Source organism: Archocentrus centrarchus, chromosome 21 (genome assembly GCF_007364275.1).
Source record: "Archocentrus centrarchus isolate MPI-CPG fArcCen1 chromosome 21, fArcCen1, whole genome shotgun sequence".
Classification (NCBI taxonomy): Eukaryota; Metazoa; Chordata; class Actinopteri; order Cichliformes; family Cichlidae; genus Archocentrus; species Archocentrus centrarchus.
In genome coordinates, this window is record NC_044366.1 from 25,966,463 (window position 1) to 26,110,641 (window position 144,179).

At 40.3% G+C, this 144,179-nt stretch overlaps 5 protein-coding genes across 7 annotated transcripts in view; 3 read left to right on the forward strand and 2 right to left on the reverse strand.

The window, feature by feature from the left end:
- The first annotated feature begins 3,873 nt into the window (after positions 1–3,873).
- itga4 (integrin alpha 4) lies at positions 3,874–27,529 on the forward strand. Of its 2 annotated transcripts, none has more exons than XM_030757808.1 (29): positions 3,874–4,201; positions 5,669–5,854; positions 6,278–6,396; positions 6,637–6,737; positions 8,379–8,511; positions 9,898–9,965; positions 10,220–10,355; positions 14,394–14,479; positions 14,640–14,702; positions 14,780–14,920; positions 15,418–15,526; positions 17,010–17,104; positions 17,876–17,966; positions 18,060–18,105; positions 18,337–18,491; positions 19,132–19,286; positions 19,423–19,575; positions 20,154–20,230; positions 20,580–20,721; positions 20,860–20,961; positions 21,829–21,905; positions 22,151–22,240; positions 22,403–22,490; positions 24,343–24,450; positions 24,558–24,683; positions 24,791–24,916; positions 25,004–25,102; positions 25,197–25,316; positions 25,578–27,529. In XM_030757808.1, exons 2-29 carry the CDS (start codon positions 5,682–5,684, stop codon positions 25,677–25,679), a joined length of 3,081 nt encoding a protein of 1,026 aa, XP_030613668.1. In that variant the 5' UTR covers positions 3,874–4,201; positions 5,669–5,681; the 3' UTR covers positions 25,680–27,529. The 2 variants fall into 2 exon arrangements, with proteins under 2 accessions (XP_030613668.1, XP_030613669.1); XM_030757809.1 differs by lacking the exon at positions 3,874–4,201 and adding an exon at positions 4,769–4,886.
- A 1-nt stretch (position 27,530) lies between these two features.
- On the reverse strand, positions 27,531–65,298 carry cerkl (CERK like autophagy regulator). The gene is made up of 14 exons (XM_030757810.1): positions 64,987–65,298; positions 61,361–61,470; positions 53,155–53,385; positions 44,484–44,615; positions 43,625–43,688; positions 40,652–40,782; positions 40,463–40,537; positions 35,122–35,299; positions 34,214–34,279; positions 33,340–33,377; positions 33,135–33,243; positions 32,915–33,011; positions 30,180–30,376; positions 27,531–28,170 (listed from the first exon to the last, which is right to left on the reverse strand). Exons 1-14 carry the CDS (start codon positions 65,133–65,135, stop codon positions 28,092–28,094), a joined length of 1,656 nt encoding a protein of 551 aa, XP_030613670.1. The 5' UTR covers positions 65,136–65,298; the 3' UTR covers positions 27,531–28,091.
- Positions 65,299–69,205: 3,907 nt separating this feature from the next.
- neurod1 (neuronal differentiation 1) lies at positions 69,206–74,700 on the reverse strand. Its single transcript, XM_030758740.1, has 4 exons — positions 74,600–74,700; positions 73,064–73,349; positions 71,411–71,640; positions 69,206–70,325 (listed from the first exon to the last, which is right to left on the reverse strand). The coding sequence occupies exons 2-4, from the start codon at positions 73,336–73,338 to the stop codon at positions 69,763–69,765; spliced, it is 1,068 nt and encodes a 355-aa protein (XP_030614600.1). The 5' UTR covers positions 73,339–73,349; positions 74,600–74,700; the 3' UTR covers positions 69,206–69,762.
- A 5,543-nt stretch (positions 74,701–80,243) lies between these two features.
- itprid2 (ITPR interacting domain containing 2) lies at positions 80,244–125,170 on the forward strand. 2 transcript variants are annotated; one of them, XM_030758560.1, is made up of 22 exons: positions 80,244–80,368; positions 87,012–87,122; positions 87,344–87,484; positions 88,521–88,566; positions 90,837–90,886; positions 91,137–91,190; positions 99,980–100,019; positions 100,503–100,598; positions 102,166–102,313; positions 104,363–104,423; positions 111,860–111,967; positions 112,433–112,775; positions 113,566–113,773; positions 116,180–116,231; positions 117,160–117,242; positions 118,060–119,805; positions 119,909–119,968; positions 120,326–120,450; positions 120,544–120,658; positions 120,791–120,856; positions 120,957–121,295; positions 122,381–125,170. In XM_030758560.1, exons 2-22 carry the CDS (start codon positions 87,080–87,082, stop codon positions 122,477–122,479), a joined length of 4,023 nt encoding a protein of 1,340 aa, XP_030614420.1. In that variant the 5' UTR covers positions 80,244–80,368; positions 87,012–87,079; the 3' UTR covers positions 122,480–125,170. The 2 variants fall into 2 exon arrangements, with proteins under 2 accessions (XP_030614420.1, XP_030614421.1); XM_030758561.1 differs by having other exon boundaries at positions 112,436–112,775.
- Positions 125,171–130,292: 5,122 nt separating this feature from the next.
- The window catches only part of cwc22 (CWC22 spliceosome associated protein homolog), a 15,253-nt gene continuing 1,366 nt past the window's right edge, over positions 130,293–144,179 (forward strand). The window contains exons 1-18 of the mRNA XM_030759008.1: positions 130,293–130,364; positions 131,546–131,602; positions 132,454–132,680; positions 133,875–134,146; positions 134,589–134,843; positions 135,111–135,239; positions 135,516–135,684; positions 136,698–136,751; positions 136,861–136,996; positions 137,406–137,612; positions 137,734–137,796; positions 137,882–137,977; positions 139,183–139,264; positions 139,879–139,939; positions 142,764–142,841; positions 143,326–143,478; positions 143,572–143,699; positions 144,054–144,155. Coding sequence (XP_030614868.1) covers positions 131,548–131,602; positions 132,454–132,680; positions 133,875–134,146; positions 134,589–134,843; positions 135,111–135,239; positions 135,516–135,684; positions 136,698–136,751; positions 136,861–136,996; positions 137,406–137,612; positions 137,734–137,796; positions 137,882–137,977; positions 139,183–139,264; positions 139,879–139,939; positions 142,764–142,841; positions 143,326–143,478; positions 143,572–143,699; positions 144,054–144,155 — 2,267 coding nt within the window. The 5' untranslated portion in view covers positions 130,293–130,364; positions 131,546–131,547. The remainder of the gene's footprint in view (positions 130,365–131,545; positions 131,603–132,453; positions 132,681–133,874; positions 134,147–134,588; positions 134,844–135,110; positions 135,240–135,515; positions 135,685–136,697; positions 136,752–136,860; positions 136,997–137,405; positions 137,613–137,733; positions 137,797–137,881; positions 137,978–139,182; positions 139,265–139,878; positions 139,940–142,763; positions 142,842–143,325; positions 143,479–143,571; positions 143,700–144,053; positions 144,156–144,179) is intronic.

The following is a 144,179-nucleotide window of genomic DNA, read 5'->3' on the forward strand; positions in this document are numbered from 1 at the left end:
ACGGTATTCATGAGGTTTTGGCTGAAACTGGCAGGAATCACAACTTAAAAACAGCCCAATTACTGGTAACACATTTTTTAAAAGCCTAAAGTGACTTTTATTTATGCTTAACCAGTGTCATTAAGTTTGTGACTTCCAGGACTCAAGGGATCCTCTAAGAATGTGAGTTCAAAATAAAAGGCAAATAGTTAATGCTCCACAGCCTCTTCATTTAATAAACTAAATCTGGTTTGCAATAAAGATTTCTGCAGGTTTCTGTCTTTACTAAGACATTTGATATTTATACCATCTATGTGAGATTTTTCCAGCTATATCTTGCATGAATATTGAGTAATATTGACTTTAATGTGATCTCAAACATGTACGGAGTCCTGAACAGCCCTACTGAGGCCTCTTCTCTATTTATAAAGTTTTGTTTAAAATGAAAACAGTATGAGTGAATAAGCCTAATGAGCGTCTGGCAACAGCCAGAAGGCAAAACATTTCTCAAATACATTTTTCCTTAGTGGGAACTTTACATGAATATGTTACAGGAAAAACACAGATGGTTCAGTTTGTCTTTAAGGAATATGAGAGGTTGTATTGATCAACAGAGATCAGTCGCTTTGTCTGCAAGATGGACGTAAACGTACTTATTGGAATTTCTGTTAAACAGCAGTTTAAAACCTCACAAAATTAACTAAAAGCTATCAACAGAAAAACGCAAAGTGTCTCATAAGACTGCAAAAGTAATATTAAAAGAATAACCGCACACATCTGAAAACACACCCACAGGTAAAAAAAAAAAAAGAAAAAAGATTTCCCTTGGTGGGGTAACCTCCAAGGAAGTGTGGGACATCCTTGGTGAAATGTGGTTGAAGTCATTCACTGAGTCTGCTTTCGGACACCTCCATATTTTACACTCTTCACATTGTATACTTAGCTATGCAGCCTGAACTTTCTGGATAGTTTTGCCTCCAGTCAACCACGTTCAACATGCTGCAGTAAATCCAGCAGCTTCTCTAGCAAAGAACAGAAACACCAAACCACACAACATGTGTCAAAACTGGTTGCTACATAGATAAGATGGTGACCATTTATGGAGAGGAGTGCACGTTTTTTGTTTTTTTTAAACCATGCTGGTTACACCATGTGGGTACTGCATGAAGCCATACTCTTGTCAGTGTGAATGCACCTCGATCCAACAGTTTAACAAATTATCAAGTGATATATGTATATGTATATAAAGGTGTGCGTAACTAGGCAGAGGTAAACTAACATCATTATGGACAAAGCTGACAGCACAAGAGGCTGAAAGTTCTGGAAGCTTCTTTCCAACTTTCTTAAAGTGTGTGGGAGGGTGGGAGCAGTAGCCAGTCAGATTACTACATAATAACTGCAGGGTCATTACCAGGAAATACCAATAAACACACTGAGTGAATGTGTATGTGAATGTGTATGTGAGTTCCTGTCTGACATGCACCAAAGCAGTTTCTCTGCTCCATGACTGTCTTTCAGTCTGTAGCTATTTTTTATCTGAGTGGTCAAAATCAGGCCGTTAGAGTGACGCACACAAGTTTTTTTTAAGCCGTCATTTCTGCAGAACAGGATGGGCCTGTTACCTAGAAAAACTTAAAGGATGAGTTTTGACATATTCCCTTAAGAAGTTTGTTGATTTTTGCTCATGTTTATGACTTTCTAAAACATATTTTCCTCTTTTCTTTGGTTTATTTAATGGTGACCGGCTGAAAGTCTGGACTGAATCACAGAGAGGTTTGAGTTCTTCAGTGAGTGCCCCAATTCCCCCCCCCCCCCCCCCCCCCCCCCTCCCCCCCCCCCCCCCCCCCCCCCGATCTTCAGCTAAACATGTCTAACAACCAGCTGTTCATCACTCTGGACTGCTTCACACTATTTATGTGGTGATTGTTTACTGAGTCCAGTAACAGTGAATTAAACAGTTGGAGTCACAAAGTAGTTCTGATGTAGTTATTTATTTTTAGCGAATAGCCGCATGGGTCCGATGAAAGGCTGCTTTTTAGGGAAGCTTTTTGTCCCCTTGGTGACCAACAGGCAACATTACAAAGCTGACAGTTCACAGATGTGCTAAAAACTGCATCACAAATGCAGTTTGCTGCTATTTAAAAGACTCTCAACTTATACATTAAACTAACTGATGGGGTCAGCATCAGAATCTTTATCACATAAAGTTTGTGCCACATTGTTATAGCTTTCCTGATTAAAAATGGACTTAATTTTATGTTTTGCTGTCACCTGCAGCCTTTGCAAACACAATTTTTATCAACCATAAGAGATTTCTGAAAGCTATTTTTGCTGGATTATCATGGAATCCAACATAATAGTTGTTGCAGAAATTCATAATTCCCGGATGGTGAATCCGGAGGACTTTGGTGATCCTTTGGCTATCCTTCAGTGAGTCCAAATTTTACTTGTGACCAAATACCTACAAAACTACTAACATTTCCATCAGCCTCAGCTGTTCACTAGGCTCGTTCTTTTATTACACACAGTATCACTGCCCAAAGCTATGCTGCTCTGAACACAGCATTAATGATGCTTTAGATTGTCAGCTGATCAGAATTAGAGACCACATGATGGCTGAGACATTCCACTGTGCTCACACTGCAGACATAAACTACTTTAAATAACAACAAAAGGTTGATTAGGAAAATGTAACGTCCTTTTTCCATTTATGAAAAGAGGACGTTTCATATTTTTATGCAAACCCCTTCAGTTATGTACTCCATCTATAGCATTCAGCATTTCAGAGAAGCCATTGTGCTGCGGATTGTATGTTGCTGGGGAAGTGAAAGATATTCCGACTAACTTGCCAACATTAGTAATGATGTCCACTAGACATTTCCTTTCAAAGCTCCCCGAGTGAGATGCAGTTCTCACACACTTGTGTCTCTTTTTTGTTTCCAAATACGATTATACAAGTCTTGTATCCACTACACTCCCCTGTTACTCCATAATGATTCACAACATGGAGTCAAAGTGGGAGTTAGAGAACATTTATGATCCACCAGCAGAGAAAGAACTACTCAGATCTTCAAAGGCAAAGTAGTATTGCAGAAATACTTTGTTGCAAGTAAAATATATGAATTCAGAATACTGATGAAGTAGCCATAAGGCCCTAAAGTAGTACATAAAGCAGACTACTGTAGAAGTAGGCAACTCCTATACACATTGATTTTGCATTATTAATGTGAGTCTCCAAAGTAACTAGAAACTACTTGCATGCAGTCAGGTTTAATTCTGAAGTATAGCACCTGAGCGAATGCATTTGGTATCACATGTGGATATTTGTGAAATGTAATTTAATTACGTTTTGTACCTAATTAAATCGTTCCAAATATTTATTCTGTTTATAATTTTGTATTGCTTTTTTCGATATTAAATCTATTTATTTATTTTTAGAATAAATTGCACGCCAAAACAATAAAACAATAGCAACATCGGCTCTGAGAATGCATTGTTTATTATATAACCTGAGTAAGGTGTGTTAGTAAATATATATATATATATATATATATATATATATATATATATATATATATATATATATATATATATATATATAGTTTTTTTTTGGTTTTGTTTTGGGTTTTTTTGTTTTTTGTTTTTTTATGTGGAGGAGTTCTCCCTGTGGTTCATGTTGCTGTCTCCTGCGCGTATTTCTGCCTTCGGGCAGTAACATCAGATCACGGTCACCCTAACTCCATTCACACTTTGGGGATGACTGAAGAGGAAACGACTCGAGCACACGCGCGCAGACACTCACCGCATGCGCTCAGTTTTGGCGGATATCGCGGGGGCGTAGAGGAAACACCGTTACACACGCGCGCAGACGCGCACGCAAATTGAGGGAGGGTCTCGGCGCACTCATCTCAGTTTCATTGACTCCATGTGAAACTCTGCTCAACTTAAGTTTTCACTGTTTGTTTAAACATTTAGACTCTTTCATTTGATCTCAGTACACGTGTTTCCCTGATCAAGAATCCGCAACCCTCGCGCGAAGCTGGTCCACGCAGCAGACTGAGGAGCAACAGGAGGTTTCACGCGCAAGCGAGACCCGCGGGGAATAATAAGGTGGATCTAACGGAGACTTCTTTCACACACTGCGGCTCTTTTGATTCAGCCTAGCCCGGCACCGGCAGCCTCTGGACCAGTCTGACCCGGGATAACAGCTGTCTGACCCGGGGTATGCTTTCTGCTGTCTGAGTGGTACAGTAACCAAAATGTGGACCGTTAATCGATTCGTGGATGATAAGAAAATGGATGATTGATAGAGCTGATGAAGAGTTTTACACTAAGACACGGTCCGCTTCATTAACGCTATGGTTAAGAGGCCAGACTGAGAAAAAAGTATTTATGAATTTTAAAATCAAAACTTTAATTGTTTGTCCGTAAATAGACTGGCAACAGTGCCAACAGTTATTATAGTTGAACCCCTTCATTTTGCTCCAAAGGGTTGGGGAGGGGGATCTAACACATTACTAATAGTTGTTTTTGAACGCAGGTTTTTCCGCTTTATTTATAAAATAATATCAGCTCACGTTGGAGTTCACTCTTTAAGAGCAGCCACAGCCTGCATGCTGTAAAAAAGGTAAAATAAGGAAATTAAGTTGAGTGAAGAAATCCAGAGAACAAAAGACACTTTTAAAACTATATCTGGCAGTTCTCCATTTGGGCAAATCTGCTGATTGACTCTTTTTTGCTCACTTTAAGACTTGACAGCGCTCTCCCACACACGCTCCTGCTGTATAGATTAGGAAACAACCAGACGACAGTTGGCTGAGCTTTGCATATAGGCTGGAAGCAGGAGGAAACTGATAGCCTGTCTGTGCCCATGTACCAGCTAATACGTCACTCTGTGGATTTTAGAGGTAACTTTTGTTACTTTCAGCCAGTAAAGCGATTTCCCCTGCTTTCAGTCTGTGGTTGGCCATAAGCAGCCGCTGCCTGCGGTTTCATATGAAGCCAGACAGAGTAGTTCATAGGGGTGTGTCCCCAAGTAGCTTTGAATCTGTCTGACAGCTGATATATATCAGTATGCGCTTTTTTTTCTTTTTTTTTTATCAAGTTATCTGATGTCTAGACTTAATGAAATATTCAAACATCAAACTAGTTTTTAAAGAGGATTCAATTAGAGGATTCCTCAATTAGAAAAATTCTGGTGTTGAATTGTTTTATATACAGTTACTAAAACTCAGGCTGAGTATTTAGTATGTAAATTGTCTGTGATCTGCACTGCGTGTTCAAACAGAGGTTAAACAAGAAAGAAACTTAAAGCTGGCTTTAATCAATTTTTTGACAGTTGCTGGGAAACTGTAACAAAATGAGTCATTTGATGTGAGTCAGAGGATCAACCTGTCCTGGATTAATTTAACAGATTATTGAATTAATTTAATTTTAAAACAGCGCTCATTTTCAAGTAAGGGTGGAAACACTGGCAACAAGCTGAAACATCATTCTATACATTGTGGACTTAAGGAATGCCACAGATTTGTCAATTTACAAATAAATCCCATCCAGGCATAACAGTGAAAACTTGGGCAAATGTGATCAGTGTGTAATAAATCTTAAAGAAACCTTTAAGGAGTTGCATCAATAAGCAGCACCAGTTCCTGTACTCATTCAGCACAATCTCTGTGTTTTCTTCTTGCAGTTCGCCCTCCATCATGCACCTGTCAGCGGCCAGTGTGTCTGCACTGGTCCTGGTCTTCATTTATGCCCCGGGTCCTCCTGCTGCAGGATACAGTCTGGATCAGGACCAAAGTCTGGAGTTCAAAGGCCCGCCTTCCTCCATGTTTGGATACTCAGTCCTGCTGCATCGTCACAAAGCTGAGAGCTGGTCTGGATCCATACTATTATTTACATTATTTATCTACTAACACACCCCAGCCCCTAACCCTAACCCTGACTTTTGATCTGTTTATCTACTATTGATTGTCTGCTTGATGTGGCTTTGATCATTGTAAACTACATTTCAAAGAACGCTATGAGCTAATAATAACCTCTCTCATGAACTTTAAGCTTTAATTTGTAAAATAATTGACAGCTGTTCTTTTAGTCTCATTCGAATTGATTTAATTACCATATTAATGCTCCGTAAGCTGCCCTCTTCACACAGTATCACTTTGTTTGTGTGTGCCCACACCAATTAGCCAGTTTGTGCCAATGAGAGAAGCTCTTTGACACTTCACACACAGATGCCATTCAGACACTCGAGACAAAGACAAAACCAGTGCTAAATGCCTCTCTTTCCCTCTCTCAGGTTGGTTGTTGGAGCGCCAGTAGCAAACACATCCTCCGATCATTCAGTATCTCCAGGAGCTCTTTTCCGATGCAAAATCACCGCTGCTGGACCCCACCAATGCTACCGCATGCCTGCTGGTGAGTTTTCTTTGCCTGCCTGTGCGTTTAGTCTTTTATCCTGCATTACTCCAGCTGTTCATGGAAACTAAAACTCAGATGAGCAATGCGAGTTCAATCAAAACATCCTGCTGACACATTGTATTGTTATTTACACATATATTTAATATTAATATATTTAGGTCTGTGTATACTGTTAGGTGATGCTCGATAAGGTGAGTGAAAGTAACACGCATCATCCGGGTATGCTTGTGTATGCAGATGTGCGGAGCTGTGGGAAGACGTGTGAATCGGAGAGTGATCACCAGTGGCTGGGAGTCAGTTTGTCTAGACAACCTGGAGAGAACGGAGGACACATCCTGGTAACACACACACACACTTTGTCACCAGGGCTACTTGTGTTTGTTGCTCCATGTTATTGGTGCCCAGTGGGTGACTTTAAAGACAGAGTTTATTTTCTTAGCGTTATCATCCTCATCAGTACATCAGTTTCATATCTGAATAGGGATCATCACCATTTGTACATATAACTCTTGGTCTGTGACAGTTCAGTGAGACAAATCCCAAGTTTTAATGACATGCAGCCACCAAAGCTACAAAAAGTAATAAATAAACAAAAGATCTGCGTTACACACTGAAAGCAGCACAGTTAGTTAAAACACTGCATGATCCACTTTTAAACTGTTAAGTTCTTCGGCCGTCATATCAGTGAGTACAGATATGATTTTATCCACAAAATCAGAAAAAAAAAATCCACAGTAATCTTTCTGCGGTTTCACACTGTGTGACACATTCAGCAGAAGTGACATCGGCTTCTCTCTCTAGCCCTCCTTTTCATTTGTTAAACAGCTAATTGTGTCACTTTGCATCTGAACAAACAACCTGCAACACTATGAATTCTTAATAAACTTTCTATTGATATTAAAATACAGATGTTTGTGTCTGTTGTTCAGCATTCTGTGTGGAGGGTGGTTTTTCACTTCACTTTACAGTATGGAAACATTTATTTCCAGTGTGATAGGGCAACATGTCACACAAAAACCAGCTGAAAAAAAATCAAAGTGCAAAAAAGTATAAAAAGTATATTCGGAAAATGTAATGTTAAATTTTTGTGTATTTCTCAATAGTTTTATGCAAACCCTTTCAGTTATGTACTTGTAAAAATCTGTCCATCTATAACATTCAGCATTTCTGAGGAGCCATTGTGATGATAGGTTTGTACTCTGCTGAGGAAGTGAACGATATTCAGACTAACTTGTTAACATTAGTAATGATGTCCACTACACATTTCCTTTCAGTGCTCCCTGAATGAGCAGTGGATCTCACACACTTAGAGATGTGTCTCTTTTTTATGGTGACAAATGACACAAGAATATGGAGTCTTGTATCCCCTGCAATCTTCCATGTTACTCCATAATGATTCACAACATGGAGTCAAAGTGGGAGTTAGAGAATTGGAAGAAACTAATGTAAGATGCACGGAGACAGTAGAAAAATAGAGTTTAGCACAGTGTCAAAAACAAGAATAGAGGTTATGGATCTTTTTTTAAGCAAAAACGCATTTTAATTTCCACTTTAAGACAAAGAATTAGCAGCCACTAAACAGAAAATCAGGCACTTAGGAAGACTGAAACGTTTACACAACAGACAGCAACATTTGAAAAGCCTGAAGGCATTTCTTTAACAGGGGAGGCAGTGATGTGATTGAGAAAGTATTTACAGCACCAAAAGTCTCCTCATGGTGATCATCTCTGTTGTACAGGGAGGGGATAAAGAAGCAAACATACAGCAGACTGATAATGTTCATACAGATGTGCACACACATACACAGAGTTCCTGTTACAGTGACTTAGGTCATGGGAATAACACTCTGCTGCCAACGTGTGACTTAGTAAATGAGTCCATGTCACATGTTGTTTGTGTGTGTGTGTGTGTGTGTGTGTGTGTGTGTGTGTGTGTGTGTGTGTGTGTGTGTGTGTGTGTGTGTGTGTGTGTGTTTTCAGGCCTGTGCTCACCGCTGGAAGAACGTATACTACTCAAAGAGAGATAGTCAGAACAACAAGCTTCCGAATGGGGTTTGTTATCATTATGGCAGTGACTTGCTAAATCACCAGCACATGATCCCCTGCTACAGAGGTACACACACACAAACACACACACACACACACTGCTCTAATGGATTTCCTAATAAAAAGAGACACTTTTTTGTTCTAGAAAGTTTTTGCAGGATAGGATAAAAAAAAAAAATACAAAATACATAATGTCAGTGAACGTCACACAGATGCAGTCATGTTAAAAAGAAACTTCACCTGCTGCCAATTTGAAGGTTTAACAGGACATAATAAAAATAATCTGGTCCTTTGCAGATCTTAAAACAATCAACTACAGCTCATGACACACGACACAGTGTCATCATTTATTTAACAAAAATAAAAAAGTTCACCCTTACTGTGTCCATAGGAATTAAGAGGGTAAGTAGCAACCAGGTGCTGCTAATCAGATACACTTGATTAACTGATCATCAGCAGGCAGAAGGTTTGTCAGTTTGCAGGGCTGGAGCATTCAGGTGTGTGTTACATGTGACATAAATCCAGGGAGAAAAGACATCAGCAATGATCTTAGAGAAGCAAGTGTTTATTGCTTTATTGATGCTGCCCATCAGTCTGGGAAAGGGTTATAAGGCAATTTCTAAACAATATGAAGTCCATCATTCTACAGTGAGAAAGATTATTCACAAGTGGAAAACATTCAAGACAGCTGCCAGTCTTCCCAGGAGTGGACATACCAGCAAATTCACCCCAAGGTCAGACCGCGCTCAGTGAAACAGCAAAAAAACCCAAGAGCTGCATCTCAGACTCCGCAGGCCTCAGTTAGCATGTTAAATGTTAAAGTTCATGACAGTACAGTTAGAAAATGAGTGATCACATATGGCTTGTTTGGAAAGATTTCCAGAAGAAAGCCTCCGCTCTCTAAAAAGAACTTGGCACAGTCCCATGTTTGGCCAAAACAAACACAGCATAGTAGCACAAATACCTCATAGGAGCATTCTAGAGTCAAATATCTGCCCGACATTTAAAGCTTGGGCAAAACTGTGTCACACAACAGGACCACGATCCCAAACACACCAGCAAATCTGCAACAGCAGATCGAGCTGTTGCAGTGTCAAAATCCAGACCTCAGCCCGGCTGAAACACTTTAGCAGGAACTTAAGAAAGCTGTGAATAAATGAATGCCCGCAAACCTCAGTGAACTGAAGCAACGCTGTAAAGAGAGAGTGGGCCAAAATTCCTCCACAAGGAAGTGAGAGACTGATGAAGTCATACAGAAGATGATTCCTTCAAGTTAATGCTGCTAAAGTCAAGGGTGGTTCTACAAGAATGATGTCTTTATTATGTCCTGATACCTAAAATCATTACGGTGATTGTAGCAACAAATACAGATGTGTGTGCCTGTGAAACCAACAGCTGTTCAGCTGCAGTTTGTTCACCTTCACCTTTTGACACGTCTGTGTTTCTCCTACAGACCACCAGAGGAAGTTTGGGGAGGATTACGGATCATGTCAGGCGGGTATTTCCAACTTCCTGACAGAGGTCAGTAACGGAGGCCACATGCTTTGTTAAAACTGTGTCATCCCCATTTCCCCCTGCAGACTCAACGTGCTCCATTCATGTTTTAAAGAGCCATCTGCTTTTCTCTTGCTGCTCCTCAGGCTACGAAAATGTAGAAATTCAAATGTTACTGAGGTTATCAAATCAGAACTGCAATTTTAAAGCAACAAACGAAAGATATAATGCAGCTTTAATAACGTCATTATTTTAATATAGAGGCGCTCTCTTTTTTTCAGGATCTGATCATCATGGGGGCACCAGGGACATCTTACTGGACGGGGTCAGTTGTGGTCTTTAACACGTCCAGTAGAGAGATGTCAGTGTACCTCGATAACAACAACATTGAAGCCGTCAAATTTGGAAGCTACCTGGGTAAGTAGTTCACCTGACATTCTACCAGTACTGCTAATGTTAGACTGCTTAGCTCTTAGCTGCTGGTATAAGACATCCTATGATGGTGTGTTTTCACTACAAGCCTCATCAGACATAGCCAGTCTGTGCTTCTGTCCATTTTTTTAAACACGAGCCTTAGTTGGCCTTTATTTGATAGTGCACAGTGAAAAGTGGGGAGAGACATAAAGGGGAAGACACGGGCTGCAGGTCAGCCACACCACAGACACGTGGCGTACATGGTTGCCTGCCACTGAGCCACCCTGCAAAATTCTACTAATCAAATGTGCACAAACATAGATTGACAAAACGTGAAGGTGAGGCTTCTTTGCTTGATGGTCACTCGCATGCTGTAGCATGCTGTACTCGCATGTACATTTAAGTAAAAAAGCATTCACATAACACCGACGTTGGTCAAAAGACGCCCTTAGTTACTGTTCATGTGAACATTTGCTGCTGCTTCACAGCAACGCCGGGAACCACCGGGATCCTTTCATTGCTGTTCGACTCAAAGGAAGGAAATGTTCTGTTTTTGAAATTAAGATTAGGCGGTGCTTTGTTCAGAGTAGCCTGATCTAGTCTGTAGGGGATGAACCTATCGAGCGCCATTTGGTCCTAGGATTAGTTTTAAATATTGCCGGGAAGAATGACTCAAAAGTAAACATGAAGATATTAGTCATAAGAAACACCTTTTAGGCATGGTGTCAGGACATGCTACCATTGCCACACTTCGCTGTGTGCTGTGGAGGTCACATAACAGGTCACACAGAGTTAGCGCTTTTTCTCATTATGAATATGATACTTGTCTTAGTTTCAAATTCAGTGTCTAATTATGTAAAGATAATTTTAGTTCCAGCTACTGTTTATGCAGCTGTGTTCATGTACTGGAAGTGTTAAAGCCCTAACCTAAATTTACCAAAGTTAAAAAAAGAAAAAAAAAACAAATCTTCAGAAGAGTTGATTTATTTATTTTTTTTACTGTACCTGTTAAGGCAGTTAGTCTCCTTTGCTGTTCACAAGAAAGGACCATTAAATCAAACTAACCATTGAAGCCAGCTGGGCAGTTTTGGCTTTAAAATTTGGAGAGACTAACACTGACTTTTTCTCTTTTTGTAAGCTTTGAGGACATGGCCGTCTTGAAATTGAAAAGCAAAACTTATTGGAATTGCTCGACAAGGTGGTTGGTGTAAACAGTGTTAGGATGAGAAGTGGGCAAGCAGGAAAGCTGATTAAAACACAAACTGCAGTTTAGTGTGAGGTAACATATTATTCACATTCATTAAAATTGTCTAACTAGCTTTCATTGCTAAGCCTGCTCACTGTCTAAATCTGATGAAAGTCCAAAGCATTCCAGGCGGACATTAATCTTTGGAATTTGCTCTGGAAGTGTGAGTAAGTTGATATAAATAGATGCACATTCAGTCTTTTGCTCAGCAGGTGAACGGAGCGTAAACATTTTCAAGCTAAACTGTATCGAGCCTTTGGGTACAAACACGTACCATCAGTTGCAACCTCAACTGATTACATGCTGTTCGGAGCTATATCACAAATGTACAGTGTATGTTCATCCTCATAATCATAAGCTGCATGTGAAAGAGAGAGCCACTGTGGTGTCTCCTACTGGTTTGCAGACTCCCGTTTTGAAGCCTTGAGTTTGCATTTTGGCGCTAAAATATCAACACTCCACCCTATCTGACTTAAAGCAAACACTGCCACTGCTGATAGCTGCGGGAGCTAAAATAGTTCACGGCTTCATAGTGAGCAAGTTTTTGCTGCAAAGGTGCCCTGTGAAGTTTTCATGTAAATCAAAAAAAAAGGTGTATTTGCATATGTATATGTGCATTGCTGATCCCGTTCTCTTATTTATTCATTGAAATTTCTTTCCTGTAAATATTTGCAAAGCTGATTTTAAGTCCATTCATTACATTTATGGTAACTTAATGGCAGTACTTTTCTTGCAGGTATGCTTACTGCCTCCCATAGCTCAGTGGAATAGTTTGAAGTCATTGGCAGGAATGTGTGTTGTGAAACTTGCACATTTGCATAGAAACCTGTTGCCGTTTCAAGACCAAAAAAAAGAGGTGCGCACCAGGCTTGTGGTGCAGGTGGCCCAGATACGACCTGTGGCCTTTTCCTGTGTGTCTTCCCCTATCTTTCACTCACCCCAGTTTCCTGTCTCTCTACACTGTACACTTTCTAATAGAGCCCCCCCCAAACCCCCAAAAAATATAGATGCTATTAATTGCGATGTTTGTGCAAAGCTCTGTTCAGATTGGCCAACTCATTAATGAGGATATAGGGCCTATACAGACATATGCATATATACCCTATAATCATTACAGAAAGAAGATGTGTACTTCACTGTTTAGATTACAAACAGTATAGACTGCATTGAAGTATTAGAGAATAAAAACTTGCTAAAAACGGGCACTTTTTAAAAGTAAACACACATAAGTCGTGTTCTTTATTTCTCCATTTCAGAAATTAAGAAATTAAAAGTCAGACAAGAAGACCAAAATAATGGTTATGCAAGTGTGTTTCAGCACATGCACCATCACCTCTGTGTTCATGAGAAACAGGAAGCCAGTGAGAGAGATGCTATGTTCTTAAACTGAAGGTGACAACATCTTCACTGTTCTCATGGGACGTAAAAAACCACAAACACCACTGATGACAATGAAACACAGAGGAGCTCATGATCTGACAAAAACACGAGCTCAGACTGCAAAATACTTTCTGCTTACTTATGATGAAAGTGGAAACTTTATGAGCTTTTTCTTCAGGTGCAGGTGTTTGTGGTTTTGTGTGTGTGTGTGTGTGTGTGTGTGTGTGTGTGTGTGTGTGTGTGTGTGTGTGGTTGTGTGTGTGCACAGGAAACAGAACGTTTTAGAAAATTTTTGTTTTTAAGCTGTGGTTGTCTTTGCATCATCATATCTATGCATCATCACACACAAATGGTGTACCTCAGTTTCCAACTACCACATGCCAAACCTTAGCCAAAACCTCAACCAATATACCAGGTTTTCACTTCTGGTTGTATTATGTTAACCAAGAGAGTGGTTTCTACCTTATTTTGTAATTTCAGCTCGATGTACGTTCTCTAAACAGTGTTTTTACATAACTTTATGAATATTGATGCGCTAAAGAGGCCGATTCATTCATTTACACTGATTGTTACAGTGCTATGATAAGCAGAAGATTAGCTTAGCTTAGCATTAAAGATTGGAAGGAGCTAGCTGGGTTTTTTTCAGAGTTACAGAATTACCAGTTATTCGTTGAGAAAAATTTTGTTTGGGAAATACTGTATCTGATAAAATTCTTCCAACTTGGCAACCAGTGATACCAGTACATTAACCAGTTCAGCTTTACTTTCACATTTGGCCAACGTCTTTGTACAAAATGGCAGGAGGGAGATCAGTGGAGTAGGTTATCCTTCAGCATGGCCTAGGACACCATCCCAATAACATAACATCCCAGTAACATGTAAATGCATCCATCTGTGACAGGATCTATTGTTTTGACCAGTGCCTAGCTAACACTGCCTTTGCTCATTCACAAAACATCTGCATTGTCAGTTGTTTTGAAATGACAATTTACAGGTACATGTGTACTTGTAAATTACGTCACTTGACTGCACACCCATATACCCATACATATACCCAGTCATATGACGAGCTACACTGTGCAAATAGTTTAAGTAAGAGGGCAGAATTATTATCAGGCAAAGTACTAAAAGCATAAAAATAACAAACGATTAACTTTTTTGGGATAAGTTTGTGAAATATTTTCTGATTTGTATTCTGAGTGGAAGTGCCATCAACTCAGACTTCTTAAACATAACAAAGCCTAAATACTATGTACTACTATTTTGAAGCGGTCAGAAGTGAAAGGTTGGTAACTAATGGCTTAAACTTCATCACTGTGTTGTATAATTGTGAAGTAACTACAGCTGACAAAAGTACAATCTTCCTATTAAACTTTATCCAGTTTAAATAAATCCTGTGTTGTGCTGCTGTTCAGGTTATTCTGTCGGAGCTGGTCACTTCCTGAGTCCTGATAGTGTGGAGGTGGTGGGTGGCGCTCCACAATACAATCAGAAGGGAAAGGTAAGACCTCACTGCCTGACCCACTGTTTGTAACTGCCACGCTGTCAGCCTCGTCCTCACTGCGTCTCGGTGCTGATGTAAAGATTTCTGAGGCTGTGCTAAAAGTTGATGTACAGCAGATGTGATGGTTAGTCAGTGACTGTGTGTATGCACCGTGCAGGTCTTCATATTTGCAGTAGAAGACAACATGCTACAGATCGTCTCTCAAGTGTCTGGAAAAGAGGTATGACGTCCCTTAGCATTGGCATTCTCCATTCAAAACAACTGCCTACTTAACACTCAGCATGTGTCTCTGTGTAGCTGGGGTCCTACTTTGGCTCCAGTGTGTGTGTGGTGGATCTAAACGCTGATGGTTTGTCAGACCTGTTGGTTGGTGCTCCGACGGCAACAGGCATCATCAGAGAAGAAGGGAGAGTCCATGTGTACATCAACCAGGGGCAGGTAAGCAGAAACACTGAGCATGGCGCTATTTACTGTGAACAGGAAACACACTTTGGGCTATACAATGAGTATAAGTTTCACTGAAGATATTAAATGATCGGATTTATGGGAAGCTCAGATTAATGCATTAAAAACATTCATTTCCATTCACCTTTATCACTTTTACCACATGGTTTACGATGCGTTTAATGCAACCTGTTTATAGTGTATCTCTGTGTGTACTAGGCATATCCACTGTTTCATGAATATTTAGTCAAAACCTGTCCTATGTTTGCACAGAAACATTTTGACTTGTTACAGTAGGGAAATCCTAGGTTTACTGCTAGCAATAATAATTATTCTGTACAGATGTCCCAGCCAGTCCCCAGTGTTGCGATTTAAAAATAAAGGAACCTGAAAGTGAAGCAGTTACATGGAGGCCTCATTGTTTTCATTTTTTACACTGTCTGAGATGACATGCTAACGTCAAGCTTGTGCTGTTTGTTTTCCTGTCCCAGGCAAAGCTAGAGGAGGAGGACTTTCAGTTGACTGGCAGCAACGCCTACGCTGCCCGGTTTGGAGAGACCATCGCAGACCTGGGAGACCTGGATGATGATGGTTATCCTGGTAGGGCTCATGCATGCACAGCCTGATCTATACCCTTTTATTTTGGTGGAGCAGAAAATACCAATAAAACTAAAGATAAATCCTGTTGCCACTACTACTGCAAAATGTTACCATCCCTTCTACCGTTTTCTACTGCAAACACCATGAAGTCTAACGGACTGTTACCCCATCGCTTCACATACAATCACCGTTCCTGGTGCTAATAGTATTGCAACACTGTTTGTTCTTCTCCTAATAATAGAAGATTTTGTAATGCAAATAAATACTATATTATTTCTATAAACTATTTCTCCTTTCACCTCCGCTAACAGCACGTGTGCTGCTAGCTGCTGCTTCAGTAGTTGTCACAATAGTACATCCTCAGGTTTCCAATGAGCAGCTCCTGCTGAGCAGCTGTGGGGTCACTTGCTCCAGGGCACCTTAACAGTGGTAATTAGGGACTTTTAAGTGCTGCTCTCTTCACCCTGTGCACAGATCTTCTGCATCAGCACAAACATTAGAAATGGCTCTACATTATTATTATTATTATAGGTTCTTTACCTCACAATATAAAGCACCCTGAAGCAACTATTGTTGTGATCTGGTGCTATGTAAATATAATTGAACTGAACATTGCTTAACTGGCTATTGAGTTTCATAACCAGAAAGTGGGGGAAGGGGGGGGGGGGGGTGGTATTTTTAGGCATCTTACAAGCTGGCCGTTTTGTGGCACTTCCTGATAAGTAAAGAAAATCACACAGACTTCAACACAACGCCCTAACACATACATTTAAGACCCTTACCATCTGTGTGTGTGTGTGTGTGTGTGTGTGTGTGTGTGTGTGTGTGTGTGTGTGTGTGTGTGTGTGTGTGTGTGTGTGTGTGTGTGGGTGTGTGTGTGTGTGTGTGTGAGGGGTGGAGGGTGTTATTATGTTCATTAAACGTTAATGACAAACTGTTGTTGCTCTGTAACTGAACATGCCCTCTAATCTGCCACAGCTAGATAAAAGGGTGTGTGTGCACCCATGTAGCGGGGACATAATGTATCTGTTCACACACACACACACACACACACACTGGGTGGACCTGTTTCCCTTTTGTAAGAAAAAAGTTATATCATGAATTTTTTACTGTGGTTAAATAACCTGAGTAAATACAAAGTTCAGATTTTCCAAACCTACGTGGCCCTCGGTGAAAAAAGTCATTGCCCCATTCCCCACCCCCAACTACATTAAATCATGAATTAACTGTGATTAACCATATTTTTTGGAAAGCCAAGTTCAATTTCCTGAGCCACACTTGTACCTGCTTACCATATACTACTATCTATAGCTACTACTATGTAATATTATAATAAGTTTGATCAGAAACATGGAAATATGATAAATATGCAAAAAACAAGAAATCAGGAAGGGGCAAATACTTTCACTGCACTGTATGTTGGTGGTGAGAGCAAGAGTCCTCACAAAAACATTAATACAAACTTGTGTTTGTCTGTGTGTAGATGTGGCGATTGGCGCTCCTCATGAAGATGACCTTAAAGGAGCTGTTTACATCTATAATGGCAGGAAGGAGGGCATCTCACCAACTCCATCCCAGGTACAAACTGAGCAAGAAACTCCAGGACTGAAAAGTGACAAACTGTAGAAACAAAGAAGCTCCTCAAATGGCTACATTAGGCAGCCTAATTAGCAGAAGTAAACATGTTTCAGGGGGGGCTCTTTAAATGACAGGTAAGGGCTATTTCTGAGGTTTCATTGGACATCTTAGTGGTATATATATATATATATATATATATATATATATATATATATATATATATATATATATATATATATACATACAGTCTGTGGCACAAACACCAACATAAATTGTCAAGTTTTAATAGCATAAATAAATGTGGATGACGTGCAGATAATTGAAAAGTCTTAGTTTAAAGAGAGATTAATAAATAATTTTATTGAACACATAAATATTAGTGTCAGTGAAGAACAACCAAAAGTTAAAGCTATGAATTTTAGTGAAAGGACGACTCAAAAAAAGACATATCAGTAAAAATATTATATTAACAGAAAAACAGCTGGTGTGAGTGTATACTAAAAATATATATATCAGCAAGTATAAGAATATTATGAGCCCTTTTTTAATGTTTAAGTTGTGTTTTATTGTGAAATATGTTGCTTTTATTTATCCCAGTGGGTACATTGCAGTTAAGGTGGTGCTAGTTTAATAACAATTTCAGGGCTGGTTATTTTCTTTTCCGTTACATGTACTTGTTTGCATTTTCTTAAATTATTACTCATATATACTGCTGTGCATTTAAATACTATCATTCTAGTTTTCATGGTATCCCTACCATTGTGCTTTCAGAGGATTACTGGCTCCACCCTGCGCCGTGACCTCAGGATGTTTGGCCAGTCGCTGAGCTCTAGCATTGACATAGATGATAACGGTTACCAGGGTAAATGATTTTGTTTGACTACCTCTGCCATATTTGGCCCATTTGTTTCATTAGAGCTGTTTTAAGCAGGTTAAACCCTCTCTGTCTGTGCAGATGTGGCAGTTGGTGCGTTCCTTTCTGACTCAGCCGTGGTTCTCAGGTAAGTCCACACTGAAGCTTCCTGTTGAAACATCACCTAAAAAGGCCCCTGCTTTGTTAATCTATGTAGACTGCAGGAGAACATCTGTGGAAAATATGGTGAAAATCTTAGCTTTCATGATTATAAATAACAAAATCCAGCTGTTTCCTTTGTTTTCAGTTGTTTTCAGTGAGTCATAATCCCAGTTTGCATGCTGTGATCATTTCTCTGACCGTCCGCTGTGTGCTGCAGGACCCGTCCAGTGATTCGGGTGAATGCCTCTCTGATCCTGCCGGAGCAGATTGACCATCGGGTGGCGCTCTGCCGAGAGAACAAGCATCCAGCCGTCTGCTTTAACATTACCATCTGCTTCAGCGTCCAGTCCAGACATTTCAAAGGACACATAGGTACTGTAAACGCAGCTCGTTAAGGGTAATCTTTTCCAAATTTAGTGTAACTCTAATAGCATCTAGGACCAGCTTAGATATCGTGGGGAAAAGCTACTCGGTGGATGCACTAATGAACCAGCCATCCATCCATCCATCCTCTCCTTAGCCACTTCCTCCACCTCATTTGTGTGATATAATCTAACCAGCATGTCTTGGGCTTACCCTGGGGCCTCCTCCTGGTAGAACATGCCTAGAACACCTCACCCAGGAAGCATACTAGTCAGATACTCAATCCACCTCAGCTGCCACTTTTCAGTGTAGAGGAGTAGCAGCTCTACTCTGAGCCCCTCTCGAATGACTGAACTCCTTACCCTGTTTATAAGGGTGAGGCCAGCCACCCATTGGAGAAAACCCATGTACGCCACTTGTATCTGCAATCTCATTCATTGGTCACTACACAGAGCTTGTGGCCATAAGTGAGGGTGGAGATCGATCTGTAAATCGACAGCTTCGCTTTTACGCTCAGCTGAATCAACAGTAATGTACCTAATTGCAGTTGCAGGGCTGTGATTGGATGACAGCTCCTCCAAATGGTAAAGTTTGTTTTAGGTAATGTGTACGGCTTGATTTTTGAAGGTTTCTCTCCTCTCTTCTTTAGAGCTTCAATATAATCTGATCTCTGACCTCCTCCATAAATCCTCCTTCCCCCATCGTTTCTATTTCCATGGTAACGGATCATCAAATAGCACAAGGGGGCACGTACGAGCACGACAGGGGCATCTCACTTGTGCAACCCATGTGGCTTACCAAAGGGTAATACACTTACACACTGTTTATTCTGGGCATATTAACACATTAAGAACTGATTGGCTTAACTGCGGTGACGCTAACATGTTTTTATTTTTTTTTCTACTCTCAACTCTTTTTTTTTTCTTTTTCTCTCCAACAGAAAGATGTGAGGGACATTTTTACTCCAGTTCAGTTTGAGCTTTCTTACAGTCTCAGGGAGAAAAACAGCCAGAGAGCCTCTTCCAGATCCTTCCCTCCATTAAAACCCATTCTGCAGCAGAGCACAGGACACCGCAACACCATCACCAACCAGGTACCAAGCTAGACTACAAACCAGCAAATACCAGCTAGAATAGCCTGTCATGCACACAGTAAATGAACTGCTGCCCACAGAAGTGCTTTTTTTAATCTATATTTATATTTCTACTGTCAATAAAAATGAAGAATTTATACTTGCAGTTACTACACCATGTATTAGCTCCATCATCTATAAATTAATACGAGCCGATGCACAAGTTTAATATACTACTTATGTAATTCACACAACTACTATCATATGTAGAGCACTGTTTGTACACTGTGCTAAACTAATTATTAATCCATCTGTAAATTATTGTTTTTTTTTTTTATCTTTGTTTGATCCTTGTGTGTCAACAAACCAATCTCACTTATCCAGATGTGTTTCAGCTGCGCGGCCACCTTTCAGCACATTAACACCCTCCTGCTGTCAGTTTACAATTAGGAATTCACAGGTGGAGTTAGTCATCGGGAGATTATTATTAAACCTCTCAGGGGTCACATGAGTGGTTTGATGTGATCACTGAGGTAATGTGACCGATCTGTTTATTATCACCGGTGCCGCTGACCTGCTGCCTCTTTTCATCCTCTCAGACTCGGTTTGCTCGTTCCTGCTCCCTGGTGAACTGTTCGACAAACATGCAGCTGTCGGCTCATCTAGTGCTCCCACAGTAAGATCACACGTCCATACACCCAACACACACACGCACACACACACACACTGCAGGGAGCCGTGTGTGATTCACAAAGAGAAACGATAGATGAATGGTGTAAAACAACTGGAATATACCTAACAAAGGATCAGACAAGAAGTTAGCAGCACAGGATATTGAGCTGTTGCATTTTTCCTTGTGCACAGATTAAATGTGTGCAGCATGCTGTTGTAATTAGTAAGCATCAGAGTTGTTAGAGTCGGCTTCACACTTTGGGCTCCGGAGACAAAACTTTAAAGTATTTTAAGAGTACAATGCTGTTCTTGATTGGAACGTCAGTGATTGTGTTTGTTGTGTTTGTCTTCAGTCAGCAGGAGTTCTTTGCGCTGGGCTCCGGGCACACCATCATGTTGAAAGCCTCACTGCTGAACTCTGGAGATGACGCCTTCCTGCCGCGACTGACGCTGCGATTCCCCAACAACATCCACTACATTAAAGTGCTGCAGAATGTGAGTCAAAATCCTTTTAACGACGACCCTGTTTTATTACCACAGCAAGGACACAACCTGAGCAGCTGCTTGCTTGTTTACGGTCGGTGCAAAGAACATCATAAGACATCCACAACAAGCCTGTTTCTTTTTGTCTAGGAGGACAATGTGGTCAGATGTGATATCACAGAGGAAGTCAATGCTACAACAGTGGGTGTTGACTGCAGCGTCACCAGCCTCCTGCTTCCAGCTCGCACGCAGGTAAGCCCGAGCTAATCACACACTGGAAACTTAAGTGATCAGATACCAAAATTATGAGGAAACATCATCTGGAAACTGAATGCTGGTTCCCATAATAGCTGACCACAGTGACCAGCTATTATGGGTCCTTAAGACTTCGTGAGGTCAAAGGTCAAAGCCTGTGTTTGCACGTTCAGTTCCCCATTTTTTTATGACTCCTCAGTTTTTCAAAGTGAATATTGCAGAAGAATCGGTTGAGACAGACAGCAGCCAGTTTAGATACAGTGTTTGACTGTGGGGACGGTGTTCTTTGGGTCATTCTCAGCATTTCTCTTCCTCCAAACACGGTGGGGCGAGTTGATGCTAAAGAGCTCGATCTTGGTTTCATCTGACCACAGCACTTTCTCCCAAGCTCCCACTTTCTCCCACTTTCTCTGAATCATTTACATGTTCACTGGCAAACTTAAGATGAGCCTGTACCCGTGCCTTCTTAAGCAGAGGGACCTTGAGGGCACTTTATCTGTGATTGACTGATTGATTGTAATCTGTGTGCCACATGGGCACATAGCCGATCTGTGGGAGCCAGAATTCTGGCTGGGTTAGAGGCGATCAAATACTGATTTCACTCAATGACGTGCAAATCAATTTTTAACTTTTATGTAATGTCTTTTTTTTTCTGGATTTCTGGTTGATATTCTGTCTCTGTTAAAATGAAACTACTGTAAAAATTAGAGACTGTTTCTTTGTGAGTAAACTTACAAAACTTATTTCCCCCACTATAAAACATTATGACAGTAAAAATAAAAGAAGGGAGCTGTTAAAATCATGATCACCCTGCAGCTCAACAAAGTTCAAAATATATTTTTTTCATTTTTTTTTTTTTTATAGCTGAATATCAGCTTTCTGTTGGACGTTAACCAGAACAGCACACCTGGCCACAACCTCATTCATGTCAACACCAGCAGGTAAGGCTCCTCCCAATGGAGGAAGCTATGAGAGTAAAGCAAACTATCTTAAATATTATTTTTAAGAAGTATCTACAGTGTGCCATCACTGCTGCAGTTTAACTTGAAAGTTGAAGAAGGAGAAACTACTCAAAATATTAAATGGCTTTATAGAGTTTTAAACCTCGGATCAAATCATGTAGGAATAAAAATGTGAGGTATTTGCAGGGTAATGATGAGCTTCATGAAATCCATTTTCTCTTCAGTGATAACTATGAGATGGAGGAATATCTCCACGACAACGCCATCCGCCTTACCCTTCCTCTCAAATACGCAGTCAACGTCAACATCCACGGGTGAGACAGCCTCACTGTGCACTACTTCTGTTTGTTTTCACATGGCCTTATTTTTGTGTAGTTTTAATTAATATTCATGATGTTCTTGTGAGATGAAAGAAATAAAGGACACATTTAACTGCAGATAAATAATCAGTGTGATGTCTGTCGGCCTGGTTGCAGTTTTGTGACTCCCACCTCTTTTGTGCTCGGAGATGAAGACTTGATTCCCACCAACTGCTATTCAGAAAGCTTCAATTACACCTACAAGGTAAGCCAGTGGGATTCGAGGGGGAAGCACTACTAAAAGCTGCTGACGCTGACTCACTCTGTCAACAGAGTGAGCCAACTTGCATAACACTGTTTCCATTTTTGTTCTTTTGTAAGTATTATATTGCTTATCCCTCAAAAGAAGAGAGAATATGTATTAGTATTTTCAAACTTAGCTTTTGTGACCAGGACAATGAAAAACAACTTTTGGCTGCTCCCTTATTCACAAGGGGTCGCCACAGTGGGTAGCGCAGCATGTTTGATTAGACAGATTTTTGAGCCGGATGCCCTTCCTGATGCAGTCCCAAAGGGAATTTGTGTCTCCTCGTGGGATTAATGAGGCCTCTTTAGCTTGTTAGACAAATGTGTAAACCACCACACTATGGAAAGTTTCACTACTGATCTCAAAAGCAAAGAATAATGTATATTGTCTCAAACTTGGAGGGATAAGCAATCAGGAAAAAAAGCACCTAATCGACAGGAACAAGGAAAATAAATAATGTATTAGCAGAGATTGTATTTTAACCCTCTTCTGTGTCAAGTATAAGCTGCTTCATAAAAGATGAATGATTTGCAGAGTCAGCTTTCATCTTTTAAACAAACTGTTGTATAGCTGAAAGTTTTTCACATGAAAATGAATGTATGAAATGATGAAAATGATGTAAAACCTTGGAAACAAAAACAGAGTAAATTGCAAAAAAGGGGGGGGAAAAAAAAGCTGCTGTTACCAATGAGCTTTTCCATCGGCCAGCAATTTTTCAGAAGCTGTCAGCATCAGAGATAAAATAAATTCTTTTTTTATGGACTTTGATGTGCTGAGTCCAAATTAAAATGAATTAAAATAGCTAATAGATATTTTAGATATTTTACCTCTATGTAGAGTTTAAGATTACTTTTAATCATAAATTAAACTTATGTCTTTTCGTATGCTAACATTTCACCTTTCTTCATTATGGGAAAATAGAAAAAACAGAGAAAGGTGTGTGTGTGTGTGTGTGTGTGTGTGTATGTATATGTATATATATATATATATAGATATAGATATAGATAGATAGATTAAAAGAAATACACACACACACATTGTTGTGACACACTGGTTTCATCTCTGGCCTGTGGGTTTTTTTTTCCATAACCAAACTTATTAAGAATGTAAAACAGCAAATGGGGAAATGCAGAGCTCACGTGTTTCGCTGGTGCAATTTCAGTCATTTCAACAGCATATTGTGAAAGACAATGGAAAAATGGTTGAGGGATCATTTAAAAAATGTAAATAAAATTTGAAATGGATCAAATGCACTTCATACTTTCTACAGTTCCAGTTCACACAAGCCCAATTTTATCAACACTGGATCAAGTTTTGGAAGAGCGGTACCTAACGCCATTTCAACTGAGAACTTTTGGTCTTAGCGCTAACCTAGCAGCATATCATGAAAACTGGAGCCAATTTTTTTTAGCATCTTTTGGAAGGGAAGTGTGTATTTGTATTTAGAACCTAACAGGAAAGTTTTTTTTTAACCTCTATTTTGGCCTCAACATGGTAAACAGTTCAAGTGAAATCAGGAGATCTTGGAGGTAATAAAAATACTTGATCCACTTCCTCTGTGTCATATTTTAGTTAAATGAGAAGGGAACACAAATATTTAGGCAGCAACTAAATCTTTAGATTTGGAATCAGGTCCTAAATTTACCTAAGTCCCAAATTAAATTCAGAGGAACAGCCTGTAGCTTTTTTGCTTACTTTCCCTGGTGTCCACTCATCAAAAGGTCAACAAATAAAGGCTGAATAAACGGGGCTCTTGACATGAACACTTCGTCTGAGAGTCACAGCATCTCGTTATTCTATCTGCCTGCAGGTGTTAAACTCTGGTCCCAGCAGGTCAGTAGACACTGTGGTGGAAATTATGCTGCCGAAGATCCTCGCACCTTACCGTCACAGGCTGCTGCAAGTGAACGACTGGCAGGTGCGTCAAAACGAGCAACAGCAGCGGGTTTGTTGCATCGGTTCTTTATGGTTTGGCAAGTGAAACAGCACTACAAGTACAGCTGTGTATTAATTCTCTCCCTGCAGTCGTCTCAAGGCGCGTGTTCCATCAGTGACACAACTATTTCAGTCATCGAGGACTGCGAAGCCCCTCAACCTTCCTTCATTGAACAACTCGTCTTCTTCTTTTCGCCCACCTCCACCCGTAGAATGGTACGCTCACACAAATACAGACACACACACCTAGAAATCTGGTTTCTCAGAAATAGATTATACGAGACCTTCAGTGCGTGAGCTTCAGTTTTGTTCTGTACGTGCAGTTTTGTGGCCGCACTGATAAGCTGTGTGAGCGGTTGGTGTGTCGCCTCGGTAACCTGGAGGTGGGGAGAGAGGTCACCATCCAACTCGAAACCAGCCTGAACCCTGCTGTACTACGACAAGCTCCGGTAACACACTCACACACACATGACCTTTGTGCGCGCACACACAGTTTTAGTCACGGATCTAAAGAGTTTCTGGTCTATGCGTCTCAGGGTCGCCATGGCATCATGATGTTGGAAGGCACAGCAGTGATGTCATCGCCCAGACAGGATAATCACACCGTCCTCATCCAGGATCAACCTGTAGCTCAGGTAAAACCCCGTGCAGATAATCAGAACACAGAGTCAGGGCTTTACAGCTGCCGTGGTCGATGAATGCTAAAGTTGTACCTGGTGCTTTCTCCAGGTATGGGTGGAAGCTGTTTTTACCCAGGAACCCTCAGCAACGGTGAAGATCTTTATCATCGTCATCAGTTTAGCGGTGGGGCTCACTATCCTTGCAGCTCTCATCTGGTGTCTGTGGAAGGTATTTGATTTTTTGTTCTTCCCACAGAAACTCATTTTCATGGCAGTTTGTGGCTGAAGAGTTTAATTACTGCAAATAGTTGACTTAAAGGCCAAAATCTTATCCAGCCAATAACTGCTGGATTTTAATAATGTGTCAGGGTGTTCTTTGTTTTGTAAATGATCATGCCTCGGTTCTGCTGTACTGATTAACATTACTTGCAGCTGAATGTTTGTAGTAGATACACCGGCTTCACATTTTTTCCTTCTTTTTCTCTGCCAGGCTGGATTCTTCAAGAGAGAATTCCACAATAAGGACGAAAAGTTGAACAGAGACAGCTGGGACTTCGTTCCTCAGCACAGCAAACGAGAAAGCACTATCTAAACCATGTGGTTCTACCTGTGACCTCTGGCCCTAAGGCGGAGTTCACATTATATCTATGAAATGGTGCTCATCGGACATTCAGGACGTGCTCAGATTCCTCGGTCTTACCGCAGCGCTGTGAACATCATCAGTCAGTAAAATCTGCCTACGCTCCGAGGGTTTGAGTGTAACACGTGAGAGTGAACACCTCCTGAATCTGTGACCTTTTAAACTACTTTGCTGATATGCCTTCACAAAAAGAAAACAGTGAATCCCAAAGACTGGAAAAAAAGACCACGGCGTTGGATGGACAGAGGATTATTAAAAAGGGAAGCGAACCGGAAGTCAGGCCTTGGGGCTTCCTGGGATGAATGACCTTCATCTTGACTCCTTTAAGAGAAAACAAAGAGTCACTTTCTGGTGATCTCAGGTGATTGAAACTTTGCCTCTGACTGACTCATAGCTCTGGGAATATCTGCCTTTTGTCTGTGTAACTTATTTTCGGAATTTTGTTCACCTGCTGACCAACACACACACAAAAAGCTGCCTCACTGGCTGTGTCGCATCATTTGGCGCCTGTAGCTCACACTGGATGTTGTCCAGCTGGAGGAAGAAGGTGTCGGCTGCTGGGATTTGCTGGCAACAGGGGTGGACACCCTTTTCCCCGTTAACCTGTTTTTCCCCACACTGTTTGCTTTGGGTTTGTGTCTCCCCTACTTAAACCAGCAACATTTTATAGCACAATCAACAATTTTTAACAATTGAATTTTTTTGCACAAAGTTAGTTCACTGAGCCAGCAATGCTGACCGAGACTTGGAGGACATGGAGGACGTGATCATAGCTTATTAGCTCTGTGTCTGTTTTATGTAACCTCCTGCTTCTGAGTGCAAACTGCTTCACAATAAAAGAAACTGTTTTGAGGTAAGATTTATAGAAATGTTTGTTGTCGTATTGCACAGTAATTTCACCATGGTCACTTGTGCCTTACTTGGACAGAGGATGGAAAAATCAGCAGAATGCAAGAAGTCTCTAATGCAGCGAAACCTCCGCTGTGCTGCCTCCTGGTGTTATGGTCTCTTAACCTGATTTCACACTTGTTTACAGTTTCTCTGTTTTCCCTCCTTTGTGAAAGCCATTCAGGGATGAAGAAAACAGGAAGCCATTCTGATGTGTGGAGGAAAAACAATGAGAACAATGTACAACCACGTGAGCACAAGCGGGGGCAGCCTGTGGGTCCTGCATTTCTCATCCACATTTTGGCCTTATAGACTCAAACATAATGCAGCAGTAAGTCAACACATTTTATTAATTAAATGCATTAATGTCACCTAATTTAAAGTGAACTGCTCCTAAAAGTGTGAAAGTTCAGGAAAGGATGCAGCAGACAGGAAAATGAATTAAGCCATGGAGGTCTAATGATGGACGACTACTTGAAATCATAATTTTTGAAGAATGATTGAGGCCGGGGCGCCCAAAATAAACCTCCATCTTCTGAACAGATGCATCAAACGCTGAGCAAACTGTGTGTTCATTTTTCTTGTACAGCTCTCAGTCATACTTCCTGAATTGGCACTTGGGTTTGTAACTGGGAATCTTTTGTTTCAGGTAATAAAAGTATTGAAAGCATTGCGTTACCTGTCTACATTCAGATGGTTCACTCAGCTGCTGCCCTCCCCTGTTTGTTTAGTACAGATGCATCTGACAGAGATAGATAGATTCAACTCATTGTCATTGTGTACACAAGGCACACAACGAAACGATGGATGTTTGAATATTTTGATGTTCTTATGTGAAGTTTTTCTGCACTGGAGAGTCTCACTGCTTTTAGCAACACTTTTCTATTAAAATAAAGGATTTTCTATTTAAACAACTTGATTTTGTATTTTTATTTCATGACAATCTCAGTGTGAAAATTAGAGCCCAAAAAAAAAACTCCTCTGTAGTGCTTGTACGTAGCATTAGAGTCTACACGCAGTAAAAGCATCAAGTCTGGTTCTGCTTCGCCATCATGCACACAAAAACTCATTTAACATTTGGGAATCTGTTGATGTCAAACTATTTTGAACACAAACTCAACATGTTTGTTCTCTGCCACAGAAACTGGATGAGATGAAACTCAATTTTAAAAAAGCAACATGTGAAATTAAAGTCAGGTCATGAAAAAAATGGGCAAGTAAATTGTAAACATTCATTTAAACATAAAACCATCTTTATGTTCATTGGCCAGCTCTACAACTGATACATAATTAAAACTTAATTATTCTTTATTTGTCCTCTAGAAATAAAAAACACTGTTACAATGGTGGGTGAACAGATTTCAAATTATGAGCTCAGAGTGTGTACAAAGGGCATTGTTGGGGCATCCTGGTTACCACGGTGAGTGCCGTGATCCCAAACCAGCAGACACACAGAGCAGCGCCCCCTCGTTGTTCTCAGATGCAGCTGCAGGAGACGGACGACTCAGCCTCTTCCACCTCCTCGCCGTACAGAGTGATGAGTCTTGGGTGGACCCTGAATGCACCGCAAAGATAGACAGGCATACATAAACACACGCACACACAGACAGTCAGGTGGTTATTCAGGACCCACAGACATGGTTTCAGGAGCATGGCGTGATGTAGCACATGTGATACAGTATAAAGTCACAGGTAAAGAGACAGACAAACAGAAGGTGTATGGTGAGCTAAAGAACAGCATGGTACAAACACAGCTTTGTTTCAGAGGCCATCACTCAGTTAAACAAGTAGTAGCTGTTACAGTGCTGTGCAAAAGTCCTGAGACACCCTTCACTTCTTTATATTTTGCTTGGGAAATGGGAAATGGGTGCAGTGAAACAAAGAAAAATAAAATTACAGGCAAAAACAGAGTTTGAACAATTCTAATGAGCGTGAAAGTCAATATTTGATCACCTTTATTCTTCAGCAGTCTGAACTCTCCTAAGCAGCTTTCTTGTAACTTCTTTAACCTCCTGAGACCTGAGTCCTGTTTGTGATGTGTTTTTAATTTCTCCTTGATATTTGTGATTAGATAGACCTGATATGTAAATAAACTAGGCTTTCAGTTCAAACAGAAAACTGTATTTTGTCCTCAGATGGGGACAATGGGTTTATTTTTTTAGCACAACACAACAAAGTCAACCTGGCTTAACAAGGGATAAAACACTATTGAACAGAATGAAGTATAAGGTGCACATATGTGGACGCAAGGTCTTAGGAGGTTACGTAGTCTTCAGCAATAGTTCTCCAGGCTTCTTGAAGGACATTCAAAGCTCTTCTTTGGACGTCGGCTGCCTTTTGTTACGTTGTTTGTGAAGATGCTCCCACACTGCTTCAATAATGCTGAGGTCAGGGCTCTGATCTGATGATCTCCAACCCCACTGGCTGAAATGCAACTCAAACAGAGTCTCCACCATGTTTTACAGATGGCTTCTCCCCATTTCCCTTCCTTAAGAACGGCTTGTTGACAGCAGCCCTTCCACTGAGAGCATTTCTGATGAGGCTTCAGTGAACAGTAGATGGATTCACCGAAGGTCCAGATGCATCTCTCAGGTCCTGTGTCAGATCTTTGCTGGACTTGTTTTCTGTTTCTTAAGGACATGACTTTCAGATACTGTTGGTCTGAAAATGAATGAAAAAGCAGCCAATGCGCTCAAGACCACTTTAAAAAAAAGAAAGTCTGGCTTCTTGGAAGCAAATTGAAGGGCGGCGGATTAAAACTTTTGCACAGTACTGTACGTCTTACACAATATGGTGTGGATTTTTTCCTCTATGTTGTATTAGCGTGTAGCTGGGACTGTAGCTGACTAAACACTGCAACATTACTATAATAATTATAACTACTTACCAGGTCCCAAACATTACCATGAGTATAGAAGAGCCATATCTGACATTCACAATCACTTAATGTCACACTGGAGTACCAGCATATCAAACAAAAACAAACAGGCATGTCAGCCACACCTGCCCTCATATATTTAATAAAAACAGTTCATATGAAATGGAAATGTTTGAAATTTTATAGAGTACAGTTTATATTTTGCTATAAAATATATGATTTTTCTATTTATTGTACTGTGAAAATATGTAACAACTATGCACAAATGTATTTAAAAATTAAATCACTAAGGTAAATGTGCCAATTAAATGTTTGTAAAACAGGTTTTCTGTCACATGTTTAAAGCTTCATCAAACCCAGACCTAATTAATCATTTGAACTTAGACTTTAGCACCTTTATCATACAACAACTACATGAAAAGTACTAACCTGAGCAGGTGGTTGGTATTTTTTTTTTTTTAAATCAGTGTGATTTCTCTCAGTAGTGCTTGTAGTTTGGGAGAACTAACCCTTTAACAAAGGGGGCCTTGTACTTTATTGATCCACTCTAGCTGGACAAATGTTACTTTGATAATCAGTAATCAGTATTTGAATTAATCAATAACTCATTGAGTGTGGTTCCTCTGTTTTTAATTATTGCAATTATCCCTTTATGTTTTTAGTAATGAGGACATGGAGCATCTCACCTGATGAGCACTTCATTAGTGATCTCCACCAGCTCTCCATCGATGTTCCAGGGGAAGGTGGCTCCCTCTGAGTGGATGAAGGGTGTGGTTTTTGAGTCGCCCTCTTCCTCACTCTCATCCTCAGAGCAGCCAGTCAGCGAGCAAGGGCGGATCCTCACCGCTGACACGGCATGTGTCTCCACGAAGGGGAAGCTGAACTGCACATAGACAATCAATCAGACCCTTTTGTGTGTGTGTTTGTGCGCGCGCGCACGTGCGTGTGTGTCAAAGCTGAGCTGATGAGGACAGAAAAAGCCATTAAGATCCTCGTTAAGCAGCTTGTTAGTGTGCAGCAGTGTCTGTCTGGGGTTCTTCCGGTCTACTGTCCTCTGCTGTGAGGCACCAACAGGGGGCAGCAAAGACCAGCAGACTGTCCCTCTGTCTGTCTGTCTGTCTGTCTGCTGGCCTTTCCTGCAGGATTGCACTTTCTTAAAGTAAAGCTATTCTTTGAGGACAGATTAACACCAATTTTATAACAAGAGTCCGGAGGAGGATTTACTTTAGTACTGTGCTTATATACACATTTGAGGTACTATCATGGTACTGAGAAATATTCTATTACTGTGTTATTTGTACTTGATGGTTTAAAAATCTCTCTACCCAGCAGTTTCTAAAATTTGCTCACCACTATTTAATAATTGGAATTTGAATAGGATAGCCCCGTTATATGTAGCATCTCATTATAGAGGGAGACCTAAATTTGCAGCTTTTCTTCATAGATCACAGAAAGCAAAGAACATGATTATTTTAGCTGGGAAATATCCAGCAGATAGATGTAAAATTGTAGCTCCGCCTCAGCCAATTTAATGCTGCTTTGACATGAACATACAGGAGAATTTTTAATAGAAAGGACTGAAACTTTAAAATAGTCCCACTTGATAAATAAAGGTGTATCTTAAAGGACTGAAATTCCGTTTTTCACATACTCCACATGACACGAGTGTCAGGAGAGGTTTAAAGACCACAGCGGGACATAAACTGTAAGGGGTTACATGTGGGCGACTCCACCCGAACACCCGGTTTTGTCATGTTTTCTGCTGAGATGTCAAGAAGGAGGCTAACAGGATATAGGCCAGTCAGTAACCAGCCTGTTTATGCCAAGTCTGCAAGACACTGAACGCCACACCGCCAGTATATTTAGTAAGTGGGTTAGTGTGCAGTCTCTCAGGCCAGACCTGGTCATGCTGAACCAGGCTAATCTACTCATTAACTTAAAGGAAATTTGCAGTATTTTTAAACCTGGGACCTATATTCTCTTCTTTAAGTGTTACAGAAATTGAGCTAGCGGCTATAATCAGCAGCCATTAAAAAACAGCTGTAATGTAACTGCAAAACTGTCCCGAGTCAAAGTGCGTGTTGTGGCCCTGAATTCAAGAGTGAGTTAGCAGATGGAATTTATTTATTTGAGAGCAGTCAACATGAGGGATGAACGCTCACAAAACAATAAATTATTCTCTTCAGTGGAAAACATACAAGTAGAAAGATCTGATATTTAACAGCTGAGGCTGACAAACAGTGCCTACTCTGGCTCAGGGACAAGTTCCTGCCCCAGGTGGAGGAGTTTAAGTATCTCGGGGTCTTGTTCACGAGTGAAGGGAGACGGGAGATTGCCAGATGGATAGGGGCTGCGCGTGTAGTGATGTGGATGCTGCACCGGTCTGTCGTGGTAAAGAGGGAGCTGAGTATAAAAGCAACTGTTTACCGGTCAGTCTACGTCCCTACCCTCATCTATGATCATGAGCTTTGGGTAGTGAATGAAAGGATGAGACTCCGGATACAAGTGGCAGAAATGAGCTTCCTCCGAAGGGTGGCTGACCTCTCCCTTACAGATAGGGTGAGGAGTACAGTAATTTGGGAGGGGCTCAAAGTAGAGCCCCTGCTCCTCCACATTGAAAGGAGCCAGTTGAGGTAGTTTGGGCATCAGACTAGGATGCCTCCTGGGCCCCTCTTGGGTAAGATGTTGCTGGCATGTCCTACTGGGAGGAGGCCCTGAGGTAGACCCAGGACATGCTGGAGAGATTATATCTCTCAGCTGGTCTTGGAACACCCTGGTGTTCCCCCGGATAAATTGAAGGAAGTGGCTGGGGAGAGGGAGGTCTGGGTTTCTCTGATTAGGCCCCTGTGACACAGCCCCAGATAAGAGGAAGATGGATGGATGGATGGATGGATGGACTGCTAACAAACATCAGCATCATCCACACAACATGTTGTCTTTGCTTTTTTTGCACAGTGGAGTTTAACTTGCTTCACTCAGAACAGTGTTACAGTGTTCAAAAATGCTGATTTTTTTTCCTGCAGAATTATGTGTGTATTTAATGCAGCTCCATCCAATCAGTTTGTTTGTTTTTTGGCTTATCCCTTTGTGTAAAAATTCTTTGCAGTTTCACATTGAGAAATTGCAAATTGTTGAACAAATTGCCCCCCCCCCCCCCCCCCCCCCCCCAGCAGAAAAGGGAGATTCTTGAAGCTGCTAAAATATTTTTATATTTTTAGAGTAAATTGGGAGTGTGTGATGAGAAAAAGATACCTGCTGTACTCAGACATTCCTTAGCTGTGAATATTCCAGATTTTAGGTTGCAAATGCTCAGTACCTAAATCTAAAATGATTTCATTAATTTGAACATAATAAAATGATTCATGCTATTTCCAGTTTGTTCTGAAGGTGAAGACTGATGATCACTGATGGCCGTTCTCACCTGTCCAGTAGAGTTGCTGTATCTCTTTAGGTGTTTAATGAACTCTGACCTGGAGGTGTTTCCTACTGCAATCAGTGTTGCACTGCCATTGGCCAAACTGTCACAAACAGGAAGTGGAAGAAACTCTTAGCATTAGCAGAAACATCATGCATCAGCCTGCACTGTGATGCATTCAAAGTCACAGAGGAGAAGAATCTGCTGCACTTCATACACTGTGTACCTGGTGTTTGGAGCCAACCCTTGAGGTGCGTGTGGACTCAGGCAGGGGATGGACATGATGCTGATGCTCAGATACAGGCCCTGATTGGTAACCCAGGACTCCTCCCCCTCTGCACCAGCAGATCAAAGACAGACAAAGGAAACAGACTAGTTGATAGTGCCCAAAATCTGATCTGTCCATTTAAATAGAGAAGTAGTGGTCTTACCTGACTCTGGGTCCTGGTCCTGGTCTTGGTCCTCATCTCTGAGAAACAAGGGATCAAGTTAATTTTTAAATATGACAGAAGTGTTGCATTTATTGTGAAGAAAATTTAAATGACAGACTGATATCTGCAAACACACAACCAGTTATTAAACTAAACCGGCAATAAAAACAGCTGCTGTCTCAGTGTATTATTGATTATTGATAAAAATGTATTAAATCAGCTGTTAAAGCACAGGGATGTTGGCAAAGCGATGACACAGATTTAAAGTAGTGATAAATAACAAATAAATGTAAAAGTGACTGTAAAGCAGTGAAGACTGGTGAAAACGTAAATTAATACCTTAGTTTTAGGTTTTTACACCATTTTCAAATGTAACATCAGTGGTTATCATTTATTTTAGGCTCTCTCTTGTCTTCTTCTAAGACAGAAATATTAAATTGGGCTGTTTAAACTCAAGTTTTCAAAATCTTAAATGCAGGCCGTTGATATTTTCTATCTGCATGTTATTTTATGACAATATTTCATTCTAAATATATAAATTATGTTGATTCAGCATTACAGTTATGCTTAAAGAATTTTAAAAATTTAAATTTAAGTTGATTTGCTTTCTGAGGCATTTATGCTGTATGTCTCTGTAGCAGCCGAGCTGTTACGCGGTATATGTTTGCTTTTCTGGCACAGCTGCTGAGTAAATGTAACAGTGCAGCAAACTAGACAGCACTGTTGGTGTGGAACATTAACACTATCCTCCGAGTGCTGGTAACCTGTTCAAACAAATGCATTTTGCTCTTATGGCGGTCTGAAGACACATTAAAATGTACCATCCAACATCACACTCTGTGTGTGTGTGTGTGTGTGTGTGTGTGTTCCTCACCGCTGTACAAATAACCTGCTGTTTGACTTCCTTGCTGGTAAAAAAGAGAGCTGACAGTCCTCTGGTCTGACGGAGACAGAAAAATAAATAAGAAACCAGTCAAACAGTGTACAGCCATGCTGGCTGCTCCACAGCACAGCAACTCCATTTTTTCTGATTAGGCCTCAGACCTAGAGATTGGTTGGCAACCACCTGGCAACCTCCAGTCACTAGGGAAAACATGTATTACAACAAAAACCTTGTTGTGATTGCTTGTGTTGCTTGCAGACTGCCTGTAGTTTGCATGGACAACAACCTGCATGTCTGCAAACATTTGCCGTTTCCTTTCATAGCTGTAGTGAAACTGCAAAGAGTGGGATGCAAACAGGAAACAGATTGTTTGCCTCCAGAATAAAAGTTGTCCTTTCTCTCGGAAACATGTTTCAAAAGGCACAACTTGCACAGCACTTTTCACGATATCAGGGTTTCACTACAGCTTGGTGAGTAGTTTGTAAAGTTTTGCAGACAAGTCGGTGTTTTACATAGAAACTACGGATGACAGCAGCAACCTTCTAGTGACCAAAGCGAGGACAAGGAGGTTTCTGGTGCAGCACTGTATACCTCTTTGTGATTAATTTCACCCAGCAACAGCAAGCAACCCCCAGCAACCACTCGCTAAAGAGTCAGGGGGTCACTGACTGGTCTCTAGGCTTGTGTGACTGGGGCCTTAGGAATGCACATTTACCCTGTTAGTACAGTATGCTGATATCCTAATAATTTCCAAACACAGTAAGATCATTTTTACTTAAACCCCAAATCAAATTTCTTTCTCTAAATTCTGGAAAACATATGCGTTTAAATTATTAGAGCCCAGGTGAAAAAAGGTCACTTAAATGCAATTTTAAAATGGTTTTATGTATGTGTGTCACCTCAGCCTAGCCAGCGTCTTCACCAGTGCATATTCTCGTCGTCGTGACGATGGCATCCACCTCTTCTTTTCTGCCCTGGCTAAACTCCGCCCACCAAAACCAAACATGGCAGAGAAACCGAAGCGCACTAACTGGCCATGAGATGAGAAGCTGCACATGTCCACCTGCTGCAGGTGACCTGTAGGCAGAGAGACATCAGGACACAGAGAAAAGATCCTTTTAAATGATGAATTCATCAGAAAAATGTAGGATGCACCACACATAGCTGTGTTTCCACCACTTCAGAGGACATTACACAACTCTTACTCTGGCTTACACCAAGTCTTCACAATGAAAATGAATGATTTGGGCTTTTTATCACCAACAACATGTTTGTAAATGGTTTTACAACCCCACATAATGAGTCATTCAAATACTCACAGTCTACAAATAAGCTATTTAATAGTATGGTTAATAGTATAGCTTACTATAATAATGGCTATAGTAATGGCTATTTAATACTATGGTTAGAAGCCAGTCCATATGTAGACTGGAGTGCCACATGTGTTTGTGCTAGTATCAATGTGTGACTGGGTTTGGGTTCCCCAGATTGTGTCTCTAGTTTGAATATATTTGATTTGTCAGGCCTGTGCAGCTACCATGCGCTTAAATATATAATGTGCATTTTAATGTACAAACAAGAAACTTTTAAAATATTTGTGTGCTTTAGGAGATCTGCAGATTAGCTGTCAACAATTCTGGTGTTTGAGGGTCGAGGGTTTGGTGATGTGTGCGGTATCATCATGCCAAGATCTAAAGAACTCTCAGAGGCCTTCACCCAAAAAAGGGTTGTGGATGCCAATGAATGTCACAGGGGATTTTTAAAGATCTTCAAATGATTTTAAATAAATAATCCATAAGTGGCAGAGACTGCTGATCAAAGTGGTCAAAGTGCTGTTACAGTAAAGTCAATATAGGAAAAAAGTAATGTTAAAGTTTTAGTAAAATTTCAAAGTCAAAAAAGGGAGATAAATAAGTAAAAATCCATGACAGATTTCTGGCTCTCGGTCAGAAAGTAGCCCTTGTGATAGTGAACAGTGTGTAAAGTTTGATGAGTCTACCTTGAATGTTATCAAAGTTATGGCCATTGCTAAAGTTTTTTTTTTAGCATGCATCCCTTGTGATGGATAACAGTTGTGCAGTTTGAGTGGGCTTGAATGTTACAGTCATGGCCAAGGTCAAAGTTTTTGTGGCACAGATGCCAGGGTTATGACAGTAACTCAACTTTTTCTTCAAAACAGCCGAGATAATAATGGTGGTCAGAGATTAGAGAATTCAGCTCTCTACTATCACACGTTTCCTCAGATTCGTTTTGCGTATGAGGTAAAAATCTGGCTTCTATGCCAAATACTTTTTACTGTTTTATTTTTCTACAGCGTTTGAACGCAGCACAAACCATAGAAGTACCTAAAATAAATAAAAAATAACCTGATTTCACCATCAGGAGCCTTCACTGAGATGCTCCATCAGCTTTTAGATGGATACACACAAAGGCACACGCGCTCAGCGGGCCATCTGGCCACATACCTGCTGTAACCTACTGAACTGCTGTCTCCGCACCTGTCTGTCTGTCCGACTGCCTGTCTGTCTCTCTGGACAGAATCTGATTTCCTCACCATATGGCATGTTGTCAGTGTGTTTGTGTGTCAGTGTGTGTTGCACAGGATTAAAGCTGAGACGGTCAGTGTGTCACCGAGATCAAACCTGCAGTGCTTCTTAAAAGGTCCAACCAATATTCATTTACATCACAAAGTCATTATCTTTTTGTTTGTCTCCTAATCCACCTTCAGGACTTATTTCCGTACCAATCTGGCAGCTCTTTTTTCAAAAATAACGTGGATGAACTGGTTTGAATGCAAAAAAATATTTATAATATATAAAAAAATTTTGTATCTCCAGTGAAAGATAACAGTGATAAACATAAAACACCAATAATCAGTGAAAGTAAAAAGAGCAAAATGGTTGAGATTCTTAGAAGGTCGTGTTAGCATCACATCAGCTGGATGGCTGAATCAGCTGGCAGTAAAATGATCACAGAAAAGTAAAATAACTCACAAATAATTTAAAAAAAAGCTGAAATAAAAGAATATCAACACATAATTATCCCAGACAAGCATTTAGGGAAGAGATAACAGAATCTGTTTTCAGGTCAGAGAAAATGACAGCTATAACAGATTGCTGTACATCTACAACATAAATGGTTGGTAATGAATTTAAATTTATTTAAAGGGCAGCCCCTTGAGATGTAGCATCTTGTTTTTGAGTGGGGTGCTAAAAATGCAGACAGAATAGTAGACTGAAGCCACCTGCAGCAGGATTTAGAGCTGCTGCTCAGTTCAGTTCATGCTGAGGTTGTAACATGGGATTAAAAACCTTAATCGCATTTGTAATTTTTAAACTTTTGCTTTTTCTTAAACCATTTTTAAAACTAAGCTTTTCTAAAACTTGCTCTGAGAAGGGTAACTCTAAAAATACCCTGGCCTTGGATTGTGTACATGGGACGCGTCGCTTTGTAGAGGTGCTGTTGTTTCACCGTGCGTGATCGTATTCCTACTCAACTTCTTCCCTTTCTGACTTTATATCAAACCCAGGGAGAGCTTTTTGGTTGATGGCATATAATTCTCTGGAGCTTGGAAAAAGGCATCTGGACTTCTTTAAATGTCTTGAACATGTTTCACCTCTCATCGGAAAGGCTTCTTCAGTCCTAAAACCAAAAGGTGGAGTCCCAGTCCACAGAGACTACCATGACTTGGATAACTGAGAACCACCACAGACACGCACAGTGACACCTGCTGTATCATATCCTAAGCCAGTGAAATGGCTCTGATTGTTGTTATGATCAGAATTTGATCCATTCAGTCCATTAACAGTTAGAGAGTCCAGAAGAGTCAAGTGATTAATCTATTAATTCACTGAACTTAATTACACCTGCTTTGTGAGCCCAAAATTTGTTGACGCTGTGGAAAAAGCTTAAAGACTTTTTCAGGACATGCGGCAGTACTAAACACTTCCATTGTTCACATTCTTGGGTAAATCATTAATGAAGACTGATGGTCATTCTGTGTCAAAACAGAAATTGCTGTAATGTGCCTAAAGTAAACAGCATGTTCAAAATGGAAGAAGGTAACTGCAGAAACAAACAAACAAACACACACACAAATATATATATATACACACACACACACAAAAAGCACAGTACTAACTTGTAGATGACCTGTGCAATCAACATAGTCATGAGCATAAATGAAGGTAAATACATTTGAAGTGTACAACAAAGCAAGCAGGGCTGCCCTATGGAAGTCTGTATCCTCTACTCTAGTGTTCATTTATCCACCTAACAACTTACACTCTGCGAACGGCAAACTGATCGGAGAAAATGAAATCCGAGGCAGACCGATACTCTTGTTATGCAGCGTTCACATGTACCAGTGTCATGCTTCATTTACACAGTCTGAATGTGATCACACTGCTTGTGCTTTTCAGCATCAAAATGTCAGTATTCAGACTGTTGTATATGAGTTACAACAGGCTGTTGTTAGTCCCAGACAGATAGCTTGGGTAATGCTAATTGCTACTCGAACCTCAACCAGCTTGCCTTGTTATGATTGGTTGTTGTTGGTGTTGTTGGTATGATGATTGTGCCAACAAAGATACCCTTCCAAGTGCCAGGAACACCAACCGTTAAGCATTAAATCAACATCCTTGTGAATCTGGCTTTACCAACCCAGCCTCTAGGAACCTGTTTGTGCCATAGTCTGTAGATACAGTATGCTAAAGTTTCAGTGTATCAGCTATCAAAACACACTGCATCAGGCTTGCTGCCCTAATAGAAAAGAGTGATTCAGGAATTGCTAAAATTATCTTTCTTTTTATTTCACTTATCATTACAGTCATGCAACAACAAACAAGGCAAACTGCTTTAAACAGGCAAGCTGATCACAGATGAGAGATCAGTTATACCAAAGTGGGCAGGGCAGGGAATTTAATTTCATGCTTTCATATGTTTAGGCATTTACGTGTTGTTTAAAGTGAAGTAAAATCAGCCTTGATTTGAACAGAAATACATATGTGTGTTACCTCTGACTCATTATTCTGACAAATCCCTATAGCTAAAAAAAAGCAAGGAATATTAATTTCTCACAGTGCACTGCTAAATCTGATCTGCTCCCAAAGCATAAAGCTCACGAAACAAGCAAGCTGTTCTGCAGCCTGTGTGGATAGATCAGATTACAGTTGAATAGCTTGTTTAAAATACAAAAAAGCTAGAAATACTAAGTCTGACACATAACTGGTAAAAACTATCTAAGGCCATTTCACACACAGAACGTTATAACTAAGTGCCAGCTACAGCTCTCAAATGTAAGTTTATGAAGGTTCAACACTTAAACCAACCACTATTCTGAAGTGATGCTCAGGCCCTGGTAACCATGGCAACAGTGCTGATGCTTAATCAAAGTCCTGCAATGAGATCGGGGCACTATGGGTACGCCCACCTCAGCAGTGTTATGAACACAGCAAAACTCCCCTGCAGTCACCTGTTGTCCGTGGGAACAGCTTCCTACCTGGGAATTTTAACAGTTTTCTATTGTTCAGGAAGTAGTCTCATTAGGGCTATTGAATTTTCCCATCTGTCTCACACACACACACACACACACACACACACACACACACACACACACACACACACACACACACACACACACACACACACACCTCAGTATTAATTAGTGACAATGAACCACCATTACACCATAAGCTGTCATTCACACACAGCAGCCCACCCTGCTGCTGGCTGATTGGTTTGCGTGTTTACCTGACAGGAGGTGGGCAGAGATGAAGGGGGCGGGGCTGCAGTGAGCAGTATAAACCTGTGATTTAGAGTGAAACAGACCCTGTTGTTAGACATCTGTCTGTTCACTCCTTTCAGAGTCCAGTCTGTCTGTCTGACTGTTTGTTTGTTCTTGAACACTGTCCCCGAACTGATGGACCATTAGTCAATCACAGCAAAGCTCAGTAAGAGCATAAGGGCCTGATTGGTTCCCTGTGAGCTGCTTTAAAGAAATTACTTTATACATAGAACCTACCTAGGATGACCAAGATTGAATATTTAAAACAGAACAAGTTGTATTTTCAGATAGTTAAACTCTGAACAACACAACTCTAGAGCTGGCAGCATGAAGAATACTATGATGATAGGCATATACAGGTATAGTTGATGTTAGGTGATCCAAATATAGATTTGCTATAGACAGTTTCAAATCACCCTGATCCATGTAACAGATATACAACAAGCAGACCCTACCCAAGATGATGTGGAGGGCTGCAGTGACTGGATCTCTAACCCCATGAACAGAACAGGAAACCACATCTGTAGACCCTGTAAACACGTGAGGAGAGACACTTGATAAAAATACTTCACACCATGTTTCTACATACAAACATTATAAGATCTTAAAGCAGTCCATCTATAGGAGAAGGCCCCCTCACTTACCAGCTGGAATGATTCCCAGTGGCAACGCAGCTCTCGCTGGTTTTTCTGGAGAATTTGCATCCAGCTGTGCTCTCAGGACCAGAGCATGACACAGCTCTGCAACTGAACCATCTCCACCGACACACACCACTCTGACGGACAGGTGGAAAGAAACTGGTGTAAGGACAGGTAGACAGGCAGAAATCTCAATAAATAAAATCTAAAGAAACTCTTATAGAGAAGGTTATGCTAAGAAGAGGACAGGAACAGCTGCAGACACCACGGACGTTATAGTCCTACTGTGGCTCTATGAAGTCTGCTTGAAGGCTTGTTGCACTGTTTGTACATTACAAAGAGAAGTCTCCATAGACTGGTCTGAGTGGTTGCAAAAAATTGGCAGAGGCTAGCTCTTAGCATCAAAATGATAATAATGACAAAATTTACATCACATGGACCCCAGTGGACCTTAGCAGACTCACACACATGAAAACTATAACACACCTACAAGATATATCACTGACCTCAAACTCCTGATAGCTTAAAGGAAAACCACTGAGACTGAAAATTCACATATTCATGCAGCAGAGGACGTGGCTTCTCTACAGTAAAATGGACTATTCTCTGCTTTGTAATACAATAGGTTAACTAACTTGAATGTTTTTTTGAGCACTAACTGAAATATGTATGTACACTGGTACTGAATGAGTTTTCACATTTGTAGTCTTGAGTAATTATTTCTTTTAACAAAAGTTGATATTTATATCAGTATTTATATTTATATATATGGAGCTAACATGTTCTCCTCATGCTTGCATGATTTCTCTCCAGGTAGCCTAATGTGTAGTTCAAGGACATGCACGCCAGGTTAACTGGTCAACTGGCAATTCTAAACAGGCCGTAGGTATTAATGTGAATGTGAATGGTTGTCTGTTTCTCCGTGTTAACACTATGATAGACTGGTGACCTGTCCAGGATGTACCCTGGCTCTCGTCCTATGACAGGTGGGGTAAGCTACAACCACCCTGTGACCCTGCACTGAAGAAAATGGATGGATGAAAAATAATTTGTCCAAAATAATCAATATCGGCACAATTAAGATGTTTGTCTGCAGTGAAAGAGCTGTGAAAGCAAACTGGATGTGCATATGACTTTGATGTGTTTTATTTTGAAAGGCATCAGTACATTTCCCAGCTGCAGTCACCAGAGTTCATGAACTCTAATATTTATGAGAGCTGAAAGGGCTTTAGAGGTCTAAACAGGACATAACAAGTAATCGCATCATCCAGGTCTTGTGCTTTAATAGTTTTGTTTCAGAATAAATCTTTATAAAAGTGAAAAAAAAAAACCAAACATATTTATTATATTCAATTAATGTGTAAAAGGCTTTGGAGCAATATTTTAACCACAAATGGAGATGATTTTTTCAGAAAACATACTTGAACTGTTAATCTGTTAAAGAATAGTAAGGGGAAGTATTTTTAAAATCTGAAACTAAAGAATTAAGTAAACCCTAGGGCGAAAGACAAAAGTGCAAACTGGTCTGTGGTGGTTTTTTTATATTGTTTATTTGTTTGTATTATTGGGAAAGAAGGTTCATCTTCGGAGTCTTTATTTGCAGTAAATGGGAGGTGAACAGACCCCTCCCCCTCTTCCTGAGTATGGGATTACCTGGAGCTGTAGTCGCCACGGTGACAGCCAACCTAATTGGCAAATGTAGGTTTCAACCAAAGTGCGCACACACACACACACACACACACACACACACACACACACACACACACACACACACACACACACACACGCAGCAGCTAGCTTAGCAACGCTGAGCTAATCTTCTCTAAGCACATTAAGCTTTATGAGGGCTGAGCACAAAAGCTGCTTACACACACACACACACACACACACACACACAAAAACCAACAGAAAAAGAGTGATGAGAGTTTGATAGGTGCTTTTGTACTTGTAGTTGTAGCTTCTCTTGTTTCATTGGCATGGAAAATTACTTTGACTTTAATAATAAAATGAACATTTTTTCATTTGGCATTTGATCATCTTACCTGTATGTGTGTGTGTGTGCGTGAGATGTGTGAGATCAGTCAGGGTCAGTGTGTTTTAGTGTCAGCCTCTGACAGTAAACTGCTGTTTGATTATCCAGTTCACCTCAGTTCAGCTGCATAAGGATGATGTCACAATTTAAACATGTTAATTTTTATGTCAACACAGGATTCACGCACCTTCAACAAGTCAGCGCTTTTCCACTAAAATCCCACAGTTTCTATCACCTGTCCTCCTGAGAGACAGGGGCCATCAGCTGTTCATCAGCTGGATTTCTTTTAACCTCTACCTGAGATCATTTATTTTGCCATCAATTGCGTATTTTAGACTATCCAATTAGACTATCCAATTTTAAAGCTGTAGCCAGTTTTCAGCCATCTCACAGAACTGACGCTGGGTCCTTTCAGCTTAATAAACAGGAACTTCTGTATATACTTTACACTGATATGACTGTGGTCACTTTCTGCTGGTGGATGTGTGTGTGACAGTGTACCAAAAGGCACACACCTCCTAGCTGCCATAAATAATTTTTTTAGCACATAAATGAATTTGCTGCTCTTGCTCTCAGATCTAGATTATTCACAAAAGTTACCAAAATGGACACCAAAAAAGTGATCTTTGCCATATGGGGAGTTGCTTGTATCCCTTTAGATAGCTAACTAGATACAACTTTAATTGTGCTAACTACTTTGTTCAGCACAATTAAAAGCGGCTCCACCTGACTGGAATCAGTCACAGATTGGACCCAAAATGTGTCCAGCAACATGTTACTAAACATTCATGGAAGAATAAGAAACCAACATTAAAATAAACATTTGCATTATGTATTACTACTACAATAATTTCTAGCTGGTACTCCAGATTTTTTTATGGGAAAAGAATACTGATGAATTCCAACTAAGTCATCATTTTGAAATCAAAGCGAGACAAACAACTAACCCATCATATTCATCCAGTTTGCATTCCTTCATCACTGAGAGAGCATGACCCCTCCTATCCGTTACTGGAGAGAGAAAGACAGACAGGTAAAGACAGAGAGAAGGGAAAAATAATAAGTAAACAGATGGAGAGACATTGAGATGGACAGAGATAAAGTGTTCGTGCATGTGTGTGGTCAGATGAAGTGTGCGTTTGATGACTGCCAAAAAAAAGTGGGACAGCGGATATCATACCATCTGCTGAGAGGGGGAGAGGAGAAGCAACCAGGAGGAATCAAGAAAAAAAAGGAGGAGAAAGAGGAAACATGGGGAAAGTGATGAGAGAAGAAGATAGGAAATAGGAAGAGAAGATGAAATCAGACAAAGGTAGAAGACAGAGGAAAAATGAAAAAAGGATGGGAGGGAGGAGAGGAAACCAGAAAGGTGAAAACAGGTGAAGAATCCAAAAGAAAAAGACAGAAAACAAGACAAGAGAAGAAACTGGAAATGAGACAAGAGCAAAGGACTGGAAACAGGAGGAGACAGGAAAGGAGAGGGGAAAAGATGGAGAAGATGAGGGGAGGAGTGCAGAGGAGGTTTTCTCCCTCTGTCACAACAGATGGGATAAGCTCCGCCCCCTATATCAGGTTACCTAGCGACCAGAAACTGCCATTAACTCTGACCTTTGGACTCCCTTCACACACCACACACACACACAGATTTCAATATCATCTTTTCTGGTGTCAGTAAAGATTAGCTGTCTTACATAGTTTTATATATAAAATCTAATACACAGAATCAAGTAACTCAATCTATTAAACTATTCTGATGTTTTCAGTGTTTCTGCTGAGCAGAAATATTAAGTAGCTGGATGGACCAACCGGTGATGTCTGTGTGGACGTCAGCCATCTTGAAGAGAGGAGCCACATGGTCTCTATAGATGTGAACAGCCTCCTTCTTGTGGCTGCTGGGGTTGATGAAGACTTTCAGATACTTGGGACGGCTGCTTAACTCTGAAATCACACACACACACACACACACACACACACACACACACACACACACACACACACACACACACACACACACACACACACACACACACACACACAGCAGCTCCATCACAGGTTGCATTTTGACAGAAATGTCAAACAGCCCCTAAGTTTTTGGCTAGTGATACCTCTTTGTAATTCTGTATTACTACAACAGTGGATCTTATATAAAACAATCAAGATGTGAAGTGGACACTTTCAGCTTTAACTGTAACCAGATACTTACTCTGGTTACAATTTAGTTACTTTGGCCTCCAGTAACACTGTGAGGAATCTTGGAGTCATTTTTTTACCAGGATATGTCCTTTGGTGCACATAGTAAACATATAGGTAGGACTGCTTTCTTGCATTAGTGCAGGGATCCTCACATCCAGGCCTTGAGAGTTGGTGTCCTGCAGGATTAGATGTGTCCCTGATCCAACACACCTGAATTAAATGGCTGAATTACCTCCTCAGTATGCAGTCAAGTTTTCCAGAGTCCTACTAATGACTTCTATATTTGACTCAGGTGTGTTGAAGCAGAGACACATCTAAAAGTTGCAGGACGCCGGCTCTCGAGGCCTGGATGTGAGGATCCCTGCATTAGTGCAATATCTCTAAAATTAGAAACATCCTGTCTCAGAGTGATGCTGAAAAACTAGTTCATGCATTTATTGCTTCTATGCTGGACTGTTGTAATTCATTATTATCAGGCTGTCCTAAAAAATCCCTAAAAAGACTTCAGGCTAAAGCTCACAGTTAGGGCTGGATCAGGTGACCCTGAACCCTTCCTTAGTTACACTGCAGTAGGCCTAGGCTGCTGGAGGCTTCCCATGATGCACTTCTTCTTCATTCACCTATTTTCACTCTCTCTGTGTTTATACACAGAGAGAGTAAATTAATGATTATTTATTATTAATCTCTGGCTCTCTTCCACAGTGTGTCTTTTATCCTGTCTCCCTCCCCTTACCCCCAACTGGTCACTGCAGATGACTGCCCCTCCCTGAGCCAGGTTACTTAGTGTTAAAAGGGAGTTTTTCCTTCCCACTGTTGCCAAGTGCATGCTCATAAGGGGTTGTCTGATTGTTGGGGTTTTATCTGTATTATTGTAGGGTCTTTACCTTACAATATAAAGTACCTTGAGGTGACTGTTAAAAAAATTAAATTGATTTAAATGGATGGAATATAAATGCCAAACAGGCTAATCCATTGTAAACATGCTAGCATGCTGATGCTATCATTGTTTTAGAGCCCCTTTACTGCTATTTTATTGATATCAGTACATAAACTCAGAGATTCACAAATTATACAGAGGGAAATGTTGCGACAGTTTGGAAAGATGAGATTTTGTGGGGAAAATTTGACAATTTCTATGCTTCTGGGACTGCATGCTGCTAGCATGGTTCCTTAGCTGTAAGTGATACTGTGAGTTCAGGTCCCCTGTATAGTGTCCTTAAAACCTCAAAATGAAAAGAAAAAAAAAAAAAGCATCCACATGCCACTTTCAGCGACCAAATAAGATAAAATATAGAAATTACTGTTGCGTCAGTGATTACATAAAGTTCATAATTATTAAGTACTTATGAACTGTTTTTCCTCATGGCCAGCTGTGAGCTCCAGTTCACATTCCTCTGCAGCTTTTTTCCTTTTAGTGAAGATTTTTAAATATGTTTATTTATATGTATTCAATTCTTTTCACAATTATATCTGGAATTAATTTTTAGAAATAAAAGGAAGTGCTGCTTTTTGTTGTTCATACATTGAATAACTTTTAGTTTTTGACTGGTCACTGAGATCTGGAAGATTATGGATTTTTTTTAATTACAAACATTTTAATTTCATTTTAACGAATTAAGTGCAACAGTAATCAACTGACCAATTAATAATAAACATAATCAATATTACAGTTTAATAGCTGGCTGTCCTTACTTGAACACCAATCATAATACACTAATATAGTTCATTATCATGACATAACAAATTTAAGAACATCTTCACTTAGATCAGATCAGAAACCGACTTGCATGTCGCCTAAATTTAAAGTATAAATGAATGCATTCATAAATAGAAGAGACACCTATCTATACAGCTGCTTCAGTATATGTGGAGGTAGTCTGTTTGATACATCAGAATATTATTTACATCTCCAACACCGGTTGACATACTGAGTGTGTGTGTGTGTGTGTTGTTTCATAATATCGACACACTAGACACATATACAGACCCCCTGTACAGCGCATCATTAGGCAGATTTAGAGACCGCATTATGAATCCCTCTGGACCATCTCAGATCAATACACACACACCAGCTCCATTATCCCACTCATTACTATAATCTGCTCCCAAAAGGCCGTGACCTCGCCCTGTTAATGACCCCACACACATATATGCACAGCTCACCTCCTGCCATCACTCCACCCCACGGCTCTGACCAGGTTCTCCGGATCGCCTGTGAGGAGCTACCCGACACCTACACCAGCCTTCTCTCTAGTGGTCCCCTACCAATACCAAAAGCTCCACCCCATTGCTGCCCCACAAATCTATTTCCATTCTAAGCAACATAGCTGTACTGCAACATTAAATAAACAAACCTGAATAAACTTAGACTTTTACTTGGTTTTATATGGAAATGCACTGGATTAACAAAAGACATAAAGAGACCCCTTATCTCTTAACGATGAGCAACTATCATGTAATTATAACTCCCAACGTCTTTAAATGACTGCACACTTTTAACAAATGAATATTTCACAATGTCCATATTAAGGAATAAAATGCATAGAGATCAAATAAAACCACTGTTTCCGGTCAGCCTACTTTAGTGACAACTGATAACTAGGTTACCTTAATTGTTCTTATTGTGAGATCTTTTCTTGTAGTTACAATACATAGTACAGTAGCATTAGCAGTGGTTCTCTTTGTCCTTGGCTTAGCAACATATGAACCAGCTCTCCACCTGCTGCAGGTTCGTGTTGGAGTGACCCTGCAGACCGCAGCAGATCTCTAGAACAAGCGGACCTGTAACATTTTTGTTTAGATGGACCTGTTGATGTTAACATTTATACCCTTTACACCTGTTTTAGAGGCAGCTTGCTTATGAGTGCTAATTAATGCCAATGTGTTAAAAATGCCAAAATCACCCTCATACTGTTGATGCAAAAAGGATGCTTTCTCTCACAACAGAAACATCTCATGAGAAATTACGTTGGTATTTTTCGAAGAAGACAGGCTCGCAAATGTAAAGAGCTCAAGTATCCATTAGATCATCCCCAAGCCTCGACCAGCGACAGGTTGCTATGGTGCTGCTAAAATGTTACCATGGTAAACAATCCCAGTGTCATCAAGGAGTAGTGTTGAGTTTCTGACTGAGGACTTAAGACTAGGCTGCTGCATGCTGTTGACAAAAACAGACTCCATCTGAAAGTGGTAAAAAAAAATTATAACTTTTAAACATCATTTTTTTTCATCAGTCTACAGATGGTTTACAATCATGTCACCTACAGGAATTTTCTGTGAAGCTTTTAGTGTCATTTAATCAGTCAAATAAAAGAAAATTTACTGGCAACAATTTAGGTAATCAATTTTAAACTTTCTGGGTCAGCTTCCCCAGTGAGAAAATGTGCTACTTTTCTCTTTTTTTAATCACTACAAGCTGAAACTTGGTAATTTGGTATTCCCACTGCTATTGTTCTTTTGGGGGATTTTTGATTATAAATAATAGTCACGGTTGACAGCGTGGCAGGGTTTATAGGAAAATAGAGAAAGGGTATCAAGAATCAAACTACTAGTTACAGGTGCTCAGGGTGTTTGCACCTGTGAGGTATGCAACTCAACCACTCACTTATCTGGTTGTCCATCATGATAAAATGTTATTCATTACTTCCAAATGAAGAGGAACAATCCAGGCAAAACCTTTCTAAAAGAGTTTAAGGAACGCTAAACACATTCTCCTAGGAGTCCCTGTAGCTGTGGGCAGATCCACTGCCAAGCACCTGGGGTGTGGAAGCTAGTTCGAGATACCCGGGATATTCTCTTACCATCATAATCAGGTTAAGGGGTCACATGATGGAGGTTATCCACTTGATAAGGCAACCCAGGATTTCTCAATCTTGCTAAGAGCTCTAAACCAATCAGAAACACGGTCATGTCTGTTTGCAGCATTGACTGATTTTACAAAGAAGATAAAAATATGAAGCAATTAGACACGTGACACAGTTTGAAAGTAACAACAAATGCAGCAAACAAATCAGCAGTGTTAGTGTGTGAGACAGAAAGTGCTGTACAGTAGATTAGTATTAAAGTGTTATATGAATGTGTGTGTGTGTGTGTGTGTGTGTGTGTGTGTGTGTGTGTGTGTGTGTGTGTGTGTGTGTGTGTGTGTGTGTGAGACCTAGTACATTAATGAAGTCCAGGAAGGAAAGCCACCAAAAAAGTCAACAGTTGCTATGGTTAGATGTGTGTAAGACAGTTTCAGTGTTTATTCTTTCAGCCACAGACCCAGGGGTGCTTAATGGTCTTAAGACCAAAGAACAAAAAAAAAAAAAAATGGAATTTAAATATAGGCTTAGACTATGTCCAAATTTGATATAAGTCCACAGGTTCAAATATATGCCCTGTTTTAAGAATCATATATTAATACTTAAAGAACAATAAAATTGTTTTAAAACTGATTGCACTCAATATGAAAAAAAAAAGAGAAAAAAAAGAGTGTCCGCATCACTGCAGACGCAGTACCAATCTGTCTGTCAATCTGCCATCCCTTATCCCATCACTCGTGAACAACAGCCCGAGATACAGCCCCTTCACACTTGGCTGTGAACCGTTCCACTGCAAGCTGGAGGCCACCACCCGATGAAGCCAACACGATCACATCATCCGCAACGAGCAGAGATGAGATTCTGAGGCCACCGAGGCATGTATAACATACATGAAAAAGTTGTATCAAAGTCTAAGTGGTTGTGGGAGAGGGAGTAACATAAAATCTGAACTATAATCTGTTTAAAGATTACAGGCAGTTAGCTGTATGAATATCTAGTTGAATCTGTGATAAAAACATTATTAGATGAGGTGAGTTTTGGAAGCCATAGGTTCCAAATTTTGGGAAGAATGAAGAAAAATTTAAAAAAAGGACGACATCACTGAATAAGCTGCACAAATATCCTACTTTGCTATACTGGAAAGACTACTCATTAAAGACTATTCACTGAAATCCCAACCCCATATGTGTTAATCTCAAATCTGGATTTGTTGTCACAAATCTCTTATCATCCAATTTTATCTCTTTAGGCTCTTTAATATAAGTAAAATGGAATGGAAAATACATTGCATGAGTAGTAGGTTCCTGAATTTGATAATATGCTACAATACTCCATTTCTAGAGGCAAAACCTTGCATGTTGACGTTGTCCTTTTGACCTTATGACGCCTTACTGTACCACCGGACTGACCACGCAACCTCAAGACAACAGATCTGGGAGGAGTTGCTGTGGCATCTGGTGACCTACAAGCACTCACTTCAGCCGTCCCATGACTTCCACCGCCACCACCAGCTTCTCAGTCTGTTGTGGTGTTAAACAACTGCAGTCAGTCGATCCCGCAGTCTGACCGTGTGTATGGAAACAGACTCTATACGGCATCAATTCTCGCCTTTTGTCACTGACTGCCATTCACTTTCTGAACAGCATTCTGCAGCTGCTTCACACAGCAAACGACACAAAATAAGGTTCTAGAAACAGGAAGTGTCTGCGCTGTGCTCACCATTGTGCAGATGACTGTTCAGACCCGAAGGTTAAGAAGCGGTGGCGGCATCGGCTGCGGCGGGACTGCCCGCTCGGCGATGCAGCGATTCACACAACAATACGCTTTTCAGACTGACCTCTGGCTGGAAAATAGGCTTAATGTCCGCACAGCGGCAGAGCTACCGACTGTGTTTACCTTTCACACACACATGCACACAGACTCCTCTGCTGCGGTGTGTAAAGTCACAAAAGCCGTCACGGCTTGATGTGCAGTGTGACCACTTGAGCTGACACACGACCTGCGGGCCATTCATGCATGTGAGTGCGAGGCCATAAGACAAAGACTTGAAGAAGTTGTGACTTTGCTGCAGGGCCTCATGGGTAATCTGGTTTGATAGACAGACAGAAGGACAGACAGACAGGTGACCAGCGATAATGTGTCAGACTGATGCCATGGTGACAGAAGGACTGTAATGTGTGTGTGACCTTTGACCTCCACATTTATGGATGGCTTGTAATGTCTCTGTTGCAGTTGGCGTGGTTGGACAAACAGAGAAGAACTGAAATGTAAAATGTGTCCATGTGAGTTAAGTCCACACAACCGACACTCCAACATTTCTATTGTGTGCTAACTGTCAGCCACGCACCGCCCACTACAGTGCACCTGGGAAATCAGCTTCTGGGAATGTCTGACTGGAGCCACATCCAGAGATTTAGCAGCAGGTGGTTTCTTCTGAAAACTTTATCTCATATAAGGAAAAATATATTGATATCTGAAATCAGACACTAAAGAATTGTGACATCTGTTGCATTGCACAGAAAAAAAGTTTATGCAATATATTTGTTTCTTTATTAGACTAAGTTTGAGACAAAAGTTGTTTTTTTCCTCAATGTGGTGAGGAAGAACTGCATTCAGGGTACTGACAGGGCTCTCTCATCCCACACCTTAGGAATGAACTGGAACACCAGCAATGGGGCAGTCCTTTAACCAGACCCCACCAAAACTCCTGTGGCTGCAGATTCAGAAAGGTTGCTGTGAGCCTGAAACTAGAAAATTCAAGCAGCAGAATTACACCTAATATTTTGAAATCCTGCATTCAACTATGGCATGTCCACAGGCTTTCAGCTTTGCAGTGTATGCTGTCTAAAATTTCAAGCCCCTGTGGGATGTTTCTTATGAACTAGAAATTAAATGGATGTATACACACGTGTATATGCAGACAGTAACTAATCTCTCATGCAGACAACATGATTTAACTGCTGACAGCACTTTGCTGAGAACTGCTGAATGTATGTGTGTGTGTGTGTGTGTGTGTGTGTGTAATCCTTATGTCTTTGTTCCTGTGGATTAGCAGATTAGTTCTCCAGTCTGATGTAACTGTGACTCACCTCATTAAACTGAGTGATGAACAGATAGAAAACAATTAAATTTTAATCTGAGCAGCGAGCATCATGCAGATCATCTGCAGAGGTACACTACATAAAGGTGTGCCAGTATGCATTTTATGGGTGGCTGCTGTTCTGATTGACCATGTCTGCTTGGAACAATATTTGAAAATATACAGGATGTTCTTAGCAACAAGGGAGCAATTGTTTACACGTTTTAAGTGCTCTTACTGGCTATCAGTGATATCATCACTGGTATCCAGTAAGAGCTCATTTTCATTTTGCTTTTGAACTCACATTCATACAGTGGTACACCATCAAAGCAAAAGAATAGCCTGTCAGAAGTCCTTTACCATCACCTGACAACCTCCATCATGTTCAGATACAAGAAAACAAGATTGCTCTTTTGTAAAAATCAATGTGAATCAAAAAACACAGTAATGGACAGCCAACCACTGCTTTACTCTTGATTACTTTATCAATACTTTACCACCTGATTTTTTGTTCCGCTGTTCCAAAGAGAACACATCCAATAGCATTCACACCATTGTTTGTCTATGTTCTTGTTCGTGAAAGTGAAAAAAAAAAATGAAATGTGAATTTATGACTCCATAATCAATTAATCTGACATGGTGGCATCTCATCAGGATAAGATACCAATAATCTGAACCGAGAAGTCCAGGATCGGAGTTTTGTTCTGCTACAGAAGTTGCTATTGTGTATCTCTGCCTGTTATTTACTGTTGGACAAAGAAATGTAGAAATATAGATATAGTAAATACAGTAAATGTGGAATCTATACATTTAGATTAATTTATTAATTCAATCACTTGTTATATGAGATATGATATAAATGAAAATGTGAGTTCAATTAGAGAGTTTAATGACAAAGTCCATCTAAATAAGTCCCCATTCATGCAACCATCTGATGGACAGTGCTACTGCTAATAATAACAGTATTATTCAGCAGTGTGTGTGTACAGTATAATCATCTTAGAGTATGACACTCACTGGAGCACTGACTCATGTTTCCACTGTTTCATCTCTTATGTAACACAAACTGCCAGTCTGACTGTCAGTCAGTATCATTTTCTTTGAGTCCATCACAGTGGGATACTTAATGTAAGGCCAAGGAAGCTGCAAACTGATCCCCATATTTACTGTAAGCTCTGACAGGTCACGTTGCTTTAAAGTGGCAATTACATTAGACTGTTTTGTCACAGTATTTGGGCATTATTGTTCAAAATTTTGACAGGATGACAATGGAAAACAAGAACCCCAAATGGTTAATGGTTGATCTGTTCTAATCTAAGTCACCATGGTGAATAATACTTAAAAATCCTGGTTTGCTTTTGTGTGCTTGCTCTTTGTACTGTATGACAGTCTGAATGTTTGCTACCTGCGAGCAGCTCCTTCAGTGTGTTGTACCAAGCGTGTGTGTGTTCTGAGGAGGCGTTGTGGAGGTGCAGAGTGTCCTCCTCCAGCCTTCTCCCTCTCCTCCTACAGCAGAAGAGAGCCACACCGAGTACTGGTCCCCCTGACTGCTGGCCTGCAGCTCGCCTCCGCTTCACCTTCACTGCAAATATGTCCTGCAGCAGCACCTCACCTGCCTGTAGGACACTTGTCTCACCTGCAAAGAGAAAGGTAGTTAATGGACAGCACTTAAACACAACACACTCTTTAATACACAATGTACAGCAAGTATGTCTGACAGGTTTGGGTAAATAGTAAAGGGTGTTTTTGGAAGGAACCGGGCTAACAGCTTCTATCTACTTATAGTCTTTATACTAAGCTAAGCAAAACACAGCCTTGGCCAATGTCCATCCATCCATCCATTTTCTTCCGCTTATCCGGGGCCGGGTCGCGGGGGCAGAAGCCTAAGCAGAGAAGCCCAGGCTTCCCTTTCCCCAGCCACCTCCTCCAGCTCATCCGGAGGGACCCCAAGGCGTTCCCAGGCCAGCCGAGATACATAATCTCTCCAGCGTGTCCTGGGTCTACCACGGGGCCTCTTCCTTGGCCAATGTGAAGAAATTAAATGCTTTTCTCCTCTGATTGTGAAGAAGACATTTTCCCCAAATGTCAAAATGCCATTTTGTTTTTTACTTAACATTAAGACGTTTTAGTCTTATGAAATAAAACAGTAAAATCCATTGTGAAAAAATAAGTATAAACAAGTATACTATCATTAATAACAAACTCTGTAATTAGTTTGTCTAAAATAATTAGAACAGTTAGCATAAAAAAAACTATTAATTTTTAATCTCTCTAATGACATCATACTATATAATTTATTTTGAATATTCAGTCAAATATGAATGCTGAACATCGCTGCTGTCAGCAGAATGAACAGTACAGCATAAACAAGTGCAATCATGGAGGAATTCTGAAATCTGATTGGCTAGTGTCAGATTAATCTTCAAATCCTCTGAGGATAATACTAGCATAGCTCAGACAGTCCACTCAGAGTTACATAACACACGCACATACAGATGTTTAGTAATAACTGAGCTAATATTTTGTGTCTGAGTGAGCCTGTTGCTAGGTGGCTCCATTTGCAGATGGCAGCAGTGCGAGTACTAAAAAAATAACAAAATCCCCCCAAATCCTATCTACTATTAAGTTAAAATTTTACACTTTTATTTACTTTTATTTGTATTATATTTTAATTTTTTTTTTTTTATGAGAACCCACGAGATTTGTAGACATTTTATTACTGAATTATAAAAATTTAGTTCAAGACCTTGATAATAATTCACAAAGTCTGTAAGACAGACTTGACAATTAGTTTAACAAAGAAAATAAGCCACAGATTACATGATAATTAAACTAGCCATACTTGTTTTTGTATTTTATTATAAGGCTTAAAGCAGCTTCAGAGACAAACACGTTACAGTAGGTGGATGAACATCTGCACATGAAAAAACAAACTCCGCTTTAATCACTAGAAATATTTAAATCTACAGAGATGTTTTTTTAAAATATGCTATAGGGGTTCTGCTGTAGACAGTATGTCATGTATAAATGTTTTTATAGGCAGCTGGGTCAGAGCACAAACCAAACTGTCGCCTATGTTATGTTTAACTAGTAACATTGTGGCTACTGTTAATTGTTTTACTTGTATAATCTAATAATAGAAAACAGGGGAGTCTGGACATCTTATTTAATTTAAACCTTAATAATTTAAACATCAACTTTATTTGGATTTAAGTTATGTCTTACTGTTTACTGACTGTTAATCACACAGGTTAAGGAAACTGATGGAGAATTTGCAGTCCTATAACAAACCTATAGTAGGAAAATCCAGAATAAACAGCTCAGAGCAGGCAGATCCATCAGGAAATAGTTATAAATGATAGCTGATTATCCCCCTTCTCTATGAAACATCTCCTGCTGTTATCAAACACCAAATATGCCCAAATCACCCTCCCCTCTTCCCCAGAGAGACCAGCATCCATATGTCAGGGTCACCGTGTGTGCAACAATAGTCTGTCTGGTTGCTGTTGCTCAGTCTTTGTTCACCATGTTCAGTTAATATTGGTAATATTTAAAGTAACTGTCTTCTGAGTCAAATGAGAGATTGGCTTTTCAGGTGAGGAATCTAAAGAGACATCAAAATGACATCATGTATCCAACAGCCAGCGGTGTGCCATGAATACAGGTTTCCTTTTTCAGTAAAGGAGCAGCAGCAGCAAAAGAGTCTGATTCTGCTCTGAATGCTAACATGTTGGTCAATAAAGATACTTTAAACCAATCTCATCTTTTGTTCTTTGTTTGTTCTTTGGACATTGGCTGCTTTTTCACTCATTTTCAGTCCAGTCCTTGTACCTGACCATTTTCAGAGAAATGTTTTTTGTTGTTTGTTAAGCCACATAACACTGGCATCTGAATCATTCAAGCATTAAAAAAAAGGCACCTAACTCTACACAAACAACTTAACAAAGAACAACTTTTAAATTGTATCTTTAGGCACTTTGTTACTAACAGCCTGTCTCAAAAACTCATAACATGTTCCCATTTCTTTAGTTAAATGTATGAAAAATGCCAACAATAACACAATTTAAAAGGCATAAAATACTAGACATAAAATCACCAACAAGGTGATTCCCAAAGATCTGTTAGTGAAAGGCACATAACTTAGGCATAGCTCAACATAGTATACAGTGTGTCCTTAAAAAATGTGTGGAAACTGGACAAGTGGAAGACAAAATATGAAGTAGCAGGCCTAAAACTGTCTACAGCAGATGAACAGTATCTGAAAGTCATGTTTTTAAGAACTATGAAAAAAATCCAGCAGACCTGACACAGGACCTGAGACACAACTGGCCCTACAGTTGATCCATCTACTGTTCACTGAAGCCTCATTAGAAATGGTCTCAGTGGAAGGGTGACTGTCTGTTAAGGGAGAGAAACAGACAGAAAAGGCTGAGGTATGCTAAATTACTCAAGAACTGGACTGAAAATCAGCGGGAACAGGTCTGATAGAGCGATGGGTCCAAATTTGACATTTTTTGGTTTAAATTTTTTTTGGTTTAAATTTCATATCCTTGTCAATATGTATGGAGGCCGACAGGAGAGAGGTTCTACAGCTGTAAAACATAGTGGCGGCTCTGTCATGACTTCAGGCTGTATTTCAGCCAGAGGTGTTGTGGATCTTGTGAAATTATGAACTCATAAATGTACAGTCAGCTTTTCATCCGCCATACAATACTATCTGGAAAGCATCTGATTGGCACACAGCCAATGTGTGTTTGGGAAAAAGCATAGCTGGATAGAAAAACACACAGTGGAACGCTGTCAGAGGTAGGAGGATGATTTTCCATCTAACCCAATAAAGATGACTCTGATCTGAGCTGACAGAACCTACAGAGTCACTGTGAACACACACTCACACATTGGTTCATTCCAGATGGAGATGAGTTTCCCATCATGTCCTCACAACCTGCTGTGCTAACATGCACGCACGCACACACACAGATATAAAAATAAATCTATTTCTCATGTAGTTATAACTCTTGTTACTAATTTTAACAACTAGTTACCCACTCATTCCCCAGAAGCCTTTAACCTTTAATTCTAAAATGACAGAACTAGGGAAAAATAAATTGTTAGCGCCTGTGCATGGTCACAACACACACACATACGGACACACACATATACAAACCCTCCCAGTGGCAGTCCAGTCTCATGGTGACCAGGCCATGTGGTAACTGTGGGGAGTTATGGATCAGAGTCATACTTCCATCACTTCAGAGAACATTACACTGAGTTACATTCATTTCCTGGAGTCCTCCCCTATCTGCTACTCCACCATCTAATAATAATTCAAAATATGCAGACTTGCTTTTTGTACCCCAAAAGCAAGGTGAGTCCTCACTGTGTGAGTACTGAACAGATTTATGCCCCCACAGCATTACTAATACAAGTACACAAATATAAACACAAATGGGGTGTGTGTAATCATGTATTCTGCTCTATCACTCAGATATAGTAAACTGATCAGCTACTGTCTCTTTACGCTACTCACTGGTCCTGAAAACCCCAGAGATACTTCCCAATCTGCAGGAAGTTTCAGATCTTTGCAGAAAAACAAGAGAATTTCATAGCAAAACAAAAATTTTATTACAAGTGTGATGTGAACTGGAAAAGTGATCATGTTGTGTATGCCAAAAGACTAAATTTGGTATAAATCTACTGTTGATGGACACAACATCCTTTCTTTTGCAATTTGAATATCATGAGGACATTTAAGTGGTTTCAGAAGTGCTTCCCAGTCAAATTACAACAAATTTCAAGAAGTGGAAATGAATGTGTATTTTTCACCACTACTATTGGCTGTACTGAGATAAGCGAGCAGTGGCTCTGATTGTTCAGTTAGGAGTAATTTAACCTCTACATAAAAAACAAATATGATGAGGTGATTAAAGGTGATTAAAGGAGTGTGTTTGTTTCTGTAAGTGTCCAAGAAATCACATAAGATCTCATCACGCCATACACTTTTAATGCTATCTTCGTCTGACATTTTCTGTCCGTGGAGGATAAATACAAGTGAATTCACAGAGTCTGTTTTCACTGTCACATAAAAAAAAAAAAAAAAAAAACAGTATTAATGTATCTGGATAATGCTCTAATTGTGTTTTCATTTTTTATTATTTTTGTGTTTTTGTTATTAGCTGGACAGACTAAATTCTTCCAATACACACGCCCTTGATGTCACACTACATCTGACATTAAGGGCATCCAACATAGCTAACTCCAAATTAAACGCTGCTAAAAAACCATGTCAATCTTGGGTCACATTCACAAACAGTTCGCATGTCATAGACGGGCGCTGTGGCAGGCAGATTAGGAACCAAACGCAGGACTCCACAGACAGGCGTAAACTCAAATGACTTTATTAAAGAGTTCAAAAACTAAATGCAAAAATCCTTCCAGAAGAGAAACAAGGCAAATAATCTAAACACAAAGAATCTTCCAGGCAAAACAGGGAACAGATGGGACACACCACCACGAGGAGACGACGCAACAAAGTACAGAGGGAAACAAAGGCAATATATACACACAGGTAACAAGACAACAGGAAACAGCTGGGAGTGAAACACAGGAAGCAAAACTAAACACCCCACACAAGGACTGAAGACTGACCAAAATAAAACAGGAAATAACTAAACACAGAGACCAGGACTAAGACGCATGAACTTGACACCAGGACAGGAAGGTAAACGAACACTGAGACACAATTAACTTCACACAAGCGGGGCTAAGGATAAAACACAGAGATAAAGACAAGAATGGGGTGAACTGGATCAGAGAGGAACAAACAACATGAGAAACAAAAATAAACACAGGAGCCCTAGAAATCATAATGTCAAATCACAAAACTCAAAAATTCAAAACCCTGGGTCCACAGCCACAGTTTTTCCTTTTTCTGCAAACATGTAGACCCAGAATAGAATAATAATAATAATGATAATATGAATCACTGTGTTATTAATTTATTATTTACAGTTTTTCAAAACAAAAATAAAAAATGTTCAAAGAAGAGTTAAATCTATAACACTAAGGGATAAGAAATATTGAGTTAAAGTACTAGACTTATCACTATAAAGATAAAAACAAAATACAACAGTGATCATAGACCAGTTTTAAATACTTAGAATCTAGTGAGGCTATTAAAACCACATCTATCCAAACAATGTTTATCTTTTCTGGCTTCCTCCTTGGATGCTATTGTTTCAGTTTCTTCAGGTGGAAGTTTTTTGTCCTTGTTGTTTGTGTGTTTTGCTTACTCCACGTCTTTCCACATGAGGTGTGTTTTCTTGTATTAAAAAGGGCTGTGTGGCAATATGACAATTCCAAACAGTGCATTGATTTCTTGTGCAGTAACTGCACTTAGAGCTTTAAATTCTTTTGCACTGCTGCAGGTTTCTGCTTTGATACAACACAACTGTCTGGTGGCTCGGGTCTCACCTCCCTGACACACAGAGAGACAGACAGGATGAATTTATGTGTAGAAACAAACAACAACAGCTGATCCATTTATATAGAAATATCTAATCAACACACACACAGCATGCTGACAGGCTGACTGTATGTGTGTGTGTTTGTATGTGTGTGTTAATCTCCTCACACTGAGAGACTCTAATAACCCCCCACGGGCCGAACCAACTGCTCTCTACTACTGCCAACACACACACACACACACACACACACACACACACACACACACACACACACACACACACACACACACACACACACAGTGCTGGCTTAATGACATTAGCTTGGATGAAATACAGCAAAACAGATTGGCTTCAACAACACACACACACACATTTAAATTACACCTTCATCCTGCTTCACTAACCAGTTCTGTCTGAATGGATTTCAACCAAAAATCTAAAGCATATCACAATTACACCACCATATTACAAGAAAAGGAACAAACCAGAGTATTTTAACCTTTAAAGTAGTCATCACAGTCCTAGGTTTTGGTTTAGCAAGCTGGAGATGTAGATACAGAATGATGCTCTCCTGGACTATTTACATTGATGGTGGCTATAAGAGTAGGTGAAGGAAAAAAGGAGTTGCACAACTCTCTTCTATAAAAAATCGATCTTGCACAGTCTGTTATCATTATGTGACAGAAAAGGGAAGGGATCTTCTATTAGGGAAGTGTTGAGGTGCATTTTGGATTTAATAACTTGACAGTTAGCTCTGCAAGGTGAAGGTTAAAGGCAATCTGATTACTGGAGTGGGTAGTGCGTATACCCCACAGTCAAAAATGACCTCAGCAACTGAGTCCTTGGTTAGACTCTCAGCCTGTGAGGCTGCTGCATTTCATTCCTCTGCTCTCTTTCCTACATTTCCTGTTTCCTGCAACTGTCTAAAAATGTTTAAATTTTAGAATTAGTAAACAAAGCACAACAAATCCAATCACTCTGAAATGGCCAGACTCTGATTTGGTAAAGAAAATATACCAATAACAGTCTCTAGCCACTGTCTAAAAGTTAATCAGTGACGTGTGAAACCCGGGGAAGGTCATTTAAAGATACAGAACTTCTAAAGATTCTTATTAAGAAGGTTTACTAAATAAATAAATAGACAAATATCCTATCTCATCATTATAGGTAAAATAAAGATGGTTAATCATCACTACAATTAAGTAGACAGGACAATGCTGTTAAGCAATGCATATGAGCGTGAATATCAATTCTTGCCCTATTAGTCTGATATACTCCAACTCATAATCAATCATGATCTTCTAATTATGGCTGTCAATTCTAATAGCTAAAGCACTACACTTAACTTACTAAAATCTAAACAAATATAAGCTATTTGTTTAGACATTATCCCATATCAGGGATAATGTCTCCAGTTTCTCTTTTTGCAAATGCAATGTGCTTCCATACCATATGGATCAGAACATATTGTGTGAACTGAATGAAACAAGACTTTTCAGAATCAGAACAAATACCTGGACAAAAAACAAACAAACAAAAAAGGATTGCAACTCAGGAAGCAGGTCACACAGAATTTAACATTTTGAACATGTTCTAATGATTCACTTTTATGGTTTGCTCTTTGACCCAGATTTAAGCTAAAATATTTCTCCAAAATCCTGCAGCTAGAGTACTGACAGGAACTACAAAGAGAGAGCATATTTCTCCTATACTGGCTTCTCTTCATTGGCTCCTTTTTAAATCCAGAATGAAATTTAAAATCCTTTTTCTCACATACAAGGTCTTGAATAATCAGGCCCCACCTCATCTTAAACACCTGATAGTACTGTATAACCCCAATAGAGCACAAGTTACACTGCTGGCTTACTTGTGGTTCCTAGGGTATTTAAAAGTAGAACGGGAGGCAGAGCTTTCAGCTTTCAGACCCCTCTTCTTAACTGTCTTACAGTGAAACTGCTTGTGTGTGCGTGCGTGCGTACATGCGTGTGCACATTGTTATGTCAAGTTTCAGGTGGTATCAACACGAGAGAACTTCTCCATTACAGCACCAGCTGCTTCTACACACAGAGCGACAAACACACACAGTCTGTCTGACACCATCAATACTACTCAACACAATGACAACCCATTCCCATGGAAACTGACCTGTGGGGCTCTCTGGGATGATGGGGGTCCAGGTCAGTCTGGTTCGGGTGAGCAGCACGTCATGACTCTTCTTGCCCAGTTTGAAGATCCCACGTAGCACAACACACTCACTGACACACATTAAACACACAGATGAATTTATTCAATAAGAAGTCAAAGATATCAATAAACTCATATATAAATAATTTGGCAAAGTGATGATTGGTGATGCAAGGAAATGTTGATTACTCAATTTATTCTTTATTCTATTAGCCTTTCAACTGTCAGAAAGGAATGAAACTGCTGATTAATAGACTTTACAACAGCCCATGAAGGTGTACTGTAATGTCTTCTATTATTCAACCAGCCAAAATAAGGTTGTCAAAAAACCCCAAAAACATTCCCAGAAATTAATCAATACAAAAAAATTACTACCGGATTAGACACTCCTTTGCAACAGCACTGCCATCTTTGCCTCCTCCAGCTGACACACAACTTCACTCAACCGGCAGGCACACAGACCCTCCCCTCATTAGCAGCTTATGCGTTTGAGGTTAACAACACTGAACAACACTTCCAAGAGGTCATTAAAGCTCCCATTTCAACAGCACTGAAGTATTGAACTGTTATCATAAATGTTAACCTGGCTAGTGTACATGTTACTGTTAGCTGCTTAACTATTAGCAGTCACCCCCAGCCTCAGGGGGTCACAAGCTAGTGCATGCCACATGCTGATGTCATTCCAAAAAGTGATTGCTGATGTTTGTAAATGTTTTTTTTTAATGTCTAATAATCTTGTTTATATTTTGGTGAATAGGATGTAGTCAGCAGGAAGCCTACTCTATGTTTTACACTAATCAATCCAGTCCTTTTTTCCAGTTAAAATATTTTTATAGAACTGTTATATTTGTTGCAATTTCTACTGTGTTCTTGGCTGGGTCTCTCTTGGAAAAGAGATGTTTTATCTCCGTAACACTTTTCACCTGGATAAATAAAGGATATCATTTATATAAGTCCTTGCCAAAACTCACTGCAACTCATTGTACTTGTGACAGAAATGTTCTTTCTGGTTCAAAATGTCTTTATATCATTCATGGAATGTACAATATATTTGACAAATTATAGGTCAACAAGTCATTTACAACAGTTTAAACACAGACAATCATATTTTGGCAAATACTTGCATTTGTTTTTGGCAGACAGGTCCCAAGCACCAATAGTTGGGAGGGTTGCATCAGAAACAAATCAATCAATCCATCTGCGGTGGCAACTTTTGTAGAAATAAGCGAGTAGTACCTTTATTCAATCGCCACACTGGCCATCTGTTATTATTATGGTAGTGGCAAGCAGCTATGGCTAATAATAAAATGATAATTTTAATGTGGGAGCAAACACTATCAGTCTTGCCCATCTGTAACTTTATAAAAGATGGTGTTAATTTCACAGGATAATACAGTCATGTGTGTCTAAAAACTGTTACGTTAAGTCCCAAATTGAAGCTGAGAAAGGTCTACAAGCAATTAGAAACGACTGCAGCCTATCTTACCAGCTCTATTTGATCAGCAACCAAAACATGGAGACATGGTCACCAGAATCACAGAACTACCCCATACAACCTAAAAATATTGTCTATTTTTTTTGGCGACCGCATACATATGCCGCGTCCCGACCCGTCGCCAATTTGCCTGCTTATCTTTCCTCCATTTCCTGTCTCTCTCCACCGATGATAAAAACCGCTGTGGCAAAAAAAAAATTTCAAATATGGAGATTAAGATTTTAGTTTCATGAATTAGGTCATAGCCAATCAATCTTCCCTTTGTTGCAGTTAAAATTTTGCTTATTTCATTAATCTTGGACAGAGTTTATATTTAGAGCTGTGGCTGAGGAGGTAGAGCAGGTCATCTACTAATTGGAAGGTTGGTGGTTTGATGCCTGGCTGCCTTCGGTAAGATTCTGAACCCCGAGTTGCTCCTGATGATTTCATCTCAGTGTGGATGTTAAATAGAAATTGCTTGTATGAATCTGTTTGTGAATGGGTGATTGAGGCATGCTGTATAAAGAGCTTTGAGTGCTCATGAAGGAGAGAAAAGAGCTATATCAGAACCAGTCCATTTACCATGTATTAAGATTTAGTTTGTCAATTAGCATCAACAAAAATTATAAAGCGGAGGTTGATGAGAATGTCGTTAATTTTGCCAAAAAAGTGAACAAACTGGATTTTTTGTATTAAATGAAGGAGCTGAAAAAAATAGATGAGCGGTTCACCACAGTTATTACAGTTCTATACAACATAGATGACGCACTGTCATCTGAAGATGTAAGCTGCTGTTTATGAAAAGCTGGGAGTGAGACTGCGCTTTTTTTATTTCAACTGAGGTGTGTCACCTCTACTTTAATACATTTTTTAATGTTTATTAAACAACTTTATTGTTATGGCATGCTGGGATACTCCCCCAAGGCACTATGAAGCATCAGGCATTTTCTGCATTCTGATGAATGCTCCAACCATCATTTTATGGTGCAAAGGTTTATTCATGCAAAGGAAACCCAAACATCAGGCAACAGGTAACAATTCAGAACGTAATGGAAGATAATGCAGTGAGACTTTCAGGCATTCTGTATTGCTTTCAAATAATTATTCTATTTTAATATCACTGCTGAGTATATATACAGGCAGAATTTACTTTTCGGTCTTACTTTGTGTTTGCTAACTTTTTGTTTGAGGAAGTAACCTGATTAAATATGCTAACAACTTGCCTGGTTCACAGACTTTCTGAGAAAACTGCCCTAATATCAAACTTCCTCCTAGCTACTCTATGATTATCAACCACACTGCTCAAGAGGAGAGGCACAACTGTGTGTTGGGAATAATTAAACTTTCAAAGATTCATGTGGTAATATAAACTCATAATCCAAATTTATATTTGGGAGTGAAAAAGACTGTTAGCTGAAAGAAAGACACTCCCGTGTTGGAGGTATTATAAATGTGGGCTATGTGAGTGTGACATGAAATACTGTGTTTGTGTGTCAAAACTGCTAAAATGACAGTTTTATCACAGCTTGAAAACTCTAACACATTAATTGCATTTTCACCCACTAAGCTGGAGTTTATAAAGTTGGTGCATCAAGAAAAGCTATTAGCTGTAAAAGCTATAGGTACCCTCCGTAGTAGAAATCCTTAGGCTGAACTGATTAGTTAATAAACAACTGACAAACTGAGACACAACCAGTCTATGGTGAAAAACTGATAGTGAGTCCCAAGATGTGCTGTAAACAAGAAGTGGTTTGGAATGGAGCTGTGAGCCAAGCTTATTATTTATGTCAACACATTTAATTTAATTTAATGAGCATAAAAAGTTCAGAGTCTCATCATAGTGACGGTGAACAGCTGCGTGCTTTGCAAGGCCAATTAGACCCTTTTAAGTAGTTTTAAATTTTCTGTCTCCAGTATTATTTTGGCTGCGGGAGATAATACCTCAATATGTCTAAACCGGAAGAGCAGGGCTCAATCATTTTTTCTTTGACTTAAGGATTTAAGAGCAGTGCTTTTACTTTGAAAAGCTTTCTGAAGGGACGGATTTTGACGGCGTAAAGTCGGCCCTTTCTGTCCTCTGCCATGTCACTTTATTGTATGAGGAACAACTCACCTCTGCATCTCCTGCTCCACCTCCACCTCCACCTGCTCCTCTCCTTCTCGCTTCTCCTTTTTCTTTTTCCCACTCAGCTTCCCTTTCTTCTTCTTCTTCTTCGTGCTCTCTCGCTGTTCTCTCCGCAGCCCCTCTTCGGGCTCCGACATATTTGCCGTCTACTTACGCACAAACAAACCAAAAAAACAAAACAAAACAAACTCTACCGTTATGAGTTTGCTCCCCTCTGGTAAACACGTAGTAAGCTGATCACGGTGTGTTTCCGGGGTCTTGTCGCTATGGCAACCGTCAGCAGCTTTAGGACTCGCAGCTCAAGCACGCGGTAGATCCAATCAACAGGCGCACGCGCACCTGTGTGAGCTCCCAAACTCAGGTTAGTTTGTTGGAGCATCACAGGGTAAGTCTGACTAGGACTACTGGAGTATTTGTTTTCAAAATTAGCCTTTATGGGAATCACTAAAGACAAAAATCTCAGTCTATGAAAAAAGAGGGTGACCTAGCAAGTTTTTCTTTTTTTTTTTTTTTTTTAGCTTTGCAGCCTTAAATAGATTTCAGAAATTGCTTTAAAATACCACGAGGCCCTGCTTTCTTCATATTAAAGCTTGGAGTTTTTATTTCATGTTGCCATGTTGCTTTCTTTTCTTTGTTTTTTTTTTTTTTTTTTTTAAACTGGGAACCTATAAGCTACTACTGTCAGGGTAGCTAGTGTGGTTAGCAGGATGCTGAAACATAATGAACTAAACAGCCAGCGCCTTACAGTGAATCCAGTGCTAAGCAAGAAAAAAATGGCATCAACCTGACACTGTAAAACTTTCACCCTTAATACTTTTAAATGTATAGAAGCTCGCTGCCACCACTGAAAAAAAAAAAAATCCAGGCAGAGCTAAGTTAAAATTTTAGGTTATATGTGTATCTAAAAGTAAGTAAGAAGTAAAACTTAAAACTTGAGATAAATAATTCAGAATTTTGAGTTAAGTCAAATTTTGACATACTTACCCAAAAAATTGACTTACGAACCTCCAAAAACGAAAAAATGAGTGGCAGAAACAAGCTTCCATATAAATGGGTGTGTTAAACTTCAACCCTATAGAGTCAGTTTTGTTAGTTTTTAAAATGTATTTTATTTTGTTTTTCAACCAGGAGTACTTGCTTATTTGTTATGTAAAGCTAGCAATCTGGGAGTTTTTGGGGACTGACCTGCTTTTGGAGCCACTTTTTGGTTCTAGTTCATTTGCAACCTTGGACAAATCATTATACTCTATCTTCAGCGTGACTTTTACTTCACTCATTTTCCATAGAGGATGGAATATACTTCTTCTAATCAGTTACTAGAGACTATCATATCTGCTGGAATAATTTTAACTTGATACTAATGTGAATGTAACGGTTTTAAGAGTGAAACAGAGCAAAAAAAAAAAAAAAAGAAGAAGAAGAAAAGAAAAAAGAAACTATAATATCTGGGATGTTAAGAATAGATGTGTCTATGTAGTGTTAGCTCCTTTGGCATTGGACCTGGTTCTCCTAAAGAAATAAAAAGAAATAAAAAACCACATACAACTCACTAATTAATATGTATGTCAGCATATTTTGCTCATTTAATCTTTATATAAACATAGATTTGCAGCTCATTTCATTTATCTTTCTGACTACAATATGTTATGATAGCATGACTTTCTTGTATAATAGAACCAGTGGAAGTGATTCTATTATTGTCTCTTAAGAGACGGCTTCATTCTGTCATCTTCTCCACTAACTACAGACACAAAAGCCGTGTTTAGATCCTCCCTCGTGCTGAGGGATGAATAGCATATTTAACACCAGCCAATTAACAAACAGAGCGGGAAGCATCACTACTTTTGCTATGGCTGCCTGCGGTTTGATACACCTTAATTACAGTCAAGGTATGAGTGCTCCTATATGCTATAATAAACAGCCAATCAAAGAGGAAAGTGGCTCCGGTATAAACACCATATTATGAGCCAGGACTCAAACGTGTGTGTGTGTGTGTGTGTGGAGCTGACAGATGGCTGAGTTAAAGCTGCATTAATCAGTGTTATGATCAGCCAACAGACTGAAACGCAAAACTGCTATCACAAAGACTTGTGCTAATACTGTTAATTAATAATGCTGATAATACAGCTGCTGCTACTGCAAAAGCTATGTTCTGAGTGTAATAACACATTTGCTGTTTCGCTGTGAACGGCTTTTACGAGCAGGATTTTGGGATTTACTCCAGAGCTCTGCATTCGTCTTCACGGTGTCTGTTTACTGGAAGCATGATCATTTCAAAGTAGGTTTTCTGAGCTTCCTGATATTATTACAGCTGCCACTGTTTTACTCCAGCTAAGAGCCTGTGTTGCTCATTTTTACCCTTTCTCTTATTTTCTGCCGGCTTTTACATCATACTGTCTAATAAAAGTAAAAATACCAAAAGCATAAAAAGGTATCTTTTCTTTTATATTCGGGAAAGAGTTCCTGGGTCATTTGAAGTGGATCAGCTTCTCTGCTGCAGTTGGAGTTTCTCTCCTTATTATTCCATTTATTCCACCAACAGGAAGGCTAAATGGTGGGATATGGCCACCATATTGTCCCTGTTGACTTACACACACATACACACACACACACCCACACTAACACACAGCAGGACAGCAGTGTGTGGAGGGGGTTCTCATGCATAAACGAGATCATTTTCATAAATTAAAATCTTGCTTGCAGAACGAACATCTGTGCCCTTCACACACACACACACACACACACACACACAGACACAGACACACACCCTCACTCACAGAGACTGTAATCTGAGTTTTGTCCTTTATTTGCCGTGATAATGTCATTAGCATGAGTTCCTGTGGAAGGAGATTTGAGTTTCCCGCTCGTGTGTTTAGTGTCGTAAGTTGGAGCCTGAACGCAGCCGTCGCATGTAAAACTTATGATGTTCCTATGACATCAAATATTGTTTTCTTTAACACTGGGAATTTTTCAAGTGTACTCGCATAGCTGTGAGCAGCCGGTTTCTTTCTGTTCAGGTTAATACTCATTGAGTGGCATTAAAATAATCTCACCTCAGTTTTAAAACCGTTCAGAAGCAGCCGTGTGAGAAATCAGATCGTGGAACTTTGATTTATCTTCAGTATTTTTGTCTAGACTGTCTGAAACTGAAGGATGTTTCCAGCAAAGAAGACTAAGAAAAACAAGGACTGTTCAAATGTTTGAGGCTGAATAGGTTCTTAAATTTTTTATATATTATGATGTATTTGATTTATGCACCCACCAGCCACTTTATTAGGTACACATTGTTGGTACTGGCTTGGACCCCCTTCTACATTCAGCACAAATTCAACAAGGTCCTGGATGCATTCCTTGGAGATTTTGCTGCATATTGACATGATAGCATCACGCAGTTGCTGCAGATTTCTCAGCTGCACATCCACAATGTGAATTTTCTGTTCCACTGCATTCCACGGGTGCTCTATTGGATTGAAATCTGGTGACTGTGGAGTCCCTTTGAGTACAGTGAAATTATTTTCATGTTCAAGAAACCAGTTTGAGATGATGTTGTGACATGGCACATCCTGCAGCCATCAGACGATGGGTACACATATCAACAGTACTCATGTAGGCTGTGGTGTTTAAACCCAAAGAGTCCCAAGAAGCTATCCCCCATTTCAGCATGAACTGTTGATCTTCTGCATACCTTGGTTGTAACAAGTGGGTTTTTTGAGTTACTGTTGCCTTCTTATCAGCTCAAAGCAGTCTGGCCATTCTCCTCTGACCTCTAGCATCAACAAGGTATTTTCACTCCAGAGAACTGCCACTCATTGGACATTTTCTCCTTTTCGGACCATTCTCTGTAAACCCTAGAGGTGGTTTTGAGGGAAAATCCCAGCAGATCAGCAGCTTCTGAAATACTCAGGCCAGCCTGGCTGGCTCCAACAACCACGCCACGTTCAAAGTCACTTAAATCACCTTTCTTCTTCATTCTGATGCGCCATTTGAACTCCAGCAGGCTGTCTTGACCAGGTCTAAACGCACTGAGTTGCTGCCATGTGACTGGCTGATTAGATATTTCCATTACCAAGCAGTTTAATGGTGTACCTAATAAAGTGACCACCGAGTGCATGGTATATTGTGCTCTAAGATGACAGTTATTTGTATTTAATGATGTGTTTATTTGCTTTGTTGTGTTGCTGTGCTTAAAGAGAGTCTCTCAGATGAATCACATTGAATCCCTTTTAATAAAAGGTATTTATAAACATCTATCTTATAAAATATGAACAAGAGTCACATGAAATGTTAACAGAACACTACAGGAACATTATAAAAAGCAAAAAGTAAAAACCACATAAACACTTCGGCCCATTGCCGGCCCATTGCTGCCTTACACACTGACCCAAAAATAGAGAAATCTTTATTCTTTAACATTTGGAATTATCCACTGAGGGTCACTCAGGTTTCAACAAAATTGCATAGTTTCCTCCAGATTATTGCTCATTGATTATTGATTATTTTTAAGTGATAATATGGATATTAACGAGACATTCAGAGAGCGTCTCCCGCAGGATGAAGTGCTACAAAGAAGGTTACATCAAGGTGACATCATCGCGACATCACCGTTGTCAAGATGAGTCGCAGAGCCTGACGCAGACAGAAAGAATAAAAGCAAGGACAGACAGAAAGACACCTATGAAATGATAGAAGTACACAAGACTGCCTGTCTTTCCATACAAACGTCTCTCTGTCTTCATCAGTCTCAGTCCTTCGTCCTCTTCTTCCTCAAGAGTCGTGGAAGATGGCATTCAGCTGGGCATTCATCAGCCGCTCATGGTGTGAGTGTCCATCAAAGCCCATCAGCCCGTCCACTTGTAGGTCACCACAGCGTGGATTGGACCCCCCGCTGCCATAGATGGCAGCGTGTCCTCCAGCTCCTCCCCCTCCGTAGTGCACGCTGAAGGTGAAGCTCTTGTCGTAATCAGTGGCTGCGATGGCCTCATGTTTGAAGGATGAGGAGAAGTTCCCGTTGATGCTGAGCGGTGGGCTGAGCGGCGGGTCGAACGCCGGGCCGTCCGACACCAGGACGCCATCGAAGAAAGGCTCCAGTGGGCCGTAGGGTTGACCTTTGACCTGGTGGAAGATGTGAGAGGGGTCCATGGTGCCGTAGGGGGGGCTAGGCAGGCCGGCCGTCAGCCCGGGGCTCTGGTAGGGGTAATGTCCAGGATAGGAGCTGGCACCGGCAGGGGGAAGGTGAGCTGGCAGGTCTGGTGTCTGCTCTGGCAGGAACGTCCGAGGGTTCAGCTGGAGGCAGCCCGCCACCAGATTAGTGGTCGGCTGAGACAGACCTGACAACAGAAACACAATAATTAGTCAGTACTGATCAATACATGCTGCTCATTATTTCAGAATAAATGTTAGCAACCTGTAGTGTTTGTTAATACTTGTTAATGAATATGAACATAGTTTATTAGAATCAGTATCTTGTCCCAGGTGTTAAATATTTTCATAAATACATGTTAATTCATATGAATACTTGTAATATTCATATTTATTAACATTTATTACATATAAAATGTAATAAAAACATGTATTAAGTAGTCATGCCTGTTGCCTAATAATAAATATGAGTACTATTTAAATGTAAATATATGTGTTAACAGTTGTTAATAAATGCCAATACTGCTGCTTGCAAGCAAGCAATTTCTATTATTTTTAAACACATTTGGGATAATTTAATATACATAATCTCATGCATGAGATCATATGACATCAGCCCAGATAGCAGGAAGTCTGCATGCATCTACCAGTAAACTGAAACTGTGGTTTTAGGAGATGAATCAATGAGCTAAATGCTGATTGTAAAACCCCTAAAGCTCGCTAAGCACACTCTGCTGTAACATTTAATATTTATGTAATTAATCTATGAAAACATGTTCATTTGTCATAGACTCATCTAGTTGATCTTTGCAGAAAGTTGTTATTTCACATATGTTACAACAACTACTAGATGGATTGGTGTTGCAGATTCATGGTGCCCGGAGGACAACCTCTAGCACCATCACAGGTCAAATTTCCTGATAGAGCTTCTTGTCTTTTTCTGCCTTGTCACAGTAGGAGAAACACAGGTATTGATGCTGCATTTTACTCAGGGGACTTCATTAATTTTACCTGTGCTTCTCCTACTGTGACAATTCTAAATATGTGGTGACAAAAGGTCTATTGCAGTCCCATCTATTTGCTAAACTATCATACTAAACATAGTCGGCAATACACATGTTAATGTTTTCATTTGCTCATTGTGCCCAAGTGCACTGGGAAAACACTTTCAGAGTAGAGTCCTTGTAGTCCCTTTATGTTGATTTCATAATCAGAGATCAGATTGGGTCAGCCCTCAGTCCAGTCTAGCCTGTTGCTCTTAGGTGGGGCTTACCTTTGCAGAGTGCCTGGACGAAACTCATGAGGTCAGGTGCCTTGCCAGAGCGCAGGATCTCGCTCAGGGCCCAGATGTAGTTCTTGGCGAGGCGCAGTGTCTCAATTTTTGATAATTTCTGAGTTTTGGAGTAACAGGGGACGACCTTCCGCAGGCTTTCCAGAGCGTCGTTCAGCCCATGCATGCGGTTCCTTTCCCGGGCGTTAGCTTTCATCCGACGGACCTTAAACCTGCAGAACCATAAAGCAGATTAATGTTGATGATATTTATTCAGAAATCTTTTGCATACATTTGCAAGCAAAAAAACTCTACAATTGTGAAAAAAATGATTTGTTTTACTCAATGCTGTTGCGTTTTGCAAGCACTTAAGACTCAGTGTACAGAACAAATAATGTTGTTACACACATGAGGTAGAAGACATCCACTTAATTATCCATAACAAGTTGTGAACTGAACAGTCCATTCAGAGATTTTAAAGGACAAGACTGCTGTTGTTTGCCTTTGACTGGTGTGTTTAGTGTCATATTAAATTACACATTGTTATCTGTTAATCAAAATATGGCCAAGGACGATGCTGAATACACTTTAAAACAATTATTTCACATTAAAATCAATGTTGGTGATTGACAGTAAGGTTAATAAAGGCCCACATCATCCTTGTGAATGTTGTTCTTCAGTTTACTATGAGACAGCACTGCAAAAAATGACAGAAACATATTTTGTGCCATGAATGAAAAACAAAAAAAAAAAAGGAAAATACAGAATCATTTATTGCATTCATTTGGAAAGTTGCCTTACAAAGATGATCATAAATCACGGCAGGCCCAATTCAGTGATTAAATGTGAATTTTATCTCATTTCTTTTTTATCATTTAAAGTTTAGAATCAATTTTCTATCAAATGTCATTACTATAGACACACTTACTTTCATGTGAGTTTTAGGAAGGCATCATGACAGCATTGTCAGAAGTCACATTTGTATCTATAAAATAAATGTTAGCTCAATATTCACTCTCCTTTAGCTTTGAATTTATTCAGCACTGTCTTCTGGAGAAATATTTGCCCTGTGTTCACGTCCATAATTGCCATTAAGTGCTGAGAGTAAAGAGGATTTTTTTTGTTTGTTTGTTTATTCATTTATTTTTTAAGTCTGTGGGAGTCAAAACACTGACAGCTAATCAGTGAGCTGAAATTCATTATAAACCTTAAATCTGAGAAGCGCTGCAAATTAAGGTGACAATTCATTTAACAGCACAAGTCATTTAATGCATTTTGATGTGTATATATAGTCCTGTGAAAAGATAGATTTAATGTCACTGTTGCATGAAAACAGTTCAGCTGCACTGCTGAGGCTTTTAGGTATTGATCTGTACCAGTGTGATCTTAAAAATTCGAATTTTAACAGATTTAAAAATGCAGAAAACAAAAAAACATTAAATCACTCTTTACATTTTTTTTAATACCTATTAAGCTGTTTTGTTTCTTTTTCAACAGTTTAATCCAGTGCAAGTGTGTTCTGTTAAACTGGTCCTCATGCAGGATAGACAGTGTGACCCTAATGCAAATTTAGTTTTGGGGGTTTTTTTTTTTTTAAACTTGAAAATAATGCCTTTGCATGAGACTGAGAGCACACAGAGGAAAAGCAAAAACTACCTCTGCATACGAGCTTTTGTCATCTTCTTCTTCTTGGGCCCTCGCCTTTTCGGTTTGTTCTCTCCGTCTTCCTCTTCCTCCTCCTCTTCCTCCTCCTCATCGTCCTCCTCTTCCTCCTCAAGATGATGGAGGTGGTCCTCCTCTTCCTCCCCTCCTCCTCGTCCACCTGCAACTCCTCCTGTGCTCCTCTCTGTCTCTCTTCCTGCAGGGCTGCAGAGCTCCTGCTGCTCCTCCGACTCCACTGACGCCTGCTCCTCCAGCACAGACCTGGTCATGATGCTGATTTCTGATGAAGAGAACATTAGAAAGCAATAAAACACTCCTGGAAGTTTGCTGCCACACTTATTTGATGATGAAAAGTTAATAGTTATTAACTGATTTTGATCAACAGAGAACAATTCACAGTTTAGGATTTTGCCTTTTGATTATTATTAATTAATTATTAATGTTTATAAGATTTATTCACATGACTTCAGAATATTTGGTCCATGTGGAAATTTGAACTTCATTTAGATGTTTATACTGCTTTGAATAAAACAAAAACAATAATATTTTAATTAGCATTTGGACATTTTGATTTTTTTTCCTGTCTTTATTAAATCGTGCGGACAAAAGCTGCCTCCGTATCGAAACTGTGTAGACGAAAAAAATAATTCGGTTCATATGATGAAAAAACAAACAAACAATGCAAATCACAAATTTATCAAGAGTGGCTGCGCAGTTTTGTAGCTACGACGTGTGTTTTAATATTTAGCGATTAAAATCTACTGCTAAAACTCGCACAAAAGATTGCGGACTGCCTGAAGAGAGGAATCATCTGCTCAGGTATTACAGTTTTTAATTGTTTTAACAGAAAGTGTTTAAACTATCAAAACTCCTAATTAATCTAAAAAAAATCATTTCAAATCTAAACTATTTAACAAAATGACGTGAAATGTTTCTTGTCTTTATCCGCGCGTTATATTTTAATAATAAAACGTAACTGCGCTGCCCGCGGCGCCTAAGTTTTAATAATAATAATAATAATTGAACCTGACAAATAAATTAAGATTCGCCTCCGTTTTCGTTTTCAGCTGATTGGTTTCGTTAATTTAACAGACCGACAGACAGCTGGAGGTGAGACAGAGTGAAACTGAGCAGAGATTTGGGATTAACACAAATATAAAAGAGAAACGAAAATAAACCAATATCAGAAAAAATAAATTAACTGAATTACATTTTTCAGGGAAAAACAGGCTAAAAACTTAAATATAAAATATACAAGCCAAAATACAGACATATTAATTTAATAAAAAACAAAAAACAATAATTTGGAACAAGCTTCTGGGTTTATTAAAATTTTCTAATTAATATGTAATTTGATATACACTAGATGACCGGTTGGTAAAATGATCATTAATATTTTATTAATTTGGAAAAATTAGTCACAAATAAGTAAATCAGGTGTATCATTCTCAAGGTCAGACAAAACAGAGATCCAGGCAAGCAGAGGAATTTATCAATCGCATATTGATTATTATTCTGTTATAAACCTACCTGCTGTAACGAGCCGCTGTGTGTCAGATCGCACGCATCCCGCGTGCTCTGTCTGCGTGTCCGTGCGGGATTGTGCGTGATCTGCTATGAGCTTTCTGAGGTGTGTGTGTGGGATGCTCCTGCTTTTATACTTAATACGCACAACAGGGGTGGGGGTTAATTAGCATATTGAGGCCCCGCCCTCCCGGCACGCGCCATATGGCGCTTGCGTCATTAAAACGGCCCCGGGGATCACGTGACAAATCTTCCATGTGTGCCAGCCAGTCTCCCTCTCTCCCTCTCTCTCTCTTTGTGAGGAGAGTTGACCATCTGTCGCCACAAAATCTACGCATGCGTAGATTTAAACTTACTGCTGGAAGGCCAGTGTTGCATTTGATGGTTGAGGTAATTTTAGGCTGAATGAATGCATGTGGGGAAGGATTTATCATTGCTGTTTTTTTGAAAGGTAAATGATTTGTAAATGATTAGACTGCAGCGGATCACCTGTAACTGTTTCACAGCTCACTTGTCTGAAAGGTACCAACATCTTTTGCTGTTTGGATCAAACTGACCTGTCTCTGTCTTATGAATAATTAACAAAGTTATCAGTGTTGTGCATTGTGCGTAAATGCCTCCAGTCTCCTCCTTAGGAGATGCTCATGGATGGGTCCTGGTGCTGTATGATGCTTTATGTATGTAATAAAGTCAGAGGAAAGACTCCTACCAACAGCTGTAAGAACAAACAAAAACTTGGGTCCTGTGAATGTATTTTCTATTGTACCTATATTTATTAGATCTATTGTTGAGTCTGATTAATAGGATCCATTTTGTGCCACTTATTCAGATCTGGGTCATGGAGGCAGAATGATGCAAGACTCCCTCTCCACAGCTATCTCCTCCAGCTCTTCTTCGGGGGACATTGAAGCATTCCCAGGCCAGCTGAGAAACGTAATGTCTCCAGCATGCCTTAGGCCTGCCCTGTCCTCACAATTGGACAGGCCCAAAACACATCTACGAAGCATCCAGGAGGCATCCTAGTTAGATGCTCAAGCCACCTCAACTCCTTTCAGTGTTGAGGAGTAGAGACTCTACGCTGAGCCTCTTTGGAATAACCAAGGTCCTCTTCCACATGTATCTACCCACGACCCATGATCATAGGAACGTAGATCAACCAGCTGGTTACAGCTTCACTTTCACATTCTCTCTTCAACACAACAGACCAGTACAGCATCCACATAGATGCTGTGTGCAGTAATGCAGATGCTTTCTTAATTGTAAGGGGAAAAAAATGTTTTATTTTTACAGCCAAAGATTTTGTAACAAATTTTGGAGAGGTGTGTGTGCACCTCCAGCAACTGTGTCACTTTGAACTTGTCCCTCACCCAGTTGTTCATATCGATGAAGTTGCTGATAAATGTATTCGATTCTGATCAGTGTAATCAGGATAGCATTTTTTGGCACATCAGTTCTTCAGGGCCTCAACGATGAAGCTTCATCTTGGCTCAGACAGTTTTGGCGATGCTAGTGAGAAGACAGAGAGACATGCCTAGCTGTCTATAGACAACAGGTGACCTAATAACACCACATTTGTCTCAGATATTAGAGGCTTATTATGACTCATTGCTGGTGATAGTGCCTTCAAACAGAACACAAGGAGAGTGAAGGAGGAAGTGAGGTTGAAAGATGGGAGGACGAGGCTGAGATGGATGGACAAAAACACCTGCTGCTTGTTGCTTGCTCTTTGGCCCTAACCGCTATCATGACAATTTGACACTTTATTTTGTGCCCAAATGTAACCAAGCAAATCATATTCAGAATGTTGGAACAAATAACCTGAGGTTGGAGGAATTATGCTAATCGCTTGAGCATCTGAAGAAACATTAGGGATGTCTTTAAAAATTCCCTATTTTTAAACACTTACTGCACGTTCCCGCTCTCTTTTGAGCTTTGCTGTTCAGAAGAACAACATACTGTATAAAATACTTTTTTTTTTCTTCAAAGATGGTACATAAAAGATATTTTCTAGCATTAAGTCAGTCTTGGTCAAACATCATGGGACGTGTTTCCACTACGAGCTGGAGGACAGCAGTGGACCTGGTTTACGTGGATCAAAGGCAGAGCTTAAGTAACTTGTCCACATCCACTAAGTCAGACTGGCTCCATGAGCTCCGACCAATAAGAAAAAAGCAGAGGACTTTGGACCAGGCTGCTCTGCAGTCAAGAGGCTGCTATGGTGATGATGAAATGGTTGCTAGGTGGTTACCCAGTAACTGCGGAGGACCAGCGTATCTGTCCATCGGTTTGGACTGTCTGACAGGTAATGGTTAACACACAATCAATGTTTCAGTCTCTCTGCCGCTTAGTTCAGGTTTAAATCAATAGAAACCTTTATCAGATCAGATTTATAGCTGTGATAATAATGAAAAAATCTCAAAGTTTTCTTTTATTTTCTGCCTGATGAACTTTTATTGCCATAAGTATCTTGCAATGAGCCCAGCGATTACAGTTTTATTTTATTTCAAATGCAGAAAGTATGCTGTGTTTACCTGACGGGCTTATCAGGACGCAGAAATGGATGAAACACATGAATCTTCTCTGTAGAGCGAAGCCAGCAAACAGCACAGAAACTCACTGCTGAATAATAATTATTATTCCATACTGCCAGGTGTGCGTGTGTCTGCATTTGTGTGTGTGTGTGTGTGTGTGTGTGTATGTAGAAGGTCAGATTGCCCTATTCATGCAAAGAACACACACAATAGTATCTAGTGTCTAGACCACACCAGTGGGCTGAATAAATAAACAGACAACTAAAAAAAAAGGCATGTAACACAACAAAGATTCATTAGAACAAATAATACCCCCCGAAAAGGTACATGCCTAAAAAAAAATGAAGAAATTATAGAGAATAAAAATAGTATACACCTGTAGAAACAAGACAAACAACAGCGATGCAGAGACAGAAATGTATTAAGCATTAATGGAAGTTAAAATGCATTTGAAAATAATACGATCCTCATGAACAAGCAAACTACTGTTGTGTACTACTGTTACATATTGCCACACAACAGTGAGAGGAAGAAGCATGTTATGACATAAAGCAAGAAGGAATACAGGAAGAAACTGCAAAACAAACACGCAGTTTAAACATCCAATCACATTCAGCCCCCCTGAGCTATTTTATCTTTTTTTTTTACTTTCATCTGACTCAGTTGAACAAACTGTGATAACTCAACATGATGCCACACGACTTTTACAGTAATAGCAGGTTCCTCCTTCCTGGTTTCAGTGCCTGCAGCTGTAAATACAATTGACTTTACATTAAAATCACTAGAAACTTTAAATTAAAAAAAGCTTCATTTCAGACACATCTCAATACAAAAGAAGTAATAGCACAAACAACACAAAGACAGCAACACAAAAATATAATCACAAGTGATTACTGCGCAAATGGGCAATGTTTGCAGTGTTTCCAGGACCAAGAGGAAACAGGATTAGAGGTGGGAGCAGTCTACTCAGAAACATTTGGCCTCCACTTGTCCATCTTGGAATTTGGAGTAAAATCCGCGATGCATCATCACACCCCACCTCAAGAGTTTTCATTGTTGCTTTACTGTGAGTTCACCACAAATGTGCTGTGTGGAGTACAGCATCTGTAAACAAGCAGAATTTGCAGGCAGGTGTTATGTGCTCGTGCACTGCACATCATCATCATCATCATCATCATCATTACAGAGCTCGTTCCTGATGATGTGACCTGAATATCTAACTTTAGTCACTGCATTTTACATCTGATCTCCCAGAATGAGGGAAAAACTTGCTTCTGGTCCTCTTTGGTTGTTGTACTCTTTGGACCATCCTGGTTACTAAAAACGATGTAGATGTATTACTGCTCTGTCTGACTTGCACAGTTTGATGTAAATCATGTAGGATCCTTAAAACACATCAGAGCATTTAAAAAATTTTAATCATGTTGGAACTTAAAAACTATAACAGGCAGCAACAAAGTGAAGTGTGACAGTACTAGAATAGTGTTTGGTTTCCATCTGGTGCTCATATGTTGGTACTGCAGGTAAAAAAAAATCTTTCTTTGACTTCTGACTAAAAAGGGTGAACAGTCCTCTTCAGGTCACAGTAACAGTTAGGATAAAGTCCTTCCAGTAAAGCCTTTAATTAAACCTCAGTTTGTTTGTTTGTTTGTTTCCTTCTTTCAGTCATTCAGTTGTTGGTCACTTGTGTGAGTCCATGTCATTTTCTTCCAGCGGACACATAAACCAAGATTTTAGCACACTGGAAAGATTTGTCATGATCCTGGCTCTTCGACCGTGCAGTCTGAGTTTGTTAGTTTGTTCTTGTGATTTAGAGTTTCATATTCGAGCTTTATTTATTTATTTTGTTTTCCATGATTTCATTGTCAGTTTTCGTTCATAATTTGTAATTGGTGATTGTTTATAGTTAATTCCCTGAGATTGTTTTCTTACCCTCCTGTGTTCTCCTTGTCTGTTAAGTCTGTGTTTCTGTGTTAGATGTTCCCGTGTTTGCTTACTTTCTGTTTTATTTCACTAGTTTGTTGTCCTTGCAGCTCTGTTTTGTTTTCCCCATCTACTTGATTGCCCTTCTGTGTGTATTCACCCTCATGTTCCCCAGCTCCTGCATTCGGACTATTTTGGATTCCTGGTTGGTTTTGTGGGGGTTTTTGAACTTTTGCTTTGAACTCTGTTGGTCAGTTCTCACCTTCACCTGCTTGACTGGAGTCTGCATTTGGGTCAGAATTCCTCTATATTATGACACAAATTATGCAGCTGTTTTGCTGTTACCCTCAGGTCTCTATTTTGATTATCATATAGTCCTCTTAATGTCTTAAGTTTATTGCTGCCATAGGATACAATTCAACTAAAATATGACCTTCCAATAATTTAAGAATCATGAACTGAAATCATATTATCTGCACTGTAATCCATACAACTATAAAATATCTTCTGGGCTCAACAACCATGATTATAAAGTCAGTTAATGATTGTGTACTTAGAACAAAAGATATTTTGGTACGAGATTTGTGTCCATTAGTACAGTCAGTGAGGCATCTGCTTTGTCCCAGATTCAATCTGTGGTAGGAGACTGACTCAAGACATGTAGCCAAAGTCATGAAGAACTTCAGCTCCCGGGATGCCCTTCCTGATGCATCCCCAGAGGGAATTTGAGTCTCCAGCTGGAATTAAACCAGCAAACGTTTACTTGCCACTACACTAAGAATCAGATTAATAGTTAACTAAAACTAAGCCAAGAATTAAAACTAGATGCAAAAATAAAAAGCTTGATAAAATTAGAAACTAGACTATAAAATCCAACTGAAACAATTTTGTGAACTTGGAAAATGAAGTAAAATATAAATTAAAAGAGTAGAGGCAGTGTCTTTACTACCCTTGTTAGTGAGGCTGTTGTCAGAACTCGCCTGATGAGCCTTTGACAGGCATGTTTACCGAGACTGTGAGTCAGCTGCTTTCAAAAAGTAAACACAACATTTGCCACTATGATAACAAACGCCGAGAAGTGCGAAGAAATGTGGTCCGGCAGGTGTCGCTGTTCCTCCGCCGCAGCCTGCGGAGGACACACCTCCTTCCCCCTTCCCTCCTCCTCCTCCTCCCCGTCCTCCTCCTCCTCCTTGCACGCTGCTTGTCACTGCAGCAGCAGGTTTCAGGAAGCGGAAGCGGGAATGTTGGAGAGTTTATTAGAAAAGTTTGGCCAGTTTTGACACTTTGGGATTTGAGGCGCAAACTGCGGAGAAACATGACGGTGAGTGACCGGAGCGCGCACAGCGCCGCTCACAACGCTGCCCGCCGCGCTGCGGCTGTGTGAGAGTTTTACTGAGACTGCTGTCAGTCCCGTTCTTCGTGTCAAACAGAGCAGGAACAACTGAACAGGATCAACAAGTGGGCTTGCTCTAAAACAGGAGAAGAAAAAAAAAGTTTGCTGGCGGTTTAGAAAGTCTGCGCAGGTCTTAAAAGTAGGTTTAAAGACGACTGAATGGTGTCCAAAGCCCAGATATCTGAAGAAAAGTGACCAGTCAGTGTGTGTTAGATATGTCTTCATCTCTGTGTGAGTGTGTTGCAAAACTGTGGCGTGGTGTAAAAACTTGTTGGCCAACAAGTTGTCGGGCTGTGCAGTGAATTGTTGCGCTTGTGGAGGTAATCACTTAAAGGGTACTCAATGGTGTATCCAATTCAGCCCGCTTGAATGCAGGCTTATATTTCTAATCCACTGGGCTTCACGTGAAAACATTGGCGTCAAAAGATTATATGAGTCAGCCTACAGGGAGCTGATTAAGAGTCCTGACTTTGAAGTTTGTCTTTGAAAGTGTGAGAAATGCTTCTGCTGATGTCACACAGCTCAAATCTCTGTTCAGACAAACAGTACAAAACCAAAATATTTGAGTTCACGATTGCATGACAAAGCAAAGCAAATGGGTACAAATAGACTGGCAGCTTAGTTGAAGCTCCAGAAACAAACTCACATTAATGAGAAGTTCCTGGGTTTTTTTTTTTTTTGCGTCACATTATTACGTAGATTAAGCAAAACGGTCTTTGGTTTAACTACGTGTTTAATGGAAAAGAAAGTAAAGTAACTAATTTTTGTATTTTACTATTAATTTTAATAATAATCCGCTTTTTTTTTTTTTAAACTGAACCTTGTCATCACTGAAAATGATGTGGGTTAGGCTGCCTAATGGCTTAGCTTTAACAAATAGTAATGTTGATAGTGTGAAAGATCAAATCTCATGATCATGCTCCTCTGGCTGAAATGTGTGATTTAGTTTTAGAGTTGCATAAAATGCGAATGCTTTGATTGAACTTGCAGTGCAGTCTGTGGAGGTGGTGGAAGCAGTCAGATCATTTACTTGTGTAAGAAATGCTTAAAATACCCAAAGTACCTTTTGTGTGTGTGTGGTGTGTTTGTGGTGGGGTATATCATGTTATAATAGTAGTGATGCATTCATGTTTAAACAGCACTTTCCTGCTGCAGGTGGCTGAGTTGGAGCTGGTTTCTGTTCTATTTCTGGGTTGCTGCTCATCAGTCTGCTGGTTAATTTCCAAATGCTTGCTTTTCAGAGTGAACAAAGGACACGGCCACACATGCAGTCTCACCTGCAAAATCTTAAACCTTGAAAGTATGCAGTTTATTTCAGGACAAGCAGCAAACATGAAATGTTTAATTTTTTTTTTTTTTTGCATGAAAATGACCAGTGATCATGTTTTTTTTTTTTGTATGACATCATATCCTGAATTAGGTTTTTTTTGTTTGTTTTTTTTAAAGTATCTTAATTTGCATACAAACTAGAGTTAAATATAGTGGAGTAAAAGTTGTTGCAGAATATGCCCATAAAATTGAAATGCTCAGCTGCCTCTCGTACAGATATGTCAGGCTAAACATCCCTACTTCATCACCTCGCGTGTTTCATGACCACAGAAAACGCACACTAATGTTTCTGTTATCATCAAGCCGTGTTTGTAGGGAACCATCGATCCTGGAAAAGTGGAGGCTCATATGTCGCCTGCACTGACAGTGTAGCATTTGTGCCTTTGTGACCTCAGAGTCTGGCTTCTGTCAGCCGACAGGTTAACTTAACAGTCAGGCTCGATATTCACGCAGTCGGTGGGTCATCCACTTCTCTGAGAGACGACGAGTTTACTTTCAAATAAAACAGGAAAGCCAGAAAGAGCTGACGTTTGAAATGGATTATTGCAAAGCCAAGATTTACACGCGCTTACATGTACTAAAACTTGAAGATGAGCCATTTCTCAAGGCTGAATTTATGTTTTATCACATCACGTCTTCTCTAATAATAAATTTGCGTATATTACTCAGTCGCCTTGTTTAATTCCTTTATTGTCCTCAGGCAGAGTTTTTGATTTCCAGAGTATGTCATTTCTTTAACTTCTCCTTTTCCAGAGTGAGTTCAAATCTTGAAATGCCTGAAATAATATTAACTGAGGTTACTTTTCTAATAGAGAGGGAGAAGGATAATCATTACATGTGAACGTTATGCCTCTCTAACACTTTTTTTTTTTTTTTATCATAAAATATCATCTTACCGGAAATTATCATGCTCATTCTTTCTGCACTGTAGTCACTTCTCAGCAGCACATAAATGACTTTTGTCCTTGTGAAGCAGATCTGAAAGAAGTGTAGCATTTAAACTAGACATCTAGCTGAAGCAAAGTCATTTGAATGATTTTGGGATCAATAATGTTGGTTTTCAAACACAATGATCAGATACCGCTCAGGTAGAGTGTCTCGCTCACAGTGAGCAGCTGCTTTTGTTTTATGTGTTAACCGAAAATGTGTCAGTTTGGACAAAAGAAGGAATGAAACCTTAATGTTAATAAATAATAAACTTTTTTTGTGTAGCCTTTATGAAAACAACCGAGAAGCCCCATCAGCAAACGCTCGACCGCCTTTAAGCGTGAGGTGGGAACAGTTAACAGTTTTCTGCCTGAGGATCTGAGACTGGATTCTGGTCGACCTCTTATTCTTTTCTGTAGTTTCTGTCATATGAATGGTTACAATAGCAGTTGCTCATATTAAACATAGCCAAAGTTTAAAATAATGAGGTCAGCATGTGTAGAAAAATCTCTGTGAGCCAGAAGCTCAGGCTTCAGACTCCTCTAAAAGTGCAGTTAGTTTTTTTTTTTCTTTCTACTCTTGGATCTGTATGATGTCAGTAGGAGCAAATATCTCAAATGTGGTCATTTGAGGAAACTGTTCTGTCTCTGAAAGCTAAAGTATCTAATCTCGGACAGTGGATCAGCTAAATAACCCCCTCTTTTTAAAAATGTCATAGTGGGCACCAATGCCCAGTATGAGGGGGAAAAAGATGAGTTATTTAGAATTATAACTCAAGTGTCAGCTCAGGTAGAAAAATTGAGATTAGTGACTAATCAATATTCAAATATGGCTACAGACTCATTTTGTGTTTTAAGCGACAACATGCAGCATAGGAAAATGTGCACTTCACAGTTCTGCAGTAGCATTTACTTGTTGTTATCATGGAAACTGTGTTATTGATTTGCTGGAGCTTTGTAATTGCCGGCTGCAGGCCGAGGCCGACGTCGCAGCTCCTGATGGAAAACTTGCTTTAACTGAAGCTCTGTGGCCAGTGTTAGCCTGTCTCCTTTTTTAAATAGCATTCTTCTACATTTACCAAAAAAACACCTGGAATGACTGCTGTTGTCTGTAAAGAGCAACACTGAAGTTTCTTCTTTTAGTCAGTTAATGACAAGTTAATGACTTGGAGGATGAAAAGTGGTTGACCTGCTTATCACTGTTCCTGTGTCCCTGACGTGTGTTAAAGCAGCTGATTGGCTCGCTCTGCGCTGTCTGTGTGCTCGTTGTTCTTTTCAAATTGTCCACTTTGTTTTGCATTTACAAGAGAAATCTAAAAATAACTGTCCCTCCCTCACCCCCACACATCTCTCTCTTTCTCGGACAGGAAGTTGTTCCGTTCTTCATTCTAAACACCCATTTCCTGTTTCACACGTTCTCTTTTAGGTTTGGCTTCATGGTCCTCCGGGCTTCTTCCCCTCCATCCTTCTCCTCCTCCTCCCTTCAGTAACTCCATGTGCACTGTTTTTAGAGCGCGTGCCGTTTGACACAGTGGATTTTATCAGTCATGGTGTCTGAACACAGGAACTTTTAAAAGTTACACACTTGTTCTTAGGGAGTAACAATGTAAATATTCAGCTCTTGGAAGTAACATAAGTTTAGTGTCTAGAATAAAATAATGAGTAGTTATGCAGATGGATACATATTCTATACAGATGCATTTCCTTTATGATGTCATTTTTATGTTAATAGTTACATAGCTACAAGGTGAAAAAAGTGTCTCTCACAAATGTTAAATTTGCATAGTTTTTATTTCCAGCTTGATGTTGTGGAAACTGAAAGGCTCGGGTCCTCCCCATATTTAGCAGACAAAACATCAGCTTCAAAGCGACTCCTCTCGTCAGTCTGCTTTTGGCCTTACAGCTCTCTCCTTCCTGGATCAGTCTCCTCGCTCTCTTTCATTCTTTCCTGCGGGATAGTTGCCCGCTCTCTCTAACTTTGGGTTGCATCTCTCTTCCTTAGGCATTCTCTGGTGAAATTTGAATTCCAGTTTTCGGAGTCAGCGTTAAATACTGGATCCGACGGCTCGAGTGGAGGCAGGATTCATGCAGAGGAGGGCTGCTTCATGGCAGACTGTTGCACTTTGTAAACCAGAACTCTCTGTTAAAGTTGATTCTGTGTGGTGTGCAAAAAAAAAAAAAAAACATTATTTACTGTCAGATCCTGATCCGGCCCCGTATTAGAAGTTAAACAGTAACCATGTCATGTGGGTAAATGTGCACATCACTACTGTTCCTTTTTTTTTTTTTTTTCCCCTGTATGTCATGTAATGCTATATGACTGCACTTGTGTTCATTTCTGTAATTTGACTAAAAATGGTAAACACTGCAAATCCATCGGCTCACTTTAAAAATATTTTGATTGTCTTCATGCGTGTTGCATTGTGGCTCCCCTGCAGGCTCTGATAGGGAATATCCTACAAATACATATATAATGAGGTCAAATGCAAAAATAACTGTGTCCACAGGCCAGATTTACTGAATTTTATTTTGGCTACTGTTGGGATTTAACAAACAGGCGCAGCATGTGTGTTGTGATAGTTGGACTGTTTTTTTTGTTGTTTTTTTTTTACTGGGAATGAGAGGAGGAAATGTGCGTAACTATGATGGGTGGATGGCTCAAAGCTGTGAGCGCAGTGCTAAAACTTTGGCTCTGTCCTTTAACTTTCCTCCATCTTTACAGACTTTCTGTTTATAGCCGAGTCTCTTTCTGCTCTTCAGTAATAGTGACAGTATTTTTTTTAAATATCATGACAGCTTTGACTGCTCGGTTTGTTATTAACTTTCATGGATTAAAGTTAATAATGTGACAACTGAATTTCAATCAATTGCAATAACTGTGAATATTTTTTTTTCTCTTTGGAGAAAAAAAAAATGCTGCAGAGGTGTACTACAGCTGGAGTGCTACACCTCTGCTTCTTAGCACTGTGTGTGTGTGTGTGTGTGTGTGAGTGTGTGAGAGAGAGATCTCAGGTGGTCTCAGCGTAGGTAACTTGTTCATCAATAATAAAGGCCACTTCTCAACTTATCTAACTGCAAAGCAGCTTCCCTCTACTTCAGTCCTGCAGGACTGAGCTTTAGCACACAAATAATTAGATTAGATTAGATTGCTTTATTGTCACTGAATGTTCAGCGAAATTTCCATTGCAGCTACTGTTTAAAAAAGACATATACACTATACATAAACAAAAACAATAGTAAAATACACAATAAGTTAGAATAAAATAAAATGTGCAGAATAGTGTAGGAAGGAAGTAATTTCCAGCCTTATTAAGTGGGAGGGATTATGTGTACGACTGTAGAGGGGAGTAGGTGTGTGGCAGCGGGGTGTGAGTGGGAGTGCAGTGTGTGGCTGTAGTGGGGGGGTGAGTGTGTGAGTGTTGCTGGTCGGGGTAGGTGTCTGGGTGTAAGTAACTGCAGGGAGATGAGGTGTGTGAGGTTTGTGTGTGGTGCTGTGGGGGGCGATGGCTCTGACAGCTCTGGGGAAGAACGTGTTCTTCAGTCTGTTGGTGGTAGTCCGCTGGTAGCCAGAGCCATCGTCACGGACCCCAGCCATCCGGGCCACAGACCGTTTGCACCACTTCCGTCAGGAAAGCGGTACAGAAGCATATTACTTCTAATCTAATCTAAATAATAATCCTGATGCAGCTAATTAAACTCAAAATTTAAAGTTTTCTGAAGAAATTATTCGTGTTTGTGAAGGTTACTGGCCCTGAGGTCACTTGTATTGGTGATTTGGTTGAGAGTTACATGAGAGTTATAACATTAGATTCACAAAGTTTCTCCTCAACTTTGGTAACCAGTAAATGTAAGAATTGGTGTTAAACAAACTACAGCTTTATTATACACTCCAGCTAGTGTACAACAAATTTGGTGATTTATTAAATTCAAATGTAATATTTCCTTGAACGTACTCCTTGTTCCCTGCTGACACTTGATCAGGATTGGTATCTGTGTGATCATTTTATTAGTGATTCAGGCCTTTTCTCTGCTCTCTGGTTTATGATATGTTTCAATTAGAGCCTAATAATACACCCTTCTTTAGTGAATAAAGCTACTAAGACTAATATTCCCTTTTTGGTTTGCTTTGCATGTATTGTATTATTGCTTCTGTTTCGCATGTGCTCATTAATAACTAACAATTAAATACAATAATAGCTTTAACATCATGAATCTTTTCTTTTCTTTATACAGTTACTTTGCATAATGTTTTCAACAGCAGATTTTTGTGCATCTTAAAACATTAAATCTAAAAGTTTCTCTCTCTGTCTTTGCAGGTGTATGTTACCTGTTGCTGATATTGCTGTCGAGTAGTCAGTCTTTGACTGACCACAACCAATCAGATATGGAGAGTGGAACTCTGGCAGTGGAGGCCACTGCTGGTCAAGGTGGGTCATATTTCTTAGGTTCACGTTATTATGTGCCAGTCTGCGCATCCTGATTCTGAATGTGGATTTGCAGATTTCTGTGAACATTTACAAATCTGGTAATGCAGACAATTTGAGATATACTTATAAAACTGTCCACACACACACATTCGTAAGTAACTCTGCTATAATAACCTTCATAGCCGCCATGCTGACGGACGGTATGCTTGATTGATCCTTAGATCCCAGAATGAGGCGTCAGGCCTGGGCGCAGACCAGAGAGTCCCTGTGGAAAGAATCAAATCCAGAACACCGCTTTGGCCCCCAGGAGCCCCAGCAGAGCCAAAGTAATGGGAAGACACAGAGACAGGCAGAAGAACAAGGTTAGCTGAGCTTAACCATTATCAGAGCTGTGTTGCTGTAAAGTGATGGGAAAACTTTTCATGGAGCGCTGTGGTGACATGACTCTGAATATGAGTGAAATGTCTTCACAGCTGTTAGACGTGTCAAAGATGGACGTAGCTCCTGTAGCGCCACCCACTGGTTTCTGAAATCAAAGCTTAAAGCCTCAAAAGGAGCGCCATTTTGATTGTGAAAAAACAGACATGACCAGGAGGGGCGGGCCTTAGTCTGATTGACAAGTTGTTAGCCAATGAGTGTGCCGTTTCATGCCATAGATAATCCTCCATACTGAAATATAGTATGACCAAGATTTACAGAATATAGTAAATTTTTTTAAAAATTCAATATGACACAAAAATGGGTAACTAAGCCCACCAGCAGGAAAAAGTTTAGAGGTCAAGACAGACAGCCATTTTTACAGGAAAATGACTTTAGGACTGGAAGGCTTTCTTGCAGCTTTAAACATTAACATTGTTATTGTCCCACAGTGTAATGAAGAAGAGACAGATATTGCTTTCAATTGTCGGGAAATCAAAGAGAAATCAATTTCAGTTGAATAGGTATTCTTGCTCGGTGCTCTGTTTAAGCATGTTTCGGCTTGTGGCCTTCGTCAGTGTAATAAAATCTTATTACAGGCAACCCGCCTTCCCTGAAATCACGTAAAAGCCTGATGGCCTCTTCTAGCAAAAACCCCAAAACTAAACCTATTATTTAAGAGTGTAAAGCTCAAGCTTTTGGTCCACAGGGATCATTTTTCATGCACTTTTGCAACTTTGCCCATTTTATTTATTAATTTTCATGAACTGAATCTTTGGTTGTGGTCGGAGCACTGTGAGCGGGAGCTGGACAGTTTATGTGTAAACTGGTGGAGACGCAGTCTGCTGGCATGATTACTGTGATGTTGACTTATATCCTGAAATCTGGCACCACTGTAATAGTTTTATAGCACGTTGTAATCACTGCACAGTCCAACATGTGCTAGCTCATTGCTTTAATGTTCTCGTATCTTTCTGCCAGGGCAAGTTCCTAACAGCAAGATCGCCAGCTGGCTGGATGAATGCAGGTACAGTATCCATTCACCGCCTGATTACATATCCTGTTTTCAGTCAGTCTCGATGTGCTAAAGCAGTGCAGGCTTTCTAGATGAGTCAGCCCAATAATTTAATTATGCCAGTTTAAAATGACTGTTTTTTTGTGCCTGCAAGAAGTTCAAACATAATCCCAGCATGGGTTAACTTTTAATCATGTCTTTCAGGTGCTTCGTTCTGTTATCCACATTTTGTGTTCATAATGACTTAAAAATGGTGGTTTTCTCTTTTTGTTGTAATGAGTACTTTTTAAAAGTACTTTGTGGTTCCCTTGGATATATGCATTTGCAGTTTGTGGTTGCTTTGTCATTTTGGCTCATGCTGTGTTCAGCGAACCTGACCCAAATTGGGTGATGTAACTTCCTGAAACTGAGGCTTACAATAGTAGGATTTTTTTTTTTTTTTTTAAATATGGAAGATAAACACAAGTTTTCTGATGATTTTGTGCCAAGTTACTACAATTACTACAATTAACTAAAAAAATTAAAAATAATTTTTAATTCTTAATGATTTATTAAGATTACAGGGTTTGGCACATTAACCTTTTTCCTGCTTCTGTGCACGAGAGAAAAAGTTTGAGAACCACTGCTGGAATGTGCAAATGTCATCATTTTCCATTATATACAAACTGGAAAGTTATTTTATTGCTATTATTATATTATTATTATTATTTTAAGACAAATAATTTCAGGCATACAGACACTTCTATTGGTTAAAAGTGAATTCATCTGTACTAATTTACTTGCGAGGGGCATACCATGAAGCAAGTTCAACAGAGCCAGGCTCTCTCCGTGTTAGCTGACTTGAGCTAATGGGTAAAATGATGGCTATTAAATTTCTTTGTTAAACTGCTCTAATTTTACAGCTGGGCTACATTCAAGTGTTAAGGAATTAACTGCAACTACTAATTATTAGAAAATGATTAGCATGAGGATATAGAATGATTAACACAGTCAAAAAATGTAAATATGGACAGCTGCAGGTATGCCCCTTTTGAAACCTGACTGGTTTAGCAAGTGAGTTATATTTTCCTGATGTCTAGAGGTGTGTTTAAAGGTGTATAAAGGTTTATCAGCTGCTGACGTAGAGCCGACTTGCAGCCAACGCCTAGACATAGAACACACAGAACCACAGGGAACAAACACAAAGACAGCAGACCCACGCCCACAGTGCACAGAGCGGCAGAAGTGGAGTAAGGAGGGAAAGATGCAGGAAGAAGCTGACAGAAGACGGAAAGAAAAGCAAAAAAGAAAAAAAACAAACAGAGGAGGGGTTTTTCCTGCTGAGTCAACATTGTTATCATACATGCACCGTTTTAACCGCTGTCACTCACAGTCCTCTACAGCATGAGGCCGCACTGTGGTAACATGGCAAGCGGGTTACTATAGCGATAGCTGGAGGGTAGGGGCCGGCGGCCAACATGGCTGCTGGGTGAAAGTAGGAGGAATAGTGAACACTGTGACTGTGCACTGTTACGCAACTCTGTGTGTGTGTGTGTGTGTGTGTGTGTGTGTGTGTGTTATATTTGGTGCCATGAAGTTTGTCCCATTGATAAAAGCTGCAGCTTGTATAACAGCAGCCCCTCCAGCATCCTGCTGCAGACAGCAGCTCAGGCCCGCTACCTCAGTGTTACTCTCACCTTGCCTGATCTCTCAACCAGTTAGCCTGGAACAACTAGTCTGATCAGTACAACCGTTATAGGCTCCAAAAGCATAAATAGAATAATTAGTATAGACCTGTAATTTACCAAAACCAGCGGCCTGGCCTGACTAGGAATTAGACTGAGAGTGTTGGCCTGACTGGCAGTTAGCCTGGGTTACCTCTCCTCACTTGACAGAGATCTAGAGTTGGTTTAGTAAATTGTCACCTGACAAGGATTTGGGACTGGGACAGTTGGCCTTAGACAGCCATTTGGCTCCATATGGTTACTTTAACCCAGGCTAGGAAGTATCTTGTTATACTGAGCCATATTTTTATTGAGAGATGAGATATTTGTGAGACAGTTTTGAATTGACTACCACGTAGCCTAGGATAGTTGGCTGAGTCCACACTGTGTAAATCTACACACAGACTACCAAAAGAGAGACAGCATGTGGGTCAATACATTGTGGGCACTTGGTGTGTGTGTGTGTGTGTGTGTGTGTGTGTTTGTGTGTGTTTGTGTGAGATGTATGTACATGGTGGCTCATGTTGAATTTTTGGTGTCTAGTTTATTTCACTCACTGTCTTTGTGTCTGTTTTCCAGATCTCCCCTCGGAGCCTCTCTAGATGATCAGAGTGCTTCTCCAAGCAGAGGTAATCCATATTTTTCTTGTTACATAGTGAGCACCTCAAACCGTTCAGATGGTGGCAGCTCCTCCGCTATCTGAGCTTCAGTGCCTCAGAATATACTTGCCATGCTATCATAACTTTAAAGTCAGAACTTGGTTTAGATTAGCACTGTCATTAAAGGGATTTCACAGCTTACTACTGTGTGTGTGTGTGTGTGTGTGTGTGTGTGTGTGTGTGTGTCTGTGTCTGTGTGTGTGTGTGTGTGTGTGAACAGTACCTCTGAGGAACGGCTGCAGCTTTGAAGATGACCTTTCACTGGGAGCTGAAGGTCAGTTCACAAGATTAACAATTTCTGCTCATTGTAAACGGTTTCCCTCCATTTTCTGCTAATTGTGTAATTGAATTCTCATTTAAAAGTTAAAAAAAGAAGCACTGACATTTTGGTGACGTCACCAGTGAAAGCTGATAATAGCAGAGCTGCTCGCGACACGAAACTTATAATTCACTACTCAAGCGAACTAATCTGAACTAGTTTAAAACTTTTGTCGGTGAAATATTTAACTTAAAGCATACATGTAAAGCAATCAGAACCCTAATGTTTAGGTTTTAGTCGCTGTTTGTTAATATGCAGTCCTAAACAGGCGCAACAGTCTGCCAAGCAGGACTTCTTGTCCCGAGGGTCTGGAAAAAAAAAGCTTTTTGGTAGCTTGCTACTTCAAACATGAGTTTCCTGCAGTGTTTAAATAATACTCTCTCTGACCCAATTAACACTGCATATTGTTGTAGTCACATCTGCAGTAATGCCTGGATGCAACTATGTGCATATGCAACTAGTTTTTGACTTCTGTAAAGTTCTTAAAGTTAACATTTTATTAAATAACGTCATCAGGTTGTCACTTTATGAAAAAATAAATGCATGCTTCCAAATGCATTGGCTTGGTTTTGTGCTGATGAGGAAATTGAGTAATTTGAGTCCGGGTCACGTAAATTAGCACTAAAGGATTGCTCTGGTCTAATGATTAAACTGATTGTTTAGTAGATATTTGGAAAGGTGAACGCATCTGAAATCTGAGACAGAAGTCTTAAAACAAAGCTGAAGAAATATAATATATATTGTGCTGTATTGCATAGCTTTAGGAACTGTATCAGCTGGATTTACTGTGTATGACTGCATACACACAGATGTAGTAATAATAATAGTTGGAGCAGTTGTACTCAGGAACACAACAGATTGGTTGTCTTGCAGTGCTCTTAACGGCCATTTTCTGTAAGGGACCCTGGTTCTAACATTTACAGTCTGCTGTTGGGTTATGTGGTGATCATGTGGTGCATTGCACTGTGTAGTGTACATGCCATAGACACATAGACATATAGCCTGTCTATTGAGGATTTTATATAGTAAATAGAGACTTCTGGAACAATGTCTTTTGGACAGATGAGACCAAAGTGGAGATGTTTGTCCATAATACACAGCACCACGTTTGGAGAAGCCCAAACACAGCTTATGAGTATAAACATCTCAACTGTTAACCACAGCAGTGGAGGGGTGTTGATTTGGGCTTGTCTTGCAGCCACAGGATCTGAGTACCTTGCAGTTATTGCATCGACCATGAGCTCCTCTGTATACCAAAGTATTCTGGAGCGAATTATGAGGCCATCTGTCCATCAGCTAAAGCTTGGCTCAAATTATGTCATGCAACAGGACAATGATCCAAAATACAGGAGTGAATCTACAACAGAATGGCTGAAAAAGAAAAGTATCAAGGTGAAGTCCAGACTTCAACCTGAATGAGGGCAGAGCCTTAAGAGAGCTGCGCATAAATGAATGCCCACAAAGCTCAATGAGTTGAAACAATGTTTTAAAGAAGAGTGGGCCAAAATTCATCCAAAGCAATATGAAAGACGAAAGTGAAAGTTGTGCAGAAAATAAAAAATTATTGCTGCTAAAGGTGGTTCTGCAAGTTATTTAATCATGGGGTATAATTATGTGTTTTATGGGACTGCAGAGAATCCTGTGAAAACTTTCATTTTCACAAGACTATATCCCATAGGCCTGTTTAGGAGTGCCATGAAAGAGAAAGTCAGCATGTAGATCCTTTGCTGTGGAGAAACCAAAACTGTAACTGTGGCCTTCTTGTTTAGCTTTTGTCTTCAGTTTGAAATTCATCTCTTGTTGTATAAGAGAAAAAAAGTTTTCATCTTTGTAAAATATTTTGCTTAACAAGCATGCTTGTGGATTTTTTTTTAAATTCTTATTTTTTTTTAATTTGTCATTTCCACTGTTGACAGTTGATATATAATGTATAATGAAGTATAATGAAGTTCAAAGTGCAGCTTAAGTACGTGCACTTCCTAGGGCCACTGTGTGGGATTCTTTTACTGGCAAACATCTGCGCTATGCTCTGTATTATGACGTTCCATTCGGTGTTTAATTGAGCTGTCAAATGTACAAATAGAGCAGGGTCAGGGGACACTGGGGTGCATATTTGCCAGCTTTCTGCAATCAACCGCTACAGACCTCCAAACTTCATGTGGCTTTCAGATCAGCTCAAGAACAGTGCATAGAGAGCTTTGTGGAATGGGTTTCCATGGCCGAGCAGCTGCGTCCAAGCCTGGTTTTCAGCCTAGATGGTTTTGCCCGGATGCAGCGCAGCCTCCTTTCAGATGGGAGAAGGGTGAAAAGTTCTGGTGGTATAGATGTCCTTGATCAGTGGTAAGCTGCACCCGATGGTTCTCTGTGCAGACTTAACCACTCTCTGCAGTGCCTCCTTCTCCGCCACTGTGCACCAAGCGTACCACACGGTGAGGCAGGTGGTGATGACACTTTCTGCCACACAGCTGTAGAAGGACCTGAGGATGTCTGTCTTTAGGCCCGCCCTCTTTAACTTCCTCAGGAAGTAGAAGTGTTGGTGGGTTCTCTTTATTACAGCTGTAGTGCTGTAGTGTGCCAGGAGAGCGTGTTGGTGAGGTGCACCCCGAGGTACTTGATGGAAGGGACCATTTAGTTCCAGAAGAGCTGAAGCTGTGATGGCTGCAAAGGATGGGCCAACATCATATTAAACCCTGTGAATTAAGAATGGGATGTCACTCAACTTCATGTGTGTGTGATGGTAGATGAGTGAATACTCTTGGCAATATAGTGCACATATACACTACAATCATTATGGTATGATGTCCAAATTTATAGACATAACTACTTATTTAGACCCATGAGCTCCTCAATCATGTGTTTAAATGAAAGAGGACGATCTGACAAAACAGTGCTGGTTAAATCAACAGAATATCTCGTGATCCCTCATCTTCATTCCGCAGTCTTGTTTCTTCATGATGGAAAAGTCAACAGTTGCAGAGGTGTGGGAACACACTGAATGCACGACTGCACGACTGTGCGTGTGTGTATGTGTGTGTTCATCGTTCTTGTGATCTTGTGATGACTGAGTGTATGTGTTACTAACTGAACAATAGCCTGAAATGACTTTATGTTAAAACATTATGCATGTGTCTGTGGTTGGAGGTCATTTGGTGGAATGTGGCGCTGAATAGACATTAATTAGTTGATGCAAAGAGCTTTGAGTTTGTGTAGATGTGCGCTGTCTGGGCTGTGCAGGAACGGCAGTCTTGAATGTATTTCAGTTTGAAAATAGGATCAAGGATATCTTTATTATCCCTGCAGGGCAGTTTGTTATATAGTCAGCAAACAGATATTAAAAAAAAAAAAAACACGCCCAATAAATATAACATAAACACACACTAAGATTTAGAAGCTTTATACGTATCTATACTACATATGAGTATAGATTATTAAGGGTCACACCTGTATACTATACTGCAGGTGTATTTTTTTTTTTTTTTTTTTTTTTGAGGTTGAGCGATTCATGTCAGCTGCCGAACGAGAATGTAAGAACAGCTTCAATTAAACATTCTCATAAACATGCTGCCGACATGCAACCCACAAAGCTTGTGATAAAAGTGCATGCGCTACACATAGGATCCAACTGAAGCTCAAAGGTCAGTTTGTTATCAATTACAGAGGCAGGTTGCTTATACTGCTACACAAACTCAACAGCCTCTTTCTTTATCATTGCACGAGGGGCGCTCGTAGGATTCTTCCTAAAGTCCGCAGCCATCTCTTTAGTTTTTCATGGACTACAGGACCATGATCAGGGTCATCACTACTCATAAGAGCCACAATCATTGAGTTGTCTTGAACTTAGAGATATAACACCTCACATAATGGCTTTGGCACTCATTAGTGTAAAGTGAAAATTAAAAAAAAAAGAAGGAGAAGGAACACACCCCTGGGGTGATCTGGTGGAGGAAAGAAAAACCATTTGATGAAATGCCACTTTTTTTTTTTTTTAAACTCCTCCACTCCACAATTAGTCGGAAATTGGTGGAATTCTTTCACTAATGGTATATCCTCTTTCTGTTTTCCAAATCTGGAAGACTGAAACTTCTCATCAGTGGTTCTGTTTTTTTTTTTTTTTTTTTCTTTTTTCCAGTTTTTCTAAAACTGCCAAAAAAATAAATAAATTCAGAAACAGTATTAAAAACTACAACTATAAATACTATTATAATTTTAACATAATTATTTTTCAAGTGTTCTTATTAATTACTTTTTACATGCCTGTCAAAAGATGGATGTAAGTGTTCGCTGACGTGTCCGCTCAGTAACTCGAACCGTTCGGCCTACACTTACCGGACTTCATGGGTAGATAGCTTATGACCAAAGCAAGGTTGGGATTGTATGTGGGGTCACTGGGGTCAAGGGCATATGGTTAAATCTGTCCTCTGCATAATGTCTAGATATGGATCCTTCCTACCATTTTTTAGATATGAAGTGATAATCTCCTGAACGTCAAGAGTTAAGGTCACATAATTAAACTTTTGTTTTTCATGTGACAATGAACAGTGTTAATACAGTGTGACCAGCATAGTTTGCCCAGCTAGGCGGTGCTCTTGCTGCTAGTGTGTGTGTGTGTGTGTGTGTGTTACTTGCTGTGTAGCACTTTGGTCAGTATTTATTGTCATATATAAATAAACTGACTTGACGTTTATGGACATAACTGTAGCCAAATGCTAAGACAGAGCAAAAGTCAACTATAACCACAAAGTTGTGGGCCAGAAAACGAAACAATGAACTGAAAGTTGGGTAAACACAGAGAAGCAGTTGCAGGAAATTTCTGCATAAATATCAAATTTTCACACAAGTACCAAAAGTATATAAAGCGAACCTAATTACACAATGGGATGGGGGGGTAGACTTGGTCATTTTATTTATTTATTTAGGAAAATTATCCAATATAGAGTATTGGGGGGGGGGGGGGGGGGGGGGGGTTGGTATTTGGTGTGATTCCCCTTTATCAGCATAAACTACAACTAACTACTTGGTTCTGCACATCAACTTGGAGGACTGATCAGCTGTGGGATGCTGATAGATTTCCTCAAATGAACTTTCAATCCATTCCACATTTCTCTCAGGTTAAGGTCAAAACTTTGACTTGATCATTTAAAAATATGTTTATTCTTTTTAGACCGTTGACAGCTTGTGTTCTTATATTGTTATTGTGCCATTTGACCACCATATTGAAATTCTATTCATGGGCAAAGTCTGAAAATTGTCCTTAGAAATTACTGGAATAAGCCAGACTGGGCCGGATGCACCAAAATGGGCCCAAAATATGAGACTACCACCACCATGTTTCACAGATGAGATTCTGTAGTCCATTGTTTTCCTTTCCATTGTGGGACAGCTGTGGCTCAGGGTCATCTACTAATCAGAAGTGAGGTAGTTTGATCCCAGCCTTGTGCAGTACACATGTGATAGATAAAAGGTGCTAATATGAGTGTTGAGGGTGGGTGAGAAATGTGAGAAAAACCTTTATTTCCTCAGACGTTACCCTGTGTTCCTCTCCGTCAACCACTCCTGGGGAGGGTAATGATGCTTTAAGATTTCCTTCACTTGCACACAGCCTATCTGTTGTTTGAGTCCAAACTGTTTAAAGATGGGTTTTGTAGCATATTCCAACCTGATTAGCACCACTAACTGTATGTCTCTTCAAAAATCTCAGTTGTTTGTGTAATTATTCACTTTCACAAATGCGTTGATCAGGAGATCCACAGGAGTTCATGTTGCTTCCAAGATTGTGTTTTTTTTTTTTTTTTCATAGCCCTCAATAAATAAATGGCAAACTGATATTTTCAGTTACTTCAACTGGGTTCTCTTTTGTCTACTTTTAGCACTTAAATGATTATACTAGGGTGTTTTTATGCAGTAATATTGAAGGGTTCATAAACATTTTATAAACAGTGTGATTTGTTCCTGTTCTGACAATTAGAATTTGGTGGATCTTGTCACAAAATTTATCTGGATATAGGAAATTCATATTGACTAAAAATACACGACTGCATCAAATCTTTCATGTCATGTTGAAATGAACGTTAAGGTTTAAGGCTATTTACTGTCACTAAACATTTTCTGAGTAAGACTCAACCTGCCTGTGTTTATACAGAGGTGACATCAGGATTCTTTAGTCTGAGCAGCTCTCTCTGTTTCATGTTATGGCCTGACAGTAAGGGCCTTAATTATGTTGAGAGTGATATTTGACAGGAGTAGCTGATGTCCTCTGTGGAAGATTTTCAAGATGTCAGGTATGAACAGATCCTAATTGGCTGTATTGCTGTTCAACATTAGGAGGATAGGATAGGAAGGGATTAAAGTGTTAAAGGGTGAATGGGATGGAAGTGAATTAGTGAATTAAATAGTTTGGGGTGAATAGCATGGAAGTGAATTAGTGTATGGAGGTCGCTGTTGTCACGTTTGGCTCCTTTAATCCAGCTGTCTGTCAGAGAAGAAAACCATTGTCGATTCAAAGAAGTTCAGCTGCACTGAGGTGGAATAAAGAGAGACGTGTTCACACGGACGAAGGCAGGATGGCATGTCTCAACAAGTTCTTGTGAAATGGAAAAGAAAGCAGTCAGACCTGCAGCAAGTCATGTCTTTTAGTTCCTTGAGAAAATGAAAGTTCACCTACATCAGCGTTCAGTACAAGCAGCTGTGGTAAACAGTGGCATAATTAACCGTCAAATTATGGGTAAAAACAACTGGTTTGAGTTGGACAAACGCAGCTCCCCATTTGTAGCTGTTATGAAGTTTTCTCTGCTGTAGCAGAGCTGTAGGTTGTTCCATCATTAAAGCTCCATACAGATATCCAAGACACAATATTCTTCAGTGGTAACATTTATTCTTGAACTTTTAGATTTCTTTAATGATAAAATTCACAACATGAGCTCACACATCTTACCCCCAGCCATAGGTCCCTCAGAAAACACATCAGTTAGACAGCTGGGAAGACTAAGCCTGAAACTGATTGAATTGGCTACACACATGAAATCCCACCCACTGTTCCTTCATATCCTTATTGTCACTTATTTTATGTATAATTAATAGCTGCTTAGTAAAAAAAAAAGTGGTCCCTTCCAGTTTCAAATATTCAGTTATGCAGCCCGTGCTAAAGAAATATAAACTTGAACCTTCTTAATAACTATTATAACTTTTTGCAAACATGTTAGAAAAATTGTCTTCTCCTGGGTCTCGTCCTATTTGAACGCTTAACTTTTTTTCTTTTGACTTTAGAAACACGCATCATTCAGAATCTGCTCTCCTTAAGGTATACAATGGCTGCTTTCTTTGGATTCAGGTTTTTGTGTCACTTTCAGAGAGTGAAGTCCTTTTTACAGAGCCTGGTTTTAAATTTTTTTTTTTTTTTTCTTTTTTCTGAGAGTGAGAGAATGTTTTCTGCTACAATAGGAGACTGTTCATCCTGTAATGCCTGGAATTAATGTGGCAGCCCCCAAGGATGAGCTTTAGGGCCTCTTTTATTCTGTATGCTCCCCCTGAACTGTCTGAACTGAAGATCCTCTTTGACCGTCTAAATGATGTTGTATGCTGGATGGAGAGAGATGTCTTTCAGCTCAGTGTAGGCAAAGGTGAAATCATTTTAATTGGCCCTCCCAGCTTATTCACTAACCTTACAAAGGTTCCCGTGGCTACTAATGTAGAAAACATGGTCACAGATTTTGGTCGTTTTCTGGATTCTTCAAATCAGGGGTCTTGTGAAATGTAGCTCAGTTAAAGCCAGTTTTATCTCATGAGGATTCGCCTTTTTTAAAAATTTTATTTTATAAAAATCATCACCTCTTGACTGGACTACTACAACTCCCTGTTCATAGCTATCCCATTACACTTACTTGACTAGTGTTTGTTCAAAATGCAGTTGCTGCGACGAAAAAAAGACCTCAGTCCTGCATTGGCTTAGAAAAATTGCAGAATCAATTATTTTTATTTTTTATGTTTTTACAGGTAACAGTGCAGCTGTTTGTTCTTAAAAGTCTCTATAGATACACTGTGATAATGCCATAATCTGCCTCAAGATGACTTGCGTCATCCTCCCTCCTAGTCACCTACTCTCACCTTAAAACCAAACTATTTCTCATGTGCTGCTCCCCAGCTTTGGAAAAGCATATGTGTCACACATTAAGTACTGCCCTGCCGCTGACAGTTTTTAGCCTGTTTGAAAGATTCACATATATTTCCTTGAGTTAAGTACACTGATGATATTTTTTTAAATGTTCTCATACTACATTTTAATCTGCCTGTTCTGTTGTTTCTACTTTTAATCATGTTCATGCAGTATTTTTATTTTATTTCTGTCTTTAATATCCTGAATTCTTTTTATTTGCCATCTTTTAAAACTGGTTTTACCTTCCTGCAGTCGCTCATGATTTCTGTCAAGTCAAAACTTTATGTAGTGATTTTTAAAATTTGTAAAAAATTTTTTTTTCCTTTTGTCCTGTTTTGTGTTTTTCATTATGCAGATCTGCAAACTTGTATATCTGTGACTGCAAAACACTTTGTAACTGTTTTTAAATATGCTCTAGAAGTAAATGTGACAAAGGTGAAAGATTATTTCCAGTTTTATTGACTAAATAATTTAGACAATTATAAAAGTTGCTTAAAGATTATTGATTAAAAGGGAATCTTAGTGACACAGTAATTAGCTGCTAAGCATTTTGCTTATAGATGTGTGCGTAATGTTTTCATGTTCTTCTTTGCAGCCAACCATCTTCAGTGCAATAATAATAAAACCGAATCCTGGTGAGTTCACTTTATTTTCTATGTTCAGTAAATAAAGTTGCAGCTGGTTGATGGATTAAGCCATTTTCACATATGCACTGAAGTCCTGAACTTTTCTAGACATTACCTGATGTAGATGGACTCCACAGAGACATTAAATTGTCTTCATCCTGCTAGCTTTCTAGTACAGAGTCTGTACAATGTTTTAATTTCCCTCATGTGAAATAAGACTAAGTAACTGTCCAGTTAATTCACAGTAAGCAGCAGCTGTCCCATGCGCTGCCTCCTGCATGCTCTCCACATGCAGCTCGCTGCCTTAACCAGATCATTTCAGGTAGTGAGAATGCGTACGAAACATGTAAAACAGCAAATGTGGTTAATGTCCTGACTCGATTCTCCTGACGTTCTCCAGAGTTCATGTGTGAAAATGGCTTTAGTTTCTCCTCTCTGTAATGTATGTGTGCATGTTAATGTTTCTCTGTATGTTTAATGCTCTGTGTGCAGTTTTGGTCTTGCGGCGGATCAGAAGAGGAGCCAGTATAAAGAGAAAGGAAAGAGTATGAACTCCACCGGATCTGGGAAGAGCAGCACTGTGTCCAGGTCAGTTCTCACTCGGACTTATGGAGGGAGCTGCAGAAAGTAACACACAGAAAGGGCTGATATTAAACCTCAAACCAATTAAATGACACTGCATAGATCTCTTTAGTTTGCCTTGTAAGGTAGGTGGATTCACACAATATTTTAATCACAAGAGCATCTGCCTTGCCAGGTTTCAATACATGTGCTGCTGCTTGACCAATTAGCATCCAGCCAATGAGGCTGCAGGATTTATTTTTGCCAGATGGTTCGTCCAATCACATGCCAAGGATTTTTTTAAAAGTCTTTTTGATAATCACTGCCCATTGAGTGCCTTACAATATCTTACAATATTCTAACACTTGGTGTCTTTGGCACACTCGGCATCCTGTGGCTCGATGATCTGATTGGTTGAAGTTTGCCTGTTGTAGATGGTGACAAACAGATGGTGCATCCAGTTATCTGCCAAGTTTTGAAAGTGTCTGCATTTCTCCAAACAGTTTCCCAGAAGAGTTTTCCTGATGGTTCTCTTTGACAAACCATCTGGAACTTCAAGTTATTCATTTGTAGCCAAAAAAAAAAAAAAAAAAAAAAGCACTTGTGTGTCCATATAGGTCAAAGACGTGTATTTCTGTCATCTCTGTGATGTGTGATCAAGTTCTACATGTGGACCAGTAGTTAGGAGATTCCCTGCTGAGCAAATCTATGGATCCTATAGCCAGCCAGTGTTACATTCTGTTATTATTCTTCTTTTTATAAAGGCTTTTACAATAAGTTGAGTGCTGTGGTGTGAGATCTATAGCTTCTAATGTAATCACACTGATATCAGCCTAACTGATTGCTGTCCACCTTTCTACACTTTCCCTGTTACATCAGAGCTCCCTTAGCCAAGGCTAATCTAATATTTACATTATAAATAGCCAGCTCACTGCTAATCTATGACACAGCTCTTTTAAAAAATGGAAGAAAAAAATCTATATACTAATATTTCAACATTTTAAAAGTAAAAAAAAAAATTAAATGTATCAACATTAGCATGGGCCTCAGTAATGATGTACTGTACCCCATGCTTTTTTTTTTCATGCATCCTTCCATTTGGTTGGAGTAAAAATGGCTTGTGGTGTCGCTGCTCTGTCAAAAATTTCTGGTATCCAGATTTGAAGATTTGAACCTTTGAAGAACACATGGGCAATAAACTAAATTTGAGAATTCAGTGATTGTTTTTCTACCACTTATTACCACCAGTTAAGCACAATATAACATACCATAGCTGCTTTAAACTGTTTGTTCTACACAAATAGCAATTTGTGATATTGGTAAAACCTGAGGCAAAAATCCTGGTGAGCGTTGCGCTGCGAAGCTCCGCCTCCTGCAGCACACGGGTCGCACTCATGACGCTTTTTACATATGACTTTATCTGTTGCTGGTCAGGATTCAGGTCTCAGTGAGTTGGTTGAAGATTAGATCATGGCTCTGCTAACTGGCTAAAGTACTAACTGGTTGTCTGTTTTTTAGTGGTTCAGTGGTACAGTCGTTGAAAACCTGATCGACTTTGTCACCAGGGGACTAACTGCCACGTGTCTCTCCACAGTGTGTCAGAGCTGCTGGACCTGTACGAGGAGGATCCTGAGGAAATCCTGTTAAATCTTGGTTTTGGTCAAGAAGAACCTGACCCGTCCTCAAAGATTCCCTCTAGGTTCTTCAACAGCAGCTCCTCAGCGCGAGGCATCGACATCAAGGTACGACCAGGACTGTGACAACAAAACATGTATATACATACATATACACACGTCCAGCATTTAACTTATTCAGTGAAGTATTTGGCAATCTACTTGATGATCGGGTGCAAATTTTTCTACTGGCAGTCAGTGTAGGTAGAGGATGAAACTTAAATTTGTCACATATTCTGATTCACGACCTCATATTTATAGCTTATTAGAAAATGTTAACTTATTTAACATTAGTTCTGGCTATAGTCAGGATATAACGGTTTTTGACATACAGTACTGTGCAAACGGTTTCCATCACTCCTCATTTCTTTATTTTTAGCAGGAAAATGGGAAATGGGTGTAGCGGTTTATTGAAAAATGTGCAAATAAATGAAAATTCAGAGTTTGTACAATTCTCACAAGCTTGAAAGTCAGCCACCTTTCTGCTGAGACCATTTCAGAAGGAGGCGTCGGCGAACAGTAGATGGATCACCTGAAGGGTCAGAGCTATCTTTCAGGTCCTGTGTCAGGTCTTCGTTGGACTTGTTTCCCATCTCTTAAGGACATGATTTTCAGATACTGTTATGCCAGGTTTCCAGCTAATAGCTCTTTGGGAATCACCTTTTTGGTGCAAAAATTCAATTTTATGTCAGACTGTTATTATTTGTATTTTTTATAGATTTAAGTAAAGAAATGGGAACAGCTGTTTTTGTGACAGACTTCTAGCAACAAAGTGCCTAAATGCAATTTATTACAGTAGGTTCTTTGCTAAGTTGTTTGTGTGTAGACACAGCACTGGTTCAGCCCTCGAGTTAGGTACCTTTTTTTTCTATTCTTGAATGCTTCATAGGTCAGAGTTAAGTGACTGTAAATGTTTAGGTGCAAGGACAGGACTAAAAATGAGTGAAAAGCAGCCAATGTCCAAACAGAAACTTTGAAGGACCTTCAGAAGCCTGGAAAACTATAGCTCAAGACCATTTAAAAAAGTTACAAGAAAGTCTGTTTCTGTGGAACCAAAACAAAAAGAGATGAGGGGTGGCTCAAGACTTTTACTCACTAATGTATGCCTCTATTGCTATTACTATTCAGTGATTTCTATCTCAGTTATACCCCCGTATATGTGAGCATATTATCACATTTGAGCTTAAGTTCTTCTTTTACAGTAGCATTAGGCCAGTTGTTACTGGAGCACTCCAAATAGCAGTAATGTTTTTCAAAACCTTATTGAGGTTTCTGAAAACCAGAACAAGATGTTTTACATATACAACCCAAAGACTCCAAAAATTAGATCACAACCATGATATTAGTGTGCAAAAATCTGTCTACATTGTCACCGTGAGCGTGCTACTGTTTTCTTTCTGCAAAATTGTGAGTTGTACAGATGTTGAGTGTAAAATAATTTTCTTAACCACTTTGGCATTCCACTCCCAAGCAATCATTTTTGGATTTCCTCTGGTCCACAGAGTTGTGTGTTGGCAGAAAGGAGAAATGATGTGAGACTTTACGAGGCTGATCTGAGGCAGTATATGGTCAGTGAGAAGGGCAAAGCTATAGACTGGATTACCGCTGAAACCTCAGCTGCATTGGAGGTTTAAGTTATGCCTGTAACTAAGCTGTACTGAAACTGCTTGACCTGTACTACTTCTATACAATGACAGATATGTTTAGTAAGGAGTAGTGTAGCTGGAATGAAATTTACTGCACGCTCAGCCATTGAAAGTAACTCGTGTTACCCCCCATTCGCAAACGAATGTGCCGCAGCCATAGACTTTACGATCAAAGCACAGCCACGGCTAAGCTGAGTTATGGCCTGTCTCGATCAGCCTTGGCAGCGCTCGGCGAGTGAGTTGGTGAACCAGCTCCTCTAGTTACTTTCCCAACTGCAGCGGTACAGATTTGTGCCTGAGTGAAGCTATTGATCAGACAGAATGCAAACATAAAGGAGAAAAATCCCAACTCTTGGTTACAGCTGTATTTAATAACCGTTATCAGTCAGGGAAAAAAAACCACCTGCCTTATCATTACTGTCAGTCACTTATAATGTTTATAATGGCATTATTTCCTGTGTTTCACATGCAGGTCTACCTGGCAGCTCAGCTGCAGCGTATGGAACTGGAGAACCCCAACTACGCCCTAACAAGTATGTACCTCTACACTGCCTACACTCCTGCATCTGTTCTAGCTTTTGAGTTTATTTTACAGCCTCGGCACTGCAGGTGGAGGGTTAACCATGATGGTGACGAGAAGCTCAGAGGTTCACGTCCTGAAACTGTAGGCAGAGGAAGTGAAGCTCGGTGACTGTGTGTGTCCTGTTCCCAGTATTATTGTGGGGTTTTGTGGGGTCCTTCAGCTTTTTTCTTTTTAGCTGTTCTGCCAACTGCCTGGACAACACTGCCAGAAAAGACAAAGATGTGTTTGTCCTAAACTCACGCACACGCACACTCACATGCACACAAGCACGGACCTGCTCCGCTAACATCCTGGCCTCTTTTTGTTTTCAAATACGTGTTTGCGTGAAGATACTGGCTTGCTACCGAACGTGCACACACTCACAAATGCGCACACACACACAGCTCACTGTCATCTTCTTGACAGTTTAACAGTCTAAGTGCAGCAAAAAAAAAAAAGAAATGCTTTGCCAGAGTTTGTGCGTGAGAGAGAGAAGATGAATCACTTCAGAGGTGAAATTAGTTCAGGTCTGGGATAGTCTTTTCAAGACCAAGTCAAGCTGTTTTCTTTTTCTTCTTTTTTTTTTTTTTTTTGGTCTTTTTAGTTTTATTAAATGCAAATAAGCTGTTGTCATGATTGGCTCACCCAACCAACCGTACATTTGGCCTAACATAAAATGTGAATGTGTGTAACCCCATTACAAAAAGCTTTGGACGCTACGTAAAAACAGAATGCAGTGATTTGCAAATCTCATAAACCCACATTTTATTCACAATACAACATAGAAAACAGATCAAAATGTTTAAACTGAGATATTTTAGTATTTCATGACAAATATTGGCTCATTTTGATTTTCATGACAGCAACATGTCTCAAGTTATGAGAGGGCAACAAAAAGTACTAAAAGAGCTTCTTAGACAGTTTCTCAGAAGTAAAGACGGGCTGAGGTCTTTGCAGTTTAACATCGAGGAACATTAATTTTGAAATTGTTCCACAATTTGTAAAGACTGAATACCTCATTATCTACAGTACATAATGTAATCGAAAGATTCAGAGAAACTGGTTGAAATCTCAGTGTGCAAGGGACAAGGCTGAAAATCAGTATTGGAAACCTGTGATCTTACGGCCCTCAGGCAGCACTACATTAAAAATGGGCATGATTCTGTCCTGGAAATCACTGCATGGGCTCAGAAACACTTCCAGAAATCACTGACTGTGAACACAGTTCGTTGTGCCTTCCACAAATGCAGGTTAAAGCTCTATGATTAAAGAAGAAGCCACATGTGAACATGATCAAGAAACACCGCTGTCTTCTCTGAGCCAAAACTCATTTAAACTGGACTGAGGCAAAGGGGAAAACTGTTCTGTGGTCAGACAAATTGAAATGTGAAGTTTGTTTTGGAAAACATGGTCACAGAGAGGAGAGAGACTGTCTGACTTTTTATCAGCACCCACTTCAGAAGCCTGCAGCGCTGATGGTACGGGGGTGAATTAGTGCCTCTGGAATTGGCAGCTTGCACATCTGGAAAGTCTCCATCAATGCTGAAAGGTTTATGCAGGTTTTAGAACAACATATGCTCCCATCTAGGTCACGTTTCTTTCAGGAAAGGCCTTGCACATTTCAGCAAGACAATGCTAAACTGCACACAGCATGGCTTTGTAGTTGAAGAGTCCGGGTGATGAACTGTTCTGCCTGCTTTCCAGACTATTCACCAGCTGAAAACATTTGGCACATTGTGAAATGAAAAATATGACACAGACCCAGGATTGTTGAACAGCTAGAATCCTCTATCAGACAAGAATGGGGCAGCATTCCTCTCCCAGAGGTCCAGCAGCTGCTCTCCTCAGTTCCCAGATGTTTACTGTTGTTAAAAGAAGAGGGGCTGCTACACAGTGGTAACCACGGGAGGGAAGGCGGCCAACTTTTTTGAGATGTGTTGCTGCCGTCAAACTCAAAATGAGCTGATATTTTTCTTATAATGCTACATTTTCTCAGTTTAAACATTTGATATTATTAAAATGTTTTGTGAGTAAAATGTGGTTTGCAAATCTTTACATTTCTGTTTTTATTTACATTTTATCTGTTTTTACCAACATTTTACACACCGTCCCAACTTTTCTGGAAGTGGGTTTACAGCTTTAAATTGATGCTGACTCATCAGTATGCTGATGCAGGATGTGGCATTTTGTACAATGATGCCATACTTCTTTTGGATTTAGTCCATCTCAGTGCCTGCTGTCTCATTATGTGGTCTCAGCTCTGTGATGTCGATCACTGCTCTGTGGGAGCCAGGCCATCTGTTGCAGGACTCCATGTTCTTTTTGTCATTCAAGGTTGTTCTTAATGACTCTGAAAGTGTGTGTGTGTTTGTGTTTGTGTGTGTGTGTGTGGGGGTGGGGGGGGGGGGGGGGTAATTAACTAAATGTTGATTTTGTTTGTGCAGGCAGGAAGTTGCAGTGCAAAATGTTAATATTGTGAGTCTGAGCTGCAGACATTAGCCTGTGGGTTAACCTGAATCCTGAGCAAAGTGGTAAATTGAACCACAGCTACACTAAGCTGGATGATAATTTTCCAAAACAATCAGTGACCCTAATGCAGGTCATTATGGATACTGAGAGCAGGTGTGGCGGGCTCATATATAAATATTATTTTTATTATGTGTTTAATTCAGGGTCGTGACCTCGTTTTCTTGTTATCAACTCAAATGAGTCAAAACCAGCTGTGATGGGCAAATAAAACACAACACCCGGGGCTCTTTGCTGTGTTCCTCAAACCGTTCATCAGCACGTTCGTGGTGTGGTGTTGCTGGGAGTACATTTTCCATAAAAGAGGGTATGCTTGATTTGCAACGCTGTTTAGCTGATACAAATCAAAGTAACATCTGCATGAATGCCAGAAACCTGAGCAGAACATTTATAAATAGTTAAATATGTTGATGTTATTCCCTTTACTTTTATTTTAATGTCGTATGTCAGTATTTATGCATGCAGAAAAGTAATCACAACATAATTTGTCCCAGTAATATGACAGGAAAGAACCTATTTGCCTGGTTTTCATGTTTCTATTTGCATTTATTAATCATAAAAAAAAAACATTTGACCTTGTCTCTTGACTTGTATTGTTTGGAAAGGCGCAGTCCTATGTCTCTTATTTAATTTCTGTCCCACCTGCTTCCATTGAATGCCATATGACAGACAAATTCTAGTGACTGCTTCCTGTTTCACTGTATTGACTGAGAGCCGTGCCTGCCCAGAAGCACGGCGTACTTTGTTCTAATGGTTTTTATATTTAGTCCATTACTACAAACTGTAGTAACGCTCTCACACGACATCCAAGGTCTGTGGTGGCTCTTATCAACGTTTATTTATTACCCACATAAGAGCCCACAGAAACTTGGCTGGACAGAAACGTAACACCAGTTTAGTTTGTGGAGACATAAATGTACACAAAGGAGTCACTCGAGTTCACCTTGATTTCAGGTTAATTGCCACATTTGGACTTCCTTGTGTTGAATGAGTCAGATGAACGCGAAGGAGTAAACATGAAGTCACAAAGACACTGAGTCAACAAAAGATCTGTTGACTCGCTGCAAATCATACAACTCTTCATCCTATGTTAGAAGAGTTCACAAAGAAATAACAGGCTTTGATCGTTACTGGACTCCAGATCAAATACACGCAATGATGCAAATTGAATTCCCAAAAAAGGCGTGATGCTGTGTAATAATATCAATATAAACAGAAAAGCTCCATAGTTTCCAAAGAAAACATCAAACGTAGAAACTGAGAAGCTGTGCTGCTGTTAGTAAAGTGCATTCTCAGCTTAAATGTGATGCCAGCAGCATGTTTTCAAAGGTGTCGGGTCAGGTGCAGTGTTTTAAAAAAAAAAAAAAAAAAAAAAAAAGTAATGGGGAAAAAGCTATGTAATGCTGAAAGACTCAAACATGATTATATGTACTTTGGTCTGACCAGTTAAATATGAAACTTTTTGAAATCATGGATGCTATTTGTTTTAAATAATGAGGAGTTGGACTGTGAAGCCTGTTTATCGGTGCACTGTTCAAAAGCCAGCATTCACAATGATACAGTTAGGGCCATAATTTGTTGAACAAATACACAAAGTTTGTAGTTTTGCTTCTGTGCACCACCACAGTGGATCTGAAATCAAACAAGGAGTTTAACAATGTGGGAATTTACATTAATTAACAAACAATTTAAATCTAAGGATTGTTTTTAATATTTGGATGAAACTCTTTTGCAGCTAGTGACAGTTTGCATTGGGTGATTATCGATTTGCACTGTGAAAGCTGTCCGATCAGTTTTGCAGCATTTAGTTGAATCTGAGCAGAGAGTACGGCCCTGTACCCTAAAGTTTATCCTGCTACTTCTACCAGCAGTCACATCATCAATGAACAATAGTGACCCGGTTCCACCGGCACCCATACATGTCCATGCAATAACACTGACTCCACCATGTTTCCGCTCATGAGCTGTCCCTCTGCTCCTCCATACTTTTCTCTTCACGTCATTCAGGCAGAAGTTAATCTTGGTTTCATCGGTCCAAAGAAACCTTTTCCAAACAGTGCCGCCTCTTTTAGATGTTTTTTGTCAAAGTTTAATCTGGTTATCTTATTCTGGAGTGTAACCAGTGGGTTACACCTTGTCTTATAAATCACGAGGGCATCTCTTGATTGATGTTTTTCTTAACCATGGAAATTCTGTCATCAGGCACTTTGGTTGCCATCTGTGGTCTTTCAGTGTTTGGTGTTGCTGAGCCGGCCGGTGTGTTCATTCTTTTTAAAGAATGTAGCAGATTGTTGATTTTGGCTACTCCTAAAGATTTTTCTCTGATAGGATTTAGTTTGTTTTTCCGGCCTAATGATGGCCTCCCTCAGTATCACTGGCATCTCTTTGGGCCTCAGATTTAAAATTACAGTAAAAAGCTATCAAATATAAATTCAACACTTGGAATCCCTTTTAGATTTTAGGTCTGCTTCATTTGCCTCAAAATAACAGAAGAGGCCTCACCTGCCCATCAAACTGTCGGTCTATTACTTTAAAACCTCTGAAAATGGGGGACTGTGTATAAAAATGGCTGCAGTACCCAAACAATTAATGCAGTGCTGTTGTTAAACTCCCTGAAATAAAGCTGAAAGTCTGCACTTCATCATATATTTGTTAGATTTAAAATCCACTGTGGTGGTGCACAGAGGCAACGCTGTAAAAATTGTGACTTTGGCCAGCAAGTTATAGGCCTAACACTGTGGAGATGCATTAATGGACATGGTATGGGGAACTTAGGTGGAGGCACCATTAATGCTGAACAACACAGTTTTTGGAAGAACATGTGCTGCACATGTTACATGTAGACCTGCACATACTACATTAAGCAAGTAGTACCTTGCTTAATGTAGTAAGATGATACAAACCACTCTTTCAGCAGAAGAAGATTTGGAGCATTATGAAGTGGAGAAATACAACTCTTGAAATCCCATATCAAGAAAAAGGAGGTCATGTGACACAATAGCAAACTTCCCTCAGCCCTCAATTTAAAAAAAAAAAAAAAAAACATACTTGCACGAGACTCTATTTATTCTTTTTTTTTTTCTTTTTCTTTTTTTTACGAGTGTATTTTTGTTTCAACATTTGATATTTCACGTTTGTGCTACAATGAAACCTGTGCTATAAATTGCATCCTCATTACTTTTATGTCTTTATATACATTTTACGCAACATCTCAACTTTTGTGAAAACCGCTACAGATGGAACTCGTCCACACACCTGGACAGTTGTTGCATAAAGTGTATGTAAATGTCCAAGCTTTCACAGCTGAATAATTAAGTAAATGTTTGTTTTTAAAGCGAAATGTCTGAAAGTTACGGATTGGTGTCTTAGAAGAACTGCTCCTTTTAACAGTTTTTGGGCTGCCTGAGGTTCCTGGAGGCTTTCTTCTTTTCCAGAACATTCTCATACTCTTCCATCGGTTCCCTAGATCCCAGACGTGTGTGCGTGTGTGTTGTTGTTGTTTGTTATGTAAGCTCTATTCTCACCATCAGAAAGAAATCTCCGGGGATGGAGACAGAAAAAGAGTGTGTCTTTTTCATTTAATCCTCACTTCCTGTATTAGGATTCTCAGAATGAGCATTAATGCAGAGTCAGCAGTGAGCAGGAAACTCACTTGCATAGTCTTACTATCATCACACACAGCTGTGTGCTGTTATAGGATGTTTTGCAGTCATGAGTAGTTGTGAGTGACAGACTGGTGTGCAGCTTATTTTGAAGGTGCATTAAGGGGGACTCACAGTAGCTCTTATTTGGTCTCCACCAACTCTCCAGACTACAATATCTGCTTTTTGCACCTTTTGTTTAGATTACAGCACCATCAGATGGACGTATCCCACTATTATTTGCTTTCTTTCACTCTTGGTAAACACACACATAATAATTAAGAATGAAAACCATCATTGTGATCACTAAAATGTATCAGCCAGTGTTTTATTTTTTTTAGGTGTTAAGAGGTGAGGGGATGTGAGTGAGCAGATCTGTGCTGTATTTCAGGTGATTACTGTTCACAGACAAAAGACAGAAGTCCGTGTTTTTATAACAGACTGATGAGTATTTAGACAGTGAGGGACAGCGGAGGGCAGAGAAAGCAGGAAGGTATGCAAGTCATCATCCTGTTAGAGATGAAACTGACAGCTTGACTTATACAACCCGAGGAGGAGGAAGGAGTGGCGCTGACGTCTGTGTTCAGTCCCAACACAAAGCTTTTTTTTTTTTTCTTTCTCAGAAAAGTTGTTGAATTCCAAATATTTACTTTTGTAAAACCAGTTTTTAAAAGAATCTACCAGTTCTATTTTAACAATAACAGTTTCTCTTCAATGAAGTTATTTGGCTACATGGCTACATCACTCCACCATTCACTGACTTCATTTCTGCTCATTTAATAAACACATATAGTGAGCTCTGTTTTAGAGCAAAGGCCAAACTCATGAGTCAACTTTCATCTGTAACAGGCTGGAATTACATTTCAGGGAGCTTTACTGAGTTGTTGGTCATGTCGCTGCTCTCCTCCAGTGTCACAGCTCTGGTGTTTGGCGAATATCCTCAGATTTTACTGCAGCAGGCTGCAGAAATCTACAGTTTTAAAGGCTTTTCCATTAAAAAAAAAACAAATCCCTCATCGCTTTGTAGCTGCTTGTACATCCTTTAAGAAAATGTCGTCTGTTCTGCTGAACATCTTTCTGCTGAAGCTGCAGATAGCAGCAGGGTCAGACTTTGACTTCCGCAACATGAATTCATGGCTACAGCCTGTCTTGTGCCAACAGTGCAGGCTGGTGGTCTTTCCTTTCGTTTTCTGCAGTTTTCTCTGAAGCACTTTAAGTTTGTTTTGTGTCTCTTTCTCAGGTCGTTTCCGTCAGATTGAAGTCTTGACAACAGTAGCAAACGAGTTGTTCCAGCTCTACAGTCAGGTTTCTGGACAGCCTATCCAACGCATCAGCACTAAGGATCAAGGTAATGATAACCACACAAAGTTCACTGAAGGACACTTTGAGTCTAGACCCGCTGAGAGGAGCAGAGTCATGTGCAAAGACTAATCTGACTTTTACTGGTCTGAAAAAAAAAGCCTGTGGAGGATGCTTATGATAAAATGCATTTAATAAATTACAGCAGGCTTGTTTAACTGAAGTCATCAGACTAGAGAGACTGATAAAAATCACAAGCTGAATAGTTGAGTAATCAGATACTTTGTCTTGAGAGTAAAAGTCCATATGATTTTGAGTCCTGTTTATTCAGGGATCATTTTAGACTAATTAGATGGCAGTTTTTTTTTTTTTGTTTTTTTTTTTTAAACTTCTTTAGAATGCAATGTTTTTACCATCACATTTGGGGCAAGAAGATGTTTGGCCAATATTTGTGTTGCTCCAAAGTGTCAGTGGTGTGGCTTTTTCTGATCTTTTTATATTCTGTGTCTCTCAGAAGGAGAGGGAGGAGAAGGAGGAGGAGGAAATGACACGCAGCCTGCCAAGAAGAAGATAAATACCGCCAAAATCCTCAAGAGAAGTATCAGCAAATTCAACCTGCTCCAGTCGGCCGCGGAGTCACCTGAAGGGCAAATGCCAAAGCAGCACACGCTAACCAACGGACACACAGCATCAGACGCACACACCGGTACAGAACAGGACAAATCCGGTACTAACTCTGACAGCCAGGCAGAGATGGTTAGCCCGAAACACGTCCGCAAGAAAGATAACTGTTCCCTGGCGACAGTTGCAGAGGAAGCTGGTGGTGACGGAGACACAGGTTGCCTAACAGATAACAGGTAACATTAGTTACTGCATATAAAACACTTTAAGTGGTGGGTGAACTATTCAGAACATTACTAATGGTTGGAAAACTGTGGTGCGGTGTTTAGGGCGTGGACTGCAAAAGGCAAATGTGAATTTTGGATTTTTGTAGGACAAAAGTTTGGTGATGTCATTGCGCTCTTTCACTATGAAGCCATTCTCTTGTTAATAGATGAAGTTTAGCATCTGTATGTGAGCAGATGTTGCTCTAAAACCTGTCGGTTTCATAGGCACTGATGCACCCTACTCCCATACCATCAGAGATGAATACTGATTACCGAAGTCAGATAGTCTGTCTCCTCTTTAGTCCGTGAGATGTGGCATCTTCTGACCACAGAAGAGTTTTCCGCTTTGGCTCAGAGAAGATGGCGGCAGTTCTGGATCATGTTCAAATGTGATTTCTTCTTTACATGATGGAGCTTTAACCTGCATTTGTAGAGGGCACGGTGAACTGTGTTCACAGATTTCTGGAAGTGTTTCTGGGTCCGTGCACTGATTTCCATGACACACACTTAATTTCTGTCATGTATGTATTGATGTTTGTTCTCACATTCTTTATAAAGTATGAAAGCTCCACTGGATGCTTGGATGCATGTGTCCAAAACTGTAGTACATGAGCTGCAGGAAGATCACTTGCATCAAGTCTAAATTTTGCTCAGAAGTCAAACTAATATAAATAACTGCTTATAGACAGTTTTCAGCTTAACTGCATCTGTTAAGTCTGTTTTTTTTTTTGCTGCTGACTAACTTCTAATGTCCCATCAGACCTGAGCAGCGCAGCAGTGAACCAGAACGTCGGCCAGAGTCAGCTGACCTTCAGTCAACCACTCGGAGAACAGAAGGGGAGGGAACTCGGGTGGTTAAAGAAGGAGAGACCTTAACCTCCACCACAGAGAAGGCTCCTCCCACCCTGGTCCCACCCCAGTTGGGCAAGCTTCGCACAGAAAACGCAGACTCTTTCGACATTGAGGAGGTACGGGTTTCTCCAGGGGTTCTTTATGCTGCTTTGGCCAAATCAGACGGTGACCTCTTCTCACGGGCGTGTTACAATGTTGTCACTAACTGCTTTTTAGCTATTTCTGTGTGTGTGAGATTCTTCCAGGTTCACAAAGCCATCCCACATGTATAGTGGGGAAAATTAAGTATTTCATACGCTGCTGATTTCTGCAAGTTTTCCCACCTACAAAGAATGGAGAAGTCTGTAATTTTTATCGTACGTACACTTCAACTAAAAATTTGTTTTTTTTTAAATCCAGAAAATGACATTATGATTTTTAAATAGGGCAGCACGGTGGCACAGTGGTTAGCACTGCTGCCTCACAGGTAGAAAACAATCTGGAAGGCCTGGGTTTGATTCCACCTTGGCCCAGGCCTCTCCCTCTCTCTGTGTGGGGTTCGCATGTCCTCCCCGTGCTTGTGTGGGTTTCCTCCGGGTGCTCCGGTTTCCTCTCACAGTCCAAAGACATGCACTTACTGGGGTTAGGTTAACTGGCTACTCTAAATTGCCCATAGGTGTGAATGAGAGCGTGAATGTGAGTGTGAAAGGTTGTTTGTCTCTCTGTGTTAGCCTTGTGACAGGCTGGTGACCTGTTCAGGGTGTACCCTGCCTCTCGCCCTATGACAGCTGGGATAGGCTCCAGCCCCCCCACAACCCTGAACAGGACAAGCAGAAGCGAATGGATGGATGGATTTTTAAATCAATTTGCATTTTATTGCACGAAATAAGTATTTGATACAATAGAAAAACAGAACTTAATATTTGGTACAGAAACCTTTGTTTGCAGGTTCAGAGGTCAGATTTTTCCTGTAGTTCTTGACCAAGTTTGCACTCACTGCAGCAGAGGTTTTGGTGCACTCTTCCATATAGATCTTCTCCAGATCTTTCAGGTTTCGGGGCTGTTGCAGGGCAACGTTGAGTTTCAGCTCCCTCCAAAGACTTTCTATTTGGTTCATGTCTGGAGACTGGCTAGGCCACTCCAGGACCTTGAAATGCTTCTTACGGAGCCACTCCTTAGTTGCCTTGGCTGTGTGTTTTGGGTCATTGTCATGTTGGAAGACCCAGTCACGACCCATCTTCAATCCTCTTACTGAAGGAAGGAGGTTGTTGGCCAAAATCTTGTGATAAATCACCCATCAATCCTCCCTTCAATGAAGTGCAGTCATCCTGTCCCCTTTTCCTTACCCCAAAGTATGATGTTTCCTCCCCCATGCTTCACGGTAGGGATGGTGTTTTTGGGGTTGTACTCATCCTCCTTCTTCCTCCAAACACGCAGAGTGGTGATACCAAAAAACGCTTTTGGTCTCATCTGACCACATGACCTTCTCCCATGCCTCCTTTGGATCATCCAGATGGTCATTGGCGAACTTCAAACAATCCTGGACATTCGCTGGCGTCAGCAGAGGGATCTTGTGTGCCCTGCAGGATTTTAATCCATAACGGTGTAGTGTGTTACTAACGGTCATCTTTGAGACTGTGGTCCCAGCAATCTTCAGGTCCCCCCATGTAGTTCTGGGCTGATTCCTGACCTTTGAACTTTACAAGCCAAACACACACATCCAGCAGTTAAAGGGGTGCAGGAACAAGGACGGTAGCAGGAGAAAAAGACAGGCCGCACACCGGAACGCTCCTGGGAAATAATTTAGTGTGATAGTACCTTCAAAACATAGTAAGGTTTCGGGCATCCATGCCAAGTCTGAAGAAGGGCATGGATGCCTGAAACCTTACTATGTTTTGAAGGTACTATCACACTAAATTATTTCCCAGGAGCGTTCCGGTGTGCAGCCTGTCTTTTTCTCCTGATTCCTGACCTTTCTCAGACTCATCCTTAACCCACAAGGTGAGATCTTGCATGGAGCCCCAGACTAAGGAAGATTAACAGTCATCCTGTGTTTCTTCCATTTTCCTCCAGTTGTTGCCTTCTCACAGAGCTGCTTGCCTATTGTCCTGTAGCCCATCTCAGCCTTGTGCAGGTCTACAATTTTGTCCCTAGTGTCCTTAAACAGCTCTTTGGTCTTGGGTATGATGGAGTGGTTGGAGTGTGATTGATTGTTTGGACAGGTGTCTTTTATACAGGTAACGAGTTCAAATAGGTGCAAATACAGGTAATTAGTGCAGAGTAGGAGGGCTACTTAAAGAAAAATGTAGAGTCAGAAGTCTGTAAGACAGTCTTGAAGACAGTAAAGTGAAAAATGGATGTCAAGTTGATGAAAACCATTGTGTGTCGGTCTTTGCAGCTCTAGGAAAATTAGCTTGTTGACACATGTTGCGTGAATCTGCTCAGTGATGAAGTAGTTTGTACAAAGCCTGGGCTTTTTTTTGGGGGGGGGGGGGGGTCAGCTCTTTCTTTCCCGTAACATTCAGTCTGTTTTTGTCGTGTAGATTCAGAGCAACGAAGACGAGGCTCTGCCACATCGGACATCCAGATCTGGAGGTGAGCTCTGACTTCAGTTTCTGAATGACCTCATCGTTTCACTTAGTTTCCTTTAAACAAACAGATGGTGTGTTTGCATTCAGTGCTTTTCAGCAAAATGTAAACATGTATTTTTGAGGTCTGATTGAATACTTTTTCTTTCTTGCCAAAGACGCATTTGAATAATATAAACATTTCATTGTTTAACTTTTTCTTTTTTTTTTCTTTTATTAACTTAAAAAATGCCATTTGGGAGAAATCCACTGCTGAAACCTCACTATCTTCAGCTCAAGATGTATTTGTTCTAATTGATTTCTGTGGACTTCACTCTGTCATTAACACCGTCACCCCTTTAACAAGGACTTTCTGTGCCCATTGTGAGCAGGCGACAAATTTACAGCAACCAGTTGTTCATCTCCTTAACCAGCCAGATTGAGTACATAAAACTATATATGGTGCAGTGGAGTTGCAAACCAAACAGTCCTATTGGCACTTCATCTGATAACCCTTAAAATATGTACTGTGATAAGATCTCATAGAAAAACATTGTGGAAAGTCCTAAAATATCTTTCATTATGAATGGGAAAACATTTTGTTAGGGCTTCTTAATTGATAAGATTTTGATCAGAATAGTAAAAGTCACATTTTAAATGCTTTATAGTAAAGCAAACCATAAAACAGTGCCGTGTCTTTAGTTGGAATCTTATCAGCATTTCAGCCTCTTGTAGCCCATCTTCATCTCCTTTGATCCACTTAAAAGCCTCGACTCTCTTTCCATCTTATGAATTGAGAATCATGTTCCCTTTATATATAGAATTCATCCACAGCCTCTTTCTGTGTGCCTTTAACCTGTTTCCAATGAATGATTCTGTGGTGCCACCTACAGGACAGATCGACTAATGCAGAAATAATTATAGGGCATTATTTCCCCTTACTGGTTTTCTTTTAGACCTCTCCAGGACAGTCAGTCAACAATCTGACAGCAGCGGCTTTGCAGAGGAGCCCTCTGCTGATTTCAACTACAACTTCAAGGTTGGTTTTATTTTATTTTATTTTTTTCAGTCTGTTTATGGCCCCTGACTTTAGGTTTAGTTATTTGAAGTGAATCATAAAAGTCCAGTAAAATTTTGCAGGAAGAGAGTCATCCCTGCAGCTGAATTAAACCTGACCTAGAAAGCTTATTTCATTCTCTGTTAAAGAAGAGCTACTTTAGTTGCCAAAGATACTCATGTGTCCTTCAGTAGAAATCAAATTCAGCAAGTAGGACTCAAGCACTCAGCGTGGTAAGTAAGTACCAGTATAAAATAAGGTACCCTGACTGAATAAAATAGCACTTGTGGTGACGGCGACTCCAACTGGACACCAAAGGGTGTACAAGGCAACGCATGTGTTGCTCAAACAATGGAAATTTTGAATTAGAAAGATTATTGCAGGGCTCCGGGGTGGCTCAGAGGTTGAGCAGGCGACCATATATGTATGCCGCGTGGTGGTGTGGGCAGCGCAGGTTCGAGTCCCGGCATGTCACTATTTCCTGCATGTATCTGTATCCCCTGTATCTCTCCCATTCCCCCTGCATCTCTCCTTCCAATTTCCTGTCACTCTCCACTGTTAATGAAGCCACTGTGGCCAAAAAAAAAAAAAAAAAATATATATATATATATATATATATATATAATTGCAGAGCACATATTGAAGTCAGATGTAGTCCCTTTAAATTTTAATTGTTTTGTAATGCACTATTTCATGTTTCTACTTCACTATATTTATTTGGCAGAGCCACTTTTTAGTCACACATTTTTAAATATATACATTTATTTTGGATTTAAATCTAATTTTTTTTTATAATCAGGTGCAGATGAGTAGTGACAGTTGTGACAGCGAGACCACGGTGACATCGCATCCTTCACAAGAGGTAACTACTCCCCTTGCAATGGACCAGCCAGCATTTGACCTGCCAGATGGCAGAGAGGAAGAGGCGGGGTCAGGTAGTGCTTCAGAGTCTGATGGGAGTAACAGCTCCAGGAAAGCCCACACGAATAAAGAGAGTCCAGAGCAAATTCCACAGTACACAGCTCACCATCTCCCCAGGATTAGGCCGACAGGAAGGCAGCAGGATGAAACCTTGGATGAGGAGGACGGCGAGAGAAGGGATCAGACTGAGCCAGAGCTAGAGCCTGGTCAGACTATGGTTACTGCAGAGCAAGAAACACATCCAGAATCAAAGGGCTCCCAGAATGATTCAGAAGAAGAACCACAGCACGCCAGGAACCCGACAGAGACTACAGCAGAGACAGATTCGCCCACAGAGAGTGCGAGTGCCCAAGTAGAACCTGTGTCCTTGGAGGATTCTGAAACTCTTTATCCTGTGGCTCCACCCTCTCCAGTCCTTAGTGCTCTCCACAGAGCAAAACAGATCACGCTGAACCGTACAGCTTCTCAGAGCAGTGAGGTGATGAAAACTCCAAAAATAGGACGAAGAAGACGTGACATCATCCCCATACAGAGGTCCTCCTCCCTGCCCTCTTCGCTCCTCTCGCCCTCCAGGATTGTATCATCTGTCAGGATCCAGTTTGGGCAAGGCCTAGTGTCCTGCACCCAGCCCAAGTACTCCTTCAAATATACCCCAGAGGCTGAGGACAAGAAAGACAAAGAGGAGGAGGAGGAAGCGGAAGGAGAGGAGGAAGAACAAGCCAACTGTCTGTCTACGCTGATCATAAATCCTGCCTCCTCATCTGGCTTCAACAAAAATCCACCAGCTACCTTCCCACCTAAGCCCATAGCTCCTCCTGATTGGCCCCAAGGAGTCAATGCCCATTCCTGGAGCACCCAGAGTGTTCCCGATTTCACATCCAATCAGCCTGGCCAGTTGCAGCAGAACATGAATGCCAACCAAAACCAGCAAAGTCTGAATCCAGGGGAGACTACATTCCCTAATTCTCACGCTTCAGCTCAATACCCTGGACCCAGCCCAAATCCTAGTCCCAGATTTAACTCCAGCCCTTCATATCCCTTCACTTTGAACCCTTCTTTGCCTTACTCCTCCCCTCTTCATCCATACAGTAGTCTTCCTAACCTCTTCCATCAGCACAACAGTTCACTGAACCGCCATTCTAGTCTAACCAGTCTCCACCAGCCTACAACTTCCCCAGGACCCCCACATGACAGCATGTCCAACTTGCATCAGCCCTCAGCAGCCATATCTCCCCACCGTCACTTGCATCCTGGATCCCCCATAATGCATCACCAGGGCTATAACCATCCATACAACCAGCCACCTTACCAGGTCACTCCTCAAGGCTCCCAATTTGCCTCACCCTACCTTAGTTACCAAGGTTACAACCCATACCTGCCCATCCCCCACCACATCAATCCCCATCTGACAATGGCCCCAGAACACGCTCTGCACCCAGGTTTGCCTCCTTCTGTTCTTGGCTTCCATCCAGGCCTGGGGTCGGCTCTTAGTCCAGGTCCCCACATCCACCCAGGGCCCCCTTATCCTGCTGCTTCAGGTCCAGGACCCGGCCAGAGCACCTCTAGCACAGAGATGCAGCTAAGGAAAGTCCTGCATGATATCCGGGGAACAGTCCAGAGTCTGGTCAGTGTTCTTCAATAACTGTAATTTAGTAACCCTTTCTATAGTTCTACTTGTTATGCTGTTTCTCAGTTGCTATGTTGATATCTCTGTCCTCTCCATCTAGAACCGAGCCGATACTCCCGACTCGTTCAGTGACCCCAGAGCAGTTCTGCCCAGCCACCAGGTACTGTCACCTCATCTGATGTCTGTGGGGGTTTTGTTTTGTTTTGTTTTTTGTTATGCTGTGTTGTGTTTGTGACATTTGTGTTAAATCCAGCAATGCTTGTTCCTGGATCTATAGCCTACAATATTTAAATTTAGCTTTTCTGTTCCTGTGAAAGCAGCAAGTGTTTTTTAGTGACTCATTATTTACATGTGAGGACCGGGTGCTCCATATTTACATATTTTCCACTGCATCAGCTGAAAATGTACAGACTCTTAGTTCTGAGCATGTGTTCTTCCAACCAGGAAGCACTGGAGTGGCCTGTTGTCACTACCGATAAATGTGTGTTTCACTTTGTGTCTGTCTCTTTTTTTTCAGTCTTTGGCAGAGTTTCAGCAGAAGAGGCGGAGCCTGAACTTGTTCCGCAGTCAGATGATGGATCTAGAGCTGGCAATCATCCGACAGCAGGCTCCGGTCTACAGTCACCTGAGCCCTGCTGACAGGTGACTCATAAAAGCAAACAGATATGTGACAGTATCATGACACTACAATGCAAAGCAAACCTGGAGTGTGTGTTTACCTGTGTTTATTTGCAGGCTGGAGTTGGAGCAGCTTCAATCTCTGAGGTCAGCAGTCAGAGAGGAACTGCAGGAGCTCGAACAACAGCTGGAAGACAGACTGATGGAGCTGACACACCGCACGCAGCACAGAGTAAATGCACATCAGAGGATAGTCATCTGTCTCTGTGGTTGGGGGAGAGAGCCAGAGATTGTTCTGAGAGGAAAAGGCAGGAGGTTCTTTATATCCCTTTTTTTGTAATACCGTCACTGTTCTCTTCCACAGGGTCTTCATAGAGACTACAGTGTTGAAAGTCTCTCCACTGCCTCTGCGTTGAGAGCCATGGAGCCGGTCTGCGCGCACACACACACACACGCACACATGTTTGTTACATAAAGCTAAAAATATTAATGTCTTAACCTTTTCCTGCCTGTCTTTCCTCTTTGACCAGGTGTCAGAACTCCTCAGAGAGCAGCTCTTCCTCCAGTCAGAGCTCAGCTCCGACCACCACTCCTCCTGCACAAACCCCTCCCCCAGGTCAACCAGTCCGGTAAGAGGAGATCATGGAGGAGGAGGAGATAGCAAACAGAGTCAAGGAGTGTATAGAGCATCAATCAGTATAACCCCTGCTCCCCCTCCTCGGCCCAACACACACACTGAGGAAAGAGATGAGGAAGAGCGGGCCAGTGACGGAGCAGCAGGACGAGCTAGCAGAGGAGAAGCACCAGAGATGGAGGAGGGAGCAGTGGGGGAAGTCAGAATAGACAACCTGCAGCAACTCATCAGAGAGGTAACAGTTTATAACAATTTATTTTATAGATCCTAGGCATGCTTTAGGTCACCAAATTAATTTGTAGCTCAAGGCACTTTGGATTTCCTGCCCAACATATTGTTGCTCTACTCTATAAAGCACAAGGACCAGGTATGCAAACTATGTCGCTGACTCAGAGTGTTGCTACATCTGTTATTATGTTTATAGTGGAAACCATTTACAAATACAACCAGGGGAAAAAAAGATAATTTTGGGGGGGAAATATTAAAGGTTGTTACAGCTGCTCATAGGCCTCCACAGAGAATGGAATTGTACTCCCAACTTAACAAGGATTAACAAATATTGATTAAACAATTAAGCAATTCATGAATGTGTTGGCAGATGTGAAGTGCATGTTGTACATACAAAGCCAAACCATAATGACAATGCAAACAAAACAAACTGAGCAAGGCACATGGCGTGGAGACGGTGCCTCCATGTCACAGGACGAGAGCAGCCTCAGATATATAGGTGGGTTTTAAATAGTCCTTTGGAGCACAAGCCAGGCATTACATGTAATCTCCTGCATCTCAACATTGTGTAATAAAAAAAATTTTAAAAAACCTGAAGAAGTCAATATAACTTTAACTATAAAATTCGGATTAGCAGGGGATGAATCACATTATATAACACACGTCTGACAGACTATAAAATGAGAAGTAAATTTAAACAAAAGTCTTGTTTTTCTGTTTATAACGATGCAATTCACAGAGAAAAGCAGAAAATTTTGTCACTTAAAATGCTGGAACTAGAGAACAGGTACAAAAAGCTGCTTTTGTTTAATTTGCTGCCTCCTAACTCCATACTTGGCTCACAGGTCCATTTTAGCCCCCTGAAGGTTCTCATCTATATCAGATATCAGACCATCAGGTTGCCTAGTAATCACCTAGCAGCAGGCAAAAATGAACCATTTTTGCAACACTTATAAAACGTCGTATCGTTTTCATTTCTCTTTCCTTTGCACTGACTCTGCCCACAGTTATACCCCGAATCTGAAGACAAGAATCTGAGCAAACGGGTCAGGTTTTTAAGCAGTTTCACTACTTCTGTCTCTTGTTTTCCAGATTCGTGAGAGCGTGGCGCAAGAGGTGCGACGGGAGATCTACAGCGAGCTAATGGCTGCTGTTTCACCACGGCTCTCTGCCAGGCAACCCCCCCCGTAGTCACAAACAGCAGAACACTGCCCCTTTCAACTCCAGCCTTAGTAACCACAGCCTGAGAGACACCACTGTCTGTCTGTATCACTGTATAGCTGCGTAACACTGTGGAACACAATGTGTGTCTGGTACACTGTACGTCTGTAACACTGATGATGAAATATCACTTGTATGTGAATAGCCCCGCGCTCACCTGGTTCCATCTACGGCAGTGGGTTGACGCTTCTGGGCAATGCCAGCCTGGACGAGGCTGTCACCCAGAGACATCAGCGACGATTGTCCTCTTTGTGTCACGTCCCTTCTTCCCTTTCTGTGATCAAACACCAGGCGTACCTAACCGCTACCACTGCCACTAGTACTAGTTATACTTCTTACACCTGCCAGTATCACCACTACTAATCCCATTTCTGTCAGATCACCCCTGATACCAGTAAAAAAAAAAAAAATGGATGACACTAGCATTCCACTCCACTCCACACCCACAGCACAACAACAACAAAAGGATCTGCTGCCAGATCCCAGAGTTCATGCCCTCATGGCTCAGAGCTGTTTTTGATGTTAGGCAGATGGTTTTAATGGAGTGGCTGCTTGGTGTATCTCCTCTCATCTTACTTTCTTTTATTTTTAAGCTCTGGAATTTTGATATGTCTCTGGAATTTGTGCTTCTAGTCCACGATGAGCATTAATTTAATTTAATTTGTGCTGATCACAGCAAATAAAAATGACATTAATAAATCTGAAACAGGAGCAGCGCCTTGGTTACTCAGAATTCTCCATGGACTTCTATTAGGAATAATTTATCAGTTGTGAAAATGATGTAAAAACAGGTGAAATACAGGAACTCTGGGCATTATGCATTTGAGTATTTTCACATTTTCAGTTTCAAAGAGCCCCTGTTATTTTCATAATATAGACTCATTTTCAGGATTTATAGTAGATCTTTTTTTAACTTAAAGTAAAAAAAAAAAAGCATTATTTTTTTATGCATTATATTTTATATATGATATAGTATTTAATCATTCTGCACATGGATTCACTGTCTGAAATGTTCCCAGCTGCTCATTTTAGCTGCAGACGAGCTGTCAGAGAGGCGTTAGGCCAGTGTGTTACATAGTGACATAGATGTGTAACAGAACAACAGCCTGGGCTACAGATGTGTGAAATTTGGCCTTTGTAACTTTCCAAACTTTTTACACTCTCACTAAAGCTATATTACAGACCTACAGGAAAGGTGGGGAGAAACAAGAATAATAGGGGCACTTTTAGCATTTCAGTCATGGGCTGTTTAGCAATATGTAACATAATTCAATAATAAATGGACCCAGTCCTGTGTGCAAACACTTTTGAAGAGCAGTTGCTGCCTTCACTAACTTTGACTCTGTTTCACTTTATTTCCACATCGTGGAGCTGCCTTCTGTTTTATCTGCTGGGCGCTTTAAACGCCCTCAAAACAAAACCTTTTAAATGCTTCTTAATGCTGTGAACGCCACAGATGAAACTCTTTGGTCCTGCACAGTGTGGGGCTGGAGGCTGAAAGTAGATATTTGTCTTAAAAAAACTTTTTTTTTTTTCTTTTATTAATTGAATTTGGCAGAATTGAGCCTTAAAAACAAGACGAGTACCTTAATCATCCATTAAGCTATGCACTGTTAGAAATAGTAAGGCCTTGCATTCCCTAATCTTTAATAAGAGTGCTGCTGGGCAAACTGAGCTTTTTCTCCTTAAAATTACTCATTCTGTGCACATTTCACCTTGACTGCTTAAAGAGGGGTTTAAAGTAGACATTTAAGGGTTTATGATGCATCATCAGCACATCCATCATCATCATCATCCTGCTTCTCTTCTTTCTGTCAGTTTGTGTGTTGCCTCCTGCTCGTCAGATTGTCAATCAGTGGAACAGCTTATTTCAAATCAGAATATATTTTTATATTATAGTTTGAAGTCAGACTACACTGGGCTTAAAAGCTCAAAGGTGTTACCAATGGATAACCTGTGGTCACCAAAACTATCAGTGCAATAACAGGTGCAAGACCTGTTAGCGTGTCTATAAACATGCTGTCGTGGCCTTTAGACATTTTTAAAAAAAATATTATCTGCCCAGTCTTCCAGTCTGTGTGCTAAGCTAAGCTGAAGCATCCTGAAAAATTGGGAAAGTCTTTGCTTCACTTGTGTTTTATGTTGGTTGTGCTGGAGCAGGTGATGAGGTCAGCATGCAGGGTCGTGAGGTGCTGAGGTTTAGACGACAGATTTCTGTAAGTTGTCATGGGGACAGCGATGATGATGATATGGAGGAAGATGATGTAACGACAAGTCAGAGGGAAGAGCTTAGCGAGCTTTCGCTGCATCAGCATGTTGGTTTCACTCGTTTGATAATGTGAACATACTTTTTGATCTTATGGAGCTTATTTCTCGGTGAACTGTCAATAAACTCCTGAGATTTCAGATCCACTTTAGTGCTAACCGCATGTCTTAAAACAGGTAAATCTGAAACTTGCTCCTTTTATTCTGAGAAATTTGAATCTCTGGTTGATCACAGAAGCATTAATTACCTGTTGGGCTTTAGTGCTAGAAAAGAGAGGTTCACTATGTTCTCAGCTTTCTGCACGCACCATTAATTATTGATGAATACAAATGTAAATGTGGTAGCTGTAAATGTGTTTAAGGCAGACACGTCCTACACATTCGTTTTTTGTTCTTGGGGCTTTTTTTTTTTTTTTTTTTTTTTTTTTATTCATGTTTTGGGATTTATGATCTTCTCATGATTATTTTTGAAAACTTTGCATTAGGCCTGAAATTATGTCCTGAAAGCCGATCTTCTGTGAGTATGAATGTTTGTTCTTAATCTTTGGAAACAAGGTGCACTTCCTAGTCATGTGGCGCTTTCAGACGCATTCAACAGTTGTCATCAAGCACATGGCTCAGATGTTGTCATGTGACATGATTCGCAGGTATTAATGAGACTTTTGTCCTCTAATTCTCTTCAGACTTTACTGAATTTGTCATTGTAGAAAACTTCCTCCTTGCTCACTGATCAGACTGCTCTGCAGGAACAGTTTTTTACTGATCTCAAATCCTTCTCACACCTCTAATTTCATATTAATGCCAAACTGTGGGCGTCTACTAATTTCTGTTAATGTCTGATAATTATGTGTATTTTGTACTGATGTCTTAAATGGGATGTAAGGAGGGGACACTATAGAAATGAGAAAATAAAGATGTATTTATTTTCAGTACAGAGGAGTGCTGTAGTGTGTGTTTGTGTGTATGCACATCAGAAGGATGCCATAAATGCAGAGTCTTTACACAGTTAGGCCCATAAGACTCATTTTCTGTAATTTTGCCTCCACTGCAGTGGACTCGAAATCAAACAACTGAGATGTGATAAGAGTGCAGACTCTCAGCTTTAATTCAAAGGGTTTTACAAAAAAATTTGCATGAACTGTTTGGAAATTACAGCCATTTTTACACACAGTCCCCGACAATTAATTGGACAACTGACATGCAGTTTGAGAGCTGAGGTCTGTTCCCTTTTTGTTTTATGACAAATGAACCAGACACAATATCTGAAGTGTTGAATTTGTATTTTAAATATTTGTACTGTAATTTTAAATGTGAGGTCCAAAGAGATTTCAGTGCAAGTGAAGGGAGGACACCATTAGGCTGAAATGAAGGCAAAATCTGGTGCACAGTTAAAAATGTATCCACTGGCCAGCTCCGCAACACTGAATGGCCTGAAAGACCACAGAAGGCAACCAAAGTGCATGATGCAACTTCACAACATCTTATCAAGTCAAGTACACTTGTAGGAGGTAGGTGTATCATTGCCAAAATCTACAATCAAGAGACACCTTCATGAATGGAAAGACAGAAAGTTTACAATAAGGTGCAAACCACTGATTACGCTCAAGAACAAGACACCAGATTAGACTTTGTTAGAAACCATATTAAAAAAAAAAACCCTGCACAGTCCATAAAAATGTATTTGGACAGATGAGGCCAAGATGAACTTGTACCAGAATTACAGGAAGAGGAAAGCATGGAGAAAGTTAAAAAGCTTATGATCCAAAGTGTACCATCTGTCAAATGTGGTGGAGGTAATGTTATGACATGGACATGTATGGGTGCCAGTGGAACCGAGCCTGTTTACTGATGATGTGCTGATAGAAGCAGCAGGATGAATTGTGTACAGGCCTGTACTCTCAGCTCAGATTCAGCCAAATGATGCAAAACTGATCAGACAGCACTTCACAGTCCAAATGGTTAATGACCCAAAGAAAACTGCAAAAGCAACTCAAGAGTTTCTCAAGGTAAAGAAACGAGATATTCTTTGTTGGCTGTCAGTCAACTGATCTCAATCCAGCAGAGCAGCTTTTGGTGATGTCCATGGGTCCTAGACTTCAGGCAGCCATTGACAGAAAGGATTTTCAACTATTAAAGACAACCTTTATACACTGCTCAAAAAAATAAAGGGAACACTTAAACTACACAATATAACTCCAAATAAATCAAACGTCTGTGAAATCAAACTGTCCACTTAGGAAGCAACACTGATTGACAATCAATTTCACATGCTGTTGTGCAAATGGAATAGACAACAGGTGGAAATTATTGGCAATTAGCAAGAGACACTCAATAAAGGAGTGGTTCTGCAGGTGGGGACCACAGACCACTTCTCAGTACCTATGCTTTCTGGCTGATGTTTTGGTCACTTTTGAATGTTGGTGGTGCGTTCACACTCGTGGTAGCATGAGATGGACTCCACAACCCACACAAGTGGTTCAGGTAGTGCAGCTCATCCAGGATGGCACATCAATGCGAGCTGTGGCAAGAAGGTTTGTTGTGTCTGTCAGCGTAGTGTCCAGAGGCTGGAGGCGCTACCAGGAGACGTGGAGGAGGTCGTAGGACGGCAACAACCCAGCAGCAGGACCGCTACCTCTGCCTTTGTGCAAGGAGGAACAGGAGGAGCACTTCCAGAGCCCTGCAAAATGACCTCCAGCAGGCCACAAATGTGCATGTGTCTGCACAGACGGTTAGAAACCGACTCCATGAGGATGGTATGAGGGCCCGACGTCCACAGATGGGGGTTGTGCTCGCAACCCAACACCATGCAGGACGCTTGGCATTTTCCAGAGAACACCAGGATTGGCAAATTCGCTACTGGTGTCCTGTGCTCTTCACAGATGAGAGCAGGTTCACACTGAGCACATGTGACAGAGTCTGGAGACACCGTGGAGAGGGATCTGCTGCCTGCAACATCCTTCAGCATGACCGGTTTGGCAGTGGGTCAGTAATGGTGTGGGGTGGCATTTCTTTGGAGGGCCGCACAACCCTCCATGTGCTCGCCAGAGGTAGCATGACTGCCATTAGGTACCAAGATGAGAGCCTCAGACCCCTTGTAAGACCATATGCTGGTGCGGTTGGCCCTGGGTTCCTCCTAATGCAGGACAATGCTAGACCTCATGTGGCTGGAGTGTGTCAGCAGTTCCTGCAAGATGAAGGCATTGAAGCTATGGACTGGCCCACCCATTCCCCAGACCTGAATCCGACTGAGCACATCTAGGACATCATGTCTCGCTCCATCCACCAACGTCACGTTGCACCACAGACTGTCCAGGAGTTGGCGGATGCTTTGATCCCGGTCTGGGAGGAGATCCCTCAGGAGACCATCTGCCACCTCATCAGGAGCATGCCCAGGCATGGGAGGTCATACAGGCACATGGAGGCCACACACAATACTGAGCCTCATTTTGACTTGTTTTAAGGATATTACATCAAAGTTGGATCAGCCTGTAGTGTGTTTTTCCACTTTAATTTTGTGTGTGACTCCAAATCCAGGCTTCCATTGGTTAATAAATTTGATTTCCATTGATGATTTTTGTGTGATTTTTTTTTTTTTTTTTTTTTTTTTTTTTTTTTTTTTTTTTTGTTGTTGTCAGCACATTCAACTTTGTACAGAACAAAGTATTCAATGAGAATATTTCATCCATTCAGATCTAGGATGTGTTATTTGAGTGTTTTCTTTCTTTCTTTCTTTCTTTCTTTCTTTCTTTCTTTCTTTCTTTCTTTCTGACAAACATTCCAGTTATAACATAAGACATTAATTGGAATAATAAACATGAACCAGTAAATGACACGAAAACAAAACAAAGAAGAAAAAAAAAAAATATATATATATATACATATATCCATACGAAAATAGGTAGGTAAGAGAGAAAAAAAAAAGGAGGGGGGGGGGTACACTAAAAAGAAAACAGATAAAGGGCTTAATGTATTCTGTGCTACTATAATTGATAAGAGTTATGTACCAGGTATGCGCAGCTACAGCTGGGATGAGTGGAGATAACACCGCTCATGGAGTCACATCCAGTGTCAAAGACATAACATGATTCAAGAGCAGTGACCAGATTTTTGAGGATGTGGTTTCGGAGCCTTTAAGAGAGTACCTAATTTTTTCCAGTTTCATGAAAAAGAGGGCATCTTTTATCCAGTGAGAATGTATAGGTGGGAGAGGATTTTTCCAGTGCATCAGAATAACACGTCTAGCTAACAATGTTTATTTTTTTGAGCAGTGTTTAAAAATGATGTTTCTACAATTAATTTTGAGCCTCTGAAAATGGGGGACTGTGTTTGAAAATGGCTGCAATTCCCAACAAGTTTGCAATTCAATTTAAAATCCACTGTGTTGGTGTGCAGCAGCAAAACTGTACAAAAATTGTATTTTTACTCCTTACTGGCCAATAGTTCTCATCCTTAAACCTACACAAAAAGATGTGTAATGCTCATAGATCATCACGTTGCTACAACATTTTACTTGTTTGAATGCAGAAATGAATATAATTAGTTGTTTAACAAGTTTGACATTTCAGTGAAGTGCATGCACAAGACAAGTCTTCGACATATGATTTTTAATCTCATGAAAAGGAGCTAATGAACAGCATGGAGCTAATGGAACTTATCTCTGCCTGGCATTCATTCATTCATTCATTCATTGCTGGAAATAAGCCTCCATAAATATTTATCACCAGATGTGGGTGAGATCGAAACAGCTGCTTTTAAATCTGCAAACTTTACAATATAGCACCACAACTGAAGATATTAAATAAAAAAGCGATCAGAGCAAAAGATATATATATTTTTTTATAATTTTCATGTGGATGACTGAGCCTATAGTTTATTTTCACTACTTACGTCTTTATTTGTTTTTCCTATATTTTCTTCTCTTTTTTCTACTCCTTATTTCTAGTGTTGTAAGATAAGATAAGATAAGATAAGATAAGATAAGATAAGATAAGATAAGATAAAACTTTAATGATCCCACGACGGGGAAATTTGCGCATTACAGCAGCTCAGTACAGAAAACTAAAAATAGAATAGAATAAAATAGAGAAACACTATACACATATACATAAGCACTATATACAGAAAATATATAGTCAATACACACATGTACATATACACACATATACACACACATCAAAACACTATATACAGATATCAAAATATTATATACATTTGTAGCCGGTAAGGTACACAGCATACACGGTATGCATTATATGGGTGAGTGTAATAAATAAAATGTATCTGGACTGTAAGGATAAAGTGATGGCAGAGGAGGTAAAGTGTCCAAGTGACGTGGCATTCAGAACCTGTGTGTATTTATATATCTAATTTTTGAAATGAGGGATCGGCTCCAGCGAAATCGGAAGAAAATGCATGGATGGATGGTTCTATTATCATAAATAAATAAATAAATAATAAAAATAAAAATGTACTATCTACCTTTATTGTGAAATTCGGAAGCGATTAGTAACCCGGAAGTAATGTCGGTTATTATAGGAAGTTTTCCGCCAGACGAACGACGGTGATTTAAGGAAAGCCGGAAAACTGAGTGGTAAGGACATTAAAAGCCAAACATAGGAAATTAGCACGGCGGAATTTCAGCTAAAGTACGGGGGAGATAAAAGCTTGAAGGTTTTAGTGGCAGCAAATCGCAGCGAGAAGCGCGGCTCGTTGTAGTAAAGGTAGCATTAGCAGAAAGCTAACCTTAGCGCACTCAAACACACATGGCGATTAAACCGAGGAGCTGGTCTGAGGCAGATTTTTATTAAGGCGCAGTGGTGTTACTGTAAGAACCTTTCTGGAATAGCTTTAAACGGTTATTTAACACATAAGAATTGGATCGTTGAGAAAATTTCGCTTCAGGAAATGCCCAGTGTTAACTCTTCCGTGCGTTGATTATGGGGACTCCTGAATGAGGGTGATTAAACATTACCTGGAAGTCTTACAGCGTCACTAAACAGTTAATAAATAATAAGTCTATCCTCTGAGCTGTGTGTTATATTGACTGTTGAGGATAAAGTTTATTTGGAGCAGTGTAATGTCAGAGCAACAAGTCTGTAAACTTAGTCCTGCAAAATTAAAACAACTTTTTTTTCCCCAACCACGTTTATTATTTTTTGCAAGGAAGTAACCAACATGTAAACATATCGGAAGAAGTATCATAATGATTCAAACCTGATATAAGGAACAAACAAAACATAACATAAAACAGACAAAACAAACTCAGGAGCAAAGCAAATACCCTCAGCAAAACAAAAACAAACAAATAGAATGAAATAAATGACACTTTTTTAGGTTGCCTGTGGTTTCAACATTACAGTGTGATATGCTTCAATCTGGAACAAAATTAAAACAACTTAAATCCAGCTTTGTGCCACGGTCCCTTCTTGTAAGGATCACACTAAAGTTTCCTATCTGTGAATGTACAGCAGAATGGAAATATGCTTTTCATTTTTCCTCCTACTCAACTTTTGGTAAAATTTCCCAATTCTGTTCCAAAAGTGCTCCCCCCCCGAATTATATATGAGCCACTTTTAAACGTTGCGTCCTTTTTAGAAGCACATGAATTGTGTCTGAGCCTGAGAACCAGTGACATGTCAGAAAGTAGGAAAAATTGTGGACAGTAGGAAAAATGTGTGTTTTTTTTTTTTTTTTTTTTTTGTTTGTTCAACAGAAACTTTTTACATTTTTCTTTCATATCTTAGTGAATATTTAAGCTTTATTCCCCCCCAGGTATGGAGTCTGCAGACAAAAGTCAAAGTCCCAGTCCTGCACAGAGAGAACACAGTGGTGAGTTAACACAACACTTGTTGTAATAACAGTAGCTTTAAAATCCATTTGTTACGCTGAAGCGGCAGTGATTAGCTGTCACCTTAAAGCAAGAAGGGCCTGTGTTCGGCTTTTGTGTCTTTCTGCATATTTTTCCTGTACCCTGTGCTCGTAACTCCTGCATGTACATTAGGTTGGTCTGTAAGTGTGAATGGTCCTCTAACTCTGATTTAGGCCTGATTTAGACCTCTGCTGTAAATCTTTGTAGAGCCCATGACATAACCTATGTGAGTGGCTGACTTTGTTGCCTGTATTTCTGTTTGTGCTGGTGCGTTGTGTGTCAAGTAACTTGTGGTCGTATCCCAGTGTGTTTTATATGCGGTGCCAGCTGAAAGAAACAAATAAAATGCTGGGATTTTTTTTCCCTCCGGGTTCCTGTTCTTTGTTGTGGTTAGTTTTTTTTTTTCTCTGGGACAAACAAATTTATCCCTCAAGTTTTTCCACTTCTTCATTCCTTATATTAAGACAATGACTATTATTCTCTCACTGATTTAAAAAAAAAAAAAACTGTATTGAAAAAGTAACAGAAGTTGCACAGGAGGAATCGATGGTACTGAACTAGGCAGTCTCAGTAGTTGCAGGCTGCACGTGTAGTTACATTTTTAGGGAGGTGCATATCAGTCTAAACCATAGGGTTTCAAAGGGGTTTGCGGTTACAGGGTAGCTGTGCCATAGATTTCCTGCTGAAGACTAAAGCCTCAGTGTACTCTGCCTCTTTCCCCACAGCATCCCTGAATTGGATAGGTGGAAGAAGGTAACTATATAATGTTGGATATACTAATGCTGCTCTTTTTCTGTTTTTCTCTTTACAGGACCTTCAGAGAATGAGTCTAGTCCACCGTCGGGGAGGCCTCAGCAGGCCAGCTCAGTTGAAAGAAGCCCAAATGAGCAGCAGTCCCCTCGGGCAAGTCCTGTGGACCGCAGGCCCTCCAGGAGCCCTGCCTCAAGCAGTTCAGACAGCAGCAGCAGCAGCAGTGATGAGGATGATGATCACTCATCAGCACTAAGAAAGATTCGGAGCAGTGTGGCTCAGATCAGAGTAAGAAATTACATGTGTGGGTTTTACTGGCCTGCAATGTTTCACATATATGCATTAGTATGAAGAAGAAAAATCTGATGCCTTCAGACAGGTTCAGAGGGTTAAAGTATCAGTGTAAACTGGAGCTGCTAGTTGCTATGGAGTAAGTGGAGTGAGAAACCTCATTAGTAGTAGGTGGAGTATAAATAAGTTGTTTTCTACAATTAAACAGAACAATATTTGAGATTCCCATTGGTAATAAAAATGACCCAGCCAAAACAGAAAATCAGAAAGCATCTTATTTATGTTGTGCAAAAGGATCGGCTCATTTAAATTCAAAATCTTCCCTGCATGTCATAAGGGGGTAACTGACGTAATGCATTTGGTGTGGATGATGATTTTATGAGGCTGAGTTAGTGTTGCTGAAACTGATGGCAGAGTTCATGTAGTTAGATGCTTTGATAAATGCAGTTTAGTGTTTTAATGTTTTTATTTGATAAATCTACAGATACTCTTCAAACAAGAGTCTGGAAGCCAGCAGTATTCAGTTCATTGTGTGTGTCAGGGTGGAAACAAAAACTGAACATAGCATTTTCTTAAAATTATTGCCTAAAATGATCTTCAATATCAGAATAGCTTTTGAATACAGTATCTGAAGAAGAAGCATATTTACTGAGTTTGCTCATGTTGTTCTTTTAAGGCCAGATTATGTTGCATTTGAAAATGTGCAGGAGTCTGTACTTGGCACAATGGATTGTTCAGGATGCAGTTCTGGGCAGCTGGTGTGAAAAACTGCTTGGTCTGAAGAGATGGTTGCTATGAGAACAGGACCCAGTTTAAGCTTGAGGCACTGTTGTAAGACAGATTTGTATGTTTAAAGTCAAGTAGCCTGATTCACGAGTGCGACCAGTGAAGAAAACACTAAATAAAGATTTAACTTGTTGATTGACAGAATCTCAAATCAAAGAGGACTTTGTTTCCACTACTGTCAACTTAGACACGAGCTCCCCAGGTACATGCAGGCTTTTACTTGATGCAGGACCCGAGGCAGACTGACTTCACATTGCTGGGTTGTCGCTCTTATTCAGCTGAACTCAAGCTTTTAAAAATGACAGCATGTTTTTCTGCTGCTCTGGTGTTCTCAGAGCAGTCCAAATACTTCCTGCATTCAGCTTGTTCCAAATCATTTGTCACTGTGCTTGTTTGTTGTTCCAGAGATCCAGATCAGGATCCAGAGAGAAAGACAGATCCAGATCCAGGGAGCAAGATCGGTCCAGATCGAGGGAAATGGACAGATCCAGATCCAGAGAGAGAGACAGAAACCGATCCAGATCCAGGGAAAAGGACAGATCTGCGTCAAGAGGGAGAGCGAGATCAAGATCAAGATCAAGATCCAGAGGGCGAGAGAGGTCCAGGTCAAGAAGACGTGACAGATCCCGATCCAGGGAGAGGGACAGGGACCGTTACGACAGAAGACGCTATGCACGGTAACGGATAAACATGTAATTGCTGAAGGTTTTGTGGTAGGCTTGTGTCCATTTTAGTTTGAATTGTTTGAGTTTCCTGCACCTATGTGGCCACCAGCCCATGTGGGTTAACAGGACTGATCAGTTTCACAAGTTTCAAATGCATTTCAAAAACATTTTACTTAACAGAAATATGTTAGACATTATTATATATACGTGACACACGTTATTAGGCATGGTTTCCTCTTCCTTATCTGCTAGACAACTTTTATAAATCTTACTAAAAGAAGCAAAAAAACCTCCACTTTAAAAAACCAACTCGGTATTGATATAATTTGACTGCTCTGGATTAATCATACCTGAATTTTTGCAGCTGTCATAAATAGCTCCAGAAAACATAATTTTATAAAAGTACCCTGTTCTTTTGTATCTTTCTCACCGCACTGCTCTTTGCTCTGCATAGGAGTCGCTATGATGATCGGCATGATGACAGGGACGGGCGTTTTGATCGGCGAGCCAATTGGGAGGCTGATTCAGATCACAGGAGGCGAGGCCGCTCTGCCTCCCCTCCGACTGACAGGGAGCCAGTTGCGGCCGACGAGCCACCGGTGAAAAAGAAAAAGGAGGAGATCGATCCAATCCTGACGAGGACCGGCGGTGCTTACATTCCCCCCGCCAAGCTGCGCATGATGCAGCAACAAATCACTGACAAGAGCAGGTAAAATAGCATTTAAATACTCTGGTTCTATACACTAAGACTAGAAACTGTCCCTGGAAGTGTTGTCCAAGTCCTGTTTGCTTTCTGTTCCTGCTGCTCATTTTGAGCACACCACCATAGCAAACTGTAAACTGCTCCTATACCTAACTGCGTAAAAGATAGTGGAGCAGAGCAGCAGCATTCGTTAAAATTGTATCCGCAGTAAAAAATGTGAACCATTTATTTAAAGAACTACGTGCAGTTGATGATGCCCTGTCCCTTGTGCAGCTTGGCCTATCAGAGGATGAGCTGGGAAGCTCTGAAGAAGTCCATCAATGGTCTGATCAACAAAGTCAACGTTTCCAACATTGTTAACATCATTCAGGAACTGCTGCAGGAAAATATCGTCAGGGGGAGGTGAAAACACACACACACACTCACACGCGAGAGTTTAGTGTCAGAAATTTCAATGATACTTGAAGTCAGACTGAGTTTGTTTTAGCTGTCAGAAGAAAAAAGGCATTAATGTGTGAATTTAAAGATAAGACTTTGTGCCACAGAGGCCTGTCATTTTTGGACCCACATCAGATACTTTATTGACTTTAAGTTTCCAGATCAGTGTGACTGATTGACAGAGTGAAGAGAGAACTTCCTGATTGACGCTCTCCCTGTAACTGCTTATTTGTCTGTCAGGGGACTGCTGGCTCGTTCGGTACTGCAGGCTCAGGCAGCCTCTCCTATTTTCACTCACGTCTACGCTGCCGTCGTTGCCATCATCAACTCAAAGTTCCCTCAGATTGGAGAGCTCATCCTCAAACGCCTCATCCTGACCTTCAGGAGAAGCTACCGCCGTAACCTCAAGGTACCTGTCTGTCTGTCTGTCGCTGTTGATTAGTGGATCTGCAGACAGTCATACTGTCGTACACAATCATCCAGATACTTAAAACAACAGAACATTGAAGTCCAGAACTAGTAAGCAAGTTAAAGCAGCGCTTGAGAAAACTAGTGAGGTTGGATGAAGAAAATAACCCCATACGTAGTGTGTTTCACTGCAGAAGACTCATATTTGTGTTTGGGATGACAATAACTTTAGTAAAGTAGCAGCAGTGTGTTTTCTACTGCTGGAGAGCTCGATAGCACAGAGCAGAGCTCTATGCATTTTTTTTATTCCCTAACCAGTCACCTTTATGTCGTTCTTCTTCTTAAGATGCCTCCATATAATAAATAAATAATAAATCACAGATGCTGCATGTCCAGGAGATGATCTGATTAGACATTCAAGCACCTTGCTGCATTCATTTGCATATTTATGACTAAAATTGATTACTTTGGAAACTTCTGCAGTATTATAACAAACAGCTAGCATTGTGAGCACATGTGTTATGGGGGGAGGGGGGGCATACAGCAGTTCAAGTGCTCGTTGTGTCTGTTTGACATTCATCAGTTTTGCATAAGCTAGTAGTTAAGCTTCATCGTGCATATCACTGGAGTAAGAGGCTAAAAATAGGACTCTTTCTATTTATTCGTTTGAGAATTGGTTTTGAATGAGAATCAATTTGAATCTAAGAGTCCCATCTGAAGTGACAGAGGTGGAAGTGTTCCAATTTGAGCAGACTGGTGATGTGTGAGTCCAAAAAACTGAGATAAAAAAGAAACTGGAGCTAAATAAGAGAATTAACTGGCAGTACTGGAAACTTCTGAACACAGTCCAGAGTGTGTTTCTACCTGCTGCATCAGCTGCTCGTGGCAAATAAAGACTCGACAGAAAATACAGACAGAAATGTCTTTTTTTTTTTTTTTTCCAGGACACTGTGTGCTATAGTAATTATCAGCAGTATTCATGCATTAATACCAGTCTTTGTGTGTGTTTTCCAGCAACAGTGCCTGACCGCCTCAAAATTTGTGGCTCATCTCATCAACCAGAACGTGGTACGTCCTGATTTGAAAATTAAATATTGACTGAGGGCTCAAGTGCTGCCGTCCAGCATCTAATGAGGTGTTTACTTTTTCTGTCTGGTCTGACGTCTCTCGCCTTCAGGCCCATGAAGTTTTGTGTTTGGAGATGCTCACTCTGCTGCTCGAGCGTCCAACTGATGACAGCGTGGAGGTCGCCATTTCCTTCTTGAAGGAATGTGGTCTCAAACTGACCGAGGTGTCCCCCCGAGGAATCAACGGTACTTTGAAGCAGCAGCTATAACTCATAGCTGTCATTTTCCTCACAGTCTGAGATGATGGCATAGGCTGAGCTCAGTTAGAATAAAAATGGTATTCAGTTAAATCTTTTAATGGCAATCATGCCAAACATTCTGCAGTCTGAGCTCCTGAAATTGGAGAGTTTGCTTTTGCCTTTCTGGTGTGAGTCTGGTTTTTAGTTCTTTTAAAAACATAGAGCAGCTTTGCTTCATTACAATATTAACTGCTAAGAGACTTTGTTTCCCTTCAACTTGTCATATCTCTCATTTTTTATTAATTTTTTTAAATACAAAATGAGAACAAATTTTTCAGAATTTAAGAATTAAGACAATTTAAGTACAATTAATCAGAAATGCTACAAATTCTGCCTTCTTTTTTTTTTTTTTTTAGCCATATTTGAGCGTCTCAGAAATGTCCTCCATGAGTCGTCCATTGATAAGAGGGTCCAGTACATGATAGAGGTGATGTTTGCCATCAGGAAAGATGGTTTCAAAGATCACCCAGTTATCCCAGAAGGCCTGGACCTGGTGGACGAGGACGACCAGTTCACTCACATGCTGCCACTAGACGACGAGTACAACCCTGAGGACATCCTCAGTAAGACCCTAGAATGAGTGGGAGGGAGGAAGGAGCTTTAACTTAGCCGTGCAACTTTACAAAAAATTTTTTACACAGGCTTATTATGTGTGTGTGTGTGTGTGTGTGTGTTTTCACTTAGATGTGTTTAAGATGGATCCTGAATTCTTGGAGAATGAGGAGAAATACAAAACTATTAAAAGAGGTAAGAAACCAACACAGTCTCATCTGTCCAATCACCTGCCAGCTCCTTTACGGCTTAACCAAAGTAAGATGCCGCCTCATTTCAGATATCCTGGACGAGGGCAGCAGCGATTCAGGGGAGGAGGGAGACGGCAGTGATGAAGATGAGGAAGATGAAGACGAGAATGAGGAGGAAGGCGAAGGTGAGACAGACGAGTTAACCTGCTGAGGCTTTCTTCCCTAAATTAAAGAGTCAGTTGGCTTTTTACCCCGCCCCCAGAGGGGGGGACGGGGTGTTGTTTTTGGTATGTTTGTCTGTTTGTTAACAGTTTGACAGCAATGCTACCAGTCTGATTCATACCAAATTTGCACAAAAGATGGTCGATGCACCCCCCCCAATCACTTGATTAAAGTTTTGCCATAATTGTGGCGAGGTCAAAGGCCAGAAGTCAAGTTTCTCTGAAACTCTTGTGAACTCTTGTGATGCATCTACTAAAAATCTTGGATGGAAATTTTGACTCCACGCCTGATTGCAAAGTTAAATATTTATTGTGATGCTTCAGGTTCAGCTCCGATTTAGCTGTAGTGCAACCAGCCAACAAAACTGTTTTATTGAAGACGTTTCTGTAATTGCCATTTAGCCATCATGCCTCGGTCAGTCCTTATTAATTCACTTTTTTTTTTTTTCCTAGCACAGCAGAGCATTGTAAAAGGAGTTGGCCAGCTTGCTGGGAAGTTTGTTTGGAGGTTTTTGTCTCCAGACCTTCATCAAACGGCTCATTAGCTTTTGGAATATTTAAAACATCAACTGCCAAAAAAAGCAGAAAGCTTTTTTTTTTTTTTTTTTCTTCTTTTTGATGAGTAATTCTGCTTGGTGCCAAACCCAGTATTTTTCCTCTGACTGCATTACATTAAAAGCACTAATTAAACAGCACTGAACACAGCTGTAGGAGAGCGGACAGGAAAACGATAGACCATGAAGACTCAACGTTAATATTTTAGGCATTACATATTGGTTTTTGGGAACCAGAACTGACTTTGGGTAAGACTGTTGGGATTGACTCACTTGTGGTGTCAGCCTCCAGTGGCCATTAGTGGAACCTCAGTTTCTGGCTCACCTGTGTTGGCTTCATTTTTGGCCTCAGATGTTTTGGTTTGGAGCGAGTATTAGCCATTATTAAGGTTTAGCGTGTATGTATGGTACCCGCTGACTCTCTGTGTCCAGAGTCAAAAAAGTTTGACACTAGATTACTCCCAACATCGGTTTCTGTTAATTCTATATCGGACTATAAAATGATGATTTAAAACATTTGTTTACTGCTCTGACATGAAACTGATTTCAACACATTAAACAAGCATCCAAAAGTCTCCTTTTTAAAGATGATCTCTGTTTCTGTCTCCCTGTCAGATGAGAAAGTCACCATCTTTGATAAGACAGAAGTCAACCTGGTTGCTTTCAGAAGAACCATCTACCTCGCTATTCAGTCCAGGTACACACACACACACACACAAACAGTGTAACACACTCCTAAAAATACACATTCACACAGCCAGTGACTTCATTTTCTCTGCGGGTGTTGGCAGTCATTTACAGCTCCTGCTATATTTGATTGAGTTGGACTGATAATTAAGGCTGTGTGTGTGTGTGTGTGTGTGTGTGTGTGTGTGTGTGTGTGTGTGTGTGTGTGTGTGTGTGTGTGTGTGTGTGTGTGTGTGTGTGTGTGTGTGTGTGTGTGTGTGTGTGTGTGTTTTTGTGAGGACCAGTTTGAATTTGAATCCTCGGGAGTGAGGACTCTTTGGCTGATCCTCTCTTCCTGCCACACCTTCAAAAGGATGTTTGAGGCTGGTCAAGTTAAGGGTGAAGTGCTAGGAAATGCATTACACCACAGAGTGCCCTCACAAAGATAGCTACACAAATGTGTGTCTGTGCAACCTAGTTACCATGGTTCCATTGAAAAACAGTTCACAAGTTTGGAGAACAGGATGAAACAGTGAAACAGATTGAGAAAATGACTCAAACAGAAACACACCAACATGAGCTCACTAATGTACACCTTTGATTGATTGATTGATTGATTGGCTGATTGATTGATTGTTTTTGTAGCTTGGACTTTGAGGAGTGTGCGCACAAACTGATTAAGATGGAGTTTCCTGATAGCCAAACGGTGAGTCCACACACACAAACACACATACCCTGAAAACGCACACATCCTGTGAATCTTCTGAGAATTGAGGATTAATCTGAAGCCGTAGTGATGCTGAAGTTTGGCTGAACAGCGTGCATCCTTTAGCTAGCCATCAAATGAGAATTCAGCGGAAACCGTTGATTAAGAGTACATACTTGTATTTCTGTTCCATTAATGGAGGTTGAGCTGATAATTACATGCAGTGAAGTGGAGTATGGCTGTGGGCAGGGACAGCTGGATTTTACTGTGACTGCAGAGCAGATCGTTTTACTCAAGTCTTCATTAACTTCTAACTATTAATTGGCGCAAATGAGCAAATCGGCAGTGACTGCCTGCTTCAGTTCCCTGCACTCTGCTGGCTTTCCCCACATTTCCTGTCTCTCTCTCTCTCTATTGTAACTATCTAATGAAGGCAAGCGGAACATGAACTTTACTCCCTTCCAAATTTACAGTTTCCAGTACCAGTCAAAGGTTTGGACAGTGTGTCCAAACCTTTGACTGGTACTGTATTATAAGCAGCCATACAGAGCTAAAAAGAAATTCTTTGGTACAATTTAAAGGTGAAGGCAACAAACAGCTAATTATCACAAGTTATTTAAATCCATCTCCATCATAAAGTCATTTATGATCCGTGTGTGGTCCTAAAGCCAGGCTTTGTAGCTGTAATCATTGGTTTCAGATGGTGACAGGTGCAAGTCAGCTGTGTGTATGTGAGTGCATGTTGTCGAGAAGGTATGAGAAACTGTGTCAGAGGACAAACGGCTTTGTGTGTGGCTGTTGGCATCACTGTGAGGACCACTGTGTTGGTGGTTGATGCCTGAAAGAGAGTGAAAAAGCAACGTCTCGTTTTGTGAGTCATGCAATAAGTGATGACAGTGCATTTATTTGTACTGTGCTGCAGAGCCGGTCCTGGTGTTACAAATATAATGGAAAAAAGCTTAGTTATTTACTTGTGTCTTAATGCAGTGTTTTTGACTTTTAATGTTAGCCTAATCTGTGTGTTTGTAAATGTTCCTGCATCAGAAAATATTAGCTGTGGCTTCTGGAGTGTCAGTTTTCCAAAATACAGTAAAAGCGGGACATGAGATTAAACCTGATGGCACCCAGCAGCAGGTGCTTTTGAAGGTAGTTAATAATGTGGCCTTTGACCTTGTATGTTCTCCACTATGCCACTACTGTTTGAAGTGTGCAGTTCAAAGGCTGCAGTCCACTGAAATGACCTTTTGCTTTTGGTAAATGTGCTGATTCTTAAATAGCACTTTTCTACTCTACATGCTTTATGCATCATGTCTCATTCACACATTCATACAAGTACCCTCTATGTCTATATGCTTTCTTTCTAACATTCACGAACAATCACACTCCGATGATCAGGAGCAGCTCGGGCCTCGGTGACTTGCCCAAGGACTCTTTGGCATGCAGACTGGAGCATCCGGGATCAAACCCCCAACTTTCCGAATAGTAGATGAGCTGCTCTACCTCCTGAGCCACAGCTACTCCCAACTGCCACTTAATGTGGTGTAATAACTATAAGTTTCAGTTTAAGATGTAAATTTTTATTATAAATTCTTTAGGTCAAGAACAAATGCTGAAAATGCCTAATGTTTTGATTGGTTGAGTATTTGAGGGCTTTTATTTTTTTTTCCTGTTCTCTGACATTTAAAACTGCAGTTTTACACTGAGTTGATTAACTGTACGTTGACCTATACACTATGCATGTGTGTGAAACAGGTCAGACCTTGTCAGTCAGATGGATCTCACACACACGCGCACAAGCACGCGCACACACACACGCATGCACGCACACTTTAAATATATTTGTCCACTGCTGACACGCTCTTCTTGCAGCGTTTGTTTCACATTGCAGCACTGACTCAGTTGTCTGAAGAAAAAACATTTCCATCAAATTGCAAAATTAAATCTGACGGCATCATTTGTGAACGAAAAACCCAGCTGACAATTCTCATCTGATCTGTGCCATTTACTGTTAGCACTCCACCCATTAGTGGTGGACCAGTAGGACCATCTGTACAGCCACACTATGAGCAAACCCTACAGTGTTGAGAAGCACTAGAGGAGGAGGGCATCAGAGACCGGTAAACTGATAACTGATGTGATTTGTTTTTTGTTTTTTTTAAAAAAACCATATAAATAAGCCCCTTTTTCACTTACTTAAATGCAGTGGGAAAGCCTTACCCTCTCCTGCTGCGGGGAGGCAGACATGGTACCATTTCACACTGCTAAAGTGTGTGTTTTGTTAAGCAGGAGAGGAAAACTCTGTATTCAATTTGTATGACAGGAAGCCTGGAACAAAGAGAGGAGAGAGGAGGTCAAAAAAAAAAGGCATTAAAAAAAATCCACACTCCCTGGAACACATTAGATAAGTGTCAGCTGATAAAACTGAACAAAATCTTAATTGCAGAAAAGCATCCAGAGCAGTAAAAAACCCTGCTGGGAAACACAATAACATAACGGGCTGACTGAGGTTATCTTTGTGTCTCCTCTGCTCCTGTTTATACGTCTTTTTAATCACTCCAAACACACACAGCAGAAGAGAAAGAGGGAAAACATTGTGATCAGGAATGATAAGAAACAGCAGAGGAGCCGCTGGCACTGAGCTGAAATGAAGAGTGCACATAGCTGATGACATTTTGACTACGATAACAAAAAGCTACAAATATGCTGCTAATGTTAAATAAACGTATTCCTAATTGGCAGCTCTGACACCTTGGCCCCAGCCTGCACGTTGATGCGATCACTGTAGTTTTTGTATTAATGAAATGTGTTCTGTGTGTATGAACAGAAGGAGCTGTGCAACATGATCCTGGACTGCTGCGCTCAGCAGAGGACCTACGAGAAGTTTTTTGGTCTGCTGGCCGGGGTGAGACACACACGCACACCTTGGGTCCATACTTGTGAGAACATAGTGTCGATTTAGGGAAACTTGCTTTAAAGGAGCTGTTATTTTCCATCTTCTCTCCCTTCCTATCTATCCAGTCAGATAGATGTTCCTTTGGGATTTCTGCTCTCTACACAATGAGTCTGACTGTTTCAACATTTCTGTGACAGCCTGAGTTTTCACTGAGCTGCATATAAATCTTGTTGTGTCCTTTTTTTTTTTTTTTTTTTAAAAGGAAAGAATAAGACAACTAAACAGGAAGGGCTCAAACTTGTTATATTTATTGGCCACATATCATTTTTCTATCAGATCCAATACTTTTTTTTTTTTTTTTAGCTTAAAGGGATTCAACCTGATTTTGATAACTGTTGGCCTAAAAAATGTGAAGCACTGCTGGACAACTTGTAACTGTGTGTGTGTGTGTGTGTGTGTGTGTGTGTGTGTGTGTGTGTGTGTGTGTGTTCAGAGGTTCTGCCTCCTGAAGAAGGAGTACATGGAGAGTTTTGAGGCAATATTTTCAGAGCAGTACGACACGATTCACCGACTGGAGACCAACAAACTGAGGAATGTGGCCCGACTGTTCGCACACCTGCTCTACACAGATTCTGTGCCGTGGAGTGTAAGGACACAAGCAAAGATCCACTCCAGCGTGACCATTAAACCCACTCCAGCCTGAGACCCACTCTCTGTCTTTTGAATGTCTCTCAAACAGGTGTTGGAGTGCATCAAAATCAGTGAGGACACCACAACGTCATCCAGCAGGATCTTTGTGAAGATCCTTTTCCAGGAGCTCTGTGCCTACATGGGCCTCCCAAAACTTAACCAGAGGCTGAAAGACCAGTATGAAAACACACACATGCACACTAACCTGAACAGTCATACCACACACAGAGCACTTGATTTGCACTGAAGCTGCTGCAAGAGAAAGTTAGTACAACAGATATTTTTATTTGTATTGAAAAGCTGCAGCCAAAGTTTTTGCCTTTTAGAAAACATTTAAATGATAATGGATGTAGTTGAGTGAGATAATAAATCAAAAAAGAGGGAAACTTAATTAGAAAAATGTGATTTCCTGCTTTTATTTGGCTACTGGTCCTCATAGTGATAATTAAAGGGCCAATAAATGAAACAGGACATCTTTTGATTGTTCAACACCAACATTATGTTGAATCCTGGCCTCTGTGTGTTTTACAGGACTCTGCAGCCATTCTTTGAAGGTCTTTTTCCTCGTGATAATCCCAGAAACACTCGCTTCGCCATCAACTTCTTCACTTCTATTGGATTGGGAGGACTGACGTAAGGGACACACATCAAGTAACA

What these genes read in the sequence shown, in the direction of transcription:
- itga4 (XM_030757808.1), top strand. Translation starts at nt 5,682, where the DNA reads ATGCACCTGTCAGCGGCCAGTGTGTCTGCACTGGTCCTGGTCTTCATT. An exon ending in CTCAAGTGTCTGGAAAAGAG is followed by an intron (nt 14,703 to 14,779) that starts GTATGACGTCCC and finishes GTCTCTGTGTAG; the next exon opens with CTGGGGTCCTACTTTGGCTC. An exon ending in AGGATCAACCTGTAGCTCAG is followed by an intron (nt 25,103 to 25,196) that starts GTAAAACCCCGT and finishes TGCTTTCTCCAG; the next exon opens with GTATGGGTGGAAGCTGTTTT.
- cerkl (XM_030757810.1), bottom strand. Translation starts at nt 65,135, where the DNA reads ATGTCGGAGCCCGAAGAGGGGCTGCGGAGAGAACAGCGAGAGAGCACG. An exon ending in CATCCCAGAGAGCCCCACAG is followed by an intron (nt 53,386 to 61,360) that starts GTCAGTTTCCAT and finishes TTCTCTTTGCAG; the next exon opens with GTGAGACAAGTGTCCTACAG. An exon ending in AGCAGGTTATTTGTACAGCG is followed by an intron (nt 33,378 to 34,213) that starts GTGAGGAACACA and finishes CTTGTTTCTCAG; the next exon opens with AGATGAGGACCAAGACCAGG.
- neurod1 (XM_030758740.1), bottom strand. Translation starts at nt 73,338, where the DNA reads ATGACCAGGTCTGTGCTGGAGGAGCAGGCGTCAGTGGAGTCGGAGGAG. An exon ending in ACAAAAGCTCGTATGCAGAG is followed by an intron (nt 71,641 to 73,063) that starts GTAGTTTTTGCT and finishes ATGGTTCTGCAG; the next exon opens with GTTTAAGGTCCGTCGGATGA. An exon ending in CGTCCAGGCACTCTGCAAAG is followed by an intron (nt 70,326 to 71,410) that starts GTAAGCCCCACC and finishes TTCTGTTGTCAG; the next exon opens with GTCTGTCTCAGCCGACCACT.
- itprid2 (XM_030758560.1), top strand. Translation starts at nt 87,080, where the DNA reads ATGGAGAGTGGAACTCTGGCAGTGGAGGCCACTGCTGGTCAAG. An exon ending in CATCAGCACTAAGGATCAAG is followed by an intron (nt 111,968 to 112,432) that starts GTAATGATAACC and finishes TGTGTCTCTCAG; the next exon opens with AAGGAGAGGGAGGAGAAGGA. An exon ending in CACCTGAGCCCTGCTGACAG is followed by an intron (nt 120,451 to 120,543) that starts GTGACTCATAAA and finishes GTTTATTTGCAG; the next exon opens with GCTGGAGTTGGAGCAGCTTC.